At 35.9% G+C, this 113,564-nt stretch overlaps 2 protein-coding genes and 1 long non-coding RNA gene across 5 annotated transcripts; 2 read left to right on the top strand and 1 right to left on the bottom strand.

Annotated features, from left to right (window-relative positions):
- The first annotated feature begins 5,543 nt into the window (after positions 1 to 5,543).
- LOC149805345 (uncharacterized) lies at positions 5,544 to 49,536 on the top strand. 3 transcript variants are annotated; one of them, XM_089949386.1, is made up of 6 exons: positions 5,544 to 5,690; positions 11,372 to 11,673; positions 13,024 to 13,105; positions 43,710 to 43,775; positions 46,195 to 46,328; positions 49,109 to 49,536. In XM_089949386.1, the coding sequence occupies exons 2-6, from the start codon at positions 11,547 to 11,549 to the stop codon at positions 49,297 to 49,299; spliced, it is 600 nt and encodes a 199-aa protein (XP_089805512.1). In that variant the 5' UTR covers positions 5,544 to 5,690; positions 11,372 to 11,546; the 3' UTR covers positions 49,300 to 49,536. The 3 variants fall into 3 exon arrangements, with proteins under 3 accessions (XP_089805512.1, XP_089805528.1, XP_089805519.1); XM_089949402.1 differs by lacking the exon at positions 5,544 to 5,690 and adding an exon at positions 5,956 to 6,293; XM_089949393.1 differs by lacking the exon at positions 5,544 to 5,690 and adding an exon at positions 8,599 to 10,828.
- Positions 49,537 to 51,389: 1,853 nt separating this feature from the next.
- Positions 51,390 to 110,881, bottom strand: LOC149805343 (dihydroxyacetone phosphate acyltransferase-like). Its single transcript, XM_089949376.1, has 14 exons — positions 110,678 to 110,881; positions 104,735 to 104,931; positions 94,122 to 94,298; positions 89,178 to 89,307; positions 85,163 to 85,366; positions 81,711 to 81,862; positions 80,115 to 80,248; positions 78,521 to 78,741; positions 70,849 to 71,103; positions 68,684 to 68,763; positions 64,422 to 64,562; positions 58,577 to 58,788; positions 54,853 to 54,914; positions 51,390 to 54,550 (listed from the first exon to the last, which is right to left on the bottom strand). The coding sequence occupies exons 1-14, from the start codon at positions 110,712 to 110,714 to the stop codon at positions 54,468 to 54,470; spliced, it is 2,085 nt and encodes a 694-aa protein (XP_089805502.1). The 5' UTR covers positions 110,715 to 110,881; the 3' UTR covers positions 51,390 to 54,467.
- LOC149805344 (uncharacterized) lies at positions 54,922 to 58,369 on the top strand. The gene is made up of 2 exons (XR_016418955.1): positions 54,922 to 57,393; positions 57,454 to 58,369. It is a non-coding gene; the product is annotated as an uncharacterized LOC149805344 (long non-coding RNA).
- Positions 110,882 to 113,564: the final 2,683 nt, after the last annotated feature.

Below are 113,564 nucleotides of genomic sequence, written 5' to 3'. Positions count from 1 at the left end.
CGTGACTTGCCTAGATTCCATAATGTGATAATGCTCAATTTATTCTGTTCTGTGGTACCTCTGAAATATTTAACAAATAGAAAACTAAATGCGTCGGTTGCACCCTTCTGGCTAGACAGTCTTCATTCCAGATCCCAAATGCCAGTTTTATGCTGCGTCAACTTGGATGAACGATGATGAGAGTCCTAAAACGAGGCAATTATAAATCCATCTCAGTCTCTGCATTTCTTTGGGGGTTTTTTTTGTTGTAAACCTGAAGAGACTTTTGAAACAGCGCGTGATGATATTTTAGTGTGTAAGTGGTATGCAGACAAATGTTGAAGATACCTCCCAATGCTTGAATTCCTATCGTACTGTTCTTCCACATCGCACTTATCTTACGACTGTATTTCTAGCAAATCAGAACAAGGACTATTAGAAACACAACTTCATTTTCTCGATATACATCAAAAAGGCTGTTTTAAGGAGAGAAAAATTTATGTTTATTTTATTTATAATATATATATATATATATATATATATATATATATATATATATATATATATATATATATAGAATTTAACCCATGGTCCTCACTTGCTCTATTTCACTCTAAATTCTATAACGGCTGTATTCCCTCGCAAAGGAGAAACTATTGAAAATTGAGATAATGGCATGATGGGAGGTGGGGTTAGCTAAAATGTAAAACAACAAAATTAGAAATCTGAAGGGCCCGCACTGTCGGACCGGCAGGATGACAAGCTTTGCAAATATTTAGTTCGCACAGTCAAACTTGCGAAGAAGGTCACTGTGGCACATTCAAGTGGACACATCCCATTGATAAAATAAGATGTGGTAAAATTAATGAAGTAAAAAGACTAACTGTATGCACGGAGGACAATGATGATATGTTCAGTCGTGTGTTCGTATCAAATATGTTAACGTGATCATCATTTCACCTTTCTGTGCCAACTCTGAATCCAATTTTAACAGGAACCTTGACTAACTATAAAAAATCACATTTTAAATGAAAGAACAGCAAGGTAAGCGATGTAATTAAAATACCTTGTCTGTTAAAATAGTCATACAACTCGTAACTGGTTATTATGTATATATAGTTCCACTGTAAAGTGAAAACAGACTTATACATAAGAACGATATGTCGCATACGATACAATGAAAATAGTCTCTAAATAAAGTCTTTATTATTATTATTATTATTATTATTATAAAATATGGTGAAATATTCTTTGCTAAGTGACTTGCCCAAGGGAAAAGTTCTGTTGTGGTTTTGTGGATTTAACGCCATTTTTCAGCACAAGATGGGCAGCCAGTATATTTCGTGGACGAAGAACATCCGACCCACGTGAATCTACATGCAAACATTCTCATATACTCACGTTGGTAGAGCCGAGACTCGAAAGCACGCGAACAGAAATGAGATGTAAGTGATACGTGAATGCAATCGCCTTAGACCATTCGGCCATACGGGGCCACAGCCCAAGGGAAAAACCCTTAACTTGTTTATCCGAAGCATGATTGCTGTACGATATGTCTGTAGTGGATTTCAGCAAAGCTAGTTTGACGAAATAATACTAAAGTCTGATTACTCAGAATTTTTCATGGAAACAATTGATTACAAAAATATTAATTGATCACACATAAAGCAGTCTTTAATTGAGAACACTTTCAGCACAAAAGTTACTTTTCTAAATCTTAAAATCCATTTGTTTTCAAATCTTCCGAAATTTGTGTTAATTGTTAAACTTTAACAGCAAAAAGAATACATGCAAGGACCTTTGTCAAACAATTTTTTTGTTTGTTGGTGTTTTGCGGTACAGTACACATGTTGCTTATTTAGTGCCGGTGTAATTGGAGTAGAGCCGAAACCATTCCACCAAACTTGACAGCCACAAAAAGCATCATAGAACGAAGACCTTTCAATTTATACAAATGATGTCGACACGCCTTAAAATATGGCATGCTTAAAAAATCCTTTAAAGGACCTATTCTTAAAAAAAAGAAGAAAACAAGAACAAACAAAAAATTAAAAATATGTTAACTAAATGTGACGTAAATCAAATACAGGCTTTTAAAATTTATACAACTGATGCTCATTCGCCATTAATAAATTGCTGGCATTTCTAACAATAGAAAGGGAAAAAGACTTTTGGAGACTTCCCTAAAACCACTGAACAAAATTCGGTCACATCGTTATATGAGGCTCTCTACAATTTTTGAAAATGATGACGACCCGCATTGAAGCTACTTCTCCAAACTGTGAAATAGAATGTCATCAACTTTGACAGAAAGCATTCAGCGTTGATAGCTGTCATATCTGTACAAATTATATCGATCCACCGTCAAATATGCCTGCCATTACTTAATGTAGGTAAACATAAAAAAGGTTTTCCTTCAAACCATAGAATTAGACCAATCCTGATAGCAATCATCTGTAAAGAAACCTTGCACGTTTCTGATAACTATATCGAACTGTTATTTAAAAAATTGGTAATCGTTGCTAAAACCAGAAGAAGGAAAAAACACTTTTCAAAAACTCCACAAATGATTTTGACAAATTTGAAAGAAGCGTCCTGGTACAGAAGACCTTTAGTTTTGTACAGCTGATGCTGCTAAACTAGCATAAATAAATGTAAACAAGTGCTTCATAAAAAATACCTGAACAGAATTCTAACCAAATTTGATAGAAAGCATTCGTATACAGAGTTCTTTCAATTAAATATCAATAATGCCAATCCGCCGTCAAATTTGACCAGGGTTGCCAAAATAAGAAAGCCTTTAAACAGCTTTATACGAAAATCTTCCTAACAGAAGTTGACCATAGTTAACAGAAAGCGTCCTCTCGTAAAGAGTTTTCAGATTTGTACAAATATGTCAACATAATACAAAACGTATAAACACATTTACACACACACACACACACACACACACACACACAGAGTATGATACTAGAGATATAAACACATATATCCATTCGATCCAGAATCAAACACAAAATTTGTTTTCTGTGCTACATTTCACTGTCGGACTCTAGTCCAACATACCTATCCGACCTCACCCATGTGTACACACCAGCAAGATACTTACGCTCCTCTTCTGACAATCGTATACTCATTATTCCCACTATGAAAACAAAGTCATATGGACAGCGTTCTTTTGCAACCAGGGCCCAGCAACGTGGAATGAATTGCCCACTGAACTTAGACACAAAGACACAGTGATCCCATTCAAAAGTGCTCTCAAAACTCACTTATCTCGACTGCAAGAACAAACATAAAGACCTAATAATGTTTCCTACCTTAAATATTCTCAGCATGTTTTTTTTTTATGTTTTCTAATTTCATGGTTTATGTTTTTGTAATCATATCATTATATGTTTTTTTTAAATATATCTTATATGTGTTGTCTAATGTTGTAAAGCGCTTAGAGCTTCTAAAGATTAGGCGCTATACAACGTCCTCATTATTATTATTATTATTACACGATACACATACACCCATATATATAACACCCTACTGACACAGACTTAATGGGCAACTTGAAGTGATCTCTATTAGGTCTCTTGTTTAAGATGATCAATAAAAGATCTACTAGCAAATAAAAACTCATTAGTTGGAAATAATTTTATTCGGACGAGTAACGAATCCTCCTTGAAGTCAGCATGCCACTGTCGAACACATAAATCAATGGATTGTTTCAAAACGTAGGTTGTATGAAAGTATCCTGTCGCAGTTCACAAGCATGAAATCTTTTTTAACTCTGTGTGTATGTGGGGGGGGGGGTCAGAGTTGAGACGTTTTAAGACAACGGAACCAAGTCTCTGTTTTTCTAAATATTTTAAGTTTTCTTCATGAATTTAGAAAATAATCAAAATTGTTTTCTTTGCTCGTGAAGCTGAAATTTGCATATAAATCAATCCGACACCTTTCAAGACTGCGGAAAAAAGCTGGCACCTTATCGAATTTGTTCAAAATAAGTTTGTATATTTTATTTGTTATTATTCCCTTAGACATAGTACCATTCTAGGATTTCCTCCAATTGAAGGGAGGTTCCGTCCTTTCTGTTTAATAAAAAAAACACACATGGAGTTTAGGCTAAGAATCCCCAAACTTTTACTTATTATGGTTTCTTTCAAAATAAACATTCAACGTATTTTACGATTTTAACGAAAACTAGAAGATATAATAAGTAAAACATCTTAGAAACTTTGCGAGATCCATACGTTGTATTTTATGATCGCTGGATGCTTGCTCCAAAATCTGTTAAATTTCTCCCTTTGAATGACTTTGATTTCATAGCAGAATTTTTAATGTTAATATCACGGAAATGAGTAGTGAGTTGGATGCATTCCAAATTTAGATGTTATAATTTATAGCCTACGGAAAATATTGTACATATCAGCTGTTCTTACCGGTCTTTGAGGGTAATATTCTGCAAGGTAATGTGAGTATAACTAGTATTAGGCTCGACTTTGTCAAATATTTTATATTGCTATATGGCATGATGTAGTAAAAGTATAACAAAATCATTCTCCCCTCCACCACAACGTCTTACAAAAATTACCCACAATTACTTCCAAAATGGCCGATTTGTAAAGGAATTTCCACCTCTACCTTTGTCAGATTTAATTTTTACTTAAAACAGAAACTGTCATTTACCTGCTCAAATAATAGAACTCACGTGTTGTCAAACTTTGTAGTTATCATTTTTAATTGTTTGGTTTTTTTTAAATCTGAAGAATGTTAAACCGTGTTGAAATGGACTTTAAAATAACGACATACACTATACCATACCAAATAACAATTTATGAGAAAATCCGGAGAACTTTTAGCAGGTCCGATTCAGATCTAGATACGACAGAGGTAGCTTTTCTTCTTTCACTTCGATTTGCCTCCATGCATTCAGCAATCTCAAAACAAGGACGCATGTACCATCAAATGTCCCAACAATGATATCTTGATACTTTAAAATCATTATAAATTAAATAACAGACAGTTTGACTGATTTTCTAACATACAACCAACCATTTGTAAAGTCATAAAATTGTACTTACCGATACTAATCATTCGAGGGAACCTGAATGGGAATTCTGATGAAAAGAAAAGCAATATTCTTAAATATACCCCGATGTTTTGTATATTTACACCTGAATCTAAAAAGACTTATACACCTCAGCAACAGCTGGTGTTTTGATTCAGCATCCATCTCCACCTGAAGTCAAATATTTGCTCATTAACTTGAAAACATTCCAAGGACATGCCGTATCGTTCAAGTACAACGAATGTCTGACTCATAGCATTGAAATGCAGACCTAGATCTACTACTGTATAGTGCTCTGTTAGGTTCTATACCCCCCCCCCCACTATTCTTGTGAATTATAGACTTGTACTGCAGACCCAAATTTATCGATGCACAATGGCGCGGCATATCTCGGTCTACAATCGTCGCAGCAGGACGAGTGTTATGTTAGGTCACTTACGATGCAAATCTACTCGAGGAGAAAAAGTCAATAACAGTCGATATATATCCCGTATATAAAAAATACATATACATAACTGTGCGTTACAAAAATTGTATAACTAGCTTCTTAACTCGACAGATTGTGTGCTATTTTGCTGACGTGGCATGTTCTGCTTGACGTGGGGAATATATATTCTGTAGAAATGGACAAGGAAACGTAAATTTACAGGTAGGCCTACCTGCTAATGATCTTACGTGTGAAATTTTATATTTAAAAGCTTCATAAATTTTCTTTTTTTCCCCCTACCGTCACTCCGGCAATCGACCACTGCGGTGGCCTAGTGGTTAGAGCGTCCGCCTTGGATGTGAGTGGTCGTGGGTTCGATCTCCGTCTGAGTCATACCAAAGACTTTTTTTTAAAAAAAAATGGTACTTAAAGCTGCCTTGCTTTGTACTCAGCATTAAGAGTTTAGTGTTAGGACTGGTCAGCCTGGTGTCAGGATAATATGTCTGGGTGTGACATCATGCTACTTGTGTGCGGCATGATGCTCCAGTGCTAGACATCACTATAAACTGCCACACTGCAGACATCGTTGCGATATGACCGAAAAAATTGTTAAAGCTACGTTAAAAATCCAAACCACACATACTCCTGCAAACTTGCATGACTACACTGTTATACCTGCATCAAGTGATAACTAATAATGCATTCAAGTGACATGTATACTTGTTGTTACTAAGACCTGATACAATTCGGTGCAAGAATATAGGACTTTTTGTGAAAATAAAGCGGAGATTTGTAATTCAAGGCTATTAAGCGTATCAGGGAGAGGTATGTTCTTTTCTTTCTTTCTTAATATTTTTAGGAGAAACAAACTTAGCGACGCACTCTTCTGGCAGCCTGTGAAAACGCACTAGACCCTCCGCTGCTGCCAGGTCATAGCAATAGACATGAAAACTAGAAGAACAAAGTAGAATGGGATGAATAGGCGTCATTATACATAACCAGTTCGATCAATAACAGATTAACTAAAATCTTACTGAATTTTGTCATCAACATAATCCCTTGCATATTATATTCGTAAAGATGACTTTGCTGTAACAGTGGAAATATACACGTATATTTCAGCTAACTTATAATACATCACCCCTTCCCCACCCTATCCTATATCAATAGGCCTACACATTGACGGATACAGGTTTTAATACCTCTACCATCTGCTTTTTCGGATTCGGCCAATGTGGGTACGTAAGAAAGTTTGCCAGTAGCTTCTATTGGGTCGGTGGTTCTTTGCGGGGTTTTCCCTGGTTCTTCCTCCACCATTAATACTGGCCGCCATGTATAGCCTATCATGTGCTGAAAAACGGCATTAAACCCCACAACAACAACAACAACAAAAATCAACCCAAGGATCAGCAGTTCTTTTTTGACATTTTTGACATGCCCCTGTTCAGAAAACACTCTCTGACTTTTCTTCTTGTTGAAAATTGAAGTTAATTCCTGAAAAAAAAATTAGAAATTCTAGCGTTCTTTACTTTACGACTACCAAACTGCTTTTGGGGCATGATACCGTATAACTCCTTTTATTGGAACCGTGTTAATTCGATTCGAATAGTTTCTTTATCCGAACCATATGTATGTACCCCAAACGTCCTAATGTTGTATGATCATTCGAACTCATATCCGAATGTTTTATTTTCCTTGAACAGTCCAAATAAACAACGTCTCTTTGTAATAGAACATAACTATTTTCGTATATTTTTTTTTCGACAATGGTTGACCTAAGAACTCCACTGCTCTGATCACTCGGAAACGAGATAAGAGCTGTGAGCCTAAATCACGTCAATGCAGTTATTACCAAAACAAATATTTAAAATTCGGTTTCCTTCTGACAAATTCTTGGATCCATCCATTTCGTAGAGTCCAACTATATATCCTGTTGTTCATGTAAAAATTATTGAATTGTATACATTTTACTTATTAAAAGATATATATATATATATATATATATATATATATATATATATATATATATATATATATATATATATATATATATATATATATATATATATAGATAGATAGATAGATAGATAGATAGTTTAGAGAAGTGTATACGTTTTATTTATTGAAGTGAATATATTTTACTTATTGAAGTTTATACATTTTACTTAGTGAAGTGTATACAGTTTGCTTAGTGAAGTGTGTAATTTTACACAGTGAAGTTTATACATTTTACTTAGTGAAGTGTATATATTTTACTTAGTTAAGAGTATACATTTTACTTCGTGTTTACATTTTACTTAGTGGAGTATATACAATTTGCTTTTTTAAAGTGTATATCTTTTCCTTTGATAAGTGTATACATTTTGCTCATTGAAGTAAATGTATTGTGTTTATTGAAGTTTATACATTTTACTTAGTGAAGTGTCTACATTTTATTTAGTGAAGTGTATACATTTTACTTAGTGAAGTTTATACATTTTACTTAGTGAAGTGTATACATTTTACTTAGTGAAGTGTATAATGTTACACAGTGAAGTGTACACATTTTACTTAGTGAAGTGTATACATTTTACTTAGTGAAGTGTATACATTTTACTTAGTGAAGTTTATACATTTTACTTAGTGAAGTGTATACATTTTACTCATTGAAGTGTATAATTTTACACAGTGAAGTTTATACATTTTACTCATTGAAGTGTATAATTTTACACAGTGAAGTGTGTCCATTTTACTTAGTGAAGTGTATACATTTTATTTAGTGAAGTGTATAATTTTACACGGTGAAGTTTATACATTTTACTTAGTGAAGTGAATAATTTTACACCGTAAAGTTTATACATTTTACTTAGTGAAGTGTATATATTTTAATTAGTGAAGAGTATACATTTTACTTTGTGTATACATTTTACTTAATGGAGTATATACAATTTGCTTATTGAAGTGTATATATTTTCCTTTGATAAGTGTATACATTTTGCTCATTGAAGTAAATATATTTTATTTATTGAAGTTTATACATGTTACTTAGTGAAGTGTATATGCTTTACTTAGTGAAGTGTATATACTTTACTTAGTGAAGTGTATACATTTTACTTAGTGAAGTGTGTACTATTTACATAGTGAAGTGAATACAATTTACATAGTGAAGTGAATACATATTACTTATTGAAGTTTATACATTTTGCTTAGTGAAGTGTATACATTTTACTTAGTGATTTGTATTCGTTTTACTTAGTGAAGTGTACACATTCTACTTAATAAACTTAGTGAACTGTATAATTTTACTTGCTATTTCCATCGAAACACTAGCATCTTAAAATTTGTCTGCATAAGAAATTTCATCTTCGCTAGAAAATGTTCCTATATGTTAACTATAGCTACACATTGGCGGATCGATCAGATATTTCCTCGTTTTGGGTCTGAGAATATCATTGGATGCGGCAAGAAACCACACCCAATCAAAATCAAGTTATTCAAATTTGAGCGTTGTTCCTACATGATGGAGACAAGTAGAGCACACAACTGGAATGGACTCATAAATAAGCACTACCGGTCCTTGTAATGGCTTCTCTCTGGTACATAGTCATACTTTCGATGTTAAACTCGCAAAGTATCCTCTTGAAGTATATTGTCTCCACTATTTTCGGTCTAAGTACAGTGCACCGCTTTTACACACTACTGGTTTGTTGGCATTGCTTACTAAGGGAGGCAACTCATGAACTCCAATAGATGTCGCTAGGACAACATACTGAAATAGCTAAGCTGATCGACCAACCAAGGTGTAGATAGGATTAACATATCGGAACCTTAGCTGGCGAAGATGCAGCAATTAAGAGTATCACAAAGGTGTCAAATATTAATCAGTTAGAATCACTCCGATATTTAATACTTGTATCCGAAAGCGAATTAAAACATAACGGAAACATAATTATACTCTTCTCCCGCGAATAATTAGTTCTTGTCGCCAAGGCATTGTAACACTCATTTAGATTGATTATAACTGCATCATGTGACGCAGAAAAGTACAAGTATGTATCTCATAACACCATAAAGGATCTCCTTATGTATTTATGCGCCCTTTATGTTTGTTCTGACAATATCTGCAAGCTGTTGTTAAAATATTGGTCTGTTTTTTATTTCTTCACCTTAATTTAAAATAGTAATTGTAAGAATGGAACTCCATATTTTATAGGATTCATCATAAAGCCACGAAGGCTAAAAATCAATTACGCACTATACACGAATGGTCTTCGCTTCCCTACGGCTGTTCATGCAGTGTGCAATCAATTTTAATGTTTGTTGCCTTCACGAATTCCATAAAGTGTGAAGTTCAATTCTTTAATGCAATCTAATATCATTTCTGGCAATTTGGATTGCGATCAATATCAAGCTGCCAAATTTGATTGGCAGAGATATTGAAATAGTGATATTATATAAACGGTTCTGTCAAAACCGTCTCTAACCGACATTTGGAATATCAAGTAATTTGTTCACACTTCATGTAATTTGCTTATTCAACCAAACAATTCTCAGCATTAAATGTCAAAGATTCGAGAGTGATGAATATTCGATTGCAAAATGCATACGTTCGTTTTTATTACTTCATCACACACGATTAGCTGAATTATTACAAGAACTAATCGATCTTTGGATAAAGAACAAAGAGCCGGGTCGGGTTGGGTCCAGAGTTTTGCCCCCCGCCCACCCCGTTAAGAAACACCAAAGAAACGCACACACAAACCTACAGTCACTTGTCACTTGAAATTTGACCATTGTTTTATTCTTGCGCACGTTTATTGGGTATTATGAACAATTTGAGTAAATAGACACATCGACTTTTGCTAAGGTGCCCTTTCGAGGAAGTCAGGGCTCTTTTTAAATTTTAGACACAATTCCCGACACTTGATTTGATCCGGCCATGGAACACAACACCTTTCTGTGAGTTGAAACAAATTTCTTCTTTCTCTCAAGATAAATTCATTTCTCTTTTGTAACTTAAAACGATACCTACTCGTTTGTTAAAAAATAATAACTGTTAAATATCGCCAATTATCCTACTGAGGGTAACTTTAATTCAATCCAACTACGCAACGTACACCAGCAGTTAACTTGCATACATCATTTGCCTCAAATAACACAAAGACATGCCAACATACACAATAAGTGGATAAACGTCAGATATTTTTAAGGCTATGTGGGCGGTATTATTATAAGGAATGGTGTACTGCTTGTTGCAGCTTATTGAAAACGTATATTACAAGTTAGTACATTTACAAAGAGAAATGGTTGCCTTTACCCATTGAATTGTACCAGAATTGTGCGCATATTCAAACATGATGGGACGAATGTATACCCAACCGGTAAAGGATTTTTGTTTTTTTGTTTGTTTTGGGTTTCGTACGGTTCTTTTTTTGCCATTCAACGCATGATAGGCTATTCATGGCGGCTAGTATATCTAGTGGAGGAAGAATCCAGGAAGACTGTACAATTTTGTGGCAAAATATCGCATTCAGGGTCACTGCGCAATTAAAAGTACTGTATTCATGCATTAGTGATAGATAGATAGATAGATAGATAGATAGATAGATAGATAGATAGATGGATGGATGGATGGATGGATGGATAGATAGATAGATAGATCATATTAATACCATATGATTTTTGTAAAGACTATGTTGTACAATTTTTAAAGTCTCTTCGTTTTAATTTTAGAAGCGATTGTTACGTTTGCTGGTGAAAATAGACATTGTGATTCTAATAGTAAGTATATATTGGCATGTAGGACATGAAGCTGACCTACTCTCATCAACAAAACCTATCGTCGATGTATAGATCAAATGACTATCCCCCACCCCCTTTTTTTTTCTTCTTTTTCTTAACCATATGATGACTTTCTTCTTCAGACGTAGATGTGACACTATCCTCCTCCATAGAATAATATGCAACCCGTTTGAATCTGAGTAAAGAAGTAATACGGACTTCTCTACCTACCAGTAACAAGGAGTAATCAGGACTTCTTTGTACACCAGTAACAAGGAGTAATCAGGACTTCTTTACACACCAGTTGCAATCTACATAATGGCGACAGTGGAGAATCAGGGATTAGTGTCTAACGAGACAGACTCAGACAAATTCAGGACAAGACCGTTTGTTCTTCGTTACATCACCGTCATTACACGACTATGGACCGCCGCCACACTAACAGGTCCTTACTACCACTCTCCATCCACGTAGCATTTCAAATCAAACCATATTTTTTGTCAGTTTGATTCTTCAAGAACCTAAAGCATAATCAAACGCAAGTTTGTCCCCAAAACAATATGTTAATGGCACTAGCAACCCAAGTTTCTATTAAAACGTATAAAACTTGTTTGGTAAACTATTTAATTGGGTCCCAGTACAACTCCCACGATCTAGGGGTGGACGGGAAGAGGGTCATAGGGTACAAAGTCGAGGTTTCTGTTGAACAAAATTGTTTACCTTTACATTGCGATTAAAGTTAACAAAACCAGTTTCTTGCCGAGCTTCATGTTTTTGTTTGTTTCTTTTAATAAAAATATTTAACCACTGTAATCAAGTCCGTTTTAAATATGGGGACAAAAGTGCTTTCCGTATAAACGTTTATTTCCTTGAAAGAAATTCGAGTTACGACTATCCGTGATTCAATTCTGTTGCATCTGACATTTGTTGCTCGTATGCATTAGACCATGCTTAATGCAATTAAAGACAAATTATTCACTGTAAAAATAGAGATGTGTGTATACACAATAGCTCATCGTGTTAAAAAGAGATTTGTATAGCTCGTCCTGTAAAAAATAGGTTGGTATATCTCATCGTTTTAAAAAGATGTTAATACGCCCAATAGTTAATCATGTCAACAAAAAAAAACAGATGTTTGTATACGCAATAGTTCATCATGTTAAAAAGAGGTTTGTATATCCAATGGTTCATTGTGTTGAAAATATAGATGTTTGTATTTTAATGGTGTGATAAATAAAGACGTTTGTACATACATAGTTCATCGTGTTAAAATGATATGTTTGCATATCAATAGTTCATCGTGTTAAAAAAAAGAGATATTTGTATATTCAGTATTTCATCGTGCTAAAAATATAGATGCTTGTATACGCAACAGTTCATTGTGCTAAAATATTGATCTTTTGTATACTCAAAAGCAGTGACTCATTTCAACTTTTTTTCGGGGGGTGGGTGCAAAACTTGATGGGGGGAGGGGCAAAACTTGACAGGCTTGTTAATTTTCGTATATATGCTACAGCACATGCAAACTCGGGGGTAGGGGGTGGGTGGGAGGGCAAATGAACCCCCTGCACCGCCCCAATGACGTCCCTGTTCAAATGTGCATCGTGTAAGACGAGGTATTTGTTGAGAAATATGAATTCAATTTATTTGCGAATGCACCTATTCTTAAATAGTGTTAATGTGTTTGCCCTTGGAAAGACAGTAATGGCATTCATTGAAACATGTAGACTTGAAAATGACATCCCGATAAAATTTTGCAACCTTCGTAATTAATGTATTTTTTTCCTTCCTGTAGTTTTGTGGGTAGCAGCAGTGACCACTCTAAACGACAACTTTAAAGGAAGAGGATCAAGTGAAGTTGCCGGCTGGTACCTTTTGTAAGTCGCTTAGAGCGTAACACGTTTTATAAAATTGTCATCGTCAATCTTAGCTCAGTGTCCAATTTCATACATTTTGATATTCTGTTTTTCTTATAATATAACTTGTGTTCGATTTTATTTTTTCACGTATAAGGTTATGTTACTGTTACGTGTTCAGGCTCGAATAAACAGTAACACAAAAAGACTGAAAACAACAAGCTTTTTAAAATTTAACAAATATTTTATTTTCCTGGAAAAATTCTGTACAAATGAAGAAAAAAGAGAAGAACTTACGGTTTCAAGAATCAAATCCAAAAATAATCTAAGAATAGACACGGGAAAGTGCATCTGCTATTAAATTATTTTTTCCTTGATGTGCCTGAGGTAAAGATTTTATTTCTGTAACAGCAAACTTCACCTTAGTAGTCTTTGATTTTTATTTTTCATCTTGCCAATGAAAGTAAGGGGGTTGTGGTCACTAAATGCAACAATCGAGGAAGAAGCTGAACCAAGGTAAACTTCAAAATGTTGTAATGCCAATATCAAAGCCAAACTTTCCCTCTCGATTGTTGAATAATTTCTTTGGTGCTTATTTAATTTCTTGGAAAAATAGCACACTGGATGATCAATACCACTTCCATCTTCTTGAATCAAAACTGCTCCAACCCCACCATCACTTGCATCAACAGACAATTTAAATGATTGGCTGAAATTTGGAGCTGTAAGAACCGGCGCACTTTTAAGTATGGCTTTCAACTTGTCAAAAGCCTCCTGACATTTTTCAGTCCAAAGGAACTTGTTTTTCTTACTCAGTAAATTTGTCAGAGGTTCAGCAATGTTAGAAAAATTAGAACAAAATTTTCGATAGTATCCGGCCACACCTAAAAATCGCATCAGTTGCTTTTTATTAAAAGGCACGGGAAATTGAGAGATAGCCTTGACCTTAGCATCTATATATTTAACTTGTCCATGTCCAACGATGTGTCCCAGAAATGTAACACTAGCACGGCAGAAATTAATTATCAAACATGTATCTGTGAGTCTGTCAAAGAATTTCCGAATTGTTGCTAAATGTTCTTTCCAGGTGTCGTTGTAGATGATGACATCATCGATGTAAGCATCACAATTGTCTGGACCAGAGGTAATCATATTCATGGGACATTGAAAAAGTACTTGGTGACCCTTTCATCCCAAAAGACATTACTTTATATTGATAAAGGCCATCTGGAGTCACGAATGCCGAAATTTCCTTTGCTCTTTCCGTTAGTGGAGTTTGTCAAAATCCTTTCAGAAGGTCAAATTTGGTGACATATTTGGCATTTCCGATCTTATCAATACAGTATCGATCCTTGGTAATGGAACTTGTTTTTGTCACATTATTCGTCTTCCTATAATCAGTGCACGTACGGAAAGTTTTTCCTGATTTTGGAACATGTATACATGGTGAACTTCAGTCACTCTTACTGGGCTCTACAAAATCATTCTCCAGCAAATATTAAATTTCCTTTTTCAAGTAATCCTGTTTGAGAGGGTTCATCCTGTACGGGTGTTGTTTAAAATTTACAATTTCACCGTCATGGAAAATTATGTTTGTCCTTGTAGGAACATCTGGAAATAGGTGCTCATATTCAAATAATAAATATTTAAGTTGATTTCTTTCTTGCTCTTGCAAATGTGAAAGTTTGTGGTATAGATCTTTCATAATTTCTGAATTCTGAAGAATTTGTCACTCCAATTCAGTAGAATCCGATGATATTCCTTCTCTTAAATCTCAACTGAGTGGGACTGGTGCAACTAAATTAATTGCATGTTTAACCTGGCTATCTGTTTCAATATACTGGTACTCCTATAATTTATTTAGATCTCAGGAGCACTAATAGTATAATTTAACTCATTCATTTTCTTCTTAACATTGTAACAGCCGTAATATCTAATCTGAATAAAAAATTGAACAGTGAGCAAGAGAGACAGAACTCCATTATTACAAAACTCAAAAGTTCTTTCCATTAATGTTCTGTCAAACCATAACTTCACTTTTGGCTTGAATTTCTGAATGCCAAATTCAAACTTAATAGACTGGAAATTGCAGACCTAAAATTTAACCCTTGACCCGATTGGATAGAGTTAGAACGGCCAAATTGATTAAAAGACTTTTTCACAACTCTTACACTTATTTTTTAGATTTTATACTCCTCAAGGGAATTGCCTCTGGAAACCTTCTTGACGCACACATAATGGTCAACAGGTATTGGTTACCTGACTTGGTCTTAGGTAAGGGACCAACACAATCTACCATCATTCTACTGAACGGTTGGCCAAAAGCAGGAATAGGTTGCAGATGAGTCTTGGGAATTTTCTGACTTGATTTTCCTACCGTCTGACAGGTATGGCAAGATCTACAGTATTTACCAACATCACTTTTGATTTTTGGCCAATAGAAGTGAGTTAAGATCTTGTGATAAGTTTTATTGATCCCTAAATGACCAGCCAATGGAGTTTCATGGACCAGACTAAGTATTTCCTGTCTGTAAGGTTTCGGAACTTCAATTTGATAGTTCACTGACCATTGTCATCAGCAGATACCTCGAGAGGTCTCCATTTTCTCATAAGAATTCCATTTTTAATGAAATAACAGACAGGAACTTCAGTAGCTTCAGTTTCACTAATGGCCTTCTGAAACAAACTGGGGATCTCAGGATCTTTTTTCCTGTTCGACGACAAGTGATTGTCGTTTATCACCCTGATTAGAATAAAAAGAATGAGTAGTTAAAAGAGGATCATTCGGATTGATCCAAACATGGAGTGAAAGTGACCTTATCAAAAGCCTGACCAATACATGTGTCAGCTAAAGGAATACTTTTCTTATAAACATCATTCTTAAGAGCTTTCTTTGCCATAGCTCTGGTAACTGCACAAGCTGTAAATACATCAGGGAATTCTTTTTCAATTGGATCGACTCTCTGATCCAAGCAAGGCTTGTCAGTTACAAGTGGATTAATCACAACCTTGTCTCCAGCTAGGTCGTTGCCTGGTAATAAATTAATGCCCTCAACGGGTAAAACAGTGACCGTTCAGACTATCACGGGTCCTGAGACTAAGTGTGATGACAAATTTACACAATGGAGAGGAACATTAACAAAGCCGCACTCTACTCCCTGAATAAGAACACTTTCATTAGAAGAAGACTTCTCAGAAAAAGGCAGAGTACTTGACAATAAAAGACTCTGAGAAGCTCCGGTGTCCCTTAAAATTTTAATAAGGATAGGATTGGCTGAATCACCCAAGAGTGCTATAGAACCCTTTGATATGAATGGTTCATAATTCTCCATAACCAAATCAGACTGAGCTTTGTTAGACCCAACAAATGTATTGCTTGCAATACACGACCGTGACCTTGACCTCTTTGAAATAAGAGCATATGGAATAGGTCTGTCTTGATTCTGATCCCTATTTTTCAATTCGTATCAATCAGAAATAACCTGTCCTTTTTTCTTGCAATAGGTACACGTAGGAAGAGACAAGGATCTTGAATCTCCAAAGTGTGATTTTTAGAAGTTGTGACAATTTGAGTTTTAGAAGGGCTTGTATTAGGCTGAAATACTTTTCTGCCAAAAGACTTTTGAGTAGAAGTCTTATTTACAAAAGGAACTTTATGAGTTAAAGAATACTCATCAGCAGCACGAGCAGGATTTTCCAAGGTTTCAATCTCATGCTCATCAGGATAAGACTTAATGTCACTATGTACACAGTTTCTGAACTCTTCAAGTAATATAAATTGTTTAAGACTTTTATAATCTTGTTCAACTTTCTTGGCTAAGCACCATCTATCAAATAACTGCTTTTTTCTCTAGCAAATTCGACATGAGTTTGTCCAGCTTCTTTTCTATAGTTTCTGAATTTTTGCCGATAAGCTTCAGGGACTAACTCATAACCCCTTAAGATCCATTCTTTGACCGTATCATAGTCGCCACTTTGTTGAACTGACAGTGAACGGTAAATATCACTAGCTTTACCAGTAAGTACACATTGCAATAACTGAGTCCAATGCTCCCTTGTCCACCTCAAATTTTCAGCAACTTTTTCAGAATAAGGAAAATATTTGTCTACTTCTTTTTCTCTGAAAGGAGGCACTAATCTAATGTTATTTGCAAGATCAAAACTTAAATCTGAATTTGAAGTATGAATGTGTTTTTTTTTCACTTGCCAGTTCCATTTCTTTCATTTTACATTGATATTCCCTCTCTTTCTCTCTTTCTTCCACTTGTAAATGCATTTATTCTTTTTGTAACTGCATTTGTCTTTCTTTCTCCTTTTCTTCTGCTTGTAAATGCATTTGTTTTTCTTTCTCTCTTTCCTGTCTTTCTCTCCTCTTTCTCGTATTGTAACAGCATTTGTTTTTCTTGTAATTGCATTTGTTCTTTTTTTTTCTCCAATTTCATTTGTTCCTTTCCTTTTTCCAATTGCAACTGCATTTGTTTTTCTTCTGTATCTTTCTGAAGCTCCAGCTTCCTCAACTCCAGTTCCATCTTGTATTTTAATTATAATTCCTTCATTTTTGTGTCAGAGTCTGATACAGACTTACTGACTGAAACCAAAGCACTTTTATCCAAAACATTCTTTTCTACCAAATACTGAACCAAAATATTTTTATGTCTTGTTTCGTTAAGGAAGCCTTTACTTCAGATAGGTAGTATTTTCTGGCAAGTTGAATCAAATCATCTTTTTTGAAAAGATCTAATTGTTCCTGGGTAGGATTTGAAAGAAAGATTTCCACTTTTGACGCCATTTTAGGAAAAGCTTGTCGATCTCACTAAAGATTTCAAAAACATGGGGAATTCAAATTTAAAAAAAAACACGAAGTTTTCTGAAATATTTTAGCCAAATTTCAAAATCCAAGGACGAGCGCCCAAATTCTAAGTTACGTGTTTAGGCTCGAATAAACAGCAACACAGAAAGAGTGAAAAGTACAAGTTTTTTAAAATTTAACAAATATTTTTTATTTTCCTGGAAAAATTCTGTAAAAATGAAAAAAGGAGAAGAACTTACGGTTTCAAGAATCAAATCCAAAAGTAATATAAGAATAATCCACGAATTAAATTGCAAAAGTCCTAGTAATAAATGTTCTAATAATTTCAAGTTCGAATTCTGATAGAAAATCCAAGATAGATAACGATGACGTATGTTGTAGCCAGTACTGTGCTTATCTACAGTTCCTTTAGAAATACAAATAATGGCACTCCGGTGTTGGAAATCCAAATTAAATTTGTAAGCAATGTCTTTTCAAAATTTCTATGTGAACACTCCTCAAAATATTTCCTGAGAAAAAAGAATCCTTTGAAATCGAACTGATCTGAAGAAAATTATAACTCAAAATCTGGCTAAAACAAAATAACTTGACATCGGTGTAAAAAGCCCAAAACTGAGAAATCTCACTCCCTCTACGCATCTCTATTAAAACTAAAAAATGCGCAGTAATAGAAAAACTGGAATCGCGAAATCGAAAGAGGGGTCACGCGATCGTGTTTATGTCACGTACACCAAAAATGACCTGACGAAAACCAATCATTTTAAAGTAAAATATATCTTGATTACGAAGGTTGCTACAAATTCTGAAACAAGGTCGAGATTTAGATCAACACCTGGTGTTTACGAAAGAATGATTCAGGTCAACCAATTTTCTGGAAAAATATCATCTCCAGTGAATAAATTTACATTATAATAGCATATCATAGAATTAAAAAAATAAAAACTGACAAACAATTAAATTAAAATAAACATGAATTAAATCAGATATATGTAACAGTTACATACTTAGATCAGATATATGTAACAGTTACATACTCAAAAAGTTTCGAGAATACGGTATCATGTTACTAATAGGTAATTTATAACGTACCTGTGTAACATAACTCACAGGTGGTTGATAATATGCTTGTGTACCATGTAACGCACATATGATTAATAATGTACCTGTGTAACAAGTTATACACAGGTGATTGATAATGTACCTGTATACCATGCTACACAAAGCTGATTAGTAGTTAAGTGGGATACTTTAGCGACAATGGGAATTAGCATTAAAAACCACCCTGGGACACTTTGGCGACAATGGGAAATTTAACATTACGAAAACCCTGGGACACTTTGGCGACAAGGGAAATTAACATGTGGAATATATTTTGGGTCTGTTGAGCGACAAGGGAAATAAACATGGGGAATATATTTTGGGTCTGTTGAACGACAAGGGAAATTAAGATGGGGAAAATTGTTGGGTCACTCTAGCGACAAGGGGAATTTAACATGGAACTATAGTGTGAGTCTGTCTAGCGACAAGGGAAATTAACATGGGAATAGAGTGTGGGTCTGTCTAAGGACAATGGGAATTTAACATGGGGAATAGATCGTGGGACTGTCTAGGGACAATGGGAAATTTAACATTACGGAAACCCCTAGGGGATATGGCCTCAAGGGAATTTAACATATGGAAATTGAACATGGTGGGTCTGTATAACGTCAAGGAGAATTGAACATGGTGGGATTGTCTAGGGACAATGATGGTAGAGGTTCAAACACAACAGAGACAGAGACATACATACACTAGTACAAGCGTGAGATTTATATATAAAGCATTACCAAGACCTGAAATCTTGCTGGGCTGATCAAAAATTTGCATAATTGTAATGATGCTATAAATAGCTATAATCAAAGAAATGCTCAACGACAAAATGGATGTGACTAAAAGTAACGCTAAAATGACGAAATTGTCCCAGAATTTAAAGGAAAATAAACATATCCCCGAAAATTAAGTAACAATGGTTTAGACTAAAATGGATAAAATTAGTAATTACTTACAATATCAACTTGTGTGACGATCGTGGATAAACACCCATGTATCTATTTATAGCTATAATCAGCTAAAATTCATATGAAATCCCACTATCTATTTATACTACAACTTGTGGGTTATTCCCTTGGAAAACCCCACTATCTTTTTATAGCCTCAGCTTGAGTGACGTTCCTGTTTATGAACTCTAGTACATATGTATAGCTACAACCTGTGGAAATCCCCAAGTCCATATTTATAGTCTTAAAATTTCCAGCGTCAGTGACGTCACTGTACTGAACACTAGGGGATAAATGTCAACAGTGTTGCAAGTGGCTGACCTGAATACGCGCTACTGTAGGTAGGTAGGTTGAATGTATTTGATAGGGATAAATGGAGTTTTATAGGGACAAACAGAGACCAACACACACACACACACACACACACACACACACACACACACACACGCACACCACAGAGGGAAGAAGAAAAAACAAACCGAAAATATACTATTCACACAGGGAAGAGGAAAAACCCAACAAATATACTATCCAGACGTTCGAAGAATAAACCAAAATTAAAATATAGTATCCATACAAACGTACGCTAACGCATACAAACCCCAAATATATTATCCACACAGACGTACGCGAACGCATACAAACCGCAAATATACTATCCACACAACGTCGCTAACGCATACAAACCCCAAATATACTATCCACACAAACTTACGCGAACGCATACAAACCCCAAATATACTATCCATACAAACTTACGCTAACGCATACAAACCCCAAATATACTATCCACACAAACGTACGCGAACGCATACAAACCCCAAATATACTATCCATACAAACTTACGCGAACGCATACAAACCGCAAATATGCTATCCACACAACGTCGCTAACGCATACAACACCCCAAATATACTATCCACACAACGTCGCTGACGCGTACAAACCCCAAATATACTATCCACACAACGTCGCTAGCGCATGCAAACCCCAAATATACTATCCACACAAACGTACGCGAACGCATACAAACCCCAAATATACTATCCACACAACGTCGCTAACGCGTACAAACCCCAAATATACTATCCACACAAACGTACGCGAACGCATACAAACCCCAAATATACTATCCACACAACGTCGCTAACGCATACAAACCCCAAATATACTATCCACACAACGTCGCTAACGCGTACAAACCCCAAATATACTATCCACACTCGGGAGGAAGAAGAAAAAAAAAACAACCAAATATACGATCTACACAACCTACGCACACACACACACACACACACACACCACAGAGGGAAGAAGAAAACCATTATACACTATCCACACGGAGTGAAGAAATAACCCTTTATATATATACTATCAACAGAGAGTGAAGAAAATAACCCATTATATTCCATCAACACAGAGTGAAGAAGAAAAAAGTTTTTTGAAAGCACCTGCAATGACCAACTCTGCCAAACACCTACACCCTACCCCACCCCACTCCCAACACTACAAAACCCATTTAACCCGTTATTTTATGGCATCAGTGTGTGATTTAGGAAACATCAAGACACAAAATGATGGATGAATAGACTGACTATTGTTTACCGACTTGCATGCCTAAAGAGCGTGCGTGAAGGAAAACATCCTTCCATTTCAATTCTAACTAAAACATGATCCAGAGGGATAGAGAGAGGTGAAAGAGCACAATTTCATAAAGTGTGAGTGAAAACAAAACACGCCATCCTTATTATACAATGTCAAGACCGAGACACTTACGTTTTCTTTCTGGTCTATTCTCTTTTAGAAGGTAGTATGAAATGTCACTTCAGGGCCAACGCATCGGCTCACATTGTCAATTTTTCCATTTCCATGTCTTCACTGGCACCAGTTCTTCCTCATCTTCAATTTCTTCTTCTTCTGAATCCCTCTTCTCTTTTTCGTCTTGTTTCTGTTTCTTCTCTTTTCTCGTAGGGCACTCTGAATCCCAGTGTCCTTTCTCCTGACAACGATATTAGGATTAGGTATCTTGACTTTTGTCTCTCTTTCTTAGACGAGGCAGGTATTCTGGAGACACATACCCATTTACCTTTGCAGATATAGCAAACTTCATCAGCACTTACACACTTTCGTATGACTCTCATCAAATCAACGACCAAAAGAGCAAGTTTTGTTGCCAATTTCGCCTGTGAAGTATGCTTTCGTATGACTTTTAGCATATATTTGACCAGCAGGTCGATCTGTGCTGACTCTTCCATCTTCTTGATCGTTTGAGAATGGAATGAATACTCTGACGTTAAGACACTTTCCCTTTGTACAGGGACCTGCTGCGTATGAAACCTAGTCAAATGTAATTTTGCAATAAGATGAAACGATTTCATTGAGAAAGTAAAAGGCAATGACGTGCCGTGTCGCCTCACACAAGAGCTGAAGTGTTAGCTCAAATCCGTGTCAGCGATTTCGAAGACGACATAACTGAGCTTTAATCAATGTTCTCCACCTATGCCACAAAACCACGAGTCCTGCTTCACGCCAAAAGAAATTTCGTTCAGTCCGTAAAATATAGTATCACATCTGAGAAACGCAAAAATGAACTTCCAGAAAACTGAGAACGACGGCTTACACCTACAACGTGAAATGTATGAGTTCAAGTAGTGCGTAAAACTTAGTCAAATTAAATTTTTATAGTCAAGACGAAACGATCTCTTTTGGAAGAAAAAAGCAGACACCAAGCGACAATGGCGATCCGTGTCACACAACACTTTTCAAAATGTGTATTATTAGAGGTTTGTTCTAGCGATCTGCACGGTTAAATTAAATGTTGATGTATTTTGCAATAAGACGGACACAATTTCCATGGGATCGCCCATGGTACCATTGTTCGTGCATTAGTTTATTTTTTTTAAATATTTTTTTTTTATATAAATCGCCTATAGGATAGACCCAGTAAAGCATGGCCATTCTCGTCACTGTGTGAATAGCTACTCAAGTCAATTCGATGTGAACGCGGTAAGAAAATAAGTATAGCCAATGAAATGGCTTACAACGGGTGATGCATTGTTTTGTTCTAAGACTGTGTGGCATAATAATCCCTACGCTCTTGTGTTGTTACCATTACAGTGCAGACAGACTGGAATGTAAACTTACAAGCCCTCTTTGTGTATTTTACCATTTCTTCTTACCACATCAAAATACTGAGCGTCACAGTATTGGTTCGCGTTTTCAAGCTGACCATTTTTTTATATCTTACTTAAACATTTTAACACTCACACTCACATCGGTAGAGTCAGAACAGACGTGTTACATTATTGAGGGGCATGTTATCTTTTTTTTCTTCCAACTAATAAATTTGGGGTTTGTATGAAGTAAAGAACCTAAAGTACAGTGAAACTCAAGGATGATGACCCAATCTGACTGTCTATTGATGCGTGTATTTACTTAAGAAGAAATATGACCTCTAAAACACAAAGAGATACGGCAAGCATGATTAGAATAAACACAACGATGTTTTCCTTCACGCCCGTGTAATTTAGAGTTTCAATCCTCTTTCAAGACAAACTTGGTCTCCTTTTGTAGGGCTTGAAATAAAAAAAAACTGAAAAATCTTAAGCACTTTGCTCTAGATAATTTCATCAACAGACTAAACAACATAAATACCGTTACAACACCAGAAATCCTTAAATCTTATATCAAAAAGAAATGCATCAAAAAATTAAAGATTAACGATAACTAACCAATGAAACCGAATTTAACAAAGGCAATGACATGTGAAGAAATGTCTCTCACTTTGGAAAGGTAGGCGAATGTAATCTGTCATGCACCATCAACTTGAACAAATTATAAACAGAGAGAAATCTGAATTCAAAATTCATTTTTTTAAAAAAAAATTGTTTCGTTTCTTTTATCTTTTTTTGGAACGAATCTAAGCACTAATATAGAGTGGAAAAGGGAAAATGCACATAAAAGCTTTGATATTTCTGAAAAAATGAGGGGATATTCCTAACGTTCATAATCACCTATATATGCTTGGACTTGTCTGTGACTTGTCCACAAAACAAGATGTACATATTTCTGGTCAAACTGCAAGTGTGTGCGTGTTTTGGAAAATGGTAAAAATTGGATATACAATTTTCTCGTGACACTTATAAAGTGAAGAGTCTGTGCAAGTGTCAAAAGCCAAAGTCATATAAGTTTTGTATTTTGTACGGCTTGTAAAGATTTCCACTTTAGAAAATGTGAAGTATCACAAGTTATTATCACAAACAGAAGTGGAACATAGGGGCTTGCAAGAAAGAAAATAACCCAGACAGTTGGTGTCATCAAGAGTGCTAGAGACGGTACCCGAACTTGCTTGCTTGCTTACTTGAATTAAAGTGATTTTCGCTCCAATGGAGCATGTATCACTGGTTTAATCACGCACCGCGTGATTTTTAATTACTCCCGGGGAAGGAAAGAGAGCCTCATCCCCCAGGCTTTTATGTACTCACAGACTACTTTTAAATTTAGCCACTCAAGGTGTAGGACTAACTAGTCCTTAACAACCTGACGGAAAGGCTTTAAACATGAGTGGGAATAGTCTCACCACACACTCATTTTTCTTAGTTGGTTTGAAATGCCTCAGGTGTCAACCCAAGCAGTATGTAAAGCCCGCTACGTTTGGTCGGTAGCGATAACGTCACATTAGGACACATGGGCGCGTGGCAGGTGGAAATCGCTCCACATTCTGCCACGTGTACGATGTCCGAGCGTGGTAAAGGAGGAAAAAAGGTGCTTAGCAAGCCAGCGATGGATGTTAAGTACTCCCCAAAACGCCAGCCCGTACTTATTTCAAATCATGTCCAGTTTTTGCTAATGGACAATAAAAAGTACCAATAATGTGTTTTCCAACTGTGCAGTTAGTTCAAATCTAACGAGTCTGTTAAATTTCCTACTTCCTAACGTATCTATCTAATATTAGTACTTAGTATACATAAAAATAACCATTCTGGTCTTATTTAAATTAATATGTCTAAGCGACATATACAAGTTTTGTCACTGTTAGGTTTGACAAGTTAAGTTTGTTGCGGTGTTCCAATGGGTCAAGTTTGTTTCGAGAATAGTTTAGTCAAGGAGGGATACCAAGCCAAATATGGTTCCCTATTTAATAAAAGGCAATCTTTTGGAGCCCTAAAAAGGGCTGTTGTTTCTGCTAGAAGGTACCAAGTCTCTCTTTCGCCCTCACGATCTTTCCCGCACTCCTAGTCTCATGATTCTTGATATCAGGAAATACGTAGCCAAGATGGGCGACAATGTAAGCAGCGGCTTCTACAAGTTGACTGAGGGGGTATCCAGTGTAGGCTTGTCTGTAGAATTGGGGGAGAACTCTGACCCCAAATCCCCATTGAGAAGGTCTTGGTTTAAAGGTGTCCGGAGATTTGTAGGCAACGTATTGTATGGCTCTTATACACTGTCTTGCTTTGTTGACGTCATACAATGCTTGATCTAGCCCCATTTCGCTGTACTTCTCAACGAGGGTCAGCGTCCCCCTTCTCCTCCTCAACCGCCTCTATTTCCTCTTCTGGTTCTGATACTAATTCTTCAGTTGAGGTAGATAGTTTCAAATCCGCTGCTGTGGTGTCTGTCGCTGTTATTGTTGTTGTGGTTGTTATTTCAGCTGGGATTGCCTGTTGTATCGGAGTGAGAGAAGAACTTATTGCCTCCGATAATTGAGTCTGAGTTTGCTATACCGTTTGTCTAACATAATTGGCCCTTTTTTCTGCCACCACTCTTTCCGGGGTGGGTTGTTTGTTACGTATAGTCGGCTGTTGACTAGATGTTATTTGTGGTCTCGAGGTGGGTGGAGTGCTAACTGGCTGGGTCTGCATTTCTTGCTCCCGCTGCTGTTGCGTATATTTCTTCCCTCCACACCGAGTTCTGGGTCTAATTATTTTAATTTCGTTGTACCCTAACTTACATTATCCATATTATCACCAAAAAAAAAAACCCCGCACAGACCTAAAAGAAACAATCACTCAGTTTTTACTGACCATCACTATTTTAAAAATTTTGATAGGCTACGGAAAAGAAGGGCTTAGAGTCACACTTTCTAACCAAGATAAAGAAATCATGTGCTTATAGACTCACTTCTGTTTTTTTTTTTCTAACTGACTAACATATCATAGGCATTGGAATGTTATTTCTTTTCGAGAGTATGGGGTAGCCCTGAAATTTTTTTTTTTTTTTTTTTTTTTTTTTTTTTATGTGAACTTGAAGCTATGGCGATCATTTAGGTTATAAGATGGCAGCCTCCTCTGACGACATGCTTTCTCACAGGATAAGGTCTGCTTCTTCGGAAAGAGAAGAAGAACTCTTTGGTATCAATACGACAGTCGACAAAGCCTCTGTCAGGTTCATGCTGCTGCTGCTGTTGCTGCTGTTGCTGCTCTCTCTGCTGTTTATGAAGTCTGTACTTCTCCGTCCATTCTTCTTTTTCTTTCTTGATTTCCTCCTTGAAGAGCTCTTCTTTCAGGTCTTCAGTGACTTTCTCACATTCTCTATCTCTTCAGGTTGCGATATCAGACTTGTCATGACCCTATGCAAATTCACATAGGCTTCGTACAACTTAGCTAGTCTGGAGCACATCTTCGTAGGAGGATGAGTCGACAATGGATGGTTAGACTGGAAACTGCCCCGGTTCTTAAAGTCAAAGCGCGGACGTGAAGGAAAACATCCCCACACGGTTTTCGAGTCGGACCGTTCAGTGAGTGTCATGAGAGGGATAGTAAGAAGTCAAAGAGCATGAATCAGAATGCCTATAGCCAAACAAATCACAAAGGCATTTTTTCTTTCTTCAAAACACAACATTTTTTACTCAGAATCACTTAACACTAACAATAATTAAACAATATAACATCAAACATTTTTTTTTTCAAATCAGAAACATTTTTTTCAACTAACACTCTACTTTAAACAGAATGAATGAAATTGTGATTTCCACTGTTGGAAGTCATTAGGCCATTGATGGACACTACGTTTCCTAGCTTGAGACAAAAGATAAGCATAATGGTCACAAAACCATTGATCTACTTTCACATCGTTTCTATAAGAAGAACGAGGATCAAAATGAGTCACTAAATGTTCTAAGGAATAACCCAGGCTGCGATGATGCAGAAAATACACACAATATTGTCCACACACCAAGGAATCTGTGCCTTGTAATTTCACATTATTGAATCGGGTGGTCTGAGCATTTCTTCTCATAGAGTCGATGATATCGTCTTCCAGAGGAGGCAATCCGTACGAATCGAAATATTCCACACATCCTTCTTGAGGAAAGTAGACGGCTACCCAGTGGGTTACTGGGAGATGACTGTTGTCCGTGTTGATCACATAAGCTTGATGGTCTTGAGCTTTGCGATGAGGGAGTTCATCTTTAGCACAGACGACAGGATTCCAAGAAGCCGTGTACGAGCTGTGGTTCAAAAGGTAATAGAGTTCCCAGGTATCCATTGATTTGTGGTTTTCTTCTTCTTCTTCACAGGTAATGATAAGTGATCAATTCGATCCTGACTTTTTGCTTGAAAATGTCTGACAAGTAACCGTTTCTACGTCTCGTCTCCCAACTCTGATCCAAGAGAGCTTCGATGCGATGGATCTCTTCAGTTGTTAACGGAGGAAAAGAATGTTCACGCAAGCCTTTATACCACTGTTGCAACACGTCTTCTTCCGAGATGAGACTCCAAGCTTCGTCCAGATATTCGTCCAATTTTTCTTCTTGACTCAACATCAGGCATTTATCGTGTTGAATTTGACTGGGATGATCGTTATGACATCCATAGCAATCTTTCTTGATCAATTCCTTAATTTTTTCTGCCAAGACTATAGCATAACAGGAAACTAAATGGGCTTCTTGTTCTGGCCATCTAGATTTCATCATGGTGACTTCTTCGTCTTTGTCTTTGGGTTTTCCTTCCTCAGGATCTTCACATTCCATGTCCAAAGAATCCCTACTATATAAATATTGACAAAAGTTTTCCATGACTTCTAATAGTCTAGAATGACTTCTCTCAAACTGTTGATTTCTATCGTATTGTCAAATTCAGCAGACAGGATGACGTTCACCATATTATCTGCGCTAGGATTTTCTGCAAACTCAATTTCCACACGAATCTGGTCGGATTTTATAGGGTGGAAATGTCTCTCGTCGCTGTCTTGACTTACAATTCGTTAGAGAACCGTTTTCGAAAATGGAGTTTCACTGTAACTTTCCCTTTGGTGAATGGAATATTTTGTCCCAGATCTCCTTTTATAGCAATGTTGACAGTGTCCAAATAAGATTTGCTGACGGGTAAGTAATGAGGATGTATAAATTCGCGGTGTACGTGATAGGTGTTTCCACCTTCCTGGTCACTGGTCGTGACACTATCCACTTTGAAAGGAATGACACGCAGTAACGGTACGGAGGTGTGTCCCACCACGTTGTACTCCACCACATCGGAATACACAAAGATCAAATTCAGTCCTTGGTTCAGTTCTACCGGGTTTCCAAAAGCTCTGTAAAAATCCATATTACTGTTGATCTTGGGGCTCAAATTGTTTGCGACCATTTCTGCATCTCCACCCAAAATTTCAAACAAACTACCATTGAACCTGAGGGACAATGTGTCCGTATCTTGAAATTTGATCATGAGACGATGAGCCACTTTATGGTACTCAATCTTCACACTTTTTTTGGCTCTGTTCAGTGCTTTGCCAAAGGCTAAGTTGAACCTGTCCGCAATAGTGTCCACCAAATGTTCACCACTAAAATAATAACCTGAAGGAATTTTCAAGGTGTAGATAATGAAGGCTGGATTGCTGGCTGGTCTTGTGTCCCCTAAAAACCCGATTTTATTGATTTCTTCTTCCAATTGGGCATTCAGGATTTCCACCTGGAAAGTGGTTTGCTTTTCGGTGATGTTTTTGATTTGTGTTGGGTGAATGATTTCCACCAAAGCCACTTCCCAATGGGCTTCGTGATCTTTTTGGATGGTTTGAGGTAACTTGACCGTGTAACAGCACAAAGTGTTGTTGGGAAACACCTCCATAGAACTGTCACTGGGTAAGGTTAAGTAAAATTGGTTGTTATTGTTCATAATTCCAGAGTTCTGTGACTGTCCGAGGGGTTACTGGAAGTCAGAGGCGTGTCTCCGCCCAAAATGGGGTTGTTGTTGTTGTTGTTGTTAGAGTGGTGACTGACACTGGACGCAAGATTCCCTTTCTTCCCGTTCGAGGAGAATTTCAGGAAGGGATTGGGAAGCAGGTAACCGATGCAACTGCTTAATAAAATCGTCCACAATTGTTTGTCTCCTTGTTGCAAACTCAAATTGGCAATGGCTGCCCCGATGATACAATACACCACGAAGATTTGGTAGAAAAAGACGATTTGCGTTTTAGGCACACGTTCTCCACACCACACCCACAAGAGTTGTTTTTGCAAATCTTGCAGAGAAGAATTGGGTGAAGGAGTGATCGCAGTAGCTGAATCTGTGTCAAAGGGCATGATGGTCACTTCTTTTTATAGTCGATGACTTGCGAAACGTCGATCCAAGAATCAAAACTGGGTGGATATCCTTTCCTACGTACTTTGACTTCTTTGACACGTCGTTTGCCCACTTTACGGGTTCTGCGTTCGAGAATGCCTTCGATGTCGTACACGTCTTCTTTTTTGGTGACACGACTTGATTTGAAATAAGTACGGGCTGGCGTTTTGGGGAGTACTTAACATCCATCGCTGGCTTGCTGAGCACCTTTTTTCCTCCTTTACCACGCTCGGACATCGTACACGTGGCAGAATGTGGAACGATTTCCACCTGCCACGCGCCCATGTGTCCTAATGTGACGTTATCGCTACCGACCAAACGTAGCGGGCTTTACATACTGCTTGGGTTGACACCTGAGGCATTTCAAACCAACTAAGAAAAATGAGTGTGTGGTGAGACTATTCCCACTCATGTTTAAAGCCTTTCCGTCAGGTTGTTAAGGACTAGTTAGTCCTACACCTTGAGTGGCTAAATTTAAAAGTAGTCTGTGAGTACATAAAAGCCTGGGGGATGAGGCTCTCTTTCCTTCCCCGGGAGTAATTAAAAATCACGCGGTGCGTGATTAAACCAGTGATACATGCTCCATTGGAGCGAAAATCACTTTAATTCAAGTAAGCAAGCAAGCAAGTTCGGGTACCGTCTCTAGCACTCTTGATGACACCAACTGTCTGGGTTATTTTCTTTCTTGCAAGCCCCTATGTTCCACTTCTGTTTGTGATAATAACTTGTGATACTTCACATTTTCTAAAGTGGAAATCTTTACAAGCCGTACAAAATACAAAACTTATATGACTTTGGCTTTTGACACTTGCACAGACTCTTCACTTTATAAGTGTCACGAGAAAATTGTATATCCAATTTTTACCATTTTCCAAAACACGCACACACTTGCAGTTTGACCAGAAATATGTACATCTTGTTTTGTGGACAAGTCACAGACAAGTCCAAGCATATATAGGTGATTATGAACGTTAGGAATATCCCCTCATTTTTTCAGAAATATCAAAGCTTTTATGTGCATTTTCCCTTTTCCACTCTATATTAGTGCTTAGATTCGTTCCAAAAAAAGATAAAAGAAACGAAACAATTTTTTTTTAAAAAAATGAATTTTGAATTCAGATTTCTCTCTGTTTATAATTTGTTCAAGTTGATGGTGCATGACAGATTACATTCGCCTACCTTTCCAAAGTGAGAGACATTTCTTCACATGTCATTGCCTTTGTTAAATTCGGTTTCATTGGTTAGTTATCGTTAATCTTTAATTTTTTGATGCATTTCTTTTTGATATAAGATTTAAGGATTTCTGGTGTTGTAACGGTATTTATGTTGTTTAGTCTGTTGATGAAATTATCTAGAGCAAAGTGCTTAAGATTTTTCAGTTTTTTTTTATTTCAAGCCCTACAAAAGGAGACCAAGTTTGTCTTGAAAGAGGATTGAAACTCTAAATTACACGGGCGTGAAGGAAAACATCGTTGTGTTTATTCTAATCATGCTTGCCGTATCTCTTTGTGTTTTAGAGGTCATATTTCTTCTTAAGTAAATACACGCATCAATAGACAGTCAGATTGGGTCATCATCCTTGAGTTTCACTGTACTTTAGGTTCTTTACTTCATACAAACCCCAAATTTATTAGTTGGAAGAAAAAAAAGATAACATGCCCCTCAATAATGTAACACGTCTGTTCTGACTCTACCGATGTGAGTGTGAGTGTTAAAATGTTTAAGTAAGATATAAAAAAATGGTCAGCTTGAAAACGCGAACCAATACTGTGACGCTCAGTATTTTGATGTGGTAAGAAGAAATGGTAAAATACACAAAGAGGGCTTGTAAGTTTACATTCCAGTCTGTCTGCACTGTAATGGTAACAACACAAGAGCGTAGGGATTATTATGCCACACAGTCTTAGAACAAAACAATGCATCACCCGTTGTAAGCCATTTCATTGGCTATACTTATTTTCTTACCGCGTTCACATCGAATTGACTTGAGTAGCTATTCACACAGTGACGAGAATGGCCATGCTTTACTGGGTCTATCCTATAGGCGATTTATATAAAAAAAAAATATTTAAAAAAAATAAACTAATGCACGAACAATGGTACCATGGGCGATCCCATGGAAATTGTGTCCGTCTTATTGCAAAATACATCAACATTTAATTTAACCGTGCAGATCGCTAGAACAAACCTCTAATAATACACATTTTGAAAAGTGTTGTGTGACACGGATCGCCATTGTCGCTTGGTGTCTGCTTTTTTCTTCCAAAAGAGATCGTTTCGTCTTGACTATAAAAATTTAATTTGACTAAGTTTTACGCACTACTTGAACTCATACATTTCACGTTGTAGGTGTAAGCCGTCGTTCTCAGTTTTCTGGAAGTTCATTTTTGCGTTTCTCAGATGTGATACTATATTTTACGGACTGAACGAAATTTCTTTTGGCGTGAAGCAGGACTCGTGGTTTTGTGGCATAGGTGGAGAACATTGATTAAAGCTCAGTTATGTCGTCTTCGAAATCGCTGACACGGATTTGAGCTAACACTTCAGCTCTTGTGTGAGGCGACACGGCACGTCATTGCCTTTTACTTTCTCAATGAAATCGTTTCATCTTATTGCAAAATTACATTTGACTAGGTTTCATACGCAGCAGGTCCCTGTACAAAGGGAAAGTGTCTTAACGTCAGAGTATTCATTCCACTCTCAAACGATCAAGAAGATGGAAGAGTCAGCACAGATCGACCTGCTGGTCAAATATATGCTAAAAGTCATACGAAAGCATACTTCACAGGCGAAATTGGCAACAAAACTTGCTCTTTTGGTCGTTGATTTGATGAGAGTCATACGAAAGTGTGTAAGTGCTGATGAAGTTTGCTATATCTGCAAAGGTAAATGGGTATTTGTCTCCGGAATACCTGCTTCGTCTAAGAAAGAGAGACAAAAGTCAAGATACCTAATCCTAATATCGTTGTCAGGAGAAAGGACACTGGGATTCAGAGTGCCCTACGAGAAAAGAGAAGAAACAGAAACAAGACGAAAAAGAGAAGAGGGATTCAGAAGAAGAAGAAATTGAAGATGAGGAAGAACTGGTGCCAGTGAAGACATGGAAATGGAAAAATTGACAATGTGAGCCGATGCGTTGGCCCTGAAGTGACATTTCATACTACCTTCTAAAAGAGAATAGACCAGAAAGAAAACGTAAGTGTCTCGGTCTTGACATTGTATAATAAGGATGGCGTGTTTTGTTTTCACTCACACTTTACGAAATTGTGCTCTTTCACCTCTCTCTATCCCTCTGGATCATGTTTTAGTTAGAATTGAAATGGAAGGATGTTTTCCTTCACGCACGCTCTTTAGGCATGCAAGTCGGTAAACAATAGTCAGTCTATTCATCCATCATTTTGTGTCTTGATGTTTCCTAAATCACACACTGATGCCATAAAATAACGGGTTAAATGGGTTTTGTAGTGTTGGGAGTGGGGTGGGGTAGGGTGTAGGTGTTTGGCAGAGTTGGTCATTGCAGGTGCTTTCAAAAAACTTTTTTCTTCTTCACTCTGTGTTGATGGAATATAATGGGTTATTTTCTTCACTCTCTGTTGATAGTATATATATAAAGGGTTATTTCTTCACTCCGTGTGGATAGTGTATAATGGTTTTCTTCTTCCCTCTGTGGTGTGTGTATGTGTGTGCGTACGTTGTGTAGATCGTATATTTGGTTGTTTTTTTTCTTCTTCCTCCCGAGTGTGGATAGTATATTTGGGGTTTGTACGCGTTAGCGACGTTGTGTGGATAGTATATTTGGGGTTTGTATGCGTTAGCGACGTTGTGTGGATAGTATATTTGGGGTTTGTATGCGTTCGCGTACGTTTGTGTGGATAGTATATTTGGGGTTTGTACGCGTTAGCAACGTTGTATGGATAGTATATTTGGGGTTTGCATGCGTCAGCGACGTTGTGTGGATAGTATATTTGGGGTTTGTACGCGTTAGCGACGTTCTGTGGATAGTATATTTGGGGTTTGTATGCGTTCGCGTACGTTTGTGTGGATAGTTTATTTGGGGTTTGTATGCGTTAGCGACGTTGTGTGGATAGTATATTTGGGGTTTGTATGCGTTCGCGTAAGTTTGTATGGATAGTATATTTGGGGTTTGTATGCGTTAGCGACGTTGTGTGGATAGTATATTTGGGGTTTGTATGCGTTCGCGTACGTTTGTGTGGATAGTATATTTGGGGTTTGTATGCGTTCGCGTACGTTTGTGTGGATAGTATATTTGGGGTTTGTATGCGTTAGCGACGTTGTGTGGATAGTATATTTGGGGTTTGTATGCGTTCGCGTAAGTTTGTATGGATAGTATATTTGGGGTTTGTATGCGTTAGCGACGTTGTGTGGATAGTATATTTGGGGTTTGTATGCGTTCGCGTACGTTTGTGTGGATAGTATATTTGGGGTTTGTATGCGTTCGCGTACGTTTGTGTGGATAGTATATTTGGGGTTTGTATGCGTTAGCGACGTTGTGTGGATAGTATATTTGGGGTTTGTATGCGTTCGCGTAAGTTTGTATGGATAGTATATTTGGGGTTTGTATGCGTTAGCGACGTTGTGTGGATAGTATATTTGCGGTTTGTTTGCGTTCCCGTACGTTTGTATGGATAGTATATTTGGAGTTTGTATGCGTTAGCGACGTTGTGTGGATAGTATATTTGGGGTTTGTATGCGTTCGCGTACGTTTGTGTGGATAGTATATTTGGGGTTTGTATGCGTTCGCGTACGTTTGTGTGGAAAGTATATTTGGGGTTTGTATGCGTTAGCGACGTTGTGTGGATAGTATATTTGGGGTTTGTATGCGTTCGCGTAAGTTTGTATGGATAGTATATTTGGGGTTTGTATGCGTTAGCGACGTTGTGTGGATAGTATATTTGCGGTTTGTTTGCGTTCCCGTACGTTTGTATGGATAGCATATTTGGAGTTTGTACGCGTTAGCGTACGTTTGTATGGATACTATATTTTAATTTTGGTTTATTCTTCGATCTGTTGTATGTGTGTGTGTGTGTGTAAGAACGTCTGGATAGTATATTTGTTGGGTTTTTCCTCTTCCCTGTGTGAATAGTATATTTTGGGTTTGTTTTTTCTTCTTCCCTCTGTGGTGTGCGTGTGTGTGTGTGTGTGTGTGTGTGTGTTGGTCTCTGTTTGTCCCTATAAAACTCCATTTATCCCTATCAAATACATTCAACCTACCTACCTACAGTAGCGCGTATTCAGGTCAGCCACTTGCAACACTGTTGACATTTATCCCCTAGTGTTCAGTACAGTGACGTCACTGACGCTGGAAATTTTAAGACTATAAATATGGACTTGGGGATTTCCACAGGTTGTAGCTATACATATGTACTAGAGTTCATAAACAGGAACGTCACTCAAGCTGAGGCTATAAAAAGATAGTGGGGTTTTCCAAGAGAATAACCCACAAGTTGTAGTATAAATAGATAGTGGGATTTCATATGAATTTTAGCTGATTATAGCTATAAATAGATACATGGGTGTTTATCCACGATCGTCACACAAGTTGATATTGTAAGTAGTTACTAATTTTATCCATTTTAGTCTAAACCATTGTTACTTAATTTTCGGGGATATGTTTATTTTCCTTTAAATTCTGGGACAATTTCGTCATTTTAGCGTTACTTTTAGTCACATCCATTTTGTCGTTGAGCATTTCCTTGATTATAGCTATTTATAGCATCATTACAATTATGCAAATTTTTGAACACCCCAGCAAGATTTCAGGTCTTGGTAATGCTTTATATATAAATCTCACGCTTGTACTAGTGTATGTATGTCTCTGTCTCTGTTGTGTTTGACCCTCTACCATCATTGTCCCTAGACAATCCCACCATGTTCAATTCCCCTTGACACTATACAGACCCACCATGTTCAATTTCCATATGTTAAATTCCCTTGAGGCCATATCCCCTAGGGGTTTCCGTAATGTTAAATTTCCCATTGTCCCTAGACAGTCCCACGATCTATTCCCCATGTTAAATTCCCATTGTCCTTAGACAGACCCACACTCTATTCCCATGTTAATTTCCCTTGTTGCTAGACAGACTCACACTATAGTTCCATGTTAAATTCCCCTTGTCGCTAGAGTGACCCAACAATTTTCCCTTGTCGCTCAACAGACACAAAATATATTCCCCATGTTAATTTCCCTTGTTGCTCAACAGACCCAAAATATATTCCCCATGATAATTTCCCTTGTCGCTCAACAGACCCAAAATATATTCCCCATGTTAATTTCCCTTGTCGCTCAACAGACCCAAAATATATTCCCCATGTTAATTTCCCTTGTCGCCAAAGTGTCCCAGGGGTTTTCGTAATGTTAAATTTCCCATTGTTGCCAAAGTGTCCCAGGGTGGTTTTTAATGCTAATTCCCATTGTCGCTAAAGTATCCCACTTAACTACTCTGATTGATAATGTTCATGTGTACCATATTAACACACAGATTATTGATAATGTACCCAATACACAATGTAACGCACAGGTAACTGAGTATTGTATTTTTGAGTACTAAATCCGTGGGAACCGCAGAAAACCGCTCGTTTGGTAATGTCGGGCTCATAATCCAAGGGTTCATTGACAGCACTGGGGTGGGGCTGGAGGGGGTACAATGCCCCCTTGGCGCCAAGTGAAGAGGTGGGTGGTGGTGTCATGTGGATCTTTTTTTGTACAGCTTAAATTTTCATAGCATTTCAACTCACCCTAATGTAATGTGTGCAATTCTCAACAAAACTTATATTAAGGAGGGGGGTGAGGTGGAAGGAGGTTGACACCTGACATAAAATTTGTTAAAGAATGTTGCCCTTGGGCACCTTGAACACTCGGGTTGTCACTGTAAGGGTTGCAGGTTTGATACCTACCCAGGATATCCATGGTCTTAGGAAAGTCATTATCCTCCCGTTTCCTTGGCATGATAATACTATTTAAATGTAAAATACGCCGTTAAAAACTAAGCAGCAAGCTCCTTGGTAATGATGAAATAAAGGTGAACACATATTTTGGTATCTGTATTATAGATATGAGAGTACTGGGCAAGTCAACAATATTAAGATAGCCATTGTTTGCCATTTTAAATCTCGTATCTCCCTAGATAATAAAATTTCTGAAATACTCAGATTTTGAATTAAAAATATACCCACAGGTCCATGGATAGTAGTATGACTTAGTACTATCTTGCACATTTTTATGAAGTCCAATAAATAAGCCCCAAATATGTACTGATACTAGCTGACGCTTTAGGGGCTGATTTCGTATATTCTTGAAAACAGTGGTTCCCAAAGTGGGTGCTACCGCCCACTTGGGGGCGGTGGGATAACCGAGGGGATGGGACACTAATGCTGACTAATACTATTTACGGGGTAAGGTAGGGGGCGCTGAGAATAACCAAGGGGGCAGTGTCCAGAAATATTTTAGGAACCACTCTTTTAAAATGTGAAATTGCGTGTAGACACTTATGTCGGCACACCGTTCTCGCGGCTCTTGAGTTATGATCAGCTGAAGGGTCTTTTAGGCAATATATCCAGAATATTTCTGGATTAAATCATGTTTGGCAAATTGTAAATGCACGTGGAATAACACAACCCTTGCTACTGTGGCCATTTATAATTTTGTGTTAATATTGGACGACAACTTGGAATAGGCCAAGTTTTGGAATGCCGAGCTTTTGCGCTCTTTCTTGTAAAAGGGAAAAATCATGCAAAGCATTATTCCTGTACTCCGATCCAAATTCATAAAGGACTCAGAGTACTAATTCAGTTCCCACAGTAAATATGTGCAAACACCATGATCATAAAAAATCAATAACTTAAAATTTTTGAGTGCACATGATCAAACCTATATTTATCAGTATAGATATATCATGGATGTCAGCTTCTGTGTAGAGGATTGCATATGAGCCATGGCATTTCCTGAACCTGCATGTGTTTGAAACATGTGCTTTCAGTTCTGCACCAAAGAGTCAGGTGCTAATTTTAGTAATGAGTGTTCCAAACTCAAGACTGTTAAAGGACTGAAATTCCATCAATAAAACAATGTCTCTATTTTTTTCACTTACAACTAGGATAAGCTCTCAAAAGATTCTTTTTCCTACAACATAACTTACATTATTAACTAATCCTGGTCAGCCTAACCCATATATACTCTATTTTAGGTTCACCCATTCAAGGCTGGCTCCCATTTTTCCATATCATTAGTACCGTGTGTCCTATGTTCACCCTTGATTTTCTTGACAGCCCTAGGAATAGTAGTTCAATACATAAGTAAGCAATTTGCATAGTTCTGCTTGTCAAAGATTACATTAGTGAATACTAAATTATATTGCAAGTTCATGTTCACCTAAAGACCAAGTGTGCATTTCAGGCAACATTTAAATATTTGAGCTTTATTTAAGAAAATCAGAAAAAAATATCAAAATACAGCTGTCTAATAATAATAATCTTTTTTAATATCACCATTAATCTCTCTTCAATTTAATGCTGATATGTTTTGCCAGCCTTGTCATATTATGTAATTAATGAGTAAAAGGTCAAGGTGACGATTTATATGTACATGTATTATTACAGAAAAAAGAGAGATTTAAATGACAAAAATTACCTAAAATTTCTCCCAGAAAACAATTAATTTAAAACTAAAAGTAAAGTAGACACATGTCCATTAAAATGCAAAATGTGAACTTTCAAAACATTCACTGAAAGAAATTAGTGGGATGCAAAGTCATGAGAGGTCATCACCATTAAGCATGGTGGAAGAGACCTAAGTGATCATATGTGAAGCAATATGTTTCAAAAAAACAACTAGGAAATATATTGCTTACTATAACTACTCTATAAATAGTAAATTGTATAAATTTTACATATGTATTGCTTAGATATAAACCAAAGTGCAAAACACTCCACCTAACATAGTCACATAATCTACACACTGTTCCCCATCCCCTTTCATGAAAGTTGATACATCTTAATATGTGTTTAATATCCCACTGAAAGTCACTCTGTGGTTTACAAAATGTATTTATTTTGCTTGTTATCCACAAATAGAACCATATGATTATATTTATAGTAAAGTTAATTGCACTTGCATATGTGGAGTCACTGTATTGCTGTGGCTGTTTATAGGACTCCTGGTACTAATTTAATTCCCACAGTAAATGTATGCAAACACCATGATATTAAAAATTCAATAACTTAAAATGTTTGAGTGCTTATGGTCAGACCTATATTTATCAAATATAGATGCATCATGGATGACAGCTTCTGTGTTGAGGAAAGGATATGAACCACTGCATTTTCTGGACCTGCATGTGTTTGAAATATGTGCTTTCAATTCTGCACCAAAGAGTCAGGTGCTAATTTTAGTAATGAGTGTTCCAAACTCAAGACTGTTAAAGGACTGAAATTCCATCAATAAAACTTTGTCTCTATTTTTTTTCATTTACAACTAGGATAAGCTCTCAAAAGAATGTTTGTTCTAAAACATAACTTACATTATAAACCAATCCTGGTCAGCCTAACCCATATATACTCTATTTTAGGTTCACCCGTTTTACATGGTGGTTCCCATTTTTCCATAACATTAGTATAATGTGTTCTATAGATGTTTTCTGATCAAGTTTGGCTTCAAAACATGCTGAAAACCTCACCATGCAGGTTCTTGAGAGAGCCATAATAATCTGAAATTCCATGTTGTTGAGCGCACTCTCTATCAAAAGGTGTATTCTCAAATTGTTGTCCAAACCAAACAAAAAATTCAAAATGGCTACAGTAGATAGGGTTGAGTTATTTCACTTGCATTTACAACTTGTCAAACATAAGATTTGATCTGGAAATACTCTGTACATATAGCCAAAAGTGTCAGCATGCAATTTCACTTTTCAAGAAAGGGCGAGATCAGTCCCTAAAACGTTAGTCAGTATCAGTATAGGTTTAGGACTGATTTATTGGACTAATTGATATGCAGAGCTGGAAGACACTCTTTCTTCCAATGAAAATACCCTCACGTCCTGGAATGGTAGTATTATCTGTATTCTCTTACACACTGATATAAACAGGATATGAAAACACAACAAGTTAGAAGGACAACGCTAATATAATTTTGTTTCCACCATACTTAATGGCATAAAGCTAAATTTAATTTATAAATTTTCAGAAAGGTGATGCAAAATTCTACTTCTTGCAAATCGTGCGAAATAAGTGAAACAAATTTACACAATCCAAGCAACATGAACTATTATTTGATAGGGTGATGGTCAAAACGTTTTAAGTTTTTTGTCTCTTTGTAAAGTCTTCAACAATGTGCAGTTGACACTCATGCCGAGCACGGACAATTCGTAAAAGATGCTGACGCTAACAATGAAGAATCAGCCAGCTAAGAAATTAAAAGCTAATAAGCTATTCTAAAAGACACTTGACTGACTTGAACAACAAAACATTGATAACACTGGTACCCTACCAGAGTTGCAGAAAATTAATGGTTTAACATAGATAAAAAAGGATAGAAGAAATAAAAATAAAATAAGTACAATGGAAACAACTTAAGATTTATCTATTTCAGATTTGGTTGAAAACAATTGTTACATTTACTGAGTTGAACAAGAAGTTTCATGCTGGGTTTGAACAATTAAACATTAACATAAGAGAGAGAGAGAGAGAGAGAGAGAGAGAGAGAGAGAGAGAGAGAGAGAAGAGAATGAGCTTAATAGGTCTTTTGAAACTGTGTAAAATAAAATGTAGAACATGATCCAGAACATTTTAAGACCTATCAAAAATGATTTATTTCAATTTTTTCAGTTTAGCCTACATGTTATTGACGCCACGAAGTATTTCTTTGATGGACAACAAATCACAAATAAATTAGCAACTTAAACACTTTTTTAACATATATTCATTGCATCTGGTTTAAATTGAATGTTACACATGATAACAGAATGTACTGTAGCAGTGTTAAATTAGCTAAGGTTCAACAATATATTTGCTGTTAACATCAACAAAAGCTGTAGATGCTCAAAAAATATACATTTTTTGTGCCTAATGCTGAGACAAAAAAATCAAAATAAGTTAACATCAATTAGTAGTACTAAAATGGCGCAGGCATGAATTGTCACAAAGACAATGTGTCCTTTTGGCACAATAAATGAATTTGAAAAAGCCTGACAAGATGATAATCTGTGGAGTTAATAATTGTGAAAATACCATGCTTACTTCAGATAGGAAAGAGAATGAAAACAAAACATTTTGATGATATCACCATTATCTGTCCAACATTTCTGTACCGCTAGAATTACAACAGAAAGCGATTGTTTAGTAATTATTCCTTTACAAATTTTCATTTCATCTTTATCAGTTCTGGATGAATGAAGTGTTTACCTTAATCCATAACAATATTTGAATAGGAGCACTGTTCAGTTCATCTTTGAAAAGTCTGGGAACTTTGTTATTTATATGTGGGATTCCAAATATTTCATGCTTGGGTCAGTCACTAGTGTCATAAATTTTACGTCATACATCTCATCATTGTAATCATTTTCATATCAAGATAAATGCATAAATAACCACTATTAGTCAGTCTCATTTTTTCACCATATTTACTTTTTAACTTCTAGTTATTATCGTACTACAGACATAACTCAAGCATAGTAAATCCACTGTTTATTGGTTTGGTTTATTTGAATTTGTTTTTCTGACTGGCTAACGCTTAACCTTGGTCATAAACTGTTTTCCTGGTAAATGATAAATCTCTCAGATAAATATATATTTTTTTTATCTGTACATATACTGATGTTCATTTCCTCGAGATTTTCCATATATTTGTCAAACACAGTTTTATTTATCAGCTTTCGTCTAAATCATTTATTTTAAATTTGTAAACAGTTTAATGCAGAATTTCATCAACTGATTTTTGTTCAAGCAAATTTTTTTATTATTTCAATGTGCATGTTTAAAATAATCAGTTCACATGTTTTGCATAAAAGATAACTCATTTTCATCTATAGTTAATTTCTCTGGAGGTAAGGGGTAATACTGTGAATGTCTGTTCAAAACACCAAGTAGTGTACACTCTAGTCATCTAGTACTTTGACTCATCTAATTTGTTGAGCAGTTGCCCATTTTATTTCTTTTTAGATTATTTCTTAATGTTAATTTTTTGTATAAAACTGGTATGCAGATATATGAATGACCTTGACCATGACCTTTCATACTTGCCATTATTTTCTATCTGACCACCCTTGCCAGCTATGCATCAGACTGTCCAGTGATCTAAAGCTATCGACAATCCAAATTGTTTCTTTAACTGTTATTTCTTTCCATTCTCTCACGATCCTATCAAATATTAAAAAATCTCAAAGATCTAAAATATGTTGGTTGAATCAAAATGTTTTTCAGCTTCCTCTGTGACCATCACAGGTTTCGGTTGCAATTTTACTCATCATAAAATATGTTAATAATATCATTACCTCTGTAAACTGTTGTTTCATGTATTTGTAGAATGATTTAACATACAATGTGTTCAGCTCTTTTTATTGCTCAGATTGTGCTGTATACATCATGCTCCCTCAAGATAATTTCTTATTTTTGGCACTGTATAGTATATTTAGAAATTGTAGATAGAAACATAGCCCATAATGCAAAAGTATATTATCCGCAACTGCATTAGAAGCTAAAACAATTTTATAGCCTTGGTTCACACCAGACCCAATATTAAAATATTTATTCTATAAAATAAATACTTTGCACTATATCTGCAACTATATAATAATCAAAAAGACTTTTGCAGTGTTGCTAATTGTTTGGACCTGAATAAAGAGTAAAATAATTGTTGTTGTTGTTGTTGTTGTTTTGGGGCTTAACGCCATTTTTCAGCACACGATAGGCTATACATGGTGGCCAGTATTAATGGTGGAGGAAGAACCCGGGAAAACCCCGGAAAGAACCACCGACCCACGAGAAGCTACTGGCAAGCTTTCTCACATACCCACATTGGCTGAATCCTGGACTCGAACCGCCGCAGACAGAGGTGAGATGGCAGTGATCCGTAACAGAGAGCGCTTTAGACCACTCGGCCACTCGGGGCCCCATAAAATAATTAGTAAATAACACCCAGACACAATTACATGTACCAGTAATGAGTCATTCATACCAGCTATCAGTGAAATTCCTCGTATGCTAAACGAAACTTAAAGGCATTTATATACCTTGCAAATTTATGGCAGATGACACTGCATTTACTCGTACCTTGATCTAGTAATGTTTAGTTTGATTTTTTAATGTTATCATCTCCAAAGGAACATTGTATTTTTAGATGAGATGAACAACAAAATGAGATAAACAAAAAATATGATTGGTCTAGAAACGTTGTAGAGATGTGTCTCACAAAAACATTGTATCACTTTACGGTGGGATAATGCATACATAACATATGGGTGGTCTAGAAACGTTGTAGAGACGTGTCTTACAATAACATTGTATCACTTTACAGTGGGATAACGCATACATAACATATGGTTGGTCTAGCTTCTGCATATCACTTTAAGACAGAACCAATGAATACTACAGTCCAGGGACCTGTGGGTATTTTTGTTTTAAAAAGAAATATAAGTGGTTCATTCTCTGCAGATCACTCAATAAGACAGCATGATCAATCAATATTCTCGTGCAGAAAAAGAAGAAATTGCTGCCTGCTTTAAACTGGTTGGCTGATTCAATATTCATATCTAACTACAAGCATCTTTTGGCAGTTACAATTCTTATCTTTTGTACAAATGTGTGCAACATACATTGTAAAAAAAGCGTTGATGAAAGTCATGTTTCTCAACTAAATCATCTGTGCAATCAATGTTACTGTTGTCCGTAATTGATGAGAGAAAAAATGGACTTCACCAATGCTCAGTCTGTACAGTCTCTCTCCCAATATAAATAAACTATCATACATACTTATTACTTATACATTCAGGTACAAAAGCTTATGAAAAAGACATTGTCTCTAATGAATATTAATGTAACAGCAGGAAAAATTCCTGTAATCTTAAAAGTTAACTCTTTTAACTGATTTAATTGTTTCATCTAGTCCTCATTCTTCTTGGTTTTTGTCAGCAAATGAGTATATGAAGAAAAGAAAAAAATGTACACAGTAACATTTGCAAAAATATGTACATTATCCATTGTATCTTTCCAGAGCTGTCAGCCTCCTGATAACAGTACTAGAACTGGTCTGGATAATTAACAAATCACGTTGTTGCAGGTAAGAAAATTAATATGGAAATTCGGCTAAAAGGATATTCAAGGTGATTTTTGAAGGCTTTACTCCCCTTAATAAGTTTGTATAAATAAATAATAGAGAATTTAATGTTTAATGCTAATCCTGTAATCACGTTTGCCTGATGAACTCTTTATTGACAGATAACTACATTTATACCCACTGTTGTCAGTAAAAGCATGTTATTCTTTTAATATACAACACAAAAAAACACCCTCAAAACATGAATGCTTACATGATTTTTTATATTTTCTAGGACATAAAGGTTAAACTAGTTAAAAATGGAAACATTAATTTATATCTTCAATACTATGAAGGGAGACAATTTAAAAAATGTGTCTCTTTAACATATGTACTGCTTAAATATTCTCATCTTTTTTTCTACTTATAGAAAACATTAAATTGAAATCAATCATGCTTTATAATTCAATCTTAGAGTTGGTAAACTTTGTGTGTTGAAAAAAAAAAACAGCTTAAATGTCTCAAGTAAGGCTCTTCTGAGAGTTATTTTTAACACAGTGAAATTTGCTTGAAATTTTGGTTTGGTTTAGCATTCACCCATTGCTTCTTTGGAACTGGTTGAGCTTACAGTAATTGTTTTAATGCATTTTAATTTCATGTCCTATAAATTGTCTGCAAATCTCTTTACATTTTTCTTGAAATTATAGGTAAAAAACATATTACAGGTACTTGCATAGGTTTTATTAACATTATTTGTAAAGCATTGGAGCTTCCAAATTCTCCTGCAAAAATTTTAATTTAAACTATAAGGAGTTAGCAATAAAAAAACAAAACAAAACTAAGCCCCAATTTTGATTTTTGTAATCACCAAATTTCACTGGAGTATTTTATTTCATTGTAAAATTAGATCTTGGCCAGTAAACTAAAGAGTTTTGACACTTGCAAAATAATTGAAAGATCAGGTGCATCATGATTAGGATGGGAAAATGCCTTCTGCCATAGAATGATTTGAACATTCAGCCACTTTTTCAATTACATTATAGCCTGTGTAAAGCCTTCGAAAATACAAAAGTTTCTTGTTAGAAATAAAGTGTCTCTAATCATCCTACTACTTAAACAGTATATCTACTTGAACATGCTACTGTTATCTGGCCACTTTCTTGAACTATTTTTTTTAGCAATGTTATCTGGCTACTTTCTTTAACTTTTCATCACGGCTGGAAAACAATAAATTACCTATTTCTTGAAATTTAATCTAGCTTAATTTGCAAACAAAACCAAAACCCTTTTGGAAGGTGCAAGAGAGCTATAAGAATGTAAGCAAACAACGTAATGAAAAGTTGACAGTAGGGTCAATTAATTTTCCCAAAATCATATTTTCCAGTCTATGATAAAAAGATTTTTATAATAGGTGTGATTTAGATGTTCTATTGCAAAACATTTTCTGTAGACATTATTGCCCGTGTGTCTGAACTAAGCCACAAAAGTGTGCCAAAGGTTTGCTAGAAATGTGTGACACAACCTTGTTGCAACTGTACCACAAAAGTGTGCCAAAAGTTTGCTGAAATGTGTGACAGAACCTTGTTGCAACTGTGCTACAAGTGTGCCAAAGGTTTGCTAGAAATGTGTGACACAACAATGTTGCAACTGTACCAAAAATTGGCAGATTGTTAGGTGTAATCATTAGAATAAACAACATAGACCCAGATCAGCTGGCACATTAAATAATGGCAGATCTTGGATAGTGTTGTTTTGGCATTAGATCTGATATATATGCAAGTATATATGGTACTTTGCCATTCATATAGAATTGAAACAATGTTATGGTCCTACCATGCTTATAATTAATCATTTATTTATTATAGAGTTTTTATATATAATAGTAAGTCATCGACTACCCATGATCACTCCTACATTTATATGCTTATCGTTTACAACAATGGTAAATGGTGTTTTGTTTTCCCGTTTTGTTTATTAGTTTTACATTTTTACAGCTTGTCATTTATTTGCAAAATAAGACTTAAATACGATAGTTAAAATTGCTAAAGAAAGTGACAGATAAAAATAGATACAGGTGATACAAATTTTTACAGCAGATGGATGGGTCCAGCCTTTTCTTCCATTGACTTCAAGACTTTGCCCTTCTTATAAATAAGCTACAATAGGAAAGTACTCAAATTTCAGCAAACATCCTTACCTCAGACAACTCTAATCAGATAAAAATGTTTTACTTTTGGACTGCAGTAGCTCATTGGAGACTCCAAGTCTTGTGGGTTAAATATGCATCCAGGCCAGCTAGTGTAATTCAAAGAGGCACTTAGTTCCTATATTGACTGCATGATATAGCCAAGAATATGTCCCAAAAGTGCCACTAAAAAGCAGCTGTGTTCATTTTAACTTGATGTGAACTTTGTCATTAAACTGTGTGGTGTTTGTGTTGCAGACCAGAGAGGTGCTGTTGGCGGTGCTGGCAGGTGATCTTGTGGTTTGATGACTGGAAAAAGGGTATACTGTTCCTGCTTCTTACCATTCCTCTCTTTCTGGAGGGCATGAGGGTATTGATAGGCATCATCTCAGGTGAGGACCTGTTCCATAACAGGCTCTTATTACTGGACCTCTAATCCTGACCTGCTCATGGTTCTCATCACTCATGTCTTGCTCAATCTGGCATATTTTTTCATTAGGTCAAATCCAGAGTCAAAACAACCTCCTCTCCCTACCCGTCCATTACATTCCTAGTTGGAGGAAGGGCCAGATTCTGTGACTACTGAACCCTAAAACCTTCACCATGGAAGCCATTAAGGATTTTTGATTCCCTACCCCACAATCTTTATTGGGACTCCTATACTAGTTGCCCATGATTCACTATCCCATTCTTTCCACAAGGCAAGAGACCTGTCTAGTCCCAGAGAAAAAGTTCTTATTCTTTCTGTACACTCCAAAGTCCATTTCCCTCTCGGAGTGACTAACCTGATTAATCATTCCCTTTGTCAATATTCCTAAGAATTGGTTGACAGCTTAAAGGACACTATCTAAAATGGGCATATCCTTTCTAATTTTCCTTAATTTGAGCAATTCCTTCTTATTTATCTCAAAGATAATTAGAGTTTGTACAACTGTTTCATGTAAAAGTCTGCATTCTTGAAATTTTCTAAGTATTAAACTCAATTGAAAGCTACACAATTTTTGACATTCAGCAATATCTTTAAAAAAATATCCAGATACATGAAGCTTTGATATTCTCATCTTTGACCATCCTACTGCAAGCAAAATTTCATACGATGTGGATATTGGTCTAAGTTACACAGTACCTAATTTTGAGGTTTTGAACTTATGTTTGAGTTTGTGCTAACATTTTTCTTACAATTAGTCCCGGACCTGTAGTCATGAGCATTCTGAGCAGATCAACTGAACTTGTGCTCTAATTGAAAGACTTTTGATCATTTATAAAACTTAGCCTGGAGTGAGGACAGAATCACAAAAATGATCGCATTATTTTATTGTTACTGTTCATACGTAGCTACTGTTTATACATAATTGTCAAATTTGAACAATATTGAAAGATTCTAAGAATGAGTTGTAATTTGGCGTTATTAGTGCAGGTTAAATGATCAGTTAAGTTTAGTAACTGCATGGCCAGTACTTTTAAACTCATTCTTTAGAAATCACAACTCCAACAGGGTCAAATTTTTCAAAAATTTGTTCTGATGCTCTATATATACAAAGTAATATAAAGCAGAAAATTTACTGGAAATGTCACCATTAATTTAGATTTTTTTTTAAAATCTTAAAGTGGTATCAATAAAAAGACCTAGTGATTTATCTGTTTCCCTTCCTAATGTGTGATATGCAATTTCATTGGGTTTATCTGGTAGATTATTCATGCAATACTTCGAATTGTCAGGCACTGGTGATTTATCTGTAAACCTCCTCCTATTTGTCATTTCCATTGCACTGTAAAATGAGCAGGAATTCTTCAGGAATGGTCAAAACTAGTGAGTTTTCTATGTACCTCCCTCATATCTGATATACATTTCCTTTACCCTGTAAACTGAGCAGGAATTCCTCAGGAATGGTTAGAACTAGTTACTTTTCTATATACCTCCCTCATATCTGATACACATTTCCTTTGCCCTGTAAATTGAGCAGGAATTCCTCAAGAATGGTTAGAACTAGTGATTTTTCTATGTACCTCCCTCTTATCTGATACACATTTCCTTTATCCTGTAAATTGAACAGGAATTCCTCAGGAATGGTCAGAACTATTGATTTTTCTATGTACCTCCCTCATATCTGATACACATTTCCTTTGCCCTGTAAATTGAGCAGTAATTCCTCAGGAATGGTCAGAACTAGTAATTTTTCTATGTACCTCCCTCTTATCTGATACACATTTCCTTTGCCCTGTAAATTGAGCAGGAATTCCTCAGGAAAGGTCAGAACTAGTGATTTTTCTATGTTCCTCCCTCTTATCTGATACACATTTCCTTTGCTCTGTAAATTGAGCAGGAATTCCTCAGGAATGGTCAGAACCAGTGATTTTTCTATGTACCTCCCTCTTATCTGATACACATTTCCTTTGCCCTGTAAATTGAGCAGGAATTCCTCAGAAATGGTCAGAACTAGTGATTTTTCTATGTACCTCCCTCTTATCTGATACACATTTCCTTTGCCCTGTAAACTGAGCAGGAGTTCCTCAGGAATGGTCAGAACTAGTGATTTTTCTATGTACCTCCCTCTTATCTGATACACATTTCCTTTGCCCTGTAAATTGAGCAGGAATTCCTCAGGAATGGTCAGAACTAGTGATTTTTCTATGTACCTCCCTCTTATCTGATACACATTTCCTTTGCCCTGTAAAGTGAGCAGGAATTCCTAAGGAATGGTCAGAACTAGTGATTTTTCTATGTACCTACCTCATATCTGATATACATTTCCTTTGCCCTGTAAATCAAGCAGAAATTACTCAAGAATGGTCAGGAATAGTGATTTTTCTATTAAATGCATCCATGTGCTATGTTAATTGCATTTGTCCTGTAAATAATACAGGAATTAGGAATGGTCAGGAGTTCTTCCATCCATTACTGATTTAAGCCCAATTGCTTAATTTCAAATTATTTTCATACATACAAGTCTAGGAATACTTGTGATGTAACTATAACTGAGCATACAAAAACCCATTGGTAGTCCCATCACAAGTGCCTCGTGTGTGTGTGTGTCTGTCTGTATATATATATATATATATATATATATATATATATATATATATATACTCATTATACATTCATTTGGGAAAATAATTTAAAGAGAATTCAAGAAGATTTTTTCCCCCCTCAGTTTATGTCTCTTTTTTGCAGCATTCCTGATGATTGTTTGTGGCTGTTTGTATATCGTGAAGACTTTCAGATATACAACTTCATTCAAGTCCAGCACAGTTACGGAGACACATTACATAAGGACTTATAGCCCCTCTATTCGCATAATTACACATGAGATTTCCACACAGACAGACGATTTGAAATATTATGCACAATCAAATAACTACTAACGGGAAATTTCATAAGAGTCTAAGTGACACTCTCTTCATGCTGTAACTGTACTGGCCAAAGGACAAGTTCTGACCAAAGGACAAGTTGTCTAGTGGATTATAACTCTACCTAAAACCGTAGTGTAATCAAAGATTACATACCTCACCTTTATGGAGCTTCCAGTAGACTCCGGTAGCATTATTATATGTTATATATCATGCAGACAATAAATTCAGATTAAAGTAATTTGGACAATATGTTGGCCCCATTTCTAAGAAATGTTTTTTGTTGCATTTTGAATCTTTACATGTTAATCTCCACTATATTATCAGTACTATAATGACATGCTTCTACACCACAGAGCATATATATACACATATACATATTATGACATGGCACAAAAAACAAAAACTTTATAAAAAAACTTTTCTATCACATCAATGTAGAGGTACTATAATGAAGAAGAAGAAGAAGAAAAAAAAACAATCATTGTTTTGCTTCATAGACTAATATAATTGTCCACCCCTGGAAATGAAATTCTACTGGGAAAAAGTTACAGGTCTTGAGTAACCTTGGAGTGACAACCAGTATTACAAGCATAGTTCATGCATCAGTAGTTACCTTGATTAGCCACTACAGCTGAGGGCTAACATGACAACCATGCAACATTCATTTGACTCTATTTCCTATACTTTTATATTTACATTACACAGATAACCTGTTGAAGGTAACCTAACAAAATATACAAAGTATAGTTATTAACATCGAAAGTTTACAAATGAGTACGCATACCTATTCCTATTAACTACTCTGGTCAGAAAGGGCTTCTGAGTAGGCTAGGATATTTTTTATATGTTTTTTTGGGGCTTTTCAACACATGATAATCCATACACTGCAACAAGTAATTTTGGTGAAGAGCTCAGAAAGACCCAGAAAAGAAAAACTGAGCAACATGAAGCTAATTGGCAAGCTTTCTCACATACCCACATTTGTTGAGCCAATACCTGAACTCATGCAAAGTTGAGATGTGCGAGTTATCAGTAAAGGTGAAAAGTTTTGTACAAAGAGCAAATGCAATAAATATACCAGTTATGATGCCAACTGACTAATCCTTCCAGCTGATATTATTTGAAATACAATGATCAAAATGTTCAAAGCAAATTTTCTGCCATGATTTATACTGAATATGTATTCTCATGAAGATCAGATCAAATTCAAACTTTAACTTCTTGAAGCTGAGTGTATAATAAGACTCTAATTCTGAATGGATGTTAATATCCAGGCTAAATTACATAGAATGGATGTTAATATCCAGGCTAAATTACATAGAATGGATGTTAATATCCAGGCTAAATTACATAGAATGGATGTTAATATCCAGGCTCAGTTACATAGAATAGATGTTAACATCCAGACTCAATTACATAGAATGGATATTAATATCCCAGCTCAATAACATAAAATGGATGTTAATAGCCAGGCTCATTTATATAGAATGTCTAAATTTTTGAGTATGTTCTTGATTCACATTTTTAGTCTTTGTTATTTGGAAACTGTATCAGGAACACCATAAAATATTCATGCATTATAGCAATGCATTATAGCAAGATGAACATATTTCATCTTAACATTAGATACTTGAGGGTAAATCAGACCTTATGAAATGTTTTGGCAGGAGCAGACTTTTGAGCTGAGTATGGGGTCAAATTCAAACGTTTTATGCATGAACGGCCAGATTAAGTTTAGATATGTACATTATATTCATAAATCAATTCTCTTGTCTTAAGACATTATAGAGAATCTAATAAATAAAAATGGATTAAAACATGGTTCTTACATCTTCTGAAGGTCAATTGTAAATAATTTTTTTCAAAGATTTCTCTACAACCTCAAAAAATGTCATTTTTTCTTGCAGTAACTTAATTTTGTACACATTACAGTTTAATCACTACAAAAATAAATATACAAGCAGAAGAAAAAAAAAAAAACAGTGCACCACAACAATAATGGGATGATACTTCATCTGGTAACATTCAATCCACTCAATTTTATACCATTTTACTTACTGATTCATTATTTTGGGACAATAAAAAAATAAAAACAATATTGCTTTAAAAATCATATATTTATTAAGTTTTAACACTGTTGTATTATCTCGAATAAATTCAAAATATCTAGGGAAAACTTCAAGGAATTTTTCAACAAATTCACTGGCTTTCAAGGATGAAACTAACATTTCTCCAGAATAAAGTTTTCAAGACAACTAAGCAAGTTCAATGATTTTTTAATTATTGTATGAATGATGTAATATAAAAAATACAGAGGCTAACAGCTTAAATTTACACTCTTTCAGTAAAAGCAAATGTCATTGTTTCAAGAGAAAAAGACAGATCTCCACAAAATAGTCTTTTAAACACAAGTCTTTATGACATGGATGATACAAATATTAGTAAAGATTTCTATTTATCTAATTGCACAAAAGATGCATAATACAAAATAGAAAATAATAATAGAATTTAATACTTCCATTGAAGGTGGACAGTAATTATGAACTGAACAATACAAATATCATTAATGTAAAATAAAATGTGTGAGTGAATACTGTACAATTAATGATAATTTGAGAGAAATTATAAAACTTAATATAACACTTAATATTACTAACTGACATATATTCTCTCAAGCATAACGTTCTGAAGAATTAATATGCTGATGAAGTGATTGTCAAACAGACTGGTTTGGATTTTTCCAGCACAGCTACAAAAGTAGGTTATTTAATGCCACAGAAATTGGAGTAAAGTGACATAGCCATCTTGGCTGTCCTGAAGGTAGAATTCAAACCTGCACCCTTTCAATGCTGAGTCCAAATGCACTAGCCACTTAATGCCACGATTCCTGCCTCCATTAGTTGCCTCTAATGATGGCATATCAAGGTTATTCTATGTTTAAGAGTCTGCTGGGAGGGGGCTTAGAGATATGGAAAAAGAGCCATACACTGCGCAAGATATCAAACCTGTCTCTTGTCTTAATATGATAAGCTGCAAAAGGAAGTTAATAATCTCATTTGTTTCTCAATTCAAAAATTCATGAATTGGCAAAATGCTGTTTTAAACTACATATAAAACTTTAGAAAATAAACTTTGGCCTTATTATATACTAACTCGTATCATTAAACAGAACATCATGATCCATCCAACACAGTGTGAACACATTTCAGGTTAACATGATGATCAATTCACCACTGTGTGAACACATTTTAGATAGAACATTGTGATCAAATCACCACTGTGTGAACACGTTAGATAGAACACTGTGATCAATTCACCACTGTGTGAACACATTTTAGATAGAACATTATGATCAATCCACCACAGTGAAAACATTTTAGATAGAACATTATGATCAATCCACCACAGTGAAAACATTTTAGATAGAACATTGTTATCAATACACCAAAGTGAACACATTTTAGATAGAACACTGTGATCAATTCACCACTGTGTGAACACATTTTAGATAGAACATTATAATCAATTCACCACAGTGAAAACAATTTAGGTAGAACATTGTTATCAATACATCACAGTGATTAGTTAGAACATTATGATCAGTGCAGCACAGTGAATGACTTGCATTATTCCATCAACTTTACAAAACATAACCACATCTATAAACACAACTAGATGCTTGTAAGTAGAGTCCAACTTCAAGTTGCACAGACCCAGACAAGCCATCACATGATGCACTGACAGATTTGGGTCCATGTAGTTTATTAGGAGCAATCATTAAGATAAACAACACAGACCCTGATCTGCTGGTACAATATGTGATGGTGGATCAAAGTATATGTTGAGTGTAGTTTTACTTGACCTATAAGTGAGAGATTTTCTATAACAACTAGTACATAATGTATGATATGACAACACACATAAGATATGCACAGAAATGAAAAATGCTACAATCAGAATAGTGAAAAATAGTTGATACAGAGAAGTAGGATTTCTTATGGAAAACAAGCAAGAATATAGGCATAAACATGGAAATGTACATACAGATATTTAATACAAACGATGCTTTACATCTGCAAAAGCAACATAAATATTTTTATATGCTGGCTGAATTGCACTAAGTAGAGATGATCACTGACCATGGTAATCACTCAAGTCTGTGACAGTGCCTTCTGTTTTGGGAGTAACTATTCCTTGTGGCAACGTACTGTATGGACATGCTAATAATTTGAGTCAAATTGCAAAAACATAAACCCTGATTTGCCATCACATGTGCAGGCAGATCAGGGTCTATGTTGTTTGTTTTACTGATTGTTTCTAACAAACTGCATGGATTCAGATCTGTCATCACATTAAGCAACAGCAAATCTGGGTCTATGCAGCTTGCAGCTGGATTTGACTTATTGCAGATAGTAATAACAGCTTCCTGGTAATGGTTATTCTGTGCATTACTTCAAAAATTATTATTTAGATGGTGTTCAATATTGAGATAAATTGTAATGTCTAATGTTCAACCAGGGCACTGATGTCACCATGCAACAAAATATGACAAGGATTATCTAATAATTATCTATGTGCAGCGTTGGTATTACGTCTACATTTCATGAAGACCTTGAAACTTTACACATCAAAATAAAGGTTACTTGATGTTGAAATACACATGGTATTATTAACCATTATTTCATGCAGTGACAATTTCAATCTAACACAGATGAGTCAGTGACATCATTTAATATGGCTGACGAACACCAAGTCACATCTGTGGAATGGACTGCAATCCTCATACTTCCTATAAATGATTTAAGTTCAAAGGAAACATTCTTGTAATCATTGTCTCTGTTATGATTTCTACTTTATGGAGGTGCAAGCTCCGGATATGACAATATAGCAAATAAGTATTGCAATAGTTTACCAAAAGCTGCTGTTTAAAGATACTATCTTCACATACACATTCCAGTAAGACAGTCAAATTATAGGCCCACAGACATGGAGCCTGATCTAGCACAAATCTGTGGAGCTGTTCCAGTATATGTCTGTGGAACACTATCCAGTACAAGTCTGTGGATCCCTTTCCAGTACAAGTCTGTGAAGCCCTTTCCAGTACACATCTGTGAAGTCCTATCCAGTACAAGTCTGTCAATTTGCTGAAGAAGAATGCTTCCACACTTCTTGGGAGAGCCTCATAGCTTTGCATTGATAACAACCGTCTTTGTCTCCACATTGATACTTGTTGCTGGAATTTTTGGCACTTGTACAAATTTACCTGCAAATTACAATTTAAAAATAAATGCAATGTGCTTGAAGGTAAAATATATATGGCAAGTGTTAATTAGTAGAAACAACAAATCTAATCCTGACTGCCCCATGGCTTTAGATTACTTTTATTTTGCATTCCTTTTTGTATAATGGCAAATATCATAGGATCTTTCTATATTGATCCATCTTGTTCAAAATGCAAAGGGAAACTTCCATGGAAAGAGTCGGCATGAAATATGCAAGAGTTCTGCAGTAACACTATTCTCTCTCGTTTTCAATGGTAGGCAGAGAGACCTTCCATATACTTACTCAATTCATCCATTATCTGGGACAGGACTACTTCATTTGGGTACATGTAGGTATTTCCCTCTCTGAAGAGACAAAGGATAAACAGATCAATACTGAAGTAATGCAATAAAACTTCTATATTGCACTAAAATCATGCCCCACTGAGTGTATAAACTTTTCTCTGAGCATACAGCTTAAAAATATTCTAAATCTGTAAAACTCAAAATGACGACAGTTTCTACTGGGAAATTATCTGAATATTCTTCAGCCAAATGCAGTTTTGCTTTGTTAAAATATTAGGTCCATATGCTGTCCCCATTATTATGCTCCTCAAAACATCCTGGTGTCGGTTAATTAATAACTGAATTTCCTTTTAATACTTTATTTTAAATTTATTCTCATACATTTTAACGAAACATTGAGGATTTTGAGACCCTGCCCATTGTAATGTTGCACTTGTCCTCCTACACCATTTAAGACTGCAAAATCAAACCTTGGATTATGTTTAGGGTTAAACTATATGTGCACAGCAGTTTTAGAGTTTTGGGGGTTGGGTTGCATGGGTGGGCATTACATAAGAATTAATTAACCCATTAATTATTAGATGGTTTGGTTTGATTTAGTTTGTTGGTTTTGACAGATCTTTTAGCCCATTACTTATTACATATCATGCATGTGAACTAAATTCATTTCCCAATGATAATCTGAGGCAGCCAATCTAGACTAGCCTGAACCTGTGACCCTTGCATTACGAGTTCAACACTATCTCATCCAAGCTAACCTCCAAAATTATTAAACAAACATGTTTTAGATATGTGTATTAGATCACTGATCGAAGTGTTAATACACATTAGACTGGTGTTTCAAATTAAACCCCTGGGTCATAACTTGCACACTGAGATCTCAGCCCACAACTAAAATCTGGGTATGAAAAGATAAATTCTGAGATGCAATTACCATTGGATGGGCTGATACTTGCCTTTATAGATCTGACCTTAGGCGCAGAGACTTTGGGGGTGGATGAGACAAAGTAGTGTATGGGTGAATAAGACAAAGTAGTGTAGCACAGGGAATAGTGTAACTGTACCTATGATGTTTAGAATCAACAGAAATTACCCATAATTCACCTTCACAACCATATACATGGCTGTACCATTTGGTACCAATGCATCAATATGTAATGTCTTTGCTTTTAGTAACTTGTTTCAGTCTGTGACATAAAACTTATATTTTGTTCAAAATAGTAAAAATATACCATTTTCCATCTGTAAACATTTCCGTGAGAAGAAACATATACATGGATAGGGTTTATCAGCATATCACCACATTGCTGGCTATTGCGGTGAGTATTCTTAAGTATCCTCCAAACAGCACACATTACACATAATAATTACAAAGGACCTATGAATACTTGTCTGGTAAATAATTAAGTAGATCAAAGTACGTGTTTTCAAATCATTCTGCTGTGAGTATACAGCATCACATAAAGTGTAGCTTTCATTATTGTTAATGCAGTTGACATGAAGAGTCTGAAAGGAATCTAGTGTTCCAATATGTAAGTAAAACAACTGTGGTGCCATATCAGCATGTGAAATGTTGATCTCACAAGGACAATGTAATATACACATTGAACATTAATAGATCCTTACTTAGACTGGATTCTTTATAACTGACTGGTATACTTTTACTAGGTTCTTTATAGATGACTGGTATATTTGGACAGGATTCTTTATAACTGACAGGTATACTCTAAACATAATTCCTATAACTGACAGGTATACTCTAAACATGATTCCTATAACTGACAGGTATACTCTAAACATAATTCTTGTAACTGACAGGTATACTCTAAACATAATTCCTATAAACTGACAGGTATACTCTAACATAATACCTATAACTGACAGGTATACTCTAAACATGATTCCTATAACTGACAGGTATACTCTAAACATAATTCTTGTAACTGACAGGTATACTCTAAACATGAATCCTATAAGTGACAGGTATACTCTAAACATAATTCCTATAACTGGCAGGTATACTCTAAACATAATACCTATAACTGACAGGTATACTCTAAACATAATTCCTATAAATGACAGGTATACTCTAAACATAATTCCTATAACTGACAGGTATACTCTAAACATAATTCCTGTAACTGACAGGTATACTCTAAACATGATTCCTGTAACTGACAGGTATACTCTAAACATGATTCCTATAACTGACAGCTATACTTTGAACATATATCCTATAACTGACAGGTATACTTAGATTGGATCTTTCATAATTAACTGGTTTACTTAGACTGGATACTTTATAACTGACTCATATTCTAAGACTGGATTGCTTAATCTACAAGTCCTATTTGCCTGTAATGGATGTTCTTTCATACAGCCCCATGACTAAAATTTCTACTGTAGAGTAGTTGAAAGCATAAGAGCCAACATGGGAAAATGGAGATCACATTAACAACTGTTTGGATAGGCTGTTTAGGTCCCTAGATTGGTATGATTGTCTGTTTAGGTCCCTAGATTGATATGATTGTCTGTTTAGGTCCCTAGATTGGTATGATTGTCTGTTTAGGTCCCTAGATTGATATGATTGTCTGTTTAGGTCCCTAGATTGGTATGATTGTCTATTTAGGTCCCTAGATTGGTATGATTGTCTGTTTAAGTCCCTAAAAATGTAAGATAGCTGGTAAGATCACTAGAAAGGTATGATAGGCTGGTAAGATCACAAGAAAGGTATGATAGGCTTGTAATATCACTAGAAAGGTATGATGGGCTGGTAAGATCACTAGAAAGGTATGATAGGCTTGTAATATCACTGGAAAGGTATGATAGGCTGGTAAGATCACTAGAAAGGTATGATAGGCTTGTAATATCACCAGAAAGGTATGATAGGCTGGTAAGATCACTAGAAAGGTATGATAGGCTTGTAATATCACTAGAAAGGTATGATAGGCTGGTTAGATCACTAGAAAGGTATTAAATCGTCAGATGCCATTGTGATTTATGATCAAATATTAGATAGATAGATACCATATATCAAAATATAGTTTGAATATTTTTGATTACACACTGTAATTCAGTAGTTGGACCATATGCATAGGTTGCTCACATTACTGCATGCACATCAGAATAAGCGCCTGTGTGTGAGTAGTATGTCCCTTATAAAAGACCCAGCTTTTAGAAAAACAGGGTTGATTCTTGAAAAAGATTTAAGCAGCTGTATCTACTAGAATCCACCTGGCAGGTTAGTGTGATTTATTGTATATGTATCTGTATGTATTTTGTGAAATTTATTTCAGAGTGATGTACAGCCAAACAACATTTTATTTAAGAAATGTCTTTTGTTAATGATCTGTTCTAATCCTATTTCAAATTCATATCTGAGTATTTGTTAGCAAATATTTATTGTGTAATTCATGTTATGCTAGACTAGAACATTTTTAATTTGTCATGTCAGGTTTGCCTCTTTCTTTCTTGCTTTCATTCTATGATTACAAATATATGCCATGGACCCATAATGATATATTTGTTATGCTTTTCCCACTGAATATGGAAGGAAATGAACCCAGTGACAAAAAGATATAATAAATACTGGAATAGTAAAAAAAAATCCTAACCTGATTATTTCACATCACAGATCAAGATTTCTTTGATTGCATAGTATAAATTGCTCCCAGGAAATTCATGTCCAGATTGTTATGGAACTTTACTTTCATACAACTTACCTTTTGTCCTTTTGGACTGCCCCCATGTGGTACAGAGTGTGGAGACCATTGTTCATCATGTCAAGGGAAAGCACTTCCATATGCTTACAGACACCCATCCTCAACAATGTGGCACTCAAATTCTGAGCCTCTTTGGCAATCACTTTTGGTGGCTTAGCCAGTGGTTTGCCATGAGCTCCTGTTTGCATGGACTTAAGGCATCGACACATAATCTGAAATGCAGGCAATAATAATCTTGGACTTGTTTATCACAAAAGACATTATTTTGGTAAATCTGGCAGTGTGTTCATGGAATACTAATACTCCAAATTATATGCTGAAAACTGACCAGAATGAAAAATGTATCCAGAAGGAGAGATAAACAGACAAACTGACAATGAACAATGGTAACATTATATACCACTATAACTTATTTGATAGGTGATGAGGACTGAAGGTTCTTTTGTACCTCACCATGATCAATTGATACAAAATACCAAAACAAACTAATCAAAGAAGCTATTGGATATATTGACACTTTCGATGTACTTTTGACAATAACCCACTGGTATCCATGTGGGATCTATAAAAAAAATTGTTATCTACTCATCCATGTGAAACATCATGTCGGATATGACTATATCACTTGATTCTTTATTAATCAGAGTTCACAATTACATGTTTACTTCTTCTACATACATTTTGCAATTAAATGAATGAACATCTATCGAAAAAGTGCACAGTAATGTCAAGTCATTTTTGTCAATAAAATATCTTGTCAGTTCAAGACACCAGTTACATGTGATGATTAACACTAAATTATGTCACACCACTGTGCAGTATGCTTTCAGCAATACTAAAACAGAATAACAGAAATAACAAACTTACATGTCACCCACTGAGAATCCAATGATGTCTGAGACAGACACATTTGTTCACAAAAGCTACTAATCTAACTACAATAAGCATCATTCTCACACATGATGTATATTCCCTACATTTGAAGTACTTCATAATTTTATGTCATTTGAGACACACACACACACACTCCTTTGTTCAATGTATGAGTGAAATTCCTGAGGGGTTTTGGGATCTATTCAAGCAAATCAAACAAGAGTACCACGAATAGCACATTATACACCCATCACATATTTAACAGTATTCTATGTACACATTAATAGGGTATGGTAGAGTGGCTATTACTGACTGAAGGCCTCAATGACCTCAGCCTATGTCATCATGATATGTGGTCTTTAACTAAACTTAATGTAAAGAAACCACTATTTTCTTCTCAGACATACCATGACAATGACTTCTTACTTTTAGACCCCAGAATCTATAGGTTTCTTTTATTATCCCAAGTGCAGGATATCTACAAAGTCTGGTCAAGAAACTAAGTCATTACCAAACGTTAATTATCAATTATTCTTTGAGCCATAATAACCTCTGACCTTCAATCTTTTGACTCCAAAATCAATACATCTCGTTCTTACCTGAAGAGCAAGCCTGCCATTACCTTTGGTCAAGTTATGTGGTCAATGACTAACATTATGAATAAAAACACATTTCTTTTGATACAGTGACTTTGATCTTTTACCTTTTGGTCCTTAAATTAGCAGGCTTTTTTCTTACCAATGTCTAAGTCCACAACAAACAAACAAACATTGTGTGCAAAATCAATTTCTCTTTTGGTCACAGCGACTTTTGTTATGGGTCTATGCTCTTAAAAAAAGGAACAGAAAAGAATGAAGACAACATGCTTTGTAAAATTTAACAAATAATTTATTTCCCAAGAATACAAAATGAAAATGAGAAAAATGAACTTATGGTTTTTTCAAATTAAATCCAAAAATAATCCAAGAATTAAAAAACACAAGTCCTATCAATGAAACATTCTAAGTAAATCTCAGTTCAAATCCTGTTGAAATTAAAGGTGGAAGGTGATGACATTTGTAATAGCCAGTATTGTACTGATGTGTCAACAGTATCTTGTTGAAAAACAGAAATTCCAGTTTTTGAATTCTGTATAAATTCCAGTAAATGGCTCTGTCCAAGAATTACCAGAGCACTTTTGTATTTCCAGAGAAAATAATCACTTGAATTCAATAATTTGAAAAAAATAAAAATTCAGCCCAAACTGGTCACAACATAATACAACTTAATGTGTCAGATGTTAAAGCACGACTGATAGAACTTTTATCAGAACATAAATTATACACCATATTAAGATGCAAAACATATTCCCGGATGGGAGTCAAAAGTTCATCTTTCTGGAAAAAATAGAACTTTGTTTACCAATTGACACATGCTTGATGTCACTTGGTCCAGGTATGACCTTGACTCAACTTAATGATTCTTACTCTGAGAAAGATATTACAAAAAAGTTGTTTACCAAAACTGTCACTGATTTAGGATCAAGGTCATCAGCTAGTTACAATGTTTCAATTCTAGACAATGGCAAATCCAGCAAACAATGTTACTTTACAACAGCATGTAATGGAATAAAAAAATTAAATCTAACAAACAAACAATTAAATATACATAACACTTCCCCTCATAACAGAAAGGAAAGATTTATATAATAAAGCTTTCTTTTTACCATAGGTCAATTATACATGTGGTTTATAAAAAAATAACATAAGAAGAAATCTTATGAATGATACAAAGTATACATGAAATAATATATTTCTATACATGGGAAAGAGTATCTGCCATTAAACTGTCTTTTCCCTTGATGTGCCTGATGTCAATATTATATTCCTGTAACAATAAATTCTACCCTAACAATCTCTGAATTTTGTTCTTCATCTTGTTCTTCATCATGCTCATGAAAGTAAGGAGGTTGTGATCGCTAAATACAATAATCGAAGAAGGAGCTGAACTAATGTAAACTTCCAAGTATTGTAATGCCAATATCAAAGCCAAACATTCCTTCTTGACTGTCAAATAATTTCTTTGGAACTTATTTAATTTCTTAAAAAATAGCACACTGGATGAACAATACCATTTTCATATTCTTGAATCAATACTGCTCCAACCCCCAACATCACTTACATCAACAGTTTAAATGAATGACTGAAATTTGGAGCAGTAAGAACTGGTGCACTCTTAAATATGGCTTTTAACTTCTCAAAAGCTTCCTGACATTTTTCCATCTACTGAAACATGGTTTTCTTGCTCAATAAATTTGTCAGGGGTTCAGCAATTATGGAAAAATGGAATACAATTTCTGATAGTACCTAGCCGTACCCAAAAATTTTAACAGTTGCTTTTTAATGATAGGCACAAGGAATTCAGAGATAGCCTTGACCTTAGCATCTTTAGGTGTAACTTGTCCATGCCCCACGATATGTCCTAGAAATGCTACACAAGCATGGCAAAACTGGCTTTTGGACAAATTAATTGTCAAACTTGCATCGTTGAGTCTGTCAAAGAATTTCCTAATTGTCATTAAATGTTCTTTCCAGGTGTCGTTGATGATGACATCATTGATGTAAGCATCACAATTATCTAGACCAGATATAATCATGTTCATTAAACGTTGAAAAGTACTTAACAAACCCTTCATACCAAACGGCATCAATTTATACTGATAAAGTCTATCTGGAGTCACAAATGCCAAAATTTACTTTCCCCTTTATGTCAGTGAAATTTGACAAAATCCTTTCAGAAGGTCAAACTGGTGACATACTTTGCATTTCCAATTTTATCAATGCAGTCATCAATTCTTGGTAATGGAAATGAAACTGTTTTAGCCACACTGTTCACCTTCCTTTAATCAGTGCACATGTGGATAGTTTTATCTGGTTTCGGAACATGTATACATGGTGAACTCCAGTCACTTTTACTTGCTTATATGAAATCATTCTCCAGCAAATACTAAATTTCCTTTTTCAAGTATTTTTGTTTGAAAGGGTTCATCTTGTTTTGGGTTTTGTATTCATAGGTGAGGAACTTACAATTTCAACATCATGGTAAATTTTGCTTGTTCTTGAAGGAACATCTGGAAATAAGAACTCATATTCAAGTACTAACTGTTTAAGTTCATTCCTTTCTTGTTGTTGCAAATGTGAAAATTTCTGGTCCAGATTATTCATAATTTTTGAATTCCAAAGATCTGTTACTCCAAAATCAATAGAGTCCGATTGCATTCCTTCACTTAAATCCTCAATGAATGTGACAGGTACAACTAAATTAACTGCATGATTAACCTGGCTATCTCTCTCAACATACTCCTTTGACATATTTATGTGGCAAAGTTGTATTTAGTTTTGCCTCCCAGGAGTAATTATGATATAATTTAGATTTTTACTTTTTTTTTATCTGTGTAAAAACCTTAATACTTGGCTTGAAGAGGCTTTTGTGGTATGGGCAAGAGAGCCAGAACTAGAATTACAAAATGAAAATGAGGAAAATGAACTTACGGCTTTACGAATTAAATCCAGAAATAATCCAAGAATTAAAAAACACAAGTCCTATCAATGAAAATTTCTAAATGAATCTCAGTTTCGATCCTGATGAAAGTCAAGATGGAAGGCGATGACGTCTGTAATAGCCAGCATTGTACTGATGTGTCAACAGTCTCTTGTTGAATAACAGAAAATATGATTTCTAGTTTTTGAATTCCGTATAAATTCCAGTAAATGTCTTTGTCCAAGAATAATCAGAGCACTTTTGTATTTCCAGAGATAATAATCACCTGAATTCCATAATTTGAAGAAAATAAAACTTTCAGCCCAAACTGGTCACAACATAATACAACTTAACATGTTAGATGCTAAAGCATGACTGATAGAACTCTTATCAGAACATTAGTTATACACCTAATTAAGATGCAAAACATTTCCAGATGGGGGTAAAAAAGTTCATCCTTTTGGAAAAAATAGAAGTTTGTTTACCAACTGACATGTGCTTGATGTCATGTAGTCCAGGTATGACCTTGACTCAAAGGGGCCCTGAGTGGCCATGAGGTCAAAAGCGCGCACAGTTACGGATCACTGCCATCTCACCGCTGTCTACATGGATTCAAGTCTCGGATTCGGCTAATGTGGTTATGTAAGAAAGCTTGCCGGTAGCTTCTTGTGGGTTGGTGGTTCTTTCCAGGGTTTTCCCTGGTTCTTCCTCCAACATTTATACTGGCTGCCATGTACAGCCTGTCTTGTGCTGAAAAATGGTGTTAAACCCTACAACAACAACAACTTTGACTCAACTTAATGATTCTGATTTTGGAACAAGGTCATCAACTAGTTAAAATGTTTTAATTCTGGACAATGTCAAATCCAGTAAATAGTGTTACATTACAATAGCATGTAATGGAATAAAAAAAATTAAATGTAACAAAAAAAATTAAATTAAATGTACATAACACTTTGACATGTGAATATTTGTCCCCAGTTTCAAATGCAAGCCATCCATAATTCTGGTCAAAGGATGGGATGTATCAAATGGTTTAGGAAACATATGCAACTTAAATAAAAACTTAACAAGCTGAATGATGACCCACTTGTTACCACCAGTGGGAAAAGTGACTGCTGCTTCACTTTATACTCACATCCATTTTTTTAGACAGAAAGGGTTACACTGGTTGCCATGACCACAACATGACTTTGTTTACTTCGACAAAGTTTTCACAGTCGTTAAATGTTCTTGGTCATGCTTCAGTACCTTATCAATTTTCTCATGTGCAGGATAAGCAGAATGCCATCATATGAGATAATTTCAAACTGAAATCATTTTCAATTACTTCAGTTTCTGAAACATAAATTTTTTTCTTAATATTGTTATTACTTAAATTATCGTCATTTTGCAAATACATGATTCAAAAGATAGACACAAAGACAAACAAAAACCAAACAGGTTAACATACCCAGTATCCCAAAAGGAAGGGATCAAACATCTGACTGAAAAAGGTGGTATATTTGTTTGTGGATTTACGGATCTGTACATGGCTGTCTTCCACCACCACTCCACAAGTGTGTGTCAACACCAGCATGGCTTGTTCAAAATCCTGCAAAGAAAATCATTTAGTAATGTATTTATTCTCAGTGGTATGAGAGTCATAAAAATGAAAACATGCTGACACTACATTACGCAGCAAAGTGTCATTGTCCTTACACATGTCTCAATTATCCAGGTCAGGATATGTGTAACTATATTATCCAAAGTTAACCAAATAGCTAAGTGCTGCTTGCAGCCATGATAGAAAGGTGTGAATTACATACTGGCCATAATACACTGTGTCATGTGGAATACACTTTTTCCTACTCCCCCTACCCCCATGGACACAGTGTTTAGCAAAACAGATTTTAGCAACCGTGGCAAAAAACCAAAGCAACAACAACAAAAATAACGAGAACTTCCTTTACCACTTTGACATATGCCCATTGCTCCTGTAAAACTATCCTTGAAGCATTTAAATGTCATGGAGGCAATTCAAATGTCAGGTGGTCTGAGATAAAAAGCTACCATTTCACAGAATACTTAAATGGTTGACAAAAACTATTAGCTGAGCAATGTCATTTTAAGTCATTGGAACGCTGCTGAGGGACAGCCCATTAGGCTACTTTGCTTATATCAAGAACACAGAGTGGAACAAGTCAGTTTGAAGTTGGGTAAATCAATGAGAAGCATGCTCAAGAAAATGTTATTACACATCATTACCCTGAATGACTCTGTTTAAGCCATCTGCATTAAAGACTATTGGCAAGTTGGGTAAATCAATGAGAAGCTTGCTTAAGAAAATGTTATTACACATCATTACCCTGAATGACTGTTTAAGCCATCTGTATTAGAGATTATTGGCAAGTTCATGATCAGTGGCAATATTTTTCTGAAGATTGATTTTACTCCATATAAAAAAACGAAAACATGATTATTTAAGCAGTTGGAATAGTGTACAAGTGTGATCAATTTTAAATTTAAATCTAAATTTTAGAACTCTGCAACCTGACTTTGAGTTTGGTTTTGTACAAGACAGCAGCAAGGGGGAGCATTTAATTTTATGCACATTTTACCATCATCATGGCTCATTTTGGAGTGCATGACAGCCATGAACAGAGCAACACCACCCAACACTGGGACAATGCATTAATGTAGAGTTCGATTCCAGAAGTACACATTACTAACATATTTAAACATTCATCCACAATGTCATGCAAGCTGAAATAGTTTTATTCAATTTGACTGGAGAGCACAATCTGCAATTTGCAGATAATTTTCAGACCTGAATGTTGGACTCATTTTTACAAAAATGCAAATGCAGAAACAGGGCTATCAACAGCATTTATGAAAAAAGGTGGAAAAATGAATGCTGGGAGTCAAGGGGGCTGCATAGACCAGGTCCAGGGCAAAAGAATCATTGCACATCTGTGACAAATTCACTGTATAAAAACATTAACAAAGATACCTCAGCATTTGCTATCATACATTAGAACGCTGTGTGGGAATGTGACAGTTGCTGCCTTAGTGTCATAGGTACTGGTACCAGTAACTTCTCCAAATGGTTTGGGTTCATCACTGAATTGTTTAAACAACTTGTCAATACTGTTGCGTGAGAATTTCTGTTGTAAAAGTGACATATTTTCTTTGATCTGATGTCATCTTCAAGAGCCATGATTGCTGTAATTTATTTGCTTTGTACACAAATTGTACAATGCTTGTCCTGGTAAGTGACAAAAGTGTCAGTGAGTTTAACTGATACCAGTTCATCTAAACCTGTCTTCAATTCTACACAATGCTTAAACCATTTGAAGGAAAATGTATTCTTCACGTGTTTGTCAATTTCCATCAGTCTAGATTCCTTGTTTTTCAATAAAATTCTCATTTTTCAATATGTTTTAAATGTTATAATTTCTTCAGTTGCCATCTTTTTTTTGCTTCTTTTTCTCTCTCACAAAGAAGAACGCAAAATATTGTTTGATTAACTGAATGTTACTGAACACACCTGGTGATTGGTTAATAATTGCAATCAGATATGTTTGTCTTTTTTAGATTTTGATATTGCATTGTATTGTTTGACTTTATATCAAAATTCAGGAATCTTATGTATCTATCTCTCTCACTTTCTGTATATGGGTATATATATATATATATATATATATATATATATATATATATATATATATATATATATATGTGTATGTGTGCATGTATATATATATATATATATATATATATATATATATATATATATATATATATATATATATATATATATATATATGTATGTATGTATGTATGTATGTATGTATATATACACACACACACAATGAAACCCCACTATAACACATTGGTTGGTGTCAATAGAGCTACATCATGCTATGTAATTTATCACACAATGGATAGCATGGCAAGTCAATTTACTAAAGAGATTGTTGCATGCTCTACAAATGAGGTACAGGTGTGGGTACAAAGCCAGTGCTACAGTGGCACAGTTACAATTAAATCAATCCTTATTAAAGAACAACAGTGAAACACATTGATTTCATCCATGGTTCTGTATCTATGAATTTTAATGTGTCAAGATTATTAATTGGTTTCTGTATAAATTTCAAACCACTAGAATATTCTCTGTAAGATTCCACACAAATCTGAATAATGTATATAATTCTTTTTGATACTGGATGAATAATTGTTATTGAACAAATGGAGTCTTTTTTGTTCAGGAATGGACAATAAGATTTACTGGTTGATGAATTGTGTGATGCTTGTCTCATAACATGGCTAAGCTACATGTGCATGAAGTTGGTTTTTATGCCTGATAATTTCAACAATCTTATGCTGTGGGACTGATGTTGTTGATGAGCAATTACTTAATTAGGTATTGATTTATAAATGTGGGTGAGAAACCATTCTTGACCACCTTAATGTTTGGTTCTTGACGGTGTATGCTGGCTGACTCAGCAAACATCTGTTGACTATTGTTTTGCCTGGATTAAGTAACGATTTTACACAGGATACATCGCAGACAAACCCAAAGATGACTCATTGGTTTTCTTGTTGACAGTTTGATAATAAATAGATCAACAATTTCAGTTTATGAAAGAGCTGATGTCTTCAAAAATAACTAGGATTAGAGTGCAGTGACTGCAGACACAACTTAAGTGAACATTCACAAAGAAAACATTTTATCTACAAGTAAACATCACATTTTGCAAAATTATTATATTAAATTATTTTGACACCAAAACTTTGTAGTACTTCCACGATTTTGTTAAATTATTGTAAAATTTCAGCAGCCAATCCATATCCATTTTATATGTGTTATAAAAATGCATGTTAAAGTGGGGATTCACTGTACATACATACACAGGAAAAAGCAAACGTTTACTTAGTTGACTTGATGTCTCAAATTTGGTCCTTGAATTTACAAACCAATCAGATAATGACTAGGAATTTACTAGAAATTCTGATGTAAAATAACTGAGAAGCTATGGGAGATAACTTCTGTAAAATTTACATGCTTTACTAGTATTTTTGCTCTGTAAAATCTCACTGCAAACTTTTAAAGTTTTCATGCAAGTCAGTATAACTATAATTTCTACTTCTTGATTTTCGAGTAAGATCACATAAGACCTAAGAAATTAAAGTGTTATTCCAGGTCTTGTACTTGAACATTTTATTTTTTTAAATTCTTGGCCTAAAAACTCAGCATATCTTACTTTTGGAAGAGGAAAAAATCAACATAAAAAAATGCATTTAAATAAGCCCTTCTACATCATTGTGTATATATTGATATCATAAACATATTTTTTCCCATCTTGGACTTAGACAGTCAATCTGGGGGCAGCTAGTACAAAATGGCAGTCATAACAAAATGACAACAGATCAAAGGTTTCATGACAACTAACACAAGGAATTTAAAATTATTGTTCCATTAGTTATTAGTTAGTTCAAAATCACATTAAAATTCCTTGCTGACTGACTTAAGTGAACATAATTAGCTTAATTACTGGTCAATACACTGAGACTTGTAAATGAGATACCAGGTATTGTCAGAAAACATAAGTTCTGAACAAAAATGTACTGCACAGCATCATCCAATAGTATATTTAAAAGAAAAAAATATTATTGTATCCAAAAAGAAAAAAGTCTGAAAACATAGTAGTTGTAAGAACTTAGGTACTGTACCTTATCTGTATTTCCTGGTAAAAAGATAAAATCTATGTTCAGTAACCTTTCCAAAAACTTGTAATGCTTCTTAAGCTCATCTGAAATAAAACATAGGAAACAGTCATCAGTAACAGTGACTTTTTCCGTTTAAAGAATTCAAATTTTAAGAGTAAAGAACTTTTGTCTACTCACCAGTTATGAGATCTCAGGACGTCATATGTTTTTTGCCCATATGATATCACATGTTTCACATATTGTGACTGCAGCAGAAAAAACGTATTTGACCAGATACACTCAGTTATTACTGTCTGTAGTTTGAAGCAATACCTAATTCATTAAAAATGTTAGTGAAAAACCCATTGGTTCAATAACATGTTGCCTTCTGCCCTAAATCCTGTACCATTTTGACCTTACCGAGTACAATCAAAAATGGTTTCACTCACAGGAGAAAGATAAAATTCAAGAAATGGTAGAGATGACAAGATGCATGATGATGCTATTGGCTAAGGCAACATAGACAATTCCATGGATAGTGGATAAGGCAACATAGACAATTTCCTGGATACTGGCTAAGTCAACATAAACAATTTCCTGGATACTGGCTGACTCAACAGACAAATCCCTGGATACTGTCTAAGGCAACACAGACAATTTCCTGGATACTGGTTAATTCAACATAGACAATTCCCTGGATAGTGGATAAGGCAACATCAACAATTCCATGGATACTGGCTAAGGCAACATAAACAATATCATGGATACTGGCTAAGTCAACATAGACAATTTCCTGGATACTGGCTAAGGCAACAGACAAATCCCTGGATACTGACTAAGGCAACACAATTTCCTGGATACTGGCTATGGCAACATAGCCAATTCCTTGGATACTGGCTAAGGCAACACAGACAATTCCCTGGACACTGGTTAATTCAACATAGACAATTCCCTGGATACTGGCTAAGGCAACATCAACAATTCCCTGGATACTAGCTAAGTTAACATAGACTATTTCCTGGATAATGGCTAAGGCAACATAGACACCTGGATACTGGCTAAGGCAACACTGACAATTCCCTGGATACTGGCTAAGGCCCCGAGTGGCCAAGTGGTCTAAAGCGCTCACCGTTACGGATCACTGTCATCTCATCTCTGTCTGCGTGGGTTCGAGTCTTGGATTCGTTCAATGTGGGTTTGTGAGAAAGTTTGCCAGTAGCTTCTCGTGGGTCGGTGGTTCTTTCTGGGGTTTTCATGGGTTCTTCCTCCACCATTTATACTGGCTGCCATGTATAGCCTATCTTGTGCTGAAAAATGGCATTAAACTCTACAACAACAACAATAACTGGCTAAGGCAGCATCAACAATTCCCTAAATATTGGCTAAGTCAACATAGACAATTCCCTGGATACTGGCTAAGTCAACATACACAATTTCTTGGATACTGGATAAGTTAACATTAACTATTCACTGGATACTGGCTAAATCAACATAGACAATTCCCTGGATACATTCACTGCATACTGGCTAAGGCAACACTGACAATTCCCTGGATACTGGCTAAGGCAACATTGACAATTCCATGGATACTGGCTATGGCAACATCAACAATTCCCTGGATCCTGGCTAAGTCAACACAGACAATTTCCTGGATACTGGCTAATTCAACATAGACAATTTCCTGGATACTGGCAAAGGCAACATTGACAATTCCCTGGATACTGGCTAAGGCAACATTGACAATTCCATGGATACTGGCTATGGCAACATCAACAATTCCCTGGATACTGGCTAAGTCAACATAGACAATTTCCTGGATACTGGCTAAGGCAACATAGACATTTCCCTGGATACCAGCTCAGGCAACATAGACAATTCCCTGTATACCGGCTAAGTCAACACAGACAATTCCCGGGATACTGGCTAAGTCAACATAGACAATTCCCTGGATACTGGCTAAGTCAACAGAGACATTTCCCTGGACACTGGCTAAGGCAACATTGACAATTCCCTGGATACTGGCTAAGGCAACACAGACAATTATCTAGATACTGGCTAAGGCAACATAGACAATTTCCTGGATACTGGCTAAGTCAACACAGACAAATTCCCTGGGAACTGGCTAAAGCAATATAGACAATTTCCCAGATACTGGCTAAGGCAATATAGACAACTCCCTGAATACTCACCAATATGAAGAGTGTCCTGAGCACAGGAGTTGATGGAAGTTGCTATCATGGCAACATGGACAAATATATGCATGAGTTGGTTCTTGTATATACATAGCATCAATTGTTGGGCACCTGATGTCATCAGTTTGTCCTGTTCACTGGTGATAGCTGGGTCCTCCACAATCAACTCCACCATATCGTCTGCTGTGATCTGCACAATGTTACCATGGTGACTTACACTAGCCCGTAACACTGTCTCTGGAGTTTCACTGACTGTTGAATTAAAAAAAAAAAAAAGTCAAATTCGTTGATGATTAATTTATGAGTTTATGAAAGGCATTGTTTGCAGAACCTTCAGTTTTAGCTTAGCAGTGCAATTAATACATTGGGGGGGGGGGAGAAGGGGTACAATAAAATTTGTTAAGCAATCTCCTGTGGCAAATGAAAAATGCTTTTCTCTTCAGACAGGCTGTTGAATAATAGACAAAAATTAAGTTAACTAATTTGGAAAAGGTGGTTGCTAAGTAGAGTTTTTTGTCGACAAGCCCACTGGGTAACTCACTCAGAATATGGGATGGACCAAATCAACAATAATATGACTGAATTTTTTTTAAAGCTAAATTAAAAATCCTAATCACACACACAACACACACACAAAGACTAATTTAGTTTCAGAAGGCTCCATACTTTTAAGGTTACCACTGTGATTAAATAAACAGAGTATTGTGCTTTAGCCTTAGAATGGATATAGTCTCTGTACATATACAAATAACCAGAACTACATGTAAAACCTTAATATAAGTCAATAAAATGCGAAATAACCAGCACCAAATGCAAAAACGTAACTCAAATCAGTAAACTGTTAAAATAATCACAGCCAAATGCAAAATCTTAACCTCAGTCAAACTCAGTAATAAGTGAAAATATTCTGAACAAATGCAAAATCCAAACCAAGAAAGTACAAGCTGTACGAGAATGTACTGTAAATTCATTAATTATTGTGGGGTACCAGTTTTAGATTTTGTGATGACTACAGACCATGAATTTGAAGACCCAATCAACAATGACCCTGATGTGGAAAGTAAATTTTTAGTAAATTATGTTTCTCCGAGAATACTTACCCGATCATATTAACGTTAGGGATATAAGCCTGCTACCTCTCAAATCCAGCCCTACTAAAAGATGAACATTCGTCTTTTCGGTCTATCTCATATAGACCAAAGGGCAATAACTCTTGCCCCTTACCTCCCCTTGCCACCACCAGGTGTCACTAGTTTTTTAAGCTGAGCGATATATATTATACGAGGATGCTCGCATAGCGGGGTGGATGGGAGGGTTTTTAAGTAATGTGATTGGGTAAGTATTCTCGGAGAAACATAATTTACTAAAAATTTGCTTTCTTCTTCAAATATGTTCCCCGATCACATTAACGTTAGGAGAATAGGTAATAGGAGGAGGGAATGCTGAGCATCCTACCTCCACCCCAGGTACCTTCTAGGGAATGATGGCTGCATTCCCCATTTGAACGATAACCCATTCTCCTAATTTCATCAGCAACACAGCCTAGGGTCCCGTGATATGTGACCCCTATATACGGTTAAGAAGATAGTTATTGAAATCTTCTTACCTACGAAATTTCACTGGCGAATCCAGTGAAGCTGATAGGCTGTGCTGATTGTTTTAAATGGGTCTGGTGGTCATCTGGGCTGCCGACACCGGACCTACCAGATTCAAGGCTTGCCTTTGCGAAGCCAAATCTCTGAGATAAAAACTGGAGAAGGTTGACTCTGCGTGCCAGCCAACAGCTTCTACTATATCTCGGATTGAAACATTGCGTTCGAATGCAAGGCTCGCTGCGATTGCTCTAATCTCATGAGCTGTAATCTTCATGAGGCGACTCTGATCTTGTGAGACCTCAGAGTATGCTCAGCGTATAACCCACTTCAGCCATGAAGCATGGGCTTGAGGGGTGATATCCCATTTACCAGCTTTGACCGGAAGAAAGAGGCGCTTACGCGTGTCCCTACATGACTCTTGCGTTTTAAATAGTGCTTGAGTGCACGAACAGGATCTTGCATGGCTGTTGCTCTTGACTTATCTATGGAAGAGAGCGAGCGAATGATGATTCTTTGATTGCCAATGGATGGTAACCTATTTTTGGCTATAAAGCCTGGTTGCGTAGGAGGACCACTGAACCATCTGATCTGGACTGAAGAAAGTTCAGGTCACTGGAAAGGGCATGTAACTCGCTCACCCTGCATGCTGAAGCTAAGGCTATCAAGAAACATGTTTTGCATGATAGTAGTTTTAACGAAGTGTGGGCTAAAGGTTCAAATTTGTCTGAATTGAGCCATGTTAAAACCCAGGACAGATTCCATTTTGGAAACAGGGTAAGAGATTTTGGTCGATTGAAATCAAAATTGGCTAAAAGATCTGATAGATCTTTGTTATGCCCGATATCACATCTACCATGATGGCGGAATGTGTCTGATATCATGGAGTGGTAGCCTTTGATAGTAATTGGGGCCAACTGTTTCTCCTCGAAAAGCCAGAGAAAAAAAAGCCGGCCAGTTGAGGGATTGAGACACTCAAAGGGACAATGTTATTGATATGGTACCAGTCCCTGAAAAAATGCCACTTTCCCTCGTAAGCCTTCAGAGTGGAGGGCCTTCTTGCTCTTGAGATTCTCTCCACAATCGAAGGTTTAAATTGTTTGTCTCGCAAGGCTGTCCGGACAAGAGCCAAGCGTGAAGAAGAAGACGGTCCGGGCAGGGGTGGAACACCCGTGACCACGGTTGTTTGAGAAGATTTGGGCTGGTTGGAATCTTCCTGGGTAGATCTATCGCTCGATCGAGTAGATCGGTGACCCAGGACTTGTTCCATTTGAGAGGGGCAATCAGAATCATCTGACAGTTCTGACCCCTTAACCTCTGGATTATTTTTGGTACCAAAACCGTGGGATGGTAGGCGAATGCCCACAACCCCTCCCAGCTGACTGACAGAGCGTCCACGGCCCAAACCTCTGGGTCTGGAACCGGAGAAACGAAGGTGGGCAACTTGCGATTCCACCTTGTCGCAAAAAGATCGATCATCAGACGCCCCCAAAGTGTGCAAATCCGAAGAAAGACTGATTGATGGAGTGACCATTCCGTGTGAATGACTTAACCTTTCCTGGTTAGAGTGTCGGCCAAGACATTGAGTCTGCCGGGAAAGTGTCTGATTTGTATGTTGATGTGGAGGTTGTTGCACCAACGTAGAAACTGCCAGATCAGAATGCACAGGTCTGGTGATTTGGTACCCCCTTGTTTGAGGAGGTAAGTCACCACCACAGAATTGTCTGACATAATGAGGACAGTTTTTCCTGAGAGTTGATCCTTCCAGAAATGAAAGGCATTGATGACAGCCCTCATTTCTAAAAGGCTGACGTGGAGAGGCCTCTCCCCGGCTCCCACGTGCCGCTGACTGTAGCGAAGTCCGGCAACAGGTGGGCACCCCAACCGTAGGTACTGGCGTTGGTACATACCATTATCTCTGCTTGGGGCGTCTCTAGAGGAATCCCCGTGGACAGCCAACCGGGGTTGTGCCACTGATGCAGGAATGATCGTATCTCGGCGTGATCATTATTGTTTGATTGAGGGGTCTTGAAAAGGGGTGCCATTGTGCCAGTAACGTCATTTGTAAGGGACGCATAAAAAGACGGCCAAGCAGGATCAAGTCCGCCGCCGCATTGAATAATCCGAGGAGTTGCAAGAATTCTCTCGCTGAAATCCACGTCCTGTTGTAAATGGACTCAACGAGTTCGACAATCCGGATTACGCAAGCGCGAGGAAGCCGTACCAGATTCAGATCGGTGAGAAACTCCATACCCAGATGGACAAAACGCTGGGATGGGCGGAGATCGGACTTTTTCCAGTTCACGACAAAGCCTAGATGATCTAAAAGTGCTAAAAGATTATTTCTGCCTTTGAGCAGAATAGAACTTACCATATGTTTCTGGAGGATGTCGTCCAAGTACACTGCCGTCCCTGTCGAGCAGAACAGGGTGATGACACAATCCATAACCTTGGTAAAAACCCAAGGGCTGATGTTGAGGCCAAAGGGTAGGACCTGGAACTGATAAACCGCGTCACGGTAAGCGAATCGGAGAAATTTCCGTGACGCAGGGTGGATAGGGACGTGAAAATATGCGTCGGTCATATCTAGACTGACGCCATACTTGTCCCGCCGGATGGAAAGACGGATTGATCTCGCCGTTTCCATCTTGAATTTCGGTGGTAAAATGTATTGGTTGAGGCGACTCAGGTCGATGATCGGCCTCAACTTGCCATTTTGCCTTCTGGATAAGAAACAGCCTGGAATAAAACCCCGGCGATTGCAGTTTTTATTATTTTTTTTTTTCACAATCTCCACCGCCTGTTTTTCTATGAACGACCGTATCTCCTGTTGTAGAAAGGTATCCTTCTCCTGATCGGACGGTACGTCCGTGAAGAGGGGAGAGGAGGACAGGGGAGGGGGTTGGACAAATGAAATCAGAAGCCCCTCCGAAATGACCTGGATCACCCAATCATTCTGAGGAAAAAAGGTGGTCCAGTGGTCCTGAAATTGCAGGAGGCGGCCGCCCACAGGTAGGCTGTCCGTGGGTGGTGGGGAGGGTATGTCAACTTTTAGAGTTAGGAGGCTTGAAGACGGAGAAACTTTGTTTCTTACCGCCTCTGTATGGTTGCCTCCTAGCTTGATTAGACTGTTGTCTCCTGGCATTGGGTTGACATGTATACTGCACATTTGATTGTAAGGATCCCTTGTCCCTGGTCTGCCAATCATCCCTCCGCTGTGGCAGGGGCTGATTTTTTCTAAACGCCTGCGAGGGTTGGGCAGTGAGTTGGAGGGGCAGTTCCTGAGCTGCCTGCTTCCGAACTTCTTCAATTTTTCATCCAAAGAGTAAAGGCGACCCAAATGGAGTCGTCCGTAAAGCCAGAGTATGATGGGGCTTGAGCGACGTGGACCGCAGACATGCGTCACGTCGTATCAGGTCTAAGTTGGCAGAAGCAGTCAACGCATTAGCCATGGAATGGTGAGCTGCCCTGTTAATAACTCTAGCAATCCAGGCTGTCGCTTCCCAAGTGTGGTCATTGTCGGATTTTTCTGCGAGTCGGAAAATGGCTAATGAAGCCAAGTCTAACATTGAATACGTAGCGACTACATTCCGGACTAGCTTTGACGTGGCATGGAACACATTTTTGTCCACTTTGTAAAACAGTGGAGCCGACATGTGAACTGCTGCCATATTTTTGTCCAGGGCTGGAAGATCCATACTGAAGGCGTCTGAATGAGTTTTGTACCAGCGACACGAGAACGTCGCTGGTACTTGGCTTTCTGAAAAGAACGCCTTAGCATACCCCTGATCACCTATTTGTCCTGATAAACGATCATTGATCTCCTTAATTTTTTGCTGACTGGGGAAGGAGCTGGAAGGACGGCGTCTTTTCCTCCCCGTCAAGATCTACAGACACCTTAACTTTGTAGTCTTGAGTGGCGGTAGGAGGTGGAGGGCATTCTGAAGTTGCCAACACCCTATAAATTTCTTCCACTGCCGCCTTGAAGCCAAACTCAGTCTGTTCCATGGTTGGATCTGTGTACAGCTGATTTGCAGGAGTTTCGTCACCCTCACTGTGTGCCGAGTCGTGTTCTGGAATAGCTTGCATCTCTGGATACAGCATACCAGGTGGCATAGATGACGCGATTCCGTCATCCTTGACACTGTCACTAACTCTCCCTTGTGGATAAGCCGTGAACATATGGACGGCCGGCCCTGCCGGCTGGTTTGTCTGGCTTGTGGTCGGCCTGAATGTTGGCGACGGTCCTGCTATCACTGGTACCGGCTGCTCCAATGGCCTGGCTGGACAGACAGATTTCTCACTAAAATCTCTGCCATAGTATTGGTATGTTGCCGGCGGTACACCTTGACGGACGGATTTATCACTAAGATCCCCATAAATCATATTTGGTCAGACCATTTTAGCAATAGGGTCCCCATACTGGGACAGCTGGACGGCCAGTGACGTAGAGGTTGTATAATGAAATGGATCCGATGGATCCAGTAAAAACCCCATGCGTCCTGACTTACAGGCCCAAAGGCCATGCTCGGACATGCGGGGGGACTTACGCCCACTGGGTAGCCTAAAATTGGGGGAACATTCCCCCAAAGAGTCAGAAAAAGCTGTGGAAGCGAGTGAGGGAAATAAGGGTAATATCTGGCCTGATGTCAATAGCTGCGTCGTCGTTTCCTGGACCAAACGACGCATCTGTTCAAAGGTGGACTGTTGTACCCTGTCAACATTATTTTCCTCCATTGCCACTGATATTACTGTGGCTGATGGTTGCAAATGATGAACTTCAGGTGGAGGGGGGACCCCAACGTCCCCCCTGCCTTCTGGACTACATCAGCCTACATTTGCTCTGTCCAAGTATTACACACGCTGCATGGTATAGATGATGTACACTTGGTACATACAATACAAGAGTCATGGTTGTCTTCTTTTGCTTTGAACTTTTTGCATTTCATGCATTTGGTTGACATTTCTACTGAAACGACACAAGAAAAGAAAACAAAGCACAAATTAGCAATTCAGCATGTTATTAATTCACTAATACCACAACCATTACTAACGGAGTAAGTGAAATTAGTCAGCGTCGCGTTAACTCTTAATTCACAACACGAGTTCAGCGATTGCATATGTAACATGGTCTTCAGTAGACGAAATCCGTAAGGGTGATAAAGTCACTCAATTTTGAAAATATTGTTAAAATAATGTATACAACCTGTAGAAGAATGATTGTCCAACGCAATAAATCCAAATTTAACTTCAGATGGTCCAATTTTAATGCCAAGATGGCTTGGATTGTTTGGAGGTATAATGTACATGTTATCAGTACAAGCGAAGCTTAAAAACTAGTGACACCTGGCGGTGGCAAGGGGCGGTAAGGGGCAAGAGTTATTGCCCTTTGGTCTATATGAGATAGACAGAAAAGACGAATTTTCATCTTTTAGTAGGGCTGGATTCGAGAGGTAGCAGGCTTATATCCCTAACGTTAATGTGATCGGGGAACGTATTTGAAGGAGAAATAAAAGGACACTTCCCGGACTCCATACATTTAGGTACCAATGAATGTGATTTTTCACAAAACAACAAAATCTACACACAAAATTTCACAGTACATGTACAAAGTTATCTCCCTTTGCCCACTTCCCAAGGGTAGGTACTATGAAATCCACTTCAAAACTATTGTTTAGTACCAAGGATTATACAACTATTGAGATGCAGTGAGGCTGTACAAAAAGCATGTGCCTTTTATTGGTGTCAACATTGGGGTTAAAATACAAGTTCTCTTCTGCTTTGGAAGTGAACTAGAAAAGAACTGTTACAGAGATAAAAAATATAATATTTTCCCACAGAAATACCTAAATATTGAAGTACATATGATTTAGAAAAATGTGTCTCCTGATCATTGACAAAAATGCATAGATAACTTGTGACATCTGGTAGCAAATGCACATTGCTGAAGAATTAATAAAAAAGTCACATTATGGGGGGAAGCTCAATTACTTTCCCAAATGTAAATAAAACTGTCAAGTTCCTCACAATGTTTTCTAAGTATGAAACTGTATTTAAACAAACAAGTGTCACATTACCTGGCCAGTCAATATAAGCTCCCAGATTTGATGACTGTCTTTTTAACCATTCTACTTCTTTAACAAGGTTTCGGAGATGTATACCTTCCTTGTTTTGCAATAACACTGCCGCTATCATAGCAAACGGGGAAATAACCATGTGTTTCTGTTGTTTAATAACCATGTAGTAACTCAGATGTCTAATCAGATGTTGCTCCTGGTCTGAGAGACTTACTATGTATCTGCCAAAAAATAAGTCACATCAGAAAGATAACTGCTTCATATAAATTAAACAGGACATCATTTGAAAAGAGCAAAAGGCACTATCAGAACTGAAAAATAAATTATCTTTATGCTGTATTTTTTATGTTAATGTGGGCTCAAGCTAGTTCAAAAGTTTATGGAGAAGTTACTTCTCCAAGGACCAAGTGGAAGAAGTTTAACTCACAGATGACTTTGTCCAGGTCAGAAATAATTTTCTGTGTCCTTATATTTCAACTATAAAACTACTGTGGCCGTAATACAGGATAGTGTAAGTGGTACCATTTTCATCTAGGACGTACTAGAGACATCTTCTAAGGACTTTTTGTGAAAATCCATGCCTATATGACCATCCATTCAGGTGAATTAATGGCAACACCATCAATAATATGTTCAATTTGTCACCCATATTGGATAGGACTAGCTAGATATCATAAAAAGTCTAATGCTGAAAAACCTATGTCAATATGACCGTCAATTCTGGAGAAGTAGCAATAGCAATATTTTCAAGATGGCTACCATGGTGGTCATGTTGGATGCCAGATCAGCATTATTTTCCTTCAGGACTAACTAGACACTATAGGAAGTTTTCTGGTAAAAACTCCTTGATGACACAACTTTTGATTAAGAAGGAGTAGCAACATGATGTCCAAGTAGCAACATTGTCATTGGGGACCAACAAGACTTCATAAAAAAGTCTTCTTGTGAAACCCCATGTCAATATGAATTTATGTTCAGCAGGAGTAGCAATAATAAGATTTTCAAGATGAGTGCCATGGTGTCCATGCTGGACTTTATATCAGCACTATGTTTGTTTAGCACAACTAGACTGCATAAGAAGTTCTTTTAGTGAAAATCCAATGACTGACACGACCATCCATTCAGGAGGAGCAGCAATAGCAAGATTTTCAAAATGGCCACTTTGGAAGCCATACTGGAGACCTAGCTGCACCATTTTCATCTAGGACTAAACAGACCTGGGAATGAATGTGTCAAATTTCATGGCAATGCTCCAGGTAGTTTTAGAGAAGTAGCAATAATGAACAAGTTCTTGTAGACAGTCAGGCAATGAACAATGGGCTATCCCATAACATATACTGGCCATAGACCAGTAGAGAAAAAGAGAATTATTTACTGTAAATCATAAAATTTTAAGTGCATACAAATATGGCACATTTAATATAGAAAATGAATTTTTTAAAATATTTCTGCATGGAAAATAGCATGATGCATGACAGCAGAATTTTAGGTTAAAAATAAGTAAGCATTGTATATATTGTTTTAAATATGATGCAACTAACAGTGATTTACAATTTTTTTGTTGATATTATCAATTTTGACTGGAATATCTTACCTGGGAGCTAGACTGTGTACACTTCTGTCTAAATTACCAGTCACTGAATACTGTCGAATAGATACTGGCTCACCAAGATATATATGAACGTTACCAAAGTCTTCCTTTAGTATATTCCTGGCTTTAAACAGACCCTGAAAGCAAAATGATGAAAAAACAGCAACTTCAAATTAGAAAAAGAGACCACTGTAGTATGTACTAGAGTTAAACAGATTCTGTCAATTACTGTACATCACAATATTCAAGCTTCATTATAATGTAGCTAATTTCAAAAAAATTATCTTTCTGAAAATTAACAATGAACAAAAATATTTTGGGTTTCAGTTTTATCCTACCTTGGCACAGACAACACTGAGTTTTGTTCTTTTCTTTCAACAAAACATATTGTCAAACTGCATAAAACTGCTGCCAATAATTCAGGATGTTAAAATAAATGCATACACAAACATATTTTTATTTTCTTTAAAGTGATATAAACAAATCCATCTGTTCACTCATTGGCATTACATCTCAAGTATTACAAAGCACTCATGAAATCGGACATATTAAAAGCTATTCTCATTACAAACAATCATACAGATGAAGACATTTCTAGCATACCTGTATTTTTCATCATAGCTTTCGTCAGCATACAGTTTGCCAAGATGATATGGTTGCTACACGTTTTCAAGTAATAACCCTATAGCTGACGAATGGAAAAAATCTCTTACACAGGTGTCCTGAGCAAAATTGATTTTACAGTAAATACATCTATAGCCCAAGGATAGATCTCTTGTCCAAAGGACCAGTGAAAATTCAAACTATTTGAGTGCCAATAACTTTAAAATACTGGACGGTTACATCTTGTCCAACAGCCCAGAAAGGTTCATAAAATTTGTGGGCTACAGTAATAACTTTATAGGCCCAGACATGGATAAATCTCTTGCCCAGCTGACCAAGGCAAGTTATATCTTGTCCAGTTGCCCAGTTAAAATAATGCTGGGCAAGTAAAATTATCTTTTGCTTGCCCAGATGTTTATGGAAAATACTGTAAGAAAATATAAAGTGTTGTGCAATTTTGTAAACATTTTGATTCCTGGTAAAAAGATCATTTTCAGATTTGTCTAGCCCTGTAGCCTGGAATAAAGATGTACACTCAACATGTGAGCTTCCATTTCAGATTTGACCTGATTGTTTTAATGCTATAAATGGCAAGTCCAGTTCACATGGAAAAATTTATAATTGCTTATGCAAAGTCAGATTTAAGTAATAGTCAAATTTTTAAAATTTGATACATTTTAATCAGATTTTTAAATTTCAAAAAAAAAAACAAAATAAAAAGATTCACAGCCATCTTTTTCTACTTCCCATATATTGGAACATGGTCATATTTAATCACATATCTTCATCATTTGTATGGTCTTTAGACTATCCATTAGTCTGTTTATCAGCCAATCTTATCCTAGATTCCGTTTATCAGCCAACTTTCTTTGCTTCTTCTTGACGAGACAATATACATTTAAACATGTGAGAACAAAAAGTTGCTGATGAGTAATGAAAATTAAGCCAAACAATAATACAAGCTTGCTATTTATTTTGTATTATTCTGGTACTTACAGAGGCGGATTCCTTGGGCTTGGGTACTCCCAATAGTTCATACGCATACAATTTCTCCTCCAGGATTTTATCATAAGAGATACTGACTGGGACAATCATAATATCAGGAACGTGAGCCTTAAAGTATGGTTCCAGGGCAGCTGATAGCATGCCTAAAATAACAAAGAAAACCTTAAAGTCTGCGTTTGTAAAACATATATTCCCATGCTTACGTATTTTGACCACTACCTACAAACTGAGCCTCTTGCCCAAGTTTTTAAGAGTTAGGACTGACCTAGGGGCTAATGTTAGTTGCATGTGTATTTCCTTGTTTCACACCCAGCATAAGGTTATAACAGTGATGATCTTCATAGTTTCAAAGAAATGGGTTACATGATAAATCCCCAAGGGGTAAGAATAGACCCAGGGGTCATATAAGCTGCATATCTAAATTCATTTTTTCATGTCCAGTAAGTACCTAAATGGTTAGAAGGTGGGGATCTCACCAGTTTCCAAGTTTTGACCCTGGGCTAAGTCATAGGTGGAGGTAGGTATGTCTAATGTCTGTTGCAGAACTTTATTTGACTCTCCATACTTCAACTTGTACATATGGTTACAAGTTTGGAATCTCGTTCATTTCCAAGTTATGATCTTCAGGTTAAGGGCAGACCCAGGAATGAATGTTCAATTAATTTCTTTCACATCTGAAAAACTGCATCTATAAGTGTAAGTTCCATCAATAAAATTTATTTAAAAAATATATATTGGCAGTAACTTTTTTACCTTAAGACCTTATGCATAACTGCCAACCCTCCAGGCTCACAATTAGTGAAAACAGGGATAAGAATTAGTGAATTTCAACAAGAATTCGTGAAGCGATCTTTGAGTCGCGGAATATTTGTTGGAAAAAATATTTAGCATGGTCTCCAGCTGATAGAGTGTTCAACAAGAAAACTCACAAACAATGCTTCAGCATTGGTAGCTTGCAGGTCTTTCGTTGATGGCTTAAACTTTTCCAGAGCTGAAATCTTTTGTGAGTTCTTAATTTTCCCAACTTCTGTGCTTTTTGCTACCAATGTGCTTCCTCACAGCTTCTCTGCCACCATGCCCAATGCTAAAATTTGTGGCACACTGCATGCAAAAAGTATGATGTATATCGGTGTTTGATGGCTGAACGCACAGCCAAGATTTGGTATATTCCAAACTAAACTTTTTGTGCAATACGTTCCTTTATCCTGGATGCCGAATGGTAATTCAAATCAGTGTCTGCGGCACATATGCAGAGCGAAATTCCGGTCAGGCCTCAGTTTCTCTCAAAAGCATTTGTAAAACAACTCTTATACATATAGATTAAAATAAATTAAAATGCTTGCTACTGGGCCAACTGTATCAAACAACTATAGTTACACAAATATTGTGACTAGCAGTACTGGACCATTTTAGCAACTGCATATATCACAACTAGCGCTTAACAGGAAATCGGTTATTTTATTAAAGATTTAAAATAATTGAGAATTGGGCAATTCATGATTTTTTTGCATATGGCGTGAATCGCTGAAAAAGTCATGAAATTCACGCCAAAATCATAAGGGTTGGCAGCTATGCTTATGACCTCTTCCCTGGACAGTGGGGTAGGGTAGGAGCATTGGAGCTGGAAACAAAATATAAATCACACCACTTTACATCACAAAGGAACAAAGCACTAAGTTTCATAAATATTAAAATAAAAAAGTAGAAGATAACAAGATGGATGGACTTATGGATAGCGCAACTGATATGTCTCCAATGCTTTAAAAAAATGTTACAATAAAACCACAGATTATCTTTTCTGTTCAATATGGACTACGAAAGCAAGACTGATACAGCACAGGTACATGCTTTTTTTACTGTATATATTTGCTTATAAGAATCCACCTGCAGATTGCACAGACCCATGTCTGGCAAAGCATAATGCACCAGCAGATCAGGGTCTATACAGTTTGTTAGAAATAATCATTAGAACAAACTACATAAACCCAGATCTGCTGGCACATCATACAGCAACATAACAGGGTCTATGATGTTTGCTTCTGGAATCCAATTATAAGTGAGTACATACAGTATATGCCCTGTCAAACATGTTTTTTTTTGTCTTATTTTAATCACAGTCACAATGTCATCAACATGATGCTTATTACACCTGTTTGAAAATCAAATTTCTGAAAGTACTGGTAAACATACAGATATCACAGGCAGAAAATGTCATTTTCAAAGCTGACTCAATGCAACTAGAGTAATTGTAAGTAAAATATACTCTGGACTTGCACCCCTACCCATAATGGAGATCAATCAGAAGTTTAAATCCATGATTAACTATTCTGAAAATAGCAAATGTCATTGAACAACATGCATATCATCTGACGATGAGCATAAAACATACTAAATTTCAAAGTAATCCGCTAAAAACCCCATTTTGCTTCAAGTCAAAATGGGCAATACCTCTTATGAAAATCACTGGAGCCCAATGATATGTTAGTATGGGCATCTTAATACGATGACCACAAAATATGTACAAACCAAAAATAAAAGAGATATGAAATAATATACATGTAATAACATTAAACAACAAAATACATCAAAAATTCACACCCTAGAATGGATGCACCTGACTGTTTTCCAAGATTATTTTATTATTTGATCTACTTAGTGTATTATCTCTATTTTAATTTTTGTCAGCTTGATACAATTTGCTCAAATTAATCACAAAACATGTATCATTTTGCAAGGTAAATAACTTGTTTATTGGTATTTATTAGACAAGTGGTTTTTGAAAAGTTTAAAATAGCAATTGTTGATGGACACATGATGGAGACAGGGAAATGCCAAAAGCTAATTTGGTCTTATAGCCTTGTGAGCACAAAAAAAAATCTGAGACCACATGTTCAAATTTGACTTTATCATGTACTGCATTAAGTTACAATATGACATGGGCCATAACTCTAACAAACATTGCTGGAGCAAAGTGATTTGTTAATATGTGCACCTTTTGATGATAAGCATAAAATTTACCAAGTCTGATGGCAATTCAAAGATAACTAGTTAAGCTAATGAGTTTATGTCATATACTGCTTTAAGTTCTGGGATATAAAGGCAATAACTCTAACAAAAAACGTAATATCAAAAGGATTTGTTGATATTGGCATCTATAGGTGATACCTATAATAATTACCAAGTTTCATGGCAATCCATCAAAACGTGTAGGACCAGTTGCAATTGAGACTGTGTACCAGATAGGTGTATACTAGAATTTACCAGCAGAACACACAACATGGACCCTGATTTGCCTCCACATTATGTGACAGTAGATCAGGATCTATCTTGTTTACAGTTGAAACTGACTTATAAATGAGTATGTACAGTATTTTTCAGGGTGTGCAGACAAATGAATATTTTAAATGTGTAGAAATTATTCAGAACAGTATCAGTATTTTTACCAAACTTGGGAACATAAGACTTGGAAGTTCTGCTCCTTGTTCCTTCAACAAAGAATTCAACTGGGGAATCTCCATTGCAAATCTGGGTCTGGACGTACTCTGTGAACACTGCCCAATATAGCATATCATCTCCAAAACTACGTCGTATGTAGAAAGCACCAGAGTTTCGCAACAACCAGCCAAAGAACCTCATTCCCATGAAATCTGAATATAGAGATAGTAAAGTGAGGTAACAACAATGGCACTTTTGGTGCTGCAGATGATGATAATGGTAATAATTATAATAATGGAGGAAAAGCAAAAGCACAATGTATCTGACAATGATTTCAAAAAGTTATTTTATCTGACACTTTTGAACAAACATTCCCAACAGCAATGACACTGTATATCTTGTATTATTCTCTCAGTCCTTGTGTTGACATGGGCATGCTATAAAATAATAGCAAAAGTAATGGCATTTATGTTGTTAGTTTTTATATCTACTCCAAATGTTTTTTTTAAATATGTTTTAACAAGATCTTTTGTATTTGTAATCCAATAGAAAATGCCAGTGACAAATTTTGTCCAGCATCACTACTCCTAACTTCTCGAAAAGGTCACCTCTTTCCTAATTTTGTTGGTTTATTTACTGCAAAAGAAATAAAGATACAAAAGTAAACATAAAACTGAATTTCAGTTTGAAGAAAAACAGTTACAAAATGAAAACTGCAGGATGGTATGTTTCAAACATGAGAGAGAAGTGGTCATACAAAATGCATATACAACGTAGAATGATCATGCATCTGAAACGAACAATACAAATTTATTTATATATGTGTCAGACTAGGATACCTGAAGGAGGCCTCCACTACTTTTCTACCATTTTGCAGTGTGTTATGTTTTAAACCCATCACTTTTTTCGAAATCAAGTAATCAGCTAAAATTGAATAAAGGGCTGTATAGATGGGATCTATTGCAAATTTACATGCACAGATGTATTGCTCAGCTGATATCAATGTACAGTTTATTAACTCCCACTGAATCCAAAAAAGACTATATATTCATGTTGAATTCCAGCCATTTTTCAACAAGATAATCATTAGTTTTCTGTAAAAATAGTGAACATGTATCCCAAAATAAATTATGCATATTTCATTCATTTTGCAAAAGTTACTCACTAAAGAGCCAATGACTAACATTTATACAAGAATTTATATCAGTTGCTATAATATGCAATAGAAATTTATACTGACACATTCCCAATTTAGTAACCATGGCACATTTGATTAGAATATCATTTATTTGTTCCCAATTAAAGTTGTGGTTTTGAAAGTTATTTCCAAAAGATATGCGAAGAATTATTTCTGTTATTGGTATCTGGGGGTTAACTTTATATCTATACATGAAATAACATCCTCTTTTTAAAATAAAAAAGCACATCTTAATAGAATGTAAAATTACATGCTGATCAAAAATTATTTCTGCACATGTCTGCAGATAAACTAAAGCAGCAGACCACACCCAACACATGCAACATGTGAAATAACTCAAATAAACTATTGTTTTCTACTAAATTATATTAATGATGATGAGAGTGAAAGTGTAAAAATTATCACAATGATGAAATCATGAAGTGAGACTTTACTCACAAGCTGTTTTTGGTTTGTTGGCAAATTTAGTCACTGCAGCCTAAAAGATGAATACAGATTTATTTGAAAAATATTACAAAGCAAAAAAAGTTTTTCTAATTGCTCACCAGTTATTATGTACTTTTGAGAGAGTGACCTATGTAAGGTGAAGTTGCATTTAAAACATGCACAGTGGAGAGAATGTTGGCATACCTCTATGCTGCTTTGATGTAATGTGTCTGACATTTCTCTGGATTGTACTTGTGGAAACTGCACATAATCTAAGCAAACTGCTAACTAAAATGACTGCTCTCTTGTCAAGAAAAAAAATCAGCCTGAATTAGTACACTATTAAAAATAGGGAAAATGAATTTTGCCCACCTAGATAATTCCAGCTTCTGAAAGTGCACTGGATGAATTACCAAATATATCAAATGTAAAAAAAAGTTCTTTCTTTCACAATTTACCTTTGAAGTCCAGGAAAGGAAAATGACTCAAGTGGAGCAATCAGTTGTTTTTTTTTAAAAGTACCAATCTGGAGTAAGGCCCAGCTGTATACTCTATAACCCATTATACAACCATCAATCATACATCAAAATAAAGGTAATTAAAGGTTCTTTGAACAATATGAGATCTTTTTTAAATAGCCAGTATAACCAGTGAGGAAAATCAGGAAAATTCTTTTCCTTTAAAATTCAAACCCTAGGCAAATACAAAACTGCAGAGTGCCACCTATATACAACAAAAGTACCCTGCAGGGACTGATTCTCTACTGTCCAGCACAAACTTTCAGGAAATCAAAATCATACCTTTTTTTAGCAGCAGAGTCTTGAAATCACCTCTGCTATTCTTGTGTAATAAGATTTTCAAATCAGCCACTGTGGAAGCTATACTAGCTGAAAGATTATCACCATATTCATTCTGGGCAAATCAAACACCATTACGAGACTTTTGGAGAAAACCCCATGTGACCATCAATTCAGATGAATTGGTGAAGAGATTTTCAATACATTCATTATGATAGCCATATCTGAGGTTAGATCAACACTATTTTCATACAGGATCAAGAAAATGATATAGCCTTCTGTTGAACACCTCAAGTCAAAATAATTTTCCATTTGGAGGTCTAGCAATGACAAGATATTCCAGTGATTTTCTAGTGAAAACCCAATGCCAACAGGACTTTCCAATCCAAAGGAGTAGGAATAGTAAAATTGTCAAGATAACTGATAGGCACCATTTTTCATTCAAAACCATCATGACGTCGTAAAAAGTCTTTTAGTGAAAATCAATGCTGATATGATTGGATACATTCAGGTTGAGTAGCTATACCAAGATCCTCAAGACGACAATTGTGGCAGTCATACTAGAAGTTCAGGCTGTACCATTTTTATTCAGGACCATCAAGATATAAAAAGTCTTCTGGTAAATACTCCATTCCAATATGACTTTCCTTTCAAGATGGCTGCCATGGGGGCAATGCTGGTCATCAGATCAGCACGATTTTCATTTAGACCAAGCAGGCATCATAAAAAGTCTTCTAGAGAAAACCCTTATGTTGATATGGCCATTCATTTTGGTGGATTAGCAATAACAACATTCTCAAGATGACTGCCATTGGGGCCATACTGAACATCAGATTGGCACCATTTTCATTTAGGACTAGCTAGACATCATAAGAAATTTGGTGAAAACCCCACATCAATATAACCTTTTTGTTCAGAAGGTGTAGCAGTAACAACATTATCAAGTTATCAAGACGACTGCCATGGCCACCATATTTGACAGCATGTTTAATGATGTTAGCCATATTGGAAATCACGTGAATCGCCATGGAAAACACATGAATCACCAACATTTTCATTTTTGACCAACTAGACATTGTAAGAAGCCCTTTAGTGAATATCCAATATTGATATGACCATCCATTCAGAAGAAACAATAACTATATTTCCAAAATCACTGTAATGACAGATATAAGGTGGTCAGATTGGTACCATTTTCATTAGGACCATTCAAACATCATAAGAAATCTTTTTGTGAAAGCACTTGTTGATATGACCATCCATTTAGGAGGAGTACCATGTGTTTCATGATAACTGAGCAGGACATGCAGTAACTCCCTATACAAGACTCATGACTAAAATGTTGTGGGTTCAATTCCTACCACTGGATCAGTTGTGCCATAAGCCAACACTCTTAAACCCCATTTTTATTTCAGACCAAGTAGACCTTGTGAAGAATATGTGTGTAATATTTCATGGCAATCCTCAGTGTAATTTAGGAGTAGTGATAACAACTTGTGGTCAAAGATGGACAATTTGAGATACTAGTTTTTTATGGGTTAAAGATAAAGAATAGTGAAAAACATTTCTGTGATAACAAATATTTTAATGTATTTGACTTACCCATTGCAGCAGCAATGACGGGAAGTGGAAGGTCAAACTCATAAAATACATAGGACATAAGCAGGAAGTCCAGGTAACTCCGATGACTGGGCATCAGCAAGATCGGATACTCCTTCAGCAGAGATCGAACCTAGAAAAATGCAATGCAAACCTGAGACACACCAACAGTGCAAAAACCTGAGACACACCAACAGTGCAAAAACCTGAGACACACCAAACCATTCCATGTAAAAAAAATATAAAGTAATGAGATAGAAAATATTTGGTATGCTGAATGCAAAACAGTACCATATTGCACAAAGACTAATAACACATAACACATATTATTGAGTAATATTGCTCCTGTCATAACACCACTAATCAGGACAAACGACTGACCATCTATTGTTGTTTACTTAAAGCTGAAATATGTGCCTAACAAAGTTATTCACATGTAAAAGATCGGTTGTGTGAAAATTCAAATGTCATGATTTGAATGATGGTCTAAACTTTCATCAGACATATGAACCTCTTTCATATACAAACAGGATTAAAAATAACAAGCCTCGACTCAAGAAGCTGATGGTATCATACTGGAAAAGAATACACTGCAAGATGAAAAACCAACAAGCTTCAAGATCAGAGTAAAGCAGCATTACCGGTATCTCCATAATTAACACAAGGGTCTCAGTTACATTGACCTTGAACTTTATCCCTACAAGCACAAAAAAAACACCATCTGAGAATTTTGTTGAATTAGAATGGTGTACAAAACTACCTGTCTTTATTTGGGCCCTTGTGTCCTTGACCTTTACACTGTGTAACACAATATTTAAACCACATTACCTGCCATATGAACATGCCCTCTAAAAAAAATTATGGCAAGTACAAGCCACTAACAAGCAGGATTCTCATTATAATTTTAAAAGCTGGAATCCATGACCCCTTAGTTGAAAAAAACATGAATCCCAATAATGAGACTTTTACATTACAATAATTCAGGAATTACTGTTATACAGTGGAAACCCCACTATAATGCGATAATTGGGTGTCCAAAAAATTGGATCGCATTAATGCGGGGTTTTACAGTATTTTACTTTTTTTTCAGAGAACAACTCATTGGCACATATATGTGTATTCATGTCTAATGTATATAATGAATAGGGTATTAACACTGTTTACTATCATGACATCGTTGCATGCAGTTCATCCATAATGCTTGTAATTCCATTGAAAAATTGCACAGAGATTTACAATATTCAATAATTTTGTCCCAGATCATTGTGTCTGAATTCAACATCTAAAATACAGCATGAACAGAGTATTAACACTGCTTACTTGCCGTCTGATATTGTACTGTCGGGGCTTGCAGTTAATCCATAATACATGAAATTCGATTGCAAAAATTGCATATATATTTAAACTATTCAATAATTTTGTCACAGATCATTATGTGTCTGAATTCAATGGGAAAAATTAACAGAAAAATTAGGTTAAGAAGGATGAAGCATGGTGTGTGTACAAATTTCATACTGCTAAAATTTTCTCATATGCATTTCTGTGTACATTTATCCATTACAAATTTCCAATAATTAACACTTGTATGCCTATTCGTTTGAACAGTTACAGCAAGAATAATTAACAATCAACACATGCTTTCAGCGTGCATGTAACTTTTACTTCAGATTTTGTGAATAATGAAAGAAACATGTGAAAACTACTATACTAATCATTGCGCAGAGTGCAGAGAACGACTTGCATTTGTGAACTTGCTTTTCCGTAATGGTAAAATATTTTTATAAAAAATAGGAAATTAATAATGAGTTCATAAACAAACACCATACACATGTAAAACCAGAGAACTAAGTGCAGTAGGCCTGCAATGGTCATGAGTCACTTTTAAATTTTTTTAAAGCTGAACACATGTACAATTTAATACCCTTTCAATTTTCAGCTAATAAAGCGGACATGTTTTACTGGTCAACTGATTGTGTCTAATAACACCGCCAAGCCCAGCAAACATGTTGGCAGCTTTTGCTTTTGATGTTTATTAAATTGTAAATATATTTTACCAACCACCGCATTGTCTGCTGCTCGGTTGTGTATGCAGTTAAACAAGAAATACATGTTGGCTATTGTTTGACCAAATATTGTATACAGAATTAATCGAAGACAATCATGACTTACTGGCTTTATTCATGGATCAGTAATAAGTAGCATTTCCGATAATGTTTATTTTGGCATAACACCTCAAGAACCTGGTGAAATATATTAAATTTCAGAAGCTATGCCACATTAAAAGTCATACACAAACTCTTCCCCAAAATGATAATAAATGTTTCACGCACTACTTCTCATACTTAAAAAATTACTCATAAGAGAAAAATACATGTACACGTATTTAAATTTTCAGGAACCACACCACGATCATATTATATTCGATTTCATATGTGAACTCTTCCCCAAAATGATAATAAACATTTTACACACTATTTGTTGTACTTAAAAAAATTCCCAGTATGAGAAAATTACGCGTACATGTATTTACAATTTCCACTATCGTATTATATTAGAATTCATTGGCGATCTCATCCCCAAAATGATAATACATTTTTTATACACTATTTCATGTACTTGGAACAAAAAATAATTTTTCATGTGCGAATGAGTATAGGAAATTTCGGGAGCCATGACACGACTGCATTATATCTGAATTCATGTTATTACAGGGTCACAATGTATATAATGATAATAATAATAATAATGAGGACTTTGTATAGCGCCTAATCTTTAGAAGCTCTAAGCGCTTTATAACATCAGACAACACCTATAACACAAAAAACATATAATGATATGATTACAAAAAACAAACACCATGAAATTAGAAAACATAAAAAAACATGCTGAAAGTATTCAAGGTAGGAAACATTATTAGGTCTTTAAGTTTGTTCCTGCAGTCAAAATAAGTGAGTTTTAAGAGCACTCTTGAATGGGATCACTGTCTCTTTGTGTCTAAGTTCAGTGGGCAATTCATTCCACGTTGCTGGGCCCTGGTATGCAAAAGAATGTTGTCCATATGAATTCGTTTTCAGTGTGGGAATAATTAGTATACAATTGTCAGAAGAGGAGCGTAAGTGTCTTCCTAGTGTGTACACATGGGTGAGGTCGGATAGGTATGTTGGACTGGAGTCCGTCAGTGAAACGTAGCACAGAGAACAAATTTTGTGTTTGATTCTGGATCGAATGGATAGCCAGTGTAGGCTACAGAGCAGCGGGGAGGTGTGCTCTGATCGTGGTACTCTAAGTATGATCCAAGCAGCTGTGTTTTGAACTTTTTGAAGTTTCTGGAGTAGATACTGAGATGAATCAGACAGAATTGAGTTACAATAGTCCTTTCTTGAAAGTACTAATGAACACACAAGTGTTTTAGTGGCATCAACTGAAAGATATTTGTGAATGGTGCTGATGCGTTTCAGCTCAAGATATGCACTACTGTGTCGTCAGATTGCTATCATTAATTCACTATGTAATGTTTATTATTATTATTATAAAATACAGTGGTCCTCTTTTATAAGTCCACCCATTCTGAAGCAGGGAAGTGACCTTATAAGAGGGATGGCCTTTCTAGAGGGGGACCATACAGATGCAAGTAATAATTACATATAAAGAATGAAAGGTGTAAATAATTTTAAAGTATTTAGTATTTTCATTTAAAAATCACCGGAATGTTATTTAATCAATACAATAAAACATTAATTTTATTTAGAAAATAATTATAAATAGTCATCAATTGTATAGCAAAACCATCTTGTCATTACAATCAGGGTACAAGCCCTTATTTGAAACTATCACTGTTCAGTACATCCTTTTAACACTGCAGCAGACCATAATCATGATAATGTCTGTTTGAATCAGATTTCTCAGTGGTCATTAAAGAACTATCTCCATCCTTTTTATTTCATGGAATGACTTTCACTTCAAAAATGAGAATCTATAATGACATTTTGCACTTTTTGCAACAACCTTTTCAATCCTTAACAATTCATATTTTTACATGAGATGCTCAGTGTTTACAAAGGAAGTGAACTTCTCATGTGATCAATGGTTTTAGTCTGGTACTGTTGCTCTCATAATTTATGTGACAGAAGCAACAAAGGCCAACATATGGTTTTTACTTTATGGTGACCAGATGTCAAGCTAATTTGAGATGAACAATACTGTGCTCCAACTTTAGCTTTCATCATCTTCATAATTATCAATGGTAATAACAGCCAGTAATTAAAGTGACAAAACGTAACATCTAAGGAACAGACAGCAGTAAGGTTAATCAATTTACTTCTTTATATGGATTAAAGTTACTTTATGGGCAATTTGGAACAAATTTTGATGTGTTGAATTTAGAAATCAACAAATATTCAAGAGATTGTACTGTTATTTCATATCCGTCTGTTGGATAAAACACATAAATTATCTTTTCTTTTCTTTCTGTCTGTAAACCCTGTAATGTGGATGCTTGCGATGGGTAAATCTGATTTTTGGTTTCACTAATATACAGTCACTGACTGTATCAGTGTGATGGACATCCTAAAGGGGTACTTTTAAACACACACTCATTGTTGCCATGGTATTCTGGCCATATAAAGTGAGTTGCCACTAGTCAGGGGATCAATGTAATGAGAATCTTTTGAACATGCGAACTGTGGTAACTGTGATTGCTTGTTATGTTACAATTGCAATAATTATCTTCAACTAAGCATTGCCATTCTTTTATGTTCATTGCATCAAAATGAAATCAGACCAGAGATTAAAGCATCTTTTCTTGCCATCAAAAGTTTAGTTAATGTGCAAAAACCAAACTGAACAAATGGAAGGACAAACATCATAGCATTATATACTCCTTATTTATGTTTGGCATAAAACATTCCCCTTCTTTTAAATGTCATGTTAATTTGGCCCCATTTATACCTTCTGCACACCCTCTTCATTGACGTAGATCCTCTGGAAAAGCTTCTTCATGACTTTGACAAGAAAGAATGCAAAACAGCGAATAACTCCAATCCGTAAAGTGTGTGCCATCTCATCCAGAATCGCCTGGGTCTGTTTCATCACTTCCTCCAGTGGTAAACCTGACTCCTCCATCACCTTGAGTAGTAGTCAATAAATTAATTACATTTCAGTCAATTGGAGTGGTAGTCAATAAAATTACATTGCAGTCAATTGGAGTGGTAGTCAATAAATTAATTACATTTCAATCAATTGGAATGGTAGTCAATAAATTAATTACATTTCAGTCAACTGGAGTGGTAGTCAATAAATTAATTACAATGCAGTCAATTGGAGTGGTAGTCAATAAATTAATTACATTGCATTCAATTGGAGTGGTAGTCAATAAATTAATTACATTTCAGTCAATTGGAGTGGTAGTCAATAAATTAATTACATTGCAGTCAATTGGAGTGGTAGTCAATAAATTAATTACATTTCAGTCAATTGGAGTGGTAGTCAATAAATTTAATTACATTCGAGCAACTGCAATAGCTCACCATTGCATATCATCATTCTAGCCCCCCCCCCAGCCCCCAACTACCAGCCATTAACCCTGGGGTCATAATGCCTGTTGCTCCACATACATGTATGTGCCAAATCTTCCCATCATTAACCACAGGGTCATAATGCCAAATCCATCACACATACATACATGACTATATACATTTATATGACTCATCTTCCAGTCATTAGCCCTAGAGTCATCATGCAAATCCATCACATACATGAATATGACTGATCTTCCAGTCATCAGCCCTGTTAGCATCATGCCAAATCCATCACATACATGTATATGACTGATCTTCCAGTCATTAGCCATGGAGGCATCATGCCAAATCCATCACATGCATGAATATGACGCATCTTCCAGTCATCAGCCCTGGAGGCATTATGCCAGATCCATCACATACATGCCTATGAAAGATTTTCCTGCATTGTTTGTCTATATATGTATGAAGCTTGATCAGAAAACATCTGAAAATGTTGTATAATTGAGCAAATGTGCATTTCAACCCAATATGTACATATGAACCTTGTCTAGACTATGCACAAAAAAGTGTATTTCTAGTCAGCCAACCATCCCTGTTTCTCATTGCTGACCCTAGCATTTTTTCCTCCATGGTAAAAAAAAATACAAAATCAAGATAAGAATAAAAAAATAAAAGCAAATTAAAATTAAAAAAATTCCCGAAATTGATTTGTGCATCTAACTGAGCTGCTTTTGCCTGGTTTGTTTGTTTGTTTGTTTGTTTTTTAACGGCGCATCAGCACTTTTAGGCTATTTAGCGCCAAACAAAGTGTTAATTGTATAATCTTTTAAAACTTATAAAAGGTTCTATATCGACCAGCGATATAAAAGAAGAAATGGTTGAAATTAAAAATGGTAAGATGGTAACGGTGCAAAATATAGCTTCCCGATCAACGGGAGATGTAAAAAAGATGAATAGGTATTAAAATGGGACGGTATATATATTGCATAAAACTGCACAAGGTGATAGCATAAAAGTCAGAGTTTAGAGTAAATATTTACGGCTTTCAAGAACTCGATAATACGAGTGATGTTTATATTATCAAAAAGTTCTTTCATGTCATGCACAACGTAATAACGATCGCGCGTAGGTTGTAGGTCAAAGCACTCTATCATGAAGTGCTTGACAGTGAATGGTTCATTGCAAGAAACGCACTCTGGTGGGTCTTCACCTTTTACATATGCTTTTGCCTGGTACTCTGAAGTTCATAGTACATTATATATACTAATCATTATAATATATATGTTTAAAAACTAAAAAAATAAATAAATAATACCTACATTACCTAATTTTAAAACAAGTGCAATAGTAAACATATTTGTTCCTTACTATTTGATAGAAACCACATGCTTGTCTCATATATGTTATGATTTACGTATAATACAATTAGTTTACCTGTCTATCCAGAAAATAACTGACAACAAATCAGGGGTTAATGCATCACAATAAATTATGAATGAAATTAAACATATCACAATATGAAATGCTATGTATCACTAAGAAATAATACATCACAGCATGAAATGGTACATATCACAAAATGAAATGATATGTATCACAATATGAAATGATGGCTTAAATTGTGGGAAGTACAATGTACTATGCTATCAGTACAGCAGGGAAGCTTAGAAACTAGTGACACCTGGCAGTGGCAAGAGGAGATAATGGGCAAGAGTTATTGCCCTGTGTCTATATGTGATAGAAAAAGACGATTTCTGTCTTTTAGTAGGACTGGATTCACGAGGTAGTAGTCTAATATGTCTAACGTAATGAGAACATATATGAAGGAGAAACCATTTTTCCCGTCAGTCACAGTGACCTTGACCACTAAGCACTTGACCCAGAAATTGATAGGGTTTTTATTTACCCCATGTGCAGTCATCCATTAAGTTTGTTAAATGAAGACAGCAGACAACGTAGTTTTTGGGTTAGTAATAAATTGGAAACAGGCAGATGGATGAAGAGATATCAAATGTTCTGCATTATGAAGGTTATGTAACAAATCAGGTCTCTTAACAGATAATATGATAAATCAATATATGTATCAAGACTCTGGTCTCCCAAGATAGGTGATCTTTCAATGCATCGGTCTTTTAATGCATTTTTTAAGCCATGCTATTTGGAGTGAGAAGTTACTGGCAATCCTTGCCCCTTCCCCTTTTTTTGGAAGTCTTTATTCCATGACATGTTGCTTTCTTTAGTGCGATCCCATCGGCAGTTCCAACAGCACCAAGTGCAACTGCCTTTGAAACAGCTAGGGCTGCAACAGTTATTAATACTGGTATAGCTCCAAGAAGTGGAAATATATCACCTGTCTAACAGCTGCCTTGCTTGGCACTCAGCATTAAGAAAGTGTTAGGACTGGTTGGCCTTGTGTCAGGATAATGTGACTGGGTGGGTTATCATGCTACATGTCTGCGGCATGATGCCCCAGTGCTAGACATCACTATAAACTGTTACCCTGCAGACATCGTAGTGATATAACCGAATAATTGTTAAAGCTAAGTTAAAATTCCAAATCACACACACACACCTCATAAAGTTGTGCACGAATATACAAGCAGACGGTATAACTTTCCACCATCTGCTATTTAAAGTAACTGGGTCGTAATCTCCACTCTCCAAAATGGCGGCCATGGATTTCATTCAGTATGTACGCAGTTTTCACGATTAGAATCACAACCACGAAAGATTCAATAAATTAGGTAAAGTCTCTGATATTGATGTAGGCAGCAATTAGTTTTTATAACTTATCAAATTCAGATGACTTAGTGATGTAGACGCACACGAAAACCTTGTAAATTTTGAGTATCGGAAATGGCAGCTACGGTTGGTCATGCGGCCTCATTGAAATGACGGTGAACAAGTTCTCTCAAGATTTTAAAGCACAAAAAAAATTCTTCTGTGAAAAATAATTACACAGCTATAACAATCAGACTTTACTCTTAAATTTTGCCACATATATGTGTACCAAAAATGTAAAATGGTTAAAACTGCTGTTAAATGTAACATACACTACATTGCTTAACAGTTCACAGGCAGGATTTCATTCAGTACTTACAAAGTTTTCACGATTAGAATCACAGCTATGAAAGATTCAATAACTTAGGTAAAGGTTCTGATATTTATGTAGGCAGCATTAGTTTTTATTGATTATCAAATTCAGATGACTTAGTGATGTAGAGCAGACGAAAAACATGTAAATTTCAAGTATGGGAAATGGCAGATACAGTTGGTCACACGGCCTCACTGACATGACGGTGAACGAGTTCTCTCTCGATTTTAAAGCACATAAAAAATTCTTCCGTGAAAAATAATTACACAGTTATAACAATCGGACTTTACTCTTAAATTTTGCCACATATAATAGATGTGTACCAAAAATGTAAAATGGTTAAAACTGCTGTTAAACGTAACATACACTACATTGCTTAACAGTTCACAGGCAGGCCTATGCGTATGCTGTCGACCAGGTAACAGGTGTTCTATTTATAGCGTGCTGCACTTTGTCACTATGCTCTATGAGGTAAAGGGTTAAATAAATCTTTCACCGAATTTCCAACAGGAACCAATGAAATTTTATAAAAATAAATTGTGTAGCTGAGCAAATTACAGAACATTTCACGAACACGATACATGGAAATGGTTTAACGGATTTAAGATGTAAAAGAAATAAATGAGTGGGCAGAAACAGTTAAAGATACTGGAGCATCTATCAAAGATGTTGCTGAACTAGGAAAGAAATTAAAATTCCCAATAATGATAAAAACATTAACTGGAAAGATCTTGTACAAATCAAAATATAAATCGAAAGGAGCTCCGATAAATAGTATTGATAATAATGCTTCGGCTATAACAATATTTCCACAAAATCGAACTGTTAAGTTCTATAACAGTGATATGTTGGATTTTATCAGAAATATCAGTAAAAACGATCCTGTATCCACGTGGCTGTTTCTAAGTTCTGATGATAGAAACTATGATCAGTTTGTATGGCCTAATGGAGATATTTATTGTACAGAATCTCTCCACGAAGTAATGAAAAATCTTGCATTGAAATATACCCATGATGATACTGAACAATTACTGAGTAATTGTTTTACCGTTCCATCAGTTGCTGCTCATTTTGCTTAGAAGGAAAATTCATGGAAACCAACACATTTGGAATTTCTTGAAGAAATACAATGCAGTTGTGTGGAATATGGACACAGTGGATTGTGGAATACCAGATGAAATACAATGCAGTTGTGTGGAATGTGGACACAGTGGATTGTGGAATACCAGATACGATTATAAGGATATTATCGCAGTTGATATGGTTCATGTTGTCCTGGAATATTTTTTTTTAAACAGGAGAGTGTTCTAGATACTTTAAGCAATTTGAACATCCAAAACACGAGATGACCACAGCTGAGATAAAAAGACCTTCACCAGATTTTTACCTGACTGGATCTGCATGTATTGAGTCATTTAAATTTGCACTGAAAAACCTTAATCCGATTGTCGCTGTTTGGTTTGAAAAACATTTTAGCGAATGTGGCTGGGCACCAAACATTTTATTACAATATAAGCTTGATGTAAAAATATTGATATCATTGGTTGTAAGTGAAGCAATTATATCATATTGTCCGCAGAAATAAGTTTGGTTACCACAACAACAAAAATAATCTGATGATGAAAATCCTGATATAACTGATTTTGAGAATAAAATAGCAAAAGATCCTGTCAGAAAAATAACTCGCAAATTTACCCAATATGATCATAAACAACACTACAAGATTATAGATGATGCTGAACTTAATTTTATAATTGCTGACACAACAAAGAGAAACACATTTATAAGTCAAAGTAATGTTAACTTATCAGACAGAACTAAATTAGGTACAATTGTGAGTTACACTAATGGTGAGTCACTGCATCATACTCATTTAAGATCTTCAATGCTCTCCTATATTTCGATAAATTTATTATTGATGATAAACAGATTTCTTGATACCGCAGTTAGAGTCGCCACAGATTCATTTTATATCAATAATAAAATATACAGGACTGCTAGAACAATTACATATTAGTGCTGATGCATCATGGGGCAAATAAAGAATAAAACACAAAAAGATACTTAATTCTTCTGAATCTGCCAACTTTGAAATCGAGGATATTTATTACAAAAAATATCAGAATTGTCATCTGCACCATCCGTATATGATCCTGTGACCAGACATACAACTGTTTATCTCAATGGACCAGTAGGTTCTGGTAAAACAACATGTGTGGTCAAATTATTTCATGGACTTGATATAACTGTGTTAACCCCTACATACAGGCTTGCCAAAGAAATGAATGAACAAGAAGGAAAATCTCATACTTATCAAAGCTTCTTCCAATGGAAGGGAGAACATGGACTCCTGAATGAATGGGTGAAAAATATATTCCAAAGATTATTATCTGGGATGAAATATATACAGTTTCACTGGAGACATTAAAAATATTTCTTGATTGGTTGTCGACAAAAAATACTGCTGTGATAATGTGTGGTAATCATGGTCAACTGCCACCTTTTGTTAAATTGTCTCCACATAAATGGCTGAAAAAGTCTGTAGAATATTATGAAGAAATAACTGATGATCATAGAGCGCTTGATCCAGAATTAAGGGAGCATAAGAAATTAATCCAACACAAACCAAATAAAATTCAGTGTGAGATAATGTGTGAGATAATTTCAGAGACTCCTATGAATGATTTTTGGAATACGTGGAGACCAGATGATTTGACAATAGAAAGACAGTTCATGATACACTTCAACAACAATTATTACTGTTGCATAAAGTTTTCAAATCTACCTGTATCATTGTGTTATCGACCATGCAGATACTCTACAGCAAAATATCAACGTTGAAATTCCAGGTTGTAGTAGTAAACAAAATCTTGTGTTAAGTGATATTGTTTGAGTTCCTGTCAGTGTTGCTGAGAGCGCGTTGATGATGGACAAAACTCCATAGACACTAGAACATGCTATAATGATTCATTCATCACAAGGATTAACTATTTCAGAAACTAATATATAGATTGTCTATGATCGTATTGAGTGGTCAAATTTAATTTATTTCGCAGTGTCTCAAGTCAGAATATCTTAGCTGTAGAGGGTTATCAGACGTCACAGAAAATAATAATCAAACTCAGGAAATTAATGATGATGTAGCAAGAAAAATATTAATTATGAACAGTGTGACAAAAAATAAGATCAATTTTGATCTCCATGCTGATTTATCATGACAATGAAACGACAGAATAATCATTGTGTGAGATGTAATACAGTAATGTGGCAGTTTTCAAATAATAAACGAAGACAGTTTACCGTACTAAGACTTAATAGTAGTCTTGGTCACACACGTGCAAATGTGATGCTGACATGTCTTGAATGTAATCAACGTTGAGGCTCTAGTTCACAAAAGTGAATGCGGTGGTGATAATTGTATATCCTCAGGAATTACTTGTAACTGTTAACATACAAATCCACATTGAGAAGCAGCTGAGTCTAGTCTGTGGATTGGAGATATACTCATGGATCTTACCGCACTGGAAATTTTATGTGTCATCACACTCCAAAGAGGATCAGTTGCTCTTTTTTTCACTACTTCAAGTTCACCAGGTTCATATAAATGTCTTACAGTCACATTACATAATACTGGTTGTTTTGAGAAGGAGTCATGTTGTTGTATTGGTATATTTTTTTGTGATTGGATTTATGAGTTTCATAGAAACTGCATGAGTAATTTCATTATTTAATGCAGCTATTACACCTATTAGTCTTGAAACCCATTCAGAGATATCTCGTCTTTCTGAATTATTTCCTTTGCATACTGGTATCCAAACAATCTCTCAGCAAGTGTTCAATTAAACTGTTTAACAATTGCCTGATCATGATGAATTGCATTATGTCCTCATCTGATTTTGACATGTTTTTTCATCAGAGATGATACTACACCAAAAAATTCCTTGCCAGGATCAACCTGTAGCAACTGTGGCCATCGTAGACCACCACATTGATAAATTTGTTCAAACACAGATGTAACTTCATTTGCTGTTTTAGTTGATAATGGTCCCGCTTCTTTATACCTACTTGCAATGTCAAAGATAGTTAACGTGTATTTATATGTACATGATTGGCGTCTACGTGTTTTATAAGTATCGTGTGGTAAAAACAAAATATCTGCTTGATGAACTTCATTGGGAGCTCTGACATCAAAATGTGCATATTGCTTGTTGTTCTAACCAATTTACAGCTCCAGAACATGTAACATTTGCTGTATCAGCGAGTTTACTCATCACTGCTCTACCCCTCTAATTTCCTCTTGAGCTATAATAAATCGATTCCATTATACTACTACTACTATTACTAATAAGAATAATAATAATAATAAACGGTTGATTAATTACCGGCTCCTAATACTAGTTTACCTTTCATTGCAGATTTTACTAGGAAGCTAGCAAGTTTTTCTCCGAGAGATTTATTTTTTATGGAACTTAACAAGTGAATCAACTTCACGTCTGCAATATGTTTTTGCTGTAAATCCTTGTTTTTATACGCTACATCATGAACGTGACATGCTTGATCAATCACATTTATTGGAAACTATCTAGGTCTTGGTTGATCTCACTCGTCAAATCGGGTTCCAGGACCACAATAATTATATCCAGGAAGATATTTTTCTCCTGGGTATTTAGCCCATGGAGCTCCTGGTAATTTTCCAAATGAATCAGTGATATCACCACCTGTCTTCATACGAGACGAAATAAATTTGTGTTTTTTTGTACCACATTTCACACACTTGCCTGTAAGTGCCTTTTTATTTTTCGTTATTACTGTTGTTAATCCACTGGTGGGGGGTGGATGCTCTGCATTGAACACAATATAAATCCATATTATTTATTATATTTGTACAACAGGGATATCAATGACTTCTATGCGACATGAAAGTAAGAGCCAGTCAAGTATCATCCAGCGCTACCAAATTCTATCACAGGTCCATTTGGGTCCGGTAAGATGCAATTGTTGCTTACTCTGATAATGAGATGGCTCAAGTGGGATAAGTTATAATTAGTGGCACCATCTGTAGATTATCAGAGATGCTACGATGTGCATAAAGATTTTAATGAAAATGCAAAATTGTTGGTCGAGGATGGTAATGATATTATTGATTTTATCACCGATATTGATCAAGCCCCATCTGTAGATGACCATGATGGATTTATTAATAATATTGTAGTGTATGATGATGTAATGCTAGATAAGCAACCAAATCCAACTCTGATATTTTCTCAAGGCAGACACAAAAACACAGACATAATTTATGTTACTCAGCGATATACACAAATAACTAAAGTGAACAACAATAACAGTAATATTTTAGTTGTTTTTAATGGAGTTGATACACATACTCTGCGAAATATTCATCAGACTTGGTATTCAGGGGATATGAATATGATTAAGTTCAAAAACTTCTTTTCAAAAACACAAGCAGCCCCACACAGATTTATCACAATAAATTTACATGACTCTCAGTTGCGATATCGTGTAGGTCTTGAAAAAATTTTGGGCTGAGAGACAGCAGCAGGGAGGGTGATGTCCAATAATGAGTGTCCAGGTGGGTAAACAAACACATAAACACATATAAATTTGAAAACAAAAGTGATAAAGATAAAACAACAAAATGAACTAACACCATTAGAGAAAATCTCGGTCGGTTAGAGGCTTCAGTTTGACGTTATTGACCTTGTATTTTGATTTTGTTCGTATGAAGCTTCATTTCAAAGAATTTCTCCAAAAATGGTCTGTTCAGCCTCCCTGCCGCTTGTTATCATGACCAACCAGCTGCCTCCTTCAAGTCCACTATAATGACCAAACGACTTGAACACCAAGAAACTCTATAATGTAAGATCAATGCCCATTGGTTGCTGAGTATATCTGTTTCCAATCATTTTGTTCATTCAACAGCATTTTAACTTTAGTGGTCATGTAATGCTGATGGGCATGATGGCTTGTTATTCAGAATGCACGGCAACAGGAACATACACACAATGGGTCTGAAATTGAGGCCATGACCAGAATTTGGAAACTACTGTACTGCCCAACACAACTGTATATAAGCAGGACAAGTGGTTTGTCCTTGGCAAAGCATAGCAGAAAATGAAAATATTTTAATGTTTCTGATGAACTGATAAATTTTAGACAGTATCACTATTACGGTCATATAATTATTCATAAAAAAATCAAAATCACTGGACCTTATGTCACTGTTAATTAATCAGGGTTAAGAAAAAAGATTCAGTTGGCTACATCAACTGCAGGGCAGTTCTATATCAGTCGGCTCATCTGACTATGTACATGTTACTGAATCTGCTTAAAATGACACTTGTCAGACAAGCATCCTAAAAAGTGACTTGCTCTTCTTCAGTCACCACTCCCAAATACAAGTGGATGAATGAAGTTTCAAGCCCTGTTAACAGACTGTCATGAATTATATAGATCACATGACTAACTATTGTTTACCAAAGATCTGCATTACAAATCACTGTACCCTAAAATATATATATATATATATATATATATATATATATATATATATATATATATATATATATATATATATATATATATAATGTACCGTATATACTCTTATAAATTTCAAATCCAGCTCCATATTATACAGATCCAAATCTGCCTTCACATGATGTGCTAGCAGATCTGTTATATACAGTTTAAGATTAATCTACAAAACAAACACAGACCCTGATCTGCCAGCATGTCATTCAACAGCAGAACAGAATCAATGTTGTTTGCATTTGGACCAAACTTATAAGGAAGTATATACAATACCTTCAAAATGTTTACCATTAGGAGGTGCATGTACCCCAACAATAAAAGTACATTGTATCTCAAATGATGCACATGTTCCCCATGATGGAATTTGGCATGGCAAAGGCTTAACAATTCTTTAGTACCTTTTCCACCGCATATTTGACTCTATCACTTTGCATCACATGGTCTTTAATATCTTGTGGGGAGCGAGGTTTGTTGTATTTATAAGTTGTCACATCTCTCACACGGGTACTGTAGTGAAAATCACTTGTATGACGTCTATCATCCAACATGTCCACAAAAAAATCCTTTTGTTTCGCAGACACAAGTTTAGGATCATCTGTGGGTAAAAAGAAATTCCTTTCATTTGAAAGTCCTGGCCTGCCAAAAAAATGCAAAATACTATCCATGACGTAAACCAGATTTCCTAATTTACAAAAGTTAACAAACAAAAATTCACACATATCATGCCTTTCTTTTAGGTAACTCACAGTATAAAAATTACAGTCTGGAAAGTGATAGATGTGTTACTTTTTAGAACTACTATATAAATCCTTAGTGATACCCAACATCTGGTGTGACATGGGACAAATTTGACCTAACTAAATGTATCAACTTTACTATCGTTTTACAACATTCTGTTGTGAACTAAATATAATCAAAAAGTTAAACACTCAACTATATGAAGGACTTAATAATACACTTATACTGTAATTAGCTGTAAATTGGTAAAATTGGCCAGGCTCCAAAACCCAGACTTCCTCATTCAACTAATGACATATATACAAGTGCACCATAAACTTGATAAATTGAAGTTTCTGAGTATCTATTTTAAGGAAATGACAAAGATCTGCTTAACTTTTAGTTGCTTTGCATCACAACATATGCTAATTGGAGCGAATATAGCTTTTATAATGAGTAACAAATGGCTTTAACAATTTAAAGGATGATATCCCAAATATTTATTTTCTTGAACTATTTGACCGAAAGCTAGGTCTGTGCTCTGCATCAGTTGCCAAATGGAACTGACAGCTGCACAATGTTTCTTGTCATGGTTTCAGAGGAAAATAAACCAACATCAAGGTATGGTCTTGGGTGTTAAACTAATGTTTAATTATAAAATACTTGCAATTGTTACAGTGGAAGCTCTTTTTCCTTGCACTAGTAACCTGTCCAATGTTTAAATTCCCTCCTTCAGTTAGGAATCGAAGCTCTAGAATAAATTTAGTCCCAGTCTGATGCCTGAGTCATTTCTGTCATGCAGAATATCATCATTCTTTGACTTGGACAAAGACTAACATACATTAGAGTGCAAAAAGAAGCAAACTCTGTAAAAATAACATGTAGGTATCAAATCATTAAAATTAGTTTGACTCCCCAAATCAACATTTTCAACTGAGATACTATACTACATGCTATAATGATGTTGTTGACTTGAAGAACCCTGAGGAAGGCAGATGGTCCCATAGCAGACGTCACTGAGAAATTGCAATCTGTGTCCAGTAGGATGCTGCTGCAAACTGGATGATGACATGCTGACAATCTGATGGGCCAATACAATCAGGCCCAGTTTATACCAGTACGCACCCAGGCACACCATCGTACAAAGATAGAATGAAGTCTTGATAACAAAGAACATATAGAAGATTCCATCTTGGAATTAATGAGCAAAAGATTGGTCTCTGGATCTCAAAGCACCTTACAAATTCTGAGATAAGCAGTTGATTCTATGGAATGTGGGTCAATAAACCCTTGGTTTGTTTAGGCAGTACCAACTTTGTTTTCATACTGACATTCCTTTTGATTGAGCCATGAATTTAATACTTGTTCAGTGTCAAATAGAGTCCAACAACTCACTGCGTGTGTTGGACCATAATCTCTTAGCACCCTCTTTATTTCCCCATGTGGCAACCCTTTGATCAAGTCCTGCATTTGATACTTGTTTCAGTGCCAAGTAAAAGAGGGTGGTTATTTGACCTCTTTGTGATCTTGCCTCAAAACTGTCATCTGTTCATTTGCATCCTTTAACAGATTTGTCTAGGAAGTACTTCATTTGACTATCCATTTTTGTGACTCATAGGGCAAAAATAGATTAAGAAATATAAACAATTGAAAGAAAGCAGAGTCTAAAACTTATGATATACAAGATTTTGCCTAAAAACATAATCATGTACAATGCTCAAAAAATCTAAAGGCCTGACATCAGGGGCCCCTCCAATTTTAGATTGGGCCAATCCGGCATTTTAAGTGTGGTGCCCATCGAGTTTGTCTAAAAAGAAAAAAAATTTGCCTGAGAAAACTGATCGTGCTGATGAAATGTGTAAATGTACTTTAAAGATGTTGACATACCTGCAAACTTGGTGCAATCTAAATCAGATCACCACTGTCCAATGTGGAATTGAGATCAGATTTTAATCAGATTGCAGCATGGCAATTCATGCTAAAATTATGATTTTGTATTCCCAAACCATCGTGTTTCCAGAAAACACAATTTTCAGTAAGCTTCAACAAAAAAAACCCCCACCACTTTCAGTATATGCCAGTGACATGTGTAAACGGTAAACAGTCATGATTGGAGCTGAAGTAAAAGTATTCCCTGGGCAGTTTAAATAACAGCAATTAAGGCAATGAGGTCAGGCATAAACCACCATTTCCCATATTACTTAATTGGCTGAGAAGAGCTAGTGAGATGTATTTGAAGGCTGTAGTGGGTGAGCCCATAGTGCTAATTTAAATAGGTAGGATGATGAAGTGGAACAATCCATTATAGGTAAAACATAAATATGCTAGATGTGTGTACAAGACCAAAAGTTATTACATATTTTTGCCCTGAATTAGAATGTTTAACCAATACGTATTATATATTTGAAAAGTTTGTGAACAGCGACATCTCTTTGAAGTTACATTTTACTACATATATAGAATGCAAAGCATAATCATTTCACTTGTCGGAATAGTGTTCGGGTGTAATTCATTTTTGAAGCCCATTAAGGTTAGCTACCAGCAAAGCCTAAAAAAAAAATTACAGAGCTCTTGGTTGGTTCATGGAGTTTTACTTTGTGAAGCATGCCAGCGTAGAGATGAACACTAATGACACTTGCATTACTTCAACCCTTTGAACCCACTTGAATTTATATGTGACTTTTAGCAATTGCAACATTGTGTGACAATATTAAAAAAGAGAAAATTTTGGGCATGTGGATTTGGTATCCGGGCTTGTTGAATTTCAATCAGGGCTTGTGAGTTTATTTAAGTCACCAGCCCCGAACCTACATCTAAAAAAAAATTTTCTTTGAGCACTGCATGTAGGTTAAAAATGGATGACGCCATGTTGTGAAAATCGAAAAGCTATCTAAGGTCAACGTTGTTTTCTGACATGACTCGTTTTTGTGAAAATACAAAAAAGCAGTGATACAAATAATAAAACCATAAATGTGAAATCCTATCAATAGGTGATTCTAAGAAAGCTAGAGTGTGTGGTTATATTAAGAAAATCCCACATTCTAAAAAAGATGCACTCATAAGTCATTCAGGTATATATATATATATATATATATATATATATATATATATATATATATTGCATTTCATGCTTTGAGTCAACTTTTTTCCAGATGATCTCTCACTTTTCCTTACCCTGTCCAAATGGAGAAGTTACTTCTCCCTAACATTCAAAGCTAGGATGACCCATGAATAGTGATGTGATTTGGATTTTTAACGTAGCTTTAAAAAAATTTCAGTCATATCACTACAATGTCTGCAGTGTGACAGTTTATAGTGATGTCTAGCACTGGGACATCATGCCTCAGACATGTAGCATGATGTCCCACCGCTAACCTCTTAATGCTGAGCTCCAAGCAAGGCAGCTGTTAGTGCCATTTTTGTAAGTCTTTTTTATGACTCAGCCGGGGATTGAACCCACGACCTCTGCATCCATGGCAGATGCTCTAACCACTAAGCCACTGTAGCGGTCTGACACATGAATAGATTTAAGATGTAAAGTATTAAGGATTTCTATGGATTCTGCTACATGGAAGGTAGACAAATTGTTGATTGTTTTTTGTTACATATTCCACTTCATAATATAATTATATTTTACATTTGTTTTTATTTTTCCCATCCCTCGTTTCTTTTTCCAAATTGCAACTCTGACTCACAAATGACAATTAACCCATCAGACAGACTGACTTGCACAATACACCCTAACGTATGGCAGGGTCAAAGTGAAATTAGCTTTTTGCAGCCCTTACAATGGGGGAAAGGGTTATAGTCAAGTCATTTTAGAATCAACTATACAAAATACATGTATTGAATACAAGTAATATTAATGTACTTTTTGGTAAGTTAAAGATTTGTAAAATTGATAAATCTGCTAACACAGGAGTTACACAACATTCAGAAAAGTGGTTTATTATCTGGTCATGTAGGTGGAAGAAATTAAGTACATAGGCTGTCCAGTGGTAGAATTCTAGACTTTCCAGAGAAAAGGTGCAATATATAGAGATATCAATTACCAGAAATGCTGATGCTTACCATAAAACCAGTCTAAAATCTTGTAAAAATAATTATGTTCTAAATACAAGATAATAAATAGTCTATGGACACAGCAAAACATACATACCATCTAAATACCAGTTGTCACCGTGGATCATTTGTCATCAAAGGGCTAATGTGTCAAAAATATTTTATGAATCAATGCAATGTTTGACTAATTTCAATACCATTCAGGATCATTCTGTGAGGTACTTTTAATCATAGGTATGCATGACAAGCAAATATTCACATGTATTCAGCAGATATTTAGGACGCTGTATTGCAAGAACTGGCATTCTGCAAGAACTGGTCTCCTGCCTGGCACAGTTAGAAATTAATTGAATTGGTCAAGCATTTCTTATTCTTAGCAATACCTGTGATTGATATTGGTCAAAACTGCATCATTCTATGGTTATTATAACTGGGGTTGCAGGATTAAGATGTCTACATCCTACTGTTTGCCATCTACTTGACAAGCTATACATAATTCAAATCACAAAATTGTTTCATGTCAGATACCATACAATGCAAGCCTATAGTCCTAACAATAAAAATTCATTGCATGACTTCCAACTAATGCAATCTTACAGTGTCAGATGTCGACCCTAATAATAGTAATATGCATGACAGCTGACAACCACTGACCACACCCCTTTAGCCCCTTATGTAGTCCCACAATGTAAGAAATAGCACATGTTATTTTTGTTTTAGTGCTATGTCTTACAACCCAAATAATACGCTTGCATAGCATGTTCCAATGTCAGCTGACATCAGAACGAGTAGTCAACATTTCAGAATATCTCACACACTTGGCAGCCCATATCAACACTCTTCCACAAATTGATCTGTAATTAATATACTTACTGTGCCATTTTTATCCTGGTGGAATCAAAATCTGACACTAGCAAATGGATGCATTTTCATGTTCAAGTGGGTTCATGTTTCTTGAACGAAATGAAATGTTGCTTACAGCTCCAATAGGCATAATATATTTTTTATTCATTTCATTAAAGAATAATATTTAAACTTAACCCGATTTCGGCATTCCCATCTTTAATCGATTTCCAACCAAATGAAATATGGGCCAACAAAACTTGAAAACAGGTCCATTTCTTTTGTGAGAATTTTAATTTATTAGAGAAAAGACATCAGAGCAAGGAAAGTCTGACTAAAACATTATCACTTTACTTATAGAAAAGCGTAGTTTTTTTAGTTCCAGATGTGTGAGATATTCCTGAAAATTTTACTTTCGTTACGTTGCTAGTCCATCAAAACACGCTACACTGCGCCGTTAGTCCGTATGACACTGACGCCCAAAACAACTATCAGCATCGAGGACTTACATGTAGGACTACCCATTAGGGTGGCCACTGACGAAACTTGAGAACACGAGACACTACCCTGTACACACACAAATTTTAATCAAGTTAAGCAGGGGACATACCAGCCGAACCTTTCCATTATAAAACCCGACGAATGACCCCCTCCCTCCCCCTTCCCATCATGATGAGGGTCGACGTCTTACACAGGAGCACAAGGATTGCAACAAGCACCTTTCTTGATCCAAGAGTTCCTTGACTGCTCCGACATTTTTGGTGTAATGGCTGATGTGTGGAGCAGTCGTTGAGATCTGGAGAAGTTATTCAATGCTCTCGGGTCGAACTCCAAAGTATCGCCGGTTAAGCTTGTTTGGGGACAACGTTCACGATGAGCTCCGTGTGAACGATTCGTTCTTTCGCATGGGGTGAGCACCGCTGCCGTAAACCGATACGTATGGAGACCTGTCAAAAACAAACGCCTACGAAACATTAAACTCTTCATTATAGTCTAGAGCAAAATTATTTCCGAACTGGCGCTCTCGCTTATCACCAAACGCCCCTGAACATTGGCAAATTCAAGAGCAGTACTATGAATCGTACCTTTGAGGCATATTTTTTTGTCTCGCAGAAATAGCCGATGTTATTCCGATTGTTGATTTTTGCATAAATTAAAAGAGACAGGTAGATGTCTGCTAACTAAAAGTTGAAATTAATAGCTTTCATTACGAAACTTATTTTAGAGAGATTTGTAAAAAGTAATGCAATAAATATATATTTTAAGTCTTTAGCAATCAACTCTAACATTATTATTTCAAATATTTAATCTAATTTGCTAAATTTGACAAATAAATGACCACTGAAAAGTGAACGCGAGACAAGGCTAACAAGCACAGAACAGACAGCGACTTTGTTTACCCGCGTCACTGGACAGAAGTCTGATAAGTTTTAACTGTGATATATCGAATGAATGTAGAGACAGAGATGATAGATATTAAACTCCACAATAAACATTTATAAGATATCACTCAAAAGGCCTTGGCCTAAATTGAGCCATCCATGCATGCATGGGAATGATATTATTGTCGTAAACCCTGAACTTCGATAAAGAAAACAAGGATAAAAATAATAATTAATGTGCATACTTGTTTTAGCTATTGCTTAAGTTCTATTCATGTGTAGGATTTCCAAAGCTCGGGATTACGTAAGTCTGTGTGAGAGTCATTCGCAACTTTTGGGTCAATCCATCCAAGCTAGCTCCAAATTCCAGTTACGTTATCGTATCTACATTCCAGTATGTTAACCTGTCAACAGATAGTTTAATATATCAGAACATCGGCTAGCGAAAGTCGGGGTCAGTCTTACAAATACATTTGTTACTCAGAGGTCAATCCTAAAAATCAGAATTTTGGCAGCGTTTTGATTCTGACAATTGCTAATTCGGATCAAATTACAGGAAACAGTAGAAGCTGATTCAGTCCATGATAAGAATACACATACTAGAATTATTGTAGTAGTTATTAAAGTTTTCATAAACACATTAAATATTGTAAAAGGTTTATGTTAAGCCCTTAAAATTATACATGATGTTTCTACGTAAATTTCTTCTTTTTTGGGGGGGGTTGGGGGTCCCCGTCTGATCTTTGCAGACCATCCAGGTCGGCCTTCACCTAAATGTTGTGGGTACCCGAAGGCTTACAATTTTTATATGGCGCAAAGGCATAACTGTGGGTTGGAATGCTATACTTTTCGTTAGTATTCTGGGCAAAGTGTATACTTTGGTTAGTTGTTATATATATATATATATATATATATATATATATATATATATATATATATATATATATATATATATATTTGTGACATTAAAAAAAATTGACATATATTTATACAGTTCAGATTACAACCTGAAGACTTGAAGTTCAGAGTCTCTATTGCATAATCAGTCGTATCCAACTCTTCATCAAAAGTCAATTTATATTCCTCTCTGATCTTTCTCTTCCTTTCAATTTCGTCAGAGGTGGATTGTGATAGATCATTTTGCGCATTGTACTGTAGGGATCTCCTCATTTTCGTCTTGTTATTTTTCTTTTTCTTTGTTCTATTTATCCCTGTTCTTCTGCCATTTTAGCTGTCTGCTCACTTTTTTGTTTCGTAAGTTTTTTTCTGTCTTTTGATGCTGTTCTTGTTTTTTTAAATCCTATATGTTTCTCCTTTTGTTGTTCTCCGTTGGGCTCCTGGGTTGTCAATTGGTTTATTTGTTGATCTTGTTTAGCTATTGGTTGGTTGCTTTGTGGGTCAAATCTATCTTTTCTTTTACTTTGTTGCGGTGATTGTTTCCCTTTTCCTTTATTATGTGGTCTGGGTGGTAGCTATGGATTCTCCTGTGTTTTTTATTTCTGGACATTTTCGAGGGGTATGTCCTACTTTTCCACATTTAGTACATTTCCTGTGGTAAATGCATCCTCTGTACCATGTTCTTACGATGAAACCGTGAAGGAAAAATACTTTCTTTATTGTCCTCAGTTTTTCTTTGTCAAATTTCTAAAATTCTCATTCCGGTTTTGATAGCGTATCCTGTATGTGTATCCATCCTTGACTTGCTTACTTTAATTTTAAAATTGTTCTAAAATTTCTCTACTGTTGCTGCGAGTGGTATTTCTAGTGGTATATCCTATATATGGAGCTCCGCTGTTCTTCTTTTTTTTAATCTTCCTTGAGAAGGGTGCTGGTTTCACTACACTGATAGTGATATCCCCATATTCTAATATTCCATATGGCAGTATCGTTGTGTCCACTTTGGTTCTTGAAAAGATGGATACACACCAAGGATACCCTATCAAAACTGGAGTGAGAATTTTAGAAATTGACAATTTTCCTGTTAAACGAGTCCGCAAGATCGATAAATGATTTGTCCAAGATTGTAAAGAGTGTCAGTAACATGCTTTGTCTTTTTCCTGGTTCAATCCCTTTCATGGTTATCTCTTGTGTACCAGACTTGTATGTACATTCAAGAAAAGCTCCTTCCTCTGTTTCAATCCGTCTAGTATTTTAAAAAATAATTCATCCAATTCTGTTACTTGTCTGTGTTTCGACATCTTGGTTTTACATATGCAGTCCGTGC

The sequence above is a fragment of the Sinohyriopsis cumingii genome, chromosome 2, assembly GCF_028554795.1.
Source record: "Sinohyriopsis cumingii isolate HCF-2022 chromosome 2, ASM2855479v2, whole genome shotgun sequence".
Taxonomy (NCBI): domain Eukaryota; kingdom Metazoa; phylum Mollusca; class Bivalvia; order Unionida; family Unionidae; genus Sinohyriopsis; species Sinohyriopsis cumingii.
The sequence above is the reverse complement of the archived record's forward strand: the minus strand, read 5'-3'. Positions and strand labels throughout refer to the sequence as shown.

Coding starts and splice junctions, on each gene's coding strand:
- LOC149805345 (XM_089949386.1), top strand. CDS start 11,547: ATGGCGACAGTGGAGAATCAGGGATTAGTGTCTAACGAGACAGACTCA. Junction 11,674..13,023: donor GACCGCCGCCACACTAACAG/GTCCTTACTACC, acceptor TCCTTCCTGTAG/TTTTGTGGGTAGCAGCAGTG. Junction 43,776..46,194: donor AACAAATCACGTTGTTGCAG/GTAAGAAAATTA, acceptor TTTGTGTTGCAG/ACCAGAGAGGTGCTGTTGGC.
- LOC149805343 (XM_089949376.1), bottom strand. CDS start 110,714: ATGTCGGAGCAGTCAAGGAACTCTTGGATCAAGAAAG. Junction 104,932..110,677: donor GAACTCTTGGATCAAGAAAG/GTGCTTGTTGCA, acceptor TTTTACCCACAG/ATGATCCTAAACTTGTGTCT. Junction 54,915..58,576: donor GCAGTCCAAAAGGACAAAAG/GTAAGTTGTATG, acceptor TTGTCTCTTCAG/AGAGGGAAATACCTACATGT.